The following is a 144,179-nucleotide window of genomic DNA, read 5'->3' on the forward strand; positions in this document are numbered from 1 at the left end:
TAAAAGCAATCCTAGTGGCTAATTAGCTGCAGGATTGCTTTTACAAGCAGGGGGAGAAGATGTCTCCCCTCCCCCGCTGCCTTCCACGGCCTTCTCGGGCAGTCCCGTGCCATTGGGGGAACCTGAAAATGCAGCCGGTGTTTCTGCCAGCTGACCATAGAGCTGATTGGAGACCTAAATGGTGCCAAGCATCTCTATAGTCTAGGAAATCGGAAGCTACAAGCATTTCATCACTTCAGTTTCACAGGATATAAACAGCGCCAAAAAATTTACATTTGAAAATTTTTTTTTCATGTGAACAAAAAGTGTCAGAAAAGGCTTGGTCTTCAGGTGGTCAGAAGAATGAGTGATGTGTGGCATAAACTTCTAATGCTGGGGATAAAATGCCCCCACCCCCCAAAACGACCCCTTTTTGGAAAGTAGACACCCCAAACTATTCGCTGAGAGGCATGCTGAGTCAATAGAAGAATTTATTTTTTTACCACACTTTTTTACACAAAATTGTCACTTAAATAATTTATTGCTAACATCATGGGTATATGTGGAATTACTCCCCAAAATAAATTTTGCTATTTTCCCCAAGTGTGGGGATACCACATGTTTGAGACGTTTTGGCAGTCTAGCCAAGTACAGGACCCCAAAATCCATTAAGCACCTTCAGGCTTTTAAAGGGCTTTAATTCCAAATTACACTTCCTGACTACCTATCACAGTTTCTGAGGCCCTGTAATGCCAGGATAGTACCAAACCCCCCCAAATGAACCCTTTTTAAAAAGCAGACACCCCAAGGAATTTGATAAGTAGAATGGTGAGTATTTTGCAGATCTTGTTTGTTGCCACAAGTGAGAAAAAAATGAGATCTGCAAAATACTCACATGCCTCTTTTTAACCACTTCAATACAGGGCACTTTTACCCCCTTCCTGCCCAGGCCAATTTTCAGGTTTCAGCGCTCTCACACTTTGAATGACAATTACGCGGTCATACAACACTGTACCCAAACTAAAATTTTATCATTTTCTTCACACAACTAGAGCTTTCTTTTGGTGGTATTTAATCACCACTGGGGTTTTTATTTTTTGCTAAATTAACAAAAAAACACCGAAAATTTTGAAAAAAACCCACGTTTCTCTTGGTTTCTGTTATAAAAGTTTGCAAATAAAAATTTGTTCTTCATAAATTTAGGCCAAGATGTATTCTACTACATGTTTTTAGTGAAAATAACCCAAATTAGGATGTAGTTTTTAGTTTGTAGGAAAGTTATAGCGTTCACAAACTATGGTATAGATTTGAATATTGATCAATCCTGAAGTACCGACAGCCAATCTAATTTCTTAAGGTCCAAGAATGTCAGAACAGTACAGATATCCTCCAAATGACCCCTTTTTGCAAAGTAGACAGTCCGACGCACTTCATAAGAGGCATGCGAGTTTTTTGAAGTTGTATTTTTTTTGTCATAATTTTTCGGAAAATTAAATTATTTTCACTATTTTTTTTTTTACATACTGTCACCAGTGCAGTACAGCATCATCATATAACTGGAATGGCGGTGGTCAGGGACACTGACTGGTGACAGTATGAAAAAAAAAAATATATATATTTTTATTTTTTTTATTATTTTTAAATTTTTATTACATTTTTTTTCTTTTTTAAAGATTTTTTTTTCATATTTCACTATGACCAAAGTAGTACAATGTTACCATAGTAACATTGTACTACTTTGGGGAAGTGATCAGTTTTTTTTTTACACAATTTGCTTATAGCAAAGAATTACTTTGCTATAATCAAGCATTTACCTGAATGACATTGATTCATTCAGGGGTTTTTTTTGTGCTTAGCTGTGATTTGGCCATGGCTAATCACATGACACAGCTGGGCTGTGATTGGCCCAGCTTGTGCATGTGATCGCTGTGACCATTCACAGCTAGACACACTAATATACAATGGATGGCATGAATGAAGCCATTCATTGTATACAACTGTCATGTGATCTGCTGTGATTGGTCACAGCAGGTCACATGGTACCGGCAACGGGGCCGGTACACAGATCTGTCAACGGCCGTGTCCGAGGTACATGGCCAGTGAAAGATCGCGCCGCTGCGCGGCTCTTCTGGCGTGCAAACTGCGCATGCCCGAAAGGACGCCATATGGAGTCCACCCGGAAAGGTGAGGGTTTTTGCCGGCCGCCATTCCCGGGGCCGGGAAGTGGTTAAATTCCTTGGGGTGTCTACTTTCCAAAATGGGGTATATTCAAAGTGGTTATTGGATTTCAAAGTGGTCATTGGATTTCAGCCTCCTGTATGTGGCTAGGCTCCCAAAAAGTATCACACATGTGGCATCCCCATACTTGGTAGAAGTAGCAGAATGTATTTTGGAATGTAATTCAACATATAAGAAAAAGAGAGGAAGGTGCCTTTAAGTGCAGTTTTGACAATTTATTTAGTAAACAATGGATAAATTGTACTTGCAAGATAAATAGTTAAAAAGACTCATCATGTGGTAATTAGATCCAGGTGGGACATCCAGCCGTCCAGCAGCAAACTCTGTCTATAGGATCAGGAAGTAGAGTCCAGGATGTGCCTGTGCATCAAAAATGAAGCTTGAAGAGCAGAGTCAGATGTAGGCGCTGAAGGGGGCAGTAATGCATTTCAGAGCATGCTCAATAGGCTCCTTCTTCAGACCTTCAGAGGTCTCTTTCGTGGGTGAGCACTACAAGTACAAGGGACAGAAACATTTTTAGATATATTTATAACTGATGTGAAGATCTGTGTTTTTACTGTTGCTTCTTCAAACAAAAAGTGTATTTGTCACTACCTCTCCTAATCCTGGAGCATAATTAAAACAACTCTGTCACTGAAAAGAGCACCACCTGCAAAAGATGATTCTTAAACTTACCTGTTCCAACACCCATTCTGCTGATCTTTGTTCTCTTGCAAAGCTACGGCCTTCATCAGAATCTTCTCACCTGACACTTCTGCGTGTTTCCAATGCTTGGTCCCATGCTGGTTGCTTCGATTCCATGCACTGGCTCCACAGATCATAGCTAACAGTGAGGTAACATAGATATTACATTACATACACATTGGGTCTAATTTGGGTCTATGAGCAACACAGTGGGTAAATGGTTAGCACTTCTGCCTGGCAGTACTAGGGATGTTGGTTCAAATCCCAGCCACGAAACCACCTGCCTGGAGTTTGCATCTTCTCCCTGTGCCTGCGTGGGTTTTCCTCCAGGTACTCCGGTTTCCTTCCACACTCAAAAAGGCATGCTGGTAGATTAATTGGATCCTATGTAAATTGGCCCTAGTATGTGTATGTATTGTAAGCTCCAAGATTGTAAGCTCCAAGGAGCAGGGCCCTCCTTTCCCTCTTGTATTGAACTGTATTGTTGCTGTATTGTCTCCCGTTCTATTGTAAAGCGCTGAGCAAACTGTTGGCGCTATATAAATACTGTATAATAATAATAATAATAATGAATGTAAGTTAGGGAATTTAGATTGTACACCCCTTGAGGGTTAGGGACTGATGCGAATGTATAATAATATATATGTGTAAAGAGCTAGGAAAATTGACGGCGCTATATAAGTACCTGAAATAAAATAAATATATAAGTACCTGAAATAAAATAAATATATAAGTACCTGAAATGAAAAAAAAGAATAATTTACTAAACAGAAATGCAAAATAAGAAACCACTGGACAATTAATACACTTATAATATATTGTATAATCACCCAACTAAATATGCACCTAATGATTAAGATCGCCTGATGGCACTACTAAACTGAATACAGGCACTCATGTTGTAGTCCCAAATTTTCAACATACATAAATCTTGCAAATAATGTTGCTCTTGTGTCTCATGCTCTTATAAGGTGCACTAAGGAATACACATGTTGGTCAGATACTTAAAAAATTCTGAATACTGAAAAAAATGCTGAATGTTGCCAGCAATAAAAGAGCTGTAATACCCTCCCTCCATCAAACTTTTCAGCTTTTGACACTTCCAGGAGTGTTGGATGCCTATGCCCTCTGCTTCATGCTGTGGTTTCTATCCTCCAACCACTGCATCACTGCTATGTCCTGTAGCAATGTAGGGGTCAGAGAATTGAACTACTGTGCTTGACAGGGGACATAGGCAGCTGACTCTACTGAAAGTGTCAAATTCTGAAGTATCTGGAGGAAGGTGAGTAAGGCCCCGTTCACATCTTGCGGTTTGGGATCGCTGGCAGAATCATTGCAATTCTGCCCATGATCCCAAATTGTGTGGCAATTGCAGCACAATGCACTATACATTTGGGTGCCATTATCTTTCAATGGCACGCCAAATGAGTTGCAATTGTGCCGCAATTGTTGGTCCACACGATCGCGTGCCAGTTGTGGCAAACCGCACCTTCACAAACTGTGTGAAGCTTGTTGCCTGAAAAAGAGTAACAAACATGCATTAGGTATCCCATTCAAGTGAATGGGCTGCCAGATGCAATACGCAGAATCATATGAAAATTATGATGTCAAAATCACTTAGCAGGAAGAGGTGAGTATAATACCTCTTCCCATGCAGGAAACTTAAGCTGGCCATACATGAATTGAAATTCGGCCGGTTCAGCAGGGACCAGCCAAATTTCAATCCATGTATGGCCCCTGTGGTTTAGCAGAAGTCAAATTTAGAAGCTTGATCGGTGCTGCAGGCTATACATTGGGACTCTGGTCAGTGTATTATAATGGCAGGGAAGTTTCCTCCCTGTCGGAATACAACCAGCCACGGCTGCGATACATGGATCGACATTTGGCAGGTCTCCTCTGAACTGATCTATTTATCGACTTCCGTTCAACTGCCCTGTTGGATTTAAGCTGCTCGATCAGTGCTGCAGGCTATAGACTGCAATACTGATCTTTGTTTTCTGACGGCATCAGATTGGGGAATAAAGTCAGTATTTTTCTTTCAACCTACCTGTTGGACGAATAAACTGCCTAAGGCATTTGCAGATTAAGTATGGCCCACCACATTTGTCACTGTATAGCAATATGTACATTGTATTAGATGTGCATATGTCCACATACTGTACATGCAGGAACTAAAGCTGCCCATGGATGAACTAAAATTCAGCCGGTTCAGCAGTGACTGGTCGAGTTTCGATCCATGTATAGGCACTGTGGTTGAACAGAAATTGATCTACTGTTTTGTACAATGGCTCTGCTGGAAAATCTCTGCTTGATCAGTGCTGCAGGCTATACTGCAGTGCTGATCAGTGTATTCTAATCTGTGGGTAAGTCTTCACTTTCAGAATACGAAGACACAATGGGGGGGTTGACATTTCCCTATGGGGGACCACATTCCCCCATCCACATATTTGAGGTGGATGGGGGAATGTGGCCATTGTTTTCACTTAACCCGCCGGTTGAATGAAAAAAATGAACTAATCTATGGCCAGCCTGTGACATTATGAATGAGTTGTCCACCCTGCTTTGTAAAGGCATCATTGTGACAGCAAACAAGCATAATGTTTAGTAAATATGGTTTACTAAATCAGGCCCAATGACTGTCATATGGGAAAAAAACATTTAAAGTAAGCACGCAGTAGGCCACAAGTACATTCACATCAAAGAGAATGGGACATTACGAATAGTAATGATTGCTACCTTGATATGTTTTTACTGCTTTACACTGTAATTTAAAAAGGACACTCACTTGATTTTGAATGAAATCTGTTGAGGTTATACTGTTATTATGTTAGTAAAAGAAGCAGTAAATTGTTTAAATTATTACTTTCTTGTAGTTAGTGGAAATAACATCATGTCCAGTAAATGCTGGACATATTTCTAATGGATGGCAAAAAACATTCTGATTTTTCTTTTCCTCCTTCCCCACTTTGTTTCAGTAGATCCTATAGCGCCCTCTGCAGGGAGATATCAGAAGATTTGACCAGGAATTCTATCAATGCTGATAGCTGCAGCATCCTGTAGTTTCATCTATCATATATCATTAACTTCCAGGTTTTATTGGTTTCCAGACTTTTTTGTTGCATAATTTCATATGATTCCATCGTTTCTCAAAAAGCTGCCAGTAATTTTCAGTATTAAAGTTAATTCCCGCATATCTTCTTTTGTGTCTTCAGGGCTTGTTTCATCAGAGATGATGGTTTTGTGTCGTTGTTAAATAACCATTAAACCAATACAGTCAATTAGACAATGCACAATCCGCTTTGATCTCACTACAACTATTTCCTATACACTGGGCAAGGTAAGTTAATGTATGCAATGATGAAACCAGCTGTTTGGATAAAAGAAAGCAATAAATTGATGCCTCAAGCCAATGTATATTATGCATGTCCAAAGTCCTAGATAATAGATTAAATGAAGTTTCCATGCCATAGATGAAGCTATTTTTCAGCTTTTGGTACAGTATAGTCCATAAGTAATAATCATATCAACAAAAAGCTTCATAGAAAATGAAATGTAAAGAAATAACTTAGGCTGGAAGCTCCCTGTAAAAGAAGCCGCGAAAGACACCTAAAGGATACACTCACCTTTTCATAAAAACTACACACACATTTTTTTTCAGGTAAGAAATGGGCATTTATTACTTTTTTTTCAATTGAGCCTGCAAAGCATTGCACCCGCGATCAGCAGATCATTGGTGCACTGGAGGGCTCCTGCAGACTCTCAAGATCTCAAGAAGAGTCAATGAACTACATAGGTGCTCACCAGCCTTCACAGTTCAACGAGAACTACAAACCATCACCGCAATGGCTGATGGTAGTTGTAGTTTATTTATTCACAGGAAACTGAACCCTCCAGTTGTGCTGAAATGACTGACTCCTGTGTGCATGTCTGGGATAACGTCTTCTCTCACAAGCCAGAAAGGCTTCAAACCCGGCACCCAGGGAATGGATGACAGTGACCAGTAAGTATTGTAACTGCTGCATTTCTGGAAGGTTGAGGTGAGTATATTCCAGAGTTTAGTGTTGCTTTAGCCTTGGTTCACAATGTCACATCGCATGTGATTCGCACAAGAATCATTCTGCAATCCTGTGCAAATCATATGCGATTCTGTGTATGGCTCAAATCACACCACATCCGCACAAAATAGGCAGAATCACCTTTTATTCCTAAAATCATAAAACAAGGATTGCAGCACTACATGAAATATTAGACCGAGTAAACCTTTGTCACAAAGATATAAGCAATAGAAATGAGTCCACTGTGGTGTAATAATATGGATTCCTCAGTCCACAATGAGATTTCTGACACTGTAGGTATAATCCGATTTTCTGTTGTGGCGATACGAATAGATTGCCTACTCACCAGAAACACAATGTTAATGCGCATATCTGGATCACATGCATCCTGGGGTCCCGGATGAAGACAACCCGATGTTAGGATCCTCTGGTAGTCCCTCAGTGGTGTATAAGGATACCGATCTGGTCTCAGAGTGCTTGCTCCTCAGGTCTGCAGTAATGCCTGAAATACTGGGGCTGAGGTGTGGAGGCTCAGTGCCAGGTATGGAGAATAAAGGTGCTCATAGTGTAGTATTATAAACAATGAATTTATTGCGTAAAAATATAAGCAATGTCATACATACATAAATGACTGCATAAAGTAAAAGGCTGCTGTGAGCAATAGTAAAAAGCTGCTGTGAGCAATAGTAAAAAGCACCCAGAAAGCACTGACCAGTACACATCAAATGTTGGCCGCCGGGCCTCCTGATCCGGCGGCGTGACATCAAGGCGTGCAAGGGCTCCTCCTAGACGCGTTTCGTATAAACACACACATCTGCAGTAGTGGTGATGCCACCTTTTATTCCTGCACTGAAATCGGATCACATGGGTGTTCATATCCATGCAATCCGATTCAGGCAAATACACTGAGTTCTGCAACTTGTTTTTGTGGTGTCAGTAGCATTTAATTGACACCTGCAGCAGATCACATGAACACTGTGATTGCTATGCAGTGCAATTCAGGAAATGCAGTGATACCTGTGTGTTTTGTCACATCGCATCAGTGTGAACCCATCCTAAAGGTTTGAATGCCATGCACAGCTGCTCCAGATTCTGTTTTCTCCAGTAAATTCCTCACCTACAGTGGATATAGAAAAGAATCTCCCCCCTTTAAAATAATCACATTTTGTTGCTTTGCAGCCTAAAATGAAGACACAGTTTTTGTTTTATTTAACCATATTTGTGATATTGTTGTCACATTCACACAATGACCACTCTGTCATAAATTCCTGCAACTGCTTCAGAGTTGCTGTAGGCCTCTTGGTAGCCTCTCTGACCAGTTTCCTCCTGGCTCTTTTATCCAATTTGGAGCGATGTCCTAATCCAGGGAAGGTCTGTGTTGTACTAAATACCTTCCACTTCTTAATAATAGACTTTGCTGTGCATCTAGGCATTGATAAAGCTTTTGAATTTTTTTTATCTATCTCCTGACTCGTGCCTGTCCTGGAAATCTTTTGTCAGTGCCTTTCTGCCTATAATTGATTGTTTGCTTTAGTTGCACTATCAGGGACTGAAATGCTCCAGGAAAGCTCTTTTCATGCTGAGCTAATCAAAATTACCACAGCTGATCACAGTTGAAAGTCAAATGGCTTTGTATGCCATTGCGAAGGTGATTAGCTACACCTGGTTGAGTTTACAAGTCATTTTTAGAAGGGGGTGATCCTTTTTCCAACTCAGTGATTCTGTTTTTGAATTACAAAAAAAAAAAATTCTGACATATTGGTGTTAGATCTTTCACTTGGATGTTATAAGTTGCACTGAGTAAATACTGGATAAAACAACAACTGTGTCTGTCTTCATTTCAGGCAGTAAAGCATCAAAATGTGATTATTTTAAAGGGGGGTGTGATTCTTTTCTATACCCACTGTAAAGCAATACAGCTTTGTTTGTACAAAATGCGTAAAAAAAAAAAAAAATGTAAAAAATGCAGTTAATAAAATGTGTGGTTTGCAAAAAACATGGTTCAAAAATGTGCTGTTCGGGAAAAACATGGTTGAAAAAAATGCATGGTTCTGAATAAAACTTGGTTCACAAAATGTGTGGGTCTAAAAAAATGCACTTAAAAAAAATCCAAATCACGCTCCTGACGACATCATACGACGAAACATGTAGAGCGGGGTTTTCTTAGCGCTATGCTTGTCCTCTGAGAAGGAATTGCTTTTTGCTGGGATTTAAAGTGCCATACACATAGTTTTTATATAAGTGCATTTTTAATTGTTTTTTACCCAATAAATACGGTGTTACGCTATGGAAGTTTCCCTGTGATGTTTTTACGGTGGTGGAGGAGTACTGCGGAGGTTCTGGAGGAGTTTTGTCAGAAACAATTGATCTAGAGGTGTTTCCACTATGGAGTCTGTCATCAGCCTATAGAGGTGTCAAGACCACACAGACGGCCAACTTTCCTGCAGGAGAGCGCTGCAACATCTCATGCGATATTTGACGTTCCATTCCAGGTGGTCAATTATCTGTGGTGAATGGGGCTCTGGAGGGGGAGCACAAATTGGAGCAATACGCATGGAGAATTGCTATGGATAAGAAGATTTACTACTGTATCACTTAATATTCACACCGGATGCGGATGGGGGTTTCTTTTGTGTTTTTTTGGAACTTTCAATTTTTTTTGGAACTTTTATATGTTTGCACAATTATTGGGACTTTAATATATATATATATATATATATATATATTGTTTTACACTTTCACTGTATACACATGGCATTGTATATGTGCTATTTTTAGTACTATTGTTGTTTAAGCGCCGTTTATTTACTTATTGGTTTATTTGGGATTTAGTCACCGGGGAGGAGGGATATAATTGCCAGCCCACGGGGAATTATAGCACATGCACATTTGTGCGGACTCTGTGTAGTAGGGAGTTCATTCATTTATTTAATTATTTAAAGTAGTTTTTGGGAGAGGCAACGCAGCAATTTTTACGTTAAAAAAAATCCTAGTTACAAAAAAAGGCGATTAAAAAAAAAAATAACAAGCTTTAAAGCGTGCACAGTTTGGAAAACACATGCTTCAAAAACAGTTCTGGAAAAACGCAGTTTTAAAAAATGCATACTTTGAAAAAACATTGCTTCACAAAACACACAGTTCGAAAGAAACTTACTTCAAAAAATAAACGGTTTGGAAAAAATGTTTTAAAAAATGCGCATGTGCCCTGTACCTGGAAGAGGTCAGTTTCGTACAGATATTGTATGATACCCTGAAGAAGTCACATGATCGTGATGCAACGCGTCGGTACGCAGTGACAGGACTGCACGGTGATGTCAGTTCTGGCATGGGTGCCATATTGGAACACCAGGAACCATGCTAATACACCCATAGTATTGGAAAAATCTGGACATACCTGTATATCATGTGAGTGGGCATTTGTTAGTGTATATTTGATTAAATAAATACTGATTCACACTATGGAGGACCTTTGTTTGTCTTTGCTATGATCCTTTCGTGTGAATGACTGCATAAAAGTACCAGGGGATTGGAGAGCTCAGGAGGAGTATAAATCTGCGGGAGTATCCAGGAGGGTCCTTTTTGATGATGTGGTAATTCCTGTGAAAGCGTGGCTTATCTATAAAGTGAGCTGGCCCTTGTGGTCACTGTAAGGAGGTGAGGGGGCACTCTGGCCACTTAAGGATTCACGAGTTGTATGGCACTATAGTCACCTCACGTTGTGCTGAATTTATCTACATGAGAGTTATTTGTGTGGTGCACCAATCAGTATATTTTGTGGTTTTTTAAAGTGGACATTTATGATTTATCACTTAGTGTGGTTTTTTATGTTTGTACACTTGCACCTGTGCAATTGATTGTATTCCCGAGCAGGGAATCACATTGTTCACATTTATTTGATCCCCCAGATTGAGGATATACATACTGCTGGGATTGCACTGTATTATTTGTATTTACTCACATATATATGTTGACACGTTACATATATGTGTATATATTGATTTTCTATTTATTTTTTTATGCACATGGTAGTTTTTATTTAGTGCTACACCATTTTTTGTAGTGTCGTACAGATATGTCGCTATGGTTGTATGGGCCGTCCGTCCGCAGTGTATTGTGAGCGGGCAGTCCTTAAGTGGATTACACATCAAACCATTACACATTTATTAATGGACATTAATAAAAAGCAACACAACCCTGTAAAGAGATGTTGGTTTCCCACTAATAATATACACTTTAATGCCACACATTTCTTACGTGTCATTCTGTTGCGGTATCCTGAAATGTGTCTTCCTGTTACAACATTTAGATGAATGCACTATTTATAGTAAATTTTTTGTCACCTCATTTCAATGAATAATTGAGGAAATTGTTGGGCATATCTGATAGGACTGTACTAATCAACTCAGAACAGCACATTCCCTACAACAAATACACTGATAACGTGGCTGTGTTTACATTTGACAGAGACTTTGGCGTCTGTTCTGATACCAGTGGCCTTCCTGTCTGACAATAAAACATCATTTCAGGACATTCTCCTAAAAGAACCCTGGCTTTGGTATTGTTTAGTGGTCCTACAGAAAATTCACATTAGACCTAAGTCCTCACGCACACTGGACGTTTTTTACAGCAGCTGTTTTTGGCTTTTGATGTTTTTTTTCTACAGCTAGTAAACCCCCCCAGCATGTTATCCTGTGTGTCCATGAACACATAGACTGTAATCAACGGTTTTTGGCTGGGGCGTTTTTTGGCTGGAAAACCCCCCCAGAACTAGTGGGTTTCTAGAGGAGTTTTTCAGCTGTAAAACCGCTCTAACACTGAAAAACTCAGTAAAACGCCACAAACCGGTGTTTTTGGACTTTTTTTGACCCCCCAAAAAACACTAAATGCAAACGTGGAAAAACATGGCAAAACGCATCAAAACGCTAAAAATATCTGAAAGAAAAATTAAGTTTTTAACTTTACACAGCTAACGTTACCAGCATTATCAAAACACCCAGTGTGCATGGAGACAATCCTTCTACAATCTCCTTTACATTTATGAAAACTATGTAATACAAGGACACATCTAAACAATCCTTTAAATGTGTATCCAATTAGGCAGGCCATTACGTTATATAGTTGTTGTAGTGGTCAGTTTAAGTGAAATTGGCCTCCTATCGTTTGTACTGGATGTGATGAATTATTAGGTGGCCACACATTACACAGTCTGATTGCACAAGCTCTGACCAATCTACTTTAGATTTACCAAAACTATGTAATATGAAAAACCTAGCTAAACAATCCATTCCATTAGTATCAGATCCGGTAGGTCCTTACGCTACATTAGCAGATTTAAAGGAGATTGTACAGATTGTATAGTATCAGTTTTTTTGTTCAACCCAGTGGGCTGAATGAAAAAAGAAGTGAAGAGATTGGGAGGAGCTCACTGTACTGTCAGATGTTAGTACAGCGATCTCCCCACTGAGCTCAGGACCAGGACAAGGTATGGGCAAGGTGGGACGTCTGCCCTGGGCACTGTGATTTCATGTGAGGTGGGGAGGGAGCACCGCAAGGATATTGAGGGGGAGGGGATTTGTGTTGGAGGAGGAATTTATCTAGGAGGGGATGTGCTATGAGTGGTGATTTGGAGGGGTTTGTGTTGGAAGGAGGACAGAGGACTTGTGCTAGGAGAAGGGATTTGTGCTAAAAGAGATGATATGGTATAGGAGGGAAGGGATTTGCGGTAGGAGGGGAAATGTAATTTTTTTAGGGTGAACTTGTGCAAGTAGGGATAACTAAGAACTGGGGGGGGGGGGGGTATTAGTGCTAGGATGGGAAATGGGGGGAGGGGAGTTTGTGCTGGGAGGGGGGACTTGGAGTTTGGGGGAGAGGACGTTCACTCGGAGGGGAAATTTGTGGAGTGGAGGATTTGTGCTAGAGGGAGTGATTTTTTTTTCTGAGGGGGGGGATTTGAGGAGAGAGATGATTTGAGCTGGAAACTGGGATGGGGGAAAAGATTTGTGCTAGGGAGGGGGATTTCAGCAGGGGAACAGATTAGTCCTGGTGGGGGGATTTTATGTTTAGGGGGTAAGCATGCATATTAGTGCTCAGTTGTTTTAAGATGGGGGGTAGATTTTTGGTGATCCATAGTGCTCATACGTCTTGGGGGGGCACAGTTTGGCATGTTCGCCCTGGGCTCTAGATTACCTTGTCCCGGCACTGACTGAGTTATTGGGACTGACCCCCCACCAAACCACACTGGTCAGTGCTGGCAGCCAATGTTGGAAAACCAAGCCAATGGCTGCCAGCACTGATCAAATTGCAATCAGATGCTGGTTTTCCCACATGGCTGTTCGACAGTCCCTGCTGTGAGAATACAATAGGAGAGAGAGAGAGAGAGAGAGCGCTCCCTGTATTCACATTGCTTGTGTGGATGTGGGGATATGTGAGGTTTTTTTAGTTCAGCCCCGCTGGTTGAATGAAAACAACAAAAAAAAGGCCTCAACGTGTATACCCGGCTTTAGCATATAGCTCTACAATAAAGTGAGCCTGTTGCTTTTTCTATAGATGAAGCATGAGTCTACTTTCAGATGACAAGGACTATGGTCCAGCATCACACTGGGGTTGATTTACTAAAACTGGAGAGAGCAAAATCTGGTGAAAATGTGCATTGTAGCCAATCAGCTTCTAACCTCAGCTTTGAAAAAAAAAAACTAAACTGCAAGCTGATTGATTTTTATGCAGTGCTGCACCAGATAAATTCAGGTAAATATGATATATTGCATATAAATATTTAATATGTACCACCTAAGTTAGCAGGTGATAAGTTTGAGGGCATGTTCCCACTAGCCCGCACATAATATGCCCTGTTGTGTAGGGGTGGAGGAATGCATTGTTATTTTTTGTTTTAATTTAAATATTTATTAGTTTTTCATATTATTACAAAGATTCCATAAGAAGAGACACAAAACATATAAATAATCCATACATTTCTACTTTGCCCTCTTCTAATTACCTCTTTTCTTTCCCTCCCCTCCCAACCCACCTCTACCCCCTCCACCCCCTCCCTCCCTTCTGCAAGATCTCCAATCTCTCAAGACCCAATAACTTTAAATAATTTCCTAGTTTAAAATTTTCTATATTTCTCTTTCATTCCTGATTTTTCCCATCGCGAATAGTATATTTCCAACCTGTCTTCCTGCATATAGTATGATTTTTCCATTCTGCTAATCTGGTTTACCCTATTGATCCAATCCTCCTCCATCGGCACCTCTGTCTTCCGCCAAAACTTAGGTATCAACCCTTTTGCAGCACTTAAGTAGTACCATACGCCTGATTCTTTATATTTATTTGCTGTTGTCTCAACATTATGTAGGAGACACATGGTTGGGTCTAACCCTATGTCATTTCCAGTTATTATTTCTATTAATTTAACTATTGTCTTCCAGAAAACCTGAATTTTTGGACATTGCCACCATATGTGGAACACCGTGCCCTCCTCCCCACATCCTCTCCAACACATTTTTGAATTCTCCCCACTCATCTTGTGCTCAGTGCTCGGTGTAATATGCCATCATGTCAGACATTTATAGTTAATCTCCACGTCTCTCATACTAACACTCTCGTGTACCAATCTAAATATCTTATTCTGTTGATCCTCATCTATCACCACCTCCATATCTCTTTCCCAATTTGTTATAAAAATTAACTTTGTGTCCGTGTCTAATTCTGTGAGGATCCTATAAATTTTTGTAACACCGTGTTTCCCATCCCTACGTGTTTCTAATAGCCTTTCAAACAAATTCCACTCCTTTTTTAATCTCAAGGGTTTTGGGAGATTTCCAATGAAACATTTTAATTGGTGATATTTCCACTCATCTATTCTATTAAACATATCCCCCCCCTCTCTTTTAATTCTTTAAATGTTCTCAATTACCCCTCTACCAATACATCTCTCAATTGGATATCTTCTTTTTTAAACCATCTCCCTGATATCTCATCCTTTCCTGGAGGAAAAAACTCTGTGTTTGCAAGTGGCATTAATATAGAGTTGAATTCCCATTTCATGTGTTTATGTAAATTATCCCATGTCCTTAAAACATTTAAAGTGAAAGTGCTTGTGTTTTCTTTAATTCTTCTATATTGTGCTGGGACCCATATCATCTTACTCAAACTAATTCCACTCAGTTCGTTTTCTATTTTTACCCAACTTTTTCCCTTATGGTTAAATGTCCAGTCATATATTCTCGCTAAAATTACTGCTTTATAATATCTCTTGACATCAGGTAGTCCCATTCCCCCTTTCTCTTTAGTCCTACTTAATGTTTCGTATGATATTCTTGGTTTTTTATTCCTCCATATATATCTTGTTATCATTCTTCTCATTATCTTAAAAAACGTCTCTGGGAGTTTAATTGGGACCATTTGAAATCTATAGAGTATTTTAGGTATAATTACCATTTTAACTAGGTTTATACGTCCTAACCATGATGGATTTCCTCCTTCTAATCTTTTTAATTCATCCTTAGTCTCGTTTATCAGAGAAATATAGTTTAATCTATACAGTTGTTTATATGAAGTAGCCAGTTTTATTCCTAGGTATTTTATATCTTTTTCTCTCCGTATAAAGGGGAATTCTTTTTGTAACTTTTTGTCAGGGACCACGGCTCCAGGGTCCGCGATCGCGGCTCCGTCCCTCGCGCATGCGGTGGCGGATCGCACCGGGACACGGGCACTAGGTCCCGGCGAGCCGCGGCTGACAGGACGCCGCGCATGCGCAGTAGGAGCCGCGGGCGCGCCTCAGGCGTCCAATGACAGCCGGGGGCGCGTCCTAGCCGGCCAATGACAGTGCAGGGCGCACTATTTAAAGATGCCCTGCACTGTCACAGATTGCCGCAAGGTCTTCTGTGATCCTGAGTTTCTGCACCTATCCTGTGACCCTGATTGACCCTGACTATTCTGCCTGCTCCTGCGTTTGACCCGGATTGTCCTGACTACTCTGCCTGCTCCTGCGTTTGACCCGGATTGTCCTGACTATTCTGCCTGCTCCTGCGTTTGACCCGGATTGCCCTGACCATTCTACGGATTGACTTCCCTGCTGACCCTGCGTGTGACCCGACTACTCTCGCCTACCGATTCTGTACCCCGCTTACCCTCACGGGCCCACAATCCGTTACTACCCTGCTGGGGCCGCCATCCTCTTCATATCTGGCTCTCCCGGTACCTGTCCCCAAGGGTCTCCTCAGCCACTGGCGGGCCTGCTCGGAGGTCGTGACCTGGCCCGGGACTGTTTCAAGTCCATCCCCACCATCAGGGGCTCTGGTGAAAGCACAGCCCAGGCTTAGACCCCACGCTCTGAGTAGGTCTGTCAGTTGGCAGCCTGAGGCACCACCTGGCGGATCATAACAGTACCTTGCGGCCATGACAGAGCCAGGAAGTGGACCGGCATCCCTAGAGGATATTTGTCAGCACCTGGCCACCTTGACCCAAGCTTTCCAGAACTTCCACAGTCGCTGCGCCCGACTGGAGGACCGCATGGAGTCAATAGCCCCCCTGACTCCCCCTGCTCAGAGTCCTCCACCTGCAGGACCTCCCGCTAACCCGGTCTCCGGAGCGGTTGCCACATCCCCAGCTCCTGAACCCCACGTTCCTCTGCCGGAACGGTTCCGTGGTGATCGGAGCCGCTTCCGGGCCTTCCGGAACGCCTGCACCCTATACTTTGACTTACAACCCCGCACGTTCTCCACTGAGACCGTCAAGGTGGGGTTTATAGTCTCCCTCCTTCAGGATGAGCCCCAGGATTGGGCTCACCGTCTGATGGAGAAGCACGACCCCCATCTTGAATCTGTGACCGAATTCTTTCGGGCCATGGCCGTCTTGTATGACGACCCTCAGCGAGCTGCTTCCGCTGAAGCGACTCTATACTCCCTGCGGCAGGGCCGCCGGACAGCCGAAGAATACGCGTCCGATTTTAGGCGTTGCATGGGCGACACCAGATGGAACGATGCGGCCTTATGCCACCAGTTCCGCATCGGGCTGTCTGAGCCTTTTAGTGCTCTTAATTGAGATAAGAACACACTATAGAGGGGTATGCTTTTGTTCATATTTCATTTCTGAGGTTTACAACCACTTTTAAGTACAGTATATGTGAACCATCATCTTATAAATCAACTCATTCAGTTTAAATTAGAAATGCAAGGGGGGAGGGGCATGAACATGGCGCCGTAAGCAGCGTAAGCTCCAGGCACCTGCCATCCACGAGCGAAGCCCTGCAGCCCATCAGCCTACCCTGATCTATCTTGCTGCTCTCCCTAAAGCCCTGTCCTACCTGAAAGCTGGGCGGGAGTGGAGCAGAGAGCCACAGCGGCCTTTTGGCTAAGATCGCTTCTCGGCCTTTTGGCTAAGATCAAGTGTAGTATCGACCTTGCCTTTAGGGGTGTCCCGGCTTCCAGCTAGGACGTTGAGAAACACTTGAATCTATCCAAGCCATTTGGTCTGTGTGGGGTACCCTCTTCTCGGCCTTGTAGGATCGTCGATTAAATTCGGCTTCACCTACTTGCTGCTATTGGGTTTGAGGCTTAGCCCCCACACAGAACGAGTTTGTGATCTTCCCCCCCCTTGTTCACTCTGCGTTACTACCTCCGGGCAGTAGACGCTCAATAGCCTTTTCAAAGGCTAAGCAAGCGAGAGTGAAGCCGCCGAGGAAGAAGAAGGAGAAGGAACCCGACCAAGATCCCTGGGAAGCCCTTCTGAACTCCTCTGCGCCAAGATGGGGAAGAAACAGACCGTGAAGAAGCCACAGAACGCCACCACCGCCAAGACCCCGGGAGAAGCCGCCTCCGCCTCCACCTCCACCCCAGACCGCCCCGGCCCTGCAGACGGTCTCCCTCCCTTGGAGCCCTGGATGAAGCAGACAGTCGTGCTGCGGCTGAAAGAGGTGGATGGCAGAATCCCGGAAATGACCCCGGAAGTCTTCGGCAAGAAGATGATACTCGAGCAGGGATTCAGCAAGGCAGAGACCCTGTCGGTGCAGTCCTTTGTGAGAGGTATGTTCCTGGTCACCTTTGTCTCACTACAGGTGTGCAGAAGGTACTGGGAGGCAGTGAAGACCGCTGGACCCGACTCCCTCTTCCGGAAGTTCGCTGCGAACTCTCCCATTCAAAGGGACGAAAGAAGGATCACGGTGTCCATGAGGAACCCTCACGTCCCCGGCAGAGACATCGCCACCTACCTCCAGAGGTTCTGTGTCGTGTTGAAGGACCCAGTCCGAATACTAGACACCAACGGCTTCTGGACTGGTAAGTGGGCTGTGTTTTGCAGGCTACTAAGAGATCGTCCCGCTGGAGATCTCCAACACCTGCAACAATGCTTCTCCCTGGGATCGTCATCAGGACTCCTACACTACCCGGACCTACCCCAGTCATGCCGCAAGTGCGGCCAGCCGGGGCACGAGGGTAAGGAATGCAGTGTGCTTTCTTGTAGGTTCTGTAGGTCTGCAGGTCACGAGACCAAGGATTGCCCAAGGTCCAGAACCTGCAACCTCTGTGGACGGTCCGAGCACGTCTACAGAGACTGCCCAGAAAGAAGCAGGACGTACGCCGGGGCCCTGAGCAAGGGCCCGGCCACCAAACCAGCACCACAAAAGCCTCCAAAGGACCCGGGTAAGAGGAACCCCCCCCAGGCCCCAGGTACCCCTGCCCCAGGTACCCCTGCCCCTGGTCCCCCTGCCCCTGGTCCCCCTGGCCCCCCTGCCCCTGGTCCCCCTGCCCCTGGCCCCCCTGCCCCTGGTCCCCCTGCCCCTGGTCCCCCTGCCCCTGGTCCCCCCGCCCCTGGTCCCCCTGCCCCTGCCCCTGGTCCCTCTGCCCCGGCCCCCGGCCCCTCGGCCCCTGGCCCCCCTGCCCCTACCCCCCCCTGCCCCCCTGCCCCTGCCCCGGTCCCACCCCCCCTGGACCTGTCCTCCCAGGAGGACTTCCCGCCCCTTCCCCCTGTTACCCCTGTCAGCAACTCTGCGGCGGGGTACAGGAAGCGGAAGAAGGAGCAGGCCAGCCCGGCGGCGGAGGACACCTCCTCTGCCACCAAGCGGCCTGCCGTCCTCCAGAATGCCGCAGGCCCCGACCCCGTGGGGGAGGACCTCGACACGCTGGAGGAAGAAGAGGTGGAAGAAGAGATGGCCCTGACCCAGTCGGAGCCAGATCTCTCCACCGACTTCAATGAGGTCCTCAACGAGGTCCTCAATCAGATTGGTCTGGGCCAGGACACTTGTCAGGCTGCAGAGGTCGCCCCCCCTCCCCAGGGGAGGTAGGCACAGCCCCTGCCGACTAACCCCTTCATCTCTTTCCCATGATGGCTGAGATATCTATCTTTTCCATTAATGTGAGGAGCATAAAGGACGTGTCTAGGAGGCAGACTGTGCTGACCTTTCTTTCCACACAGCAGAGTGATGTGTACATGCTTCAGGAGTGCGCACTTCCCCCTCTGAGGAGGTACACTCATTTGTCCTCCCAGTGGACCCATGGTCCCTCCTACTGGTGTGGGGGTGGCGATTGCAAGTCCGCAGGGGTTGCGGTTCTTATCAGGGGAGGACGTTTCACTGTTGACTCCGTCCATGAGCTCGTCTGTGGCCGCCTTCTGGTCATAGATGGTTCGTGGGCGGGGGAGCCCGTTAGGCTCATCAACGTGTACGCCCCCCCGGAGAAGAACGCGCGGCTGGAACTTTTCCAAACCCTGCGGACGCAACTCGCCACAACGAGAACAGTAGTAATCGGCGGTGATTTTAACTGTCCGATAGAGGAGGATGGGCGCAGCTCCAGCATGTACGCAAAACTCGACGCCACCTCGAAGCTGCTCCGGGAGATGATTGCAGAGGCCTCCCTGCGAGACGCAGTGGGATCCGTGGGGCGCGGTTCCGTGAACTACTCATGGAGCCGCCCCGATGGATCTGTGCGCTCCAGGATTGACTTTGTGCTCACCTCCAGGGCAGTCAGGCACCGCGGGTTCTCCATGGTTCCCTGCTTTTTCTCTGACCACAGGGCCATTCACTTTCAAGGTGATCTGGGAGAGGGCTTTGCCCCGGGCCCAGGCTCCTGGAAGCTGAATTGCACCCTGCTGGGCGATGAGGAACTGCTAGCGGAGCTCAGGGAAATCTACGGTGCCTGGCGAGAGGAGAAGTCTTTCTTTCCTAAGGTCAGCGACTGGTGGGAGTTCGTGAAAGTCAAGCTGCGCAGCTTCTTTCAGGCCAGGGGACGCCAGCAAGTGTGTGCCAGGAGGAAGGAACTCAGGAGGCTGCAGCGTCAGCTGCAGTCCCTGCAGGACCTTCATCACTGTGGCTGGGACGTGAGGCAAGACCTGGAGGACACCAAGAAGTGCTTGAAAAAGCACTTTGAGGAAGAATCCAGGCACATTGTCTTCCGTGCCAAGGTGGAGCATCTCGAGAAAGGTGAGAAGTGTAACTCTTTCTTTTTCAGGAAACTCCACTCAGGACACACACCCCTGTCGGAGCTGCGTGACAAGACTGGAACACTCCAGAAGGGGAAGGAGGCCGTGATGGAAGTGGTCAGCGACTACTACTCCGACCTCTACTCCCCTAAAGAAACAAACTCGGAAGCGGCCGACAGGTTCTTGTCAGGTATCTCTAACACTATTGATCCTGCAGGTTTGTCGGCCACCAACGCCCCCTTGACGTTGGAGGAGCTGCACTCTGCCGCTAAATCCTTTAGGCAAGGCAGGACCCCGGGCTGCGACGGTCTCCCAGCGGAGCTCTATGTAGCGCTGTGGGATCTCGTGGGCCCGGACCTGCTCGAGCTGTACGAGGAGATGGTGGTGGAGGGCAAGATGCCTCCTTCGTTGAGGGAGGGGATGATCACGATCCTGTACAAGCGTAAGGGGGAGAGATGTGACTTGAAAAATTGGCGTCCCATCTCTCTTCTGAACGTGGACTACAAGATCCTCGCCAAGGTCATGGCGAACAGACTGAAGGCTGTCATCGGACAGATCATCAACCCGGATCAGACTTGTGGCATTCCTGGCCGCAGGATTGCGGACAGCCTAGCGCTTGTCCGGGACACGGTCCAATACATCAAGGACCGCCGTGTGCACGCGGCCCTGGTCAGTCTTGATCAGGAGAAGGCCTTTGACCGTGTCTCCCATGGGTTTATGTGCAGAGCCCTGCGCAGGTTTGGTCTCGGGGAAATGTTTTGTTCATATGTTGACATCATGTATAATGACATCTGTAGTTCCGTGCAGGTGAACGGCTGGAAGACTGACCCCTTCCCGGTTCTCTCCGGGGTCAGACAAGGCTGTCCTCTCTCACCTCTGCTTTTTGTTTGCTGTATAGAGCTCTTCGCCGAATGCATCAGACGGAATCCAGAGATCGGGGGAATCACCGCACCGGGACCAGACAGACGGGAAGTGAAGTGCTCGCTCTACATGGACGACGTGACGGTGTTCTGTGCCAACCAGCGCTCCATCGACCTGCTCGTCCAGACCTGCGAGGACTTCGGCCAAGCTTCGGGGGCAAAGGTCAACTGCGGGAAGTCGGAAGTCATGCTCTTCGGAAAGTGGTTCCTGCCTTCTTCTGCATCCATGCCCTTTGGCATCAAGACAGACTTCATGAAGGTTTTGGGAGTTTGGTTTGGTGCCGAGGGCGCAGCCCTGAAGTCTTGGGAGGAGAGACTGGCCAAGATGCGCCAAAAGTTTGGACTCTGGAGCCTCAGAGACCTCACCATCGAAGGGAAGACACTGGTACTCCGCAGCGAGATTCTCCCTGTGTTGCAGTACCTCGCCCAGGCCTGGCCCCCTCGGGTCAACATCTGCAAGGCCATCACCAGGGCGGTGTTTCACTTCATCTGGGGCTCCAAGATGGACAGAGTGAAGCGGGCAGTCATGTTCAAGGAACCCCTCAAGGGCGGTAAGGGCGTGCCCGACATCGCCACCCAGCTGAGGGTGTTCTTTGCTTGCAACTGTGTCCGCAGAACTTTGCCAAGACGGACTACGGACTCTGGCGGGAACGCAATGTCTCGCTTCTTCCTGTTGCCTCTCTGGAGGTCCCTGGGGTGGGACACTTGGGATAGTTCCATCCCCTACAACTGGGACACTCCTTGGTTCTACTTGGATACCTTCAAGTTCATCAGGGAGCAAGGGCTGCAGGGAGTCAAGCCGGACTTGTGGAATCCAAAGACGATCTACAAGCTCATCCGAGCCAGCGACATTTTGGAGTCGGTTCCAGGCCTGCCTTCGGACACCTGCAAGGTGGTCTGGAGGAATGTTTCTTCAAACATCCTCACCAACAGGCACAAAGACCTGGCATGGATGGCTATCCAGGGGGGACTGCCTCTCAGGACATTTATGCATGCCAGGAACCTGAGCAGATACAGACACTGCCCCTTCTGCATCATCCATGAGGAGACGTCTTACCACGTTTTCTGGGAGTGCTCATTTGCTCAGGCCCTGTTGGGGGCCCTGGAACCTGAACTCAAGGACTTTGTACCACAGACAGCCATCACTCACTTTGGGGTGTTGAATGGACTGTTCTGTGGAACTTTTTCTTTGGAGGACATTGACGGCGCCTGGCGGGTGCTGTGCTGTTTTAAGGACGCTTTATGGTGCGCCAGAAAGCGCCTCATCCACCAGCGGGAGAGGATGTCCATTGAGGACTGCCGCAGACTGATCCTCAGTCTGCTCAGAGACTATTCCTTGTTGGACTTTAAGGAGGAAGAGGACGTCTGAAGATTTCCCCCTTCCCCCTACTCCCCCCTGCGTGTCTTTGTCCCTTCAATAAAGCTTCGGGCCTGTGTTTCCCCCTTCCCTCCCCTTCCCCCCCCCCCCACACACCCGATGCCTATTGTTGATAGTGTTTTTTCAGTTATCGTTTTCGTGCATGACATAGTGACTAGGAAATGTATATTGTATTAGGATGCTACAGTTTTTGGGGTAAGCGGCGTCATGCATGACGTGGTGATCCGGGGGATTCATCCTCTGTGCACATCACGTCAGGCATCATACCGCTGAGTGAATGTATTTATTTGCCTGAATGTATTTATCGTATGTTTGGAACTGTATTGCTATGTGGTGCGCTGCGTCGCAGTACAGGGTGAGATGTACCCCGATTACACGTAACATGTTGTTTTTGATGCTTCTGCAATAAAAGTATCTTTTCAATCAAAAATGGGCGACACCAGATGGAACGATGCGGCCTTATGCCACCAGTTCCGCATCGGGCTGTCTGAGCCTCTCAAGGACGAACTAGCGCGAGTAGGCCTACCTGACTCCCTGGAAAAACTGATTGAGTTGGCCATTCAAATTGACCGTAGACTAAGGGAACGTCGGCTGGAAAGGAGCGGTCAGGGTCAAAGGGTGGCATGGATTCCTTCCAGAGATACAGCTCCAACCCCAGGGAACCATCCGCGAAGCACGGAAACAGGGGACAACCCGGAACCCATGCAGCTGGGATTGGCCCGTTCTCACTTATCGGTCGAGGAACGTCAAAGGAGACTATCACAGAACCTATGTCTGTACTGCGGGGAAGCTGGTCACCAGGTGCGCTCCTGTCCTGCTAAAATGAGTAAGTCCACGCCCGTTTCTTTTTCTCTACCCGCAGGAAGGGATGATCTGTCGAGTTACCTGGCCATTCCTGTGTCTTTACAGCTCCCCGGAGGAACATTGTCGGTGACCGCAATCGTTGACTCAGGAGCCTGTAGTTGCTTCATCGATCTGACTTTTGCCCACCGGCAAAAAATCCCTCTCCAGACCAAAGAAAGGGGGTTCAACATCTTCTTGGCAGATGGGTCTCGTATAAAATCAGGGGTGGTGGACCAGGAGACACCACCCATTTTCACCACAATGGCAGACCATCACCAGGAGTTCCTCCGTTTGGATGCCATCGCATCCCCCCTTTTTCCAGTCATTCTGGGCCTCCCTTGGCTGAGGGCCCATAACCCCCAGATTGACTGGGAAAAGGGAACAGTTCAATTTTGCTCACCCTACTGTTTAAGTCACTGCCACGTCACAGGATCCGTGGTCCCCCGGTTCCTCCTGTGCTTGGATGGTGACACCGATCTTTCCCAGGTTATTCCCCCGGCCTACCATGACTTCTTAGACGTCTTTAGTAAGCGAGGAGCTGACGTTCTCCCTCCGCACCGTTCCTACGACTGCCCCATAGACCTCCTACCCGGATCTGAAATCTCTTTCGGCCGTATCTTTCCCTTGTCCGAAGCAGAATCAGGAGTACTGAGGGAATACATTGATGAGAACCTTCGGAAGGGATTTATTCGTCCATCCACATCCCCAGCCGGGGCCGGGTTATTCTTCGTAGAGAAGAAGGACAAATCGTTACGGCCCTGCATAGACTACCGTGACCTGAACAAAATAACGGTAAAGAATCGTTATCCTTTACCCCTAGTCCCCGAGCTCCTCCAGAGATTGAGATCGGCAACGATATTCACTAAATTAGACCTGCGGGGGGCCTATAACCTAGTCCGTATCAGGGAGGGGGATGAGTGGAAGACGGCGTTCCGTACGAGATTCGGTCACTACGAGTACTTGGTGATGCCGTTCGGGCTCTGTAATGCACCGGCGACCTTTCAGCACTTTATCAATGATGTTTTTCGTGACCTTCTTGATATTTTTGTGGTGGTTTATTTAGATGACATCTTAATTTTTTCCCCTTCACTGGAGGTTCATCGGGGTCATGTGATATGGGTATTAGAACGGTTGCGTCAACACGGGCTATACGCAAAGGCAGAAAAGTGCTGTTTCGAACAGCACGAAACCACATTCTTGGGACTGGTTCTCTCTTCCGCGGGGGTCGCGATGGATCCCCAGAAAGTCACGGCGATCTTAGATTGGCCAATACCCGCCGACAAAAAGGGGGTACAGCGTTTCATCGGTTTTTCCAATTTTTACAGGAAGTTTATTAAGAACTTCTCCGGTCTGGTCTCCCCGATCACGCAACTGACGAAACAAGGGGTCCGCTTTAAGTGGACTCCCGACGCGCAGACAGCCTTCGAAAAGCTCAAAGAATTGTTCACCTCTGCTCCCATTCTCTGCCATCCAGATGCTTCTCTCCCATATGTGTTGGAAGTGGACGCCTCCGAAAATGCTGTAGGGGCGGTTTTGTCCCAAAGGAATGGCACCAAGGAACTTCTGCACCCTGTGGCGTTCTTCTCCAGGAAGTTGACTCCAGCGGAACGCAACTACGACATTGGAGATCGGGAGCTCCTGGCCATTAAAACTGCTCTTGAAGAATGGAGGTATTTACTGGAAGGAGCCACACACCCAATCCTAATATTCACAGATCACAAAAACCTTGAATATTTGAGAACGGCAAAACGACTGAGACCTCGCCAAGCGAGATGGGCGCTTTTCTTCTCTCGATTCTCATTCCATATAACGTACCGACCCGGTACTAAGAACACTAAGCCAGACGCTCTGTCCCGCATGTTTGAGGACCCCGACGACGCTGTGCTACCTGACACCATCTTACCTTCTGGGAGTTTCCTCGCTCTACAAACGGAACTTCGCTCTCGACTTCTTGATGCTTCTGTAGGACTACCAGTTCCGTCAGAATCACCCCTCCAGAGCCACGGTGGGCTAATTTGGAAGGAAGACCGGATCATGGTCCCAGAAGAAGTGCGAACCCTGGTCCTAGGGCACTGCCACGACCATCCTATGGCGGGCCACTTCGGGGTAACGAAGACGCTGGATCTGCTACGGCGCTCGTTCTGGTGGCCAGACATGATCAAGGATTGTGAGCAGTACGTCCGAACGTGTTCCACCTGTCAAAGGAACAAGCCCTCCAGGAGCAGGGCATGGGGATTGTTACGTCCATTACCCATACCCAAGCGGGCTTGGCAAATGATAGCCATGGATTTCGTGGTCGAACTTCCACCATCCCAGGGCTACACTGCGATAATGGTGATCGTTGACCGCTTCTCAAAGATGGCACATTTCGTACCCCTGGAGAAGACCCCATCAGCACCGGAAACGGCACGGATCTTCATCAGGGAAGTGGTTAGGCTTCATGGTGTTCCCGAAGATATAGTATCAGATCGGGGGGTCCAATTCACCTCCAGGTTCTGGAACGCCTTATGTAAATCGCTGGGAATCAAGCTGTCGCTTTCATCCGCCTACAATCCACAGACCAACGGCCAAACTGAAAGAACAAACCAGACGCTGGAACAGTACTTACGGTGCTACACATCCTACCTTCAGGACGACTGGCTGTCGTTGCTACCTTCCGCGGAATTCGCGTACAACAACTCGAGTCATTCAGCCACGGGTCAATCCCCGTTCTTTTCCAATTATGGGTATCATCCCACATTCCTCCCTGATCTGATGCCTGAGAATCCGGTACCAGCTTCTCAAGACATCTTGAACTTCTTTTCTGTCAATAACAAGACAATTCAGGAAGCCATCGCTAAAGCCCAAGAGGACAGTAAGAGGGCATTCGACAGAAAGAGAAGAGGAGAATTACTGCTTCAACCAGGGGATCTGGTTTGGCTGGCAACGACCAACTTGAAGATGCTATGTCCTTCAAGGAAGCTGGGACCCAAGTTCATCGGCCCCTTTCCGGTAAAACGAGTGGTTAACGAGGTGGCCTACGAGCTCGAGCTTCCGCAGACCTTCAAGATACATCCTGTCTTCCATGTATCTCTCCTGAAGCCATCCAGACCGGATCCCTTCTCGGACCGTGAATCCAGACCTCCCGAGGCAGTCACTATAGGTGACCAGGAGGAATTTGAAGTGGAGACTATCCTCAGTTGCCGAAGGAGGGGGGGCCAGACACAGTTCCTGATAAAGTGGAAGGGGTATGGCCCTGAGGAGAACTCATGGGAACCCGCCCAGAACGTCCACGCGCCCAGGCTCATCCGGGAGTTTTTTCGTGCTCACCCGCGGTGGAGAGATCAGTGGGGCTCCCGGAGGGTGCCCATTGGGGGGGGGGGCAATGTCAGGGACCACGGCTCCAGGGTCCGCGATCGCGGCTCCGTCCCTCGCGCATGCGCAGTGGCGGCGGATCGCGCCGGGACACGGGCACTAGGTCCCGGCGAGCCGCGGCTGACAGGACGCCGCACATGCGCAGTAGGAGCCGCGGGCGCGCCTCAGGCGTCCAATGACAGCCGGGGGCGCGTCCTAGCCGGCCAATGACAGTGCAGGGCGCACTATTTAAAGATGCCCTGCACTGTCACAGATTGCCGCAAGGTCTTCTGTGATCCTGAGTTTCTGCACCTATCCTGTGACCCTGATTGACCCTGACTATTCTGCCTGCTCCTGCGTTTGACCCGGATTGTCCTGACTACTCTGCCTGCTCCTGCGTTTGACCCGGATTGTCCTGACTATTCTGCCTGCTCCTGCGTTTGACCCGGATTGCCCTGACCATTCTACGGATTGACTTCCCTGCTGACCCTGCGTGTGACCCGACTACTCTCGCCTACCGATTCTGTACCCCGCTTACCCTCACGGGCCCACAATCCGTTACTACCCTGCTGGGGCCGCCATCCTCTTCATATCTGGCTCTCCCGGTACCTGTCCCCAAGGGTCTCCTCAGCCACTGGCGGGCCTGCTCGGAGGTCGTGACCTGGCCCGGGACTGTTTCAAGTCCATCCCCACCATCAGGGGCTCTGGTGAAAGCACAGCCCGGGCTTAGACCCCACGCTCTGAGTAGGTCTGTCAGTTGGCAGCCTGAGGCACCACCTGGCGGATCATAACACTTTTCTTTTTCGCTCTTTGGTATATTGATGTTCAGAATCTCTGTTTTTGTTGGGTTAATTTTTAGATTTGATAGTTCACCATACTCCTTCATGGTCTTCACTATACTTGGTAATGTTATTCGGGGGTTGCCTACATAAAACAATAGGTCGCCCGCAAAGGCCGCTACCTTATGTTCTATATTTTCTATCTGGATTCCCTTTACCGCTCCACTATTCCTTATTATTGACAACAAGGGTTCCAATGTCAAAACGTACAACAGGGGGGACAATGGGCAGCCCTGTCTTGTTCCATTGGACATCCCAATGGATTCCGACCTCTCCCCATTTACCGTAATGATTGCGGTGGGCTCCCTATATAATTTACCTATCCACTCCCGCATTCTCTCTCCGATCCCCAGCACTTCCAAGTTGTCCATCATAAAGCCCCAGTCCACTCTATCAAACGCCTTTTCGGCATCAATTGACAAGAGCACCACCGGGGCTTTTCCTTTTCTACTTTTCTGAATAAGCATTAAAGTTCTCAACCCGTTGTCTCTACCCTCTCTCCCTGGGACAAAGCCCACCTGATCTCCATGGATCCATTCAGGCATTAGTTCTTTCAGCCTGTTTGCTAGAACCTTTGCGTACAACTTGGTATCAGTGTTCAATAATGAAATTGGTCTATAGCTAGAGCACTGAGAAGGATCTTTTCCCTCCTTATGAATGAGAACTACATGGGCCTGAAGGGATTCCCTCCTCCCCTCCATCCCACCTCCCAAGTCATTCATATACTTCTTCAGCTTCGGTAACAGTAATTCACTAAATTTTTTATAGTACTTAACTGTATAACCATCCGGGCCAGGGCTTTTCACACCCCCTGTACTTCTTAATGCTGCTTCTATTTCTTCCTGGGAAATTTCCACGTCCAAGGAATTCAATTGTGTTTCACTGAGCTTAGGTAATCCCGCATTTTTTAAATATATCATCCTTTTTTCGTTAATACCTTCTCTAATTTCTTTTGGTGCACCTTGATGACTAATGTTATATAACTTTCTATAATACTCCGTGAATACTTTAATAATTTCTTTAGTTGAGTGGAGCAACTCCCCCTTAGGACTTTTTATCATTTCTATATAATTCCTGTTTTTCTTTTTATTCAGGGCTCTCATTAAGTATTTTCCTGGTCTATCTCCCCATCTATATCTTTCACTTAATACTTTGTTATATACTCTTCTCCTCTCCTCTTCCATCAGTCTCTCTAGCTCGTCTTTTTTATCCTTTAGCTTCTGTCTTGTTTCTATTGTTATTTTCTTCTTATGTATCTGCTCCAAGTCCAGGATTTCCTTTAGGAGTCCACTAACCTTCTCTCTTCTTTCTTTTTTCTTCCTTGCTCCCATTGCAATCAAGATTCCTCTTATATATACCTTATGGCTTTCCCATACTGTAGCTGTCGATACTTCCTCTGTCTCATTCTCCTTGAAATATACTTTAATCTCTTCCCTGATCTTCTGCGCAATATCCTCATCCAAGAGAAGAGCCTCATTTAACCTCCATCCTAAGCCTCCCATCCACCTTCTTCCCCATCCTATTTTCATTATGACAGGGGCATGATCCGAGAAAGTTCTTGTCTCTATTTCTATTTTAACCAACAGTTCAATGAGTTGATGATCTATCAAAAAGTAATCCAGTCTCGAGTATATCTCATGTGCATTAGAGAAGAAGGTATAGTCTCTGTCTTTCATATGCATTATTCTCCAGGAGTCCACCAGTTGGTACTCGTGGATCACCTTCTTCAAAGCTCTCAGAGACCTACCCCCCTCTCTCTGCACAAGGGAGGTTGCATCCTTTTGTGGGTCCATACAAAGATTTAAATCTCCTGCTATTATTAAACGCCCTTTTTTAAAATCAATCAATTTTTTCAGCAGACCCTTCAAAAAGATCTCCGGTTTTTTGTTGGGGCAATATATATTGGCTAGTGTACACTCAATTCCCTGTAGTTTACCTTTCAAAAACAGGAATCTCCCCTCCGGATCAGTCTTTCTCTCTTCCACCTCAAATCTCATATTCTTTGCCAAGCCTATTGCCACCCCCTTTGCTCTTTTAATTGGAGAGTCAGCGTAATACCATGTTGGGTAATATTTAGATTTTAGTTTCACGTTTGACTCTATCTCAAAGTGTGTCTCCTGTAAAAATACCACTGACGTTGCCCTGTGATGTAACTCTTTAAACAACTTAAATCTTTTCCCAGGACAATTCAACCCATTCACATTATATGTTATAAACTGTATTTCTTCCATCCTTCATGAGTCTGTCTATCTTTCTTCTAAATCGTCTCTTCCTATTAGGCCCAACTGTCTTGCAGTGTATTAGCCCCGTAACCCCTCCCCCCACTCCCTCCCACCCAACCCCTATCCCCCACCCCCTCCCCCACCCCCCCTCTCTTATTTTCCCCCTACCCATTTTTAGGCTTATAAACTGCCTACAAATCATTTGTGGAACTGTTTCCACGGTTGATTTAAAATATTGGGCGTAAGCTCCGCCCATGGACGGCTCACCTCTCCTCCGACCTCCCCAGCTCCCCTTTCTCTATCAACTGGGCTCTGCAATACCTTTACTTCCCCCCCTTAACCGGAGCTTCCAGAGGGACCTCCGCTTCTACAGGGGGGATACGAGGGGGGGTGAGGAGAAAAGAGAGAGAAGAAGAAAAGCATATATTTTACTTAATTCTCCCTCCCCCCTCCCCCCAACGCCAAGGCCTCCCTCCCCCTCCCCCCGACCCGCTGCCAGTCCTCCTTTCTTGCATTAACCGTATCTCCTTTTTCTTCCTCTTCCCACCCAGCTATCTCCATTCTTTGCAAGTCCAGTCTATCGCAAAAATCTCTCAGTTCGTCCGGGAATCTCAGATATGCTGTGACCCCATTTTTCCAACCAATTAGAGATACTGAGGTACCCCATCTATATTGCACTTTCTGTTTTCTCATTTGCTCCAACAGGGGTTTCAGGGATCTCCTTCTCCCTAGAGTCTCTGATGTTAAGTCCGCAAAAATTTGAATAGTCCAATCTCTATACTTAATTAATGATCTTCCCTTGATCTTCTTCCAAATCTCATTTTTGACCCCAAATTTCTGGAACTGGACAACGATATCTCTCGATCTTTCCCTCTCAGTCTCTTGTTTAAACTTTCCTATTCTGAACACTCCGTCCAGTTCAATCACATCTGTTTCAGGTCTGTCTCTTATGGAGTTTAAGATTTTATTAACTAGTTCATATAATGTTTCCCCTTTTACAGACTCTGGAATTCCTCGCATCCTGAGATTACACCTTCTTTCTTTATTTTCTTGAATTTCCATCCTATAGAGAAATTTTTTCTGGGTTTTCTCCAAATGGGTTGTTTTTTTCCTTAGATTATCTAAGGTTTGGGCCTGGGTTTTAACTTTCTCCTCTATTTCTTCCATTCTCGACAGCAAATGCCCTAAGTCATTTCGAATAACTGTCCTTTCATGTTTTATCATTTTCTCCAAACTTTGAAACATTTCTGTCATCTCCTTCTTATTCGGTACTTGTAGTTCACCATCAAGCTCTTTTTTTCCCAAGCCATCCTCTATTTGTTGGCTTCTACTGCTGTTCATACCCAATGACAATCTAGGACTATTTCCGGATCTAGTGTCCATTTCCCCTTTAGCACTGTTGCCTTGGGGCCTTTCTGGGGTAATATTACCGTATGATGTAAATTTCCTTAGCGTGCCTGATTGAGACCCTTTGAGCCCTGCTCCCTTAGGACCTTTATTATTCATATCCTCTATATATCTTTTGTCTTCTATATGCTCTAGATGGGGGTGTACCTCTCCTTTATGGTTTGTGCTCCAGACAGGTTTGCAGATTTTCCTTGTGTTTTGCTCTCCTGGGGCACCTGGGGCTTTTCTCTTCTAAACCCAGGGAATCCTCCTCTCTCCTCCTTGACCCCTTGATCCCCAATGTCACTCAGTAGTCCACTGCACAATAGACCCCCCACAGCTCTCACTCACCCTTCTCTTCCCAAGACGGTGGCTCCAAGCATGAGTGGAGGGCCTTCACATCAGCTCTGTCCTGGGGGGGATTCCTCTGGTCTTCCCACGCTATGCCTCGTTTTTACTCTCTGGGCTTCGTCCCAGGGATGCAGGGTGGGTCTCCTAATACTCCCGGGTCTCCCCGGATTGAACAGTCTACTGGCCAGGGGCCGCAGGCAACAGCAAGCCAGGAGACACTGCCAGTAACAAGCCGGAGGTTGTAGGCAGCAATAAGCCGGGGGTTATGGGCAACAGGGAGCCGGTAACAGTAAGCCGGCGTCTCCCTGTCTCATCAGGCGGCCGGCCGGCTTCTCCCAGAGATCCTCCACGGTTGCATACACACCCCCGCCGCGTCACCTCGCCTCCCAGCCGTCCGGATCCCTCTCTCACGAGGCGCCGGAGGAGCCGGCGCGTCACTGCAGCCTCCGTCCAGCTCCCATCTCCGTCTCTCCGGGCTCCATTCCAAGCGCTCCAGACTCCGGTGAGTCGTTCTCTAAGGGTCACTAGGGAGGTCGGGAAGCGGGACCTAGCCGAAAGCTAGTGCCGCTCGCTCCCCTCAGCCGCCATGTCCAGGCTCCACCCACTGCCGAGGAATGCATTGTTAGAGCTCATGTACATGGGGCATTTGAAAAACTTTTCTGACCGCTGGAAACTGCTAGAAAACGTAAAAAACTGGGTTCCGCCTAGGTGTTCCCTGGGGGTGCCTCCGGCCGCGGTCACAAAAGCTCAGGGCCTCCCCTCTCTAGGATCCCTCCATTTATTTTTAAATGGGGGATGTTTCCCTTTTGTTAACAGGTTTCGTTTACTTGATGGGGGAGTTGGCTCATGTTTTCATATCTGTTTGAAGGTTTATTAATCACATTTAGGATGAGGGGGCCGTTCTTTCATTAGAGTGACCTCCCTCGTGGTTTATGTTTCCCTACAGGGGGCCTGGGTCAGGACCGGATACATGTGCATTTCACGTTTCCCACCTAGGCCTTCAGTGTATTTTTTTTTAACACACTGTATGTTATTTAGACAGTTCTTATGTCTATTGGTTTCTTACTCTTACTTCCAGCTCTCTTTTGATCTCCCTCCTTTGGCTTTCTATCTACTTTCCATTAGTGCCTTATTTATTCTCCTTTTCTTTTCCCCTCTTACTATCTTCTTTCCTTTTTTTCCCGGGAGTCGGGGGCAACTGTGTGAGACACTGCCAGTGATAAATATTCTCTCTGTCTTGTTTTATCTCAGACGAATATGATTCCAATTAATTTTTCCTCTCTCAATTGCAAGGACTTTAATACTCCTGAGAAGCGAAGTCTATTGCTCTACCATTTCCATAAACATAGGTCGCATATTTTGCTCCTCCAGGAGACCCATTTTCGCTCAGATAGTATACCTGTCCTTTGCAATCGCTTTTATACTCAATGGTGTCATAGTACTAACCCACAGGCCAGGTCCAGGGGGGTGTTGTGGCCTTCCATCACTCTTTCAGCCCTGAGGTCCTGGACTCCCTCATGGATCCTGCTGGTCGCTACATTTTCCTCAAACTGAAACACCAAGATTTTGTCTTTACAGTGGCAAACATTTACACTCTTAATCAAGAGCAGGGTCTGTTCCTCATGGTGGTTCTTTCTGAGCTCTCCACTTTTGGTGGCCCTTGTTTTATTGCTGGCAGGGAATTCAAGGTGGCTCTTTCCCCTTGTCTGGACACCTCAGCGGGCAAATCTCTCTCCCCAACAGTTTTGAGTCAAATTAAGTCACGTTTACATGAATTGCACTACGTAGACGTTTGGCATGTCCAACACCCTTCAAAGCGAGATTATAGTTTTTATTTGGCGACTCATGCATCTTACAGCTGTATTGACTATTTCTTTGTTTCACAGTCCTTTCTTGATTACCTGACTACATCCTCTCTTGGTCATTTTCTATGGTCGGACCACACCCTTATTCATGTTACGGTTCACGATTGACCATTGTCTTTGCGTCGCTTTTCGTGGCGCCTGAACTATACTCTGCTTAAAGACTCCTTATATGTCAAGGAGGTCACGCAGACTATTCACAATTTTGTTCTTGACCATGGATTAGATGCTACAGGCCCCCTTATTCAGTGGGAGGCCCCTAAATGTGTTCTCAAAGGAGTATTTATTCAGCAAGGCTCACGCCTGAAGAGGGCTCGGATGGCAGAGATGCGTCAGCTATTCTCGCTCATTGCAACTCTGGAATCCTCCCACAAATGCACGTTAGATTCAAATACTTGCAGTGGATTTGTCTAATGCCCATAGAGATTTGCTCCAACTCTTAGATTCCTCCTCCTTTGCTGCCCGAGACAAGGCTCAGAACTCTCACTACTCCTTAGCTAACAAATGTGGTCAACACCTGGTGCGTGTACTCCACCCTCGACCATCCAGTCGCCCATTCCAACATATTCAGGCGCCTGATAATACCAAACTCTTCCACAACAAAGGCATCTCTTCCGTGTTTGAATGCTATTATTCCAAACTTTATAATTTGTCCTCGGTAAACCCTGCTGCTCCTACAGATTCTTGTCCCAATATATCACCAAGACGGTGTTACCGGTCTTGGATGCCCAGGATGTTTTGGACTTTGAAGAGCCTTTTTCTGTTCCAGAAGTTCTTGGGGCAATCAAGGCCCTTAAAATTGGTAAGTGTCCAGGCCCTGACGGGCTTACTCCAAGATTTGCCACCAAACTGGCCCCATTTTTGCCCCAGCCTTTAATGTTATTGATGACTCTTATGTGCCCTCCATGGCTTTTTTGTCCGCCAATATCTCGGTTATCCCTAAACCAGGTAAGAAACCCACTCTCTGCAGTAGTTATCGTCCAATCTCTCTTCTTAACTTGAATACCAAGTTTTTTGCGAAACTCCTGGCGAACCGCCTTTCTCCCTTCCTACCAGCTTTGATCCGCCATGATCAGGTTGGCTTTGTCCCCATATCTCTTATGTCAAACAACATGGTTTGAAGGCCTGCCTTCTTTCATTTGATGCCGAGAAGACGTTCGATCACGTTGATTGGCATTTTTTGCACCTCACTCTCGAGCAGATAGGTTTAGGTTTGTGGTTTCTTGCTAATATTATGTCCCTATATTCTCGTCCCACGGTGTCTGTTTTGGTGAATGGTTCGGTTTCCTCGTCCTTTCCTATATCGAATGGGACTCGACAGGGTTGCCCTCTCTCTCTGCTTCTTTTTGTCTTGATTTTGTCTTGGTCATGGAACATCTCGTGAGGGCTATAAGAGCTAACGACTCTATCATGGGTGTCCGCACTCCCTCCTCACACCACAAACTATCTCTATACAATGATGACCTTTTGGTTTACATACAACAGCCTCTTCTCTCACTCCCTAGTCTATTCCATGAATTTCACAGATTTGGCTTGTTTAGTAACTTTAAATTTAACGTTTCAAAAACAGAGGCTTTGAATATCTCTTTACCAGATCATGTGCTGTCGCACTTACGCTCTATTTTCTCTTTTCAATGGTGACCAAAGTCCATTTCGTATCTTGGGGTCTGGATTTCCTCTGATCTCAATGCTCTATATTCACTCAATTATCTACCCCTACTTTCACGTTTACGTAAAGATTTGGCTTTGTGGGACACTTCATCCTTGCCCTGCTTTGGACACATCAATACCCTTAAGATGGATATTTTGCCTAAGTTACTATATGTTTTCCAGACTGTGCCCGTTTCTATACCTAGGAGTTTTTTTCTCTCTCTGGATTTCCTTTCGATCAGATTTATTTCTCATCAAGGGTTCTCAAGATTAAAGTATAAGTTACTTATCCGCAAACTCTGGGGAAGAGTCAGCTTGCCTGATTTTGAGCTTTACTATAGAGACGTGTTGCTGTCCTGATTGCTTGATTGGTTCCCTAGACCCTTTCGTAAGGCCTCTTGCATGATAGAACAAGACCTATCTCAGGTCGACCTTCGAGCCCTACCGTGGGGCTATGGTCATTACTTTCAGCGTTTCCCTGGCCTCTCTCCATTGACTATAGCTGTTTTAGGACTATGGTATAATCGTGGTATCATTACACTTCTGTCTTTCAATCCTTCTTCGCTATCATCTTTATTCGACAATCCCGCTATTCCACAAGGGATGGGGTCCTCTGCTATTGGTCCCTTTACATGTGCTTCATGGTCTGTAGCTCTGGATTTTGTTTGCCCCCAGATGGGTCTTCCGCTTCTGTGGGGAGGCTCCAGAGACTGGTTGACCACCTTACATTTATCTTTGTTTTGTAAACATTTATACTCTATGTCTCTTACTCATCATTCACTTTCTGAGTTTGAGCGATTGTGTTCCCTCTCCGAACCTCTGAGACATGTTTTGGCTTCCCTCTACAGAGTACTACATGGGGCACTTCACTCCAAATGTCCTCCTTTCACTGGGGCACGGTCTCAAGACTTGGGTAGAGATATATATCAGCAGAGGATTGGGCTATGTCATTCCATTTCACTCATAAATCTTCTATTTCATATTATTCACAGGAAAAGAACTTTAAGCTCCTTTCTTGTTGGTATAGAGATCCCTTCTCCCTGCATAAAATATTCCCTTCTACATCCGATCTTTGCTGGCGTTGTAATCAGGTTGTTGGTACCCAGCTCCACATCTGGTGGTATTGTGGCCTGATACAACCCTTTTGGTGTCAGGTCTTTGAAATCTATAACAAGATCTATGGTGAGTCCCTGGCCTCTTCACCAGAGATTGCTCTCCTTTCCATTTTACCAGGCTCTGTGGCAGTGCGGAAGAAATGTTTATTGCATTTCTTTTTGTCTGCTGCTCGCCAACTGATCTCTCTCTGTTGGAAAACGTCCGACCCCCGCCTCTTCCGATGTGGGTTTCTGCGATTAATGATATCATGTGTATGGAAGAAATGTTGGCGTCTGCCAATGATACCTATGATAAACACAAGTTACTGTGGTCAGTCTGGCTCCATTTCTCCTCCTCCTCAACTCTTCGAGAGTTGTGTGCCCCTGTTATGTCCCAATAGAATCGGGTTCCGTCTCTCACTGATCTGTGGTCATCAATTTGGCCTTCATGTCCATGTGTGGCCATGTACCGCTAGGTCATACCATCGGGGTTCCTTGATGGTGTGCCTCTGTGATCCTGCCCTATGTCTTCCCCACCTCCTGCACTTTCTCTCTTCCAGTCTTTTTCTATCTCTAGTACCAGCTTTTCACTTTTCTCTATTCTTGCTATATTCCACTATCTCTTTTCTAGTCCTGTTTGGTACGTTGCTTCATATGGAGGTGTCTCTTGATGTTTTCTATGTCTTGTCTTGGGGTACATCCCTGGGAATTATGTTACTGCCATCTCCATATCAGCTGAGGTTGATCCTTTATTTTATCCACTGAATACAGCCCTTCATTATTACTTTTCTGGATCGTCTTTATGCTCAAGATTACTGTTTGACTATTTGTATATGTTATGCTTGGTTCTTTAATTTTGTTCTGTAAACCTTGCTGCAAAAAAAAAAAAAAAAATGTAATAAAGACAAATTTGCCTTTAAAAATGCAGGCATGATGCATTTTTATGCAGCACACCAGCACGCATATATGGTGTGAAAAGGACAATATGGCACATAGAGAACAACTGAGTTCTGTGTGCCTTTGCATTGAGTGTGCATCGGTCAATACAGATCAATGCAGCTCAATACACCTGATGTGAGGGAGCCCTTATATTACTATCCATGATTTCTGCTGTATTATTTGCCACAATGCTGTGATAAACATGAATATCCTATGCAATTTGTTCTTCATAAATGAGAAAAAAATAGTGACCTTGCAGGTCTCATTGACCATTACCCTTGACAACAATGAAGACCGCCTTCTTTTTGGTGTCACAAAAGATAACAATAAAGTGCTAATAAGAATTTATAAAAAGAAATAAACTGTGCACACAAGAAAAGGTTGTCAATACCATAAACAAACTCCTTGACGATTGATATTAAACACCACAAACTTAGCAATATTTTTCTTAATACTGGAAAGCGAGAAAAAAAAGTTCACTGGCCTAGAGTAGCAATTTAAACACCTTTATAAAAAGAGAATATTACACTCAAATTCCTCTATGCAATTCAGTGAGCCACATGCAATTAAGTTTGAAAAACACCAGGACCCAGAGATGGAAACGTTCAGAGTAACAGTTCAGACAGAAGTGCATGTCAAGCTTCAGATGGTACTTCCTAGGGCCGCCCTAGATGATAATGTCCTAGGGCTGTGATGCGTTCTGAGGATTACCTTCATCAGTCTCCCGTCTGAAGCTTGGAGTTCTACAGAAATTTCAGAAAAGAGGATCTCAAGCATACCACCCATGAGGGTCCTTGAGTCAGCTACCACAGGCCGCACTCAGGGAGACACGGTGGGGGCATGTCCATGCCAGTGCATGTTCAGCCTCCAAACCACACCTCAATTGTTATGGTGCATGCACAGCTGGCATGGCCCTGATCCTAAGGTTGATATTGATACAGATGCAGCAGGCATACTTCAAGTTTAGTGAAAAGGAGGAAAGAAACAACACACAAAGCTCCTCTTTAGCATTGGACAGAATTTACAATTTATTTACCGAAACTCACAATAATTCCATTCCACAGTAAAACCTAAAGAATGAAATAATTCATGTGAAAGTCTCTAGATGTTGAACATTCAAAATCTGCTGACTGTCTAAGTATGTTTATCAAACTAATGATATTACAAAAATAGACATAATTGTTACATGCTATTTAAAATCAATGTCATATCAAAGGTCATTTTTTTCTGTAAATATATATAACACCAGGTATGTAGTCAGATTTCAAGGAGACCTCCTTTTCTGATACAGCTTTTTCCCACTGCTCCACTTCTTGTACAGAGATCTGTTCCCAGTGTCCTTTGCTTTCCATATCAGACATGACTTCCTCTAGGTTAGCTTTGTACTTCAAGTTAGAGACGTTACTACGAGTGGTTAGGCATACCAAACCACCTAGACATGACAGGGGAAACATATTAATCAAGAAAAAAAATATTTTTAATGGATGAAGACACTAAGATGCAAAGAATATGGTAATGTACACCCGGAAACCAGAACTTACAGTATATTTAATTAGTCTTTCCACAATAAAGTGTTAAAGGATATATTCTAATGGGCAGCTGTGAGTTCTCAGCATTATTTTTAAAGTGTCATTATATCTATTTCAGTTTTTAATAGAAGCTGTAGGGTTAAAATAACCCACAATGTTAGATATCTCTTAGGGACTCGGTGGTTGTAAGATATCTGTACCTGGATTCCTGACCTGGTGTGGCCATTATGAGGGGTTCTCACTCTCCTGTTGGATTGTTTCAATTCTTTTATGTTACGGAAAATGGAACAGGAGTTGGAACAGGCAAAAGTAGTAATTATGGCAAGGAGACCACACTGCTGGAGTATCCAAGACTTAAGAAGTTAGGGTTTTGCATGCACACATTTGCAAATACATGCGTAAGCCACAGTCCCAAGTCAAGGGACCTCTGTATACTGTGGACCTAACTCTAAAATTTCCAGAGCCTCCATCGTAGGAGCACATATACCAATGGATAGGTTAGGGACAAGTGTGCCTGGAGGAGCCCATGCCTTCTTAAAGATACAGGGACACACAGGATGCCCAGCTATACCAACATGACAGGAAAGGCCTTCAGTGTGTCCCTGCATCCAAATTAGCCAACTGCACAAAAAATGGCAACTGTCCCAACCTATAACCAGCCTTAGCAGTAAGGTGCACATGGATGGGCAATGCACATCGCAAACAAAGGATTTCCCAGCAACAATTACCAGCCAGAACCCTCTGTTTTTAACAGAGCTGGGCATTACGTGCATCCCTGTACCTTTAAGGAGGGATGGGCTCGTCCAGGCACACCTGCCCTTAGGAGGAACAAAGCAACATCCTTACGTTTAAAGATCATGCTGACGTTAAGAGATTAGAGGAAAGGTTACAAAAACGAGTAGAGGCACATAAAAAGACAATAAAAACTAAACAAAATAGGAAAAGTGTAAGAAATTTGGATTTTGCAAACGATAGAGTCTACTCATGGATACGCAATAATATAACCTCCTCTAAGACATCTATGAGACCAGAGTCAGACACATCTATGGACTCTGGTAGCTCAGACACTGATAATGGTACTGAAAGACAGAGTGACTCAAGTGACAGTAGAACTGAATACAACTATACCCCTAGGAGGGGGAGAGGTAGAAGAGGTTTTTTGAGGCCACCTAGAGGAAATTGTGGACATTTTTTAGGTTATTTTACCCAGCAATTGAGAAACTGGGAGGAGTGGGGATACACAAGCACCAAGAGAGGGAAGAAACAACAGTCCTGGCTGATGCGAACATGACCCAAGAAAGTGATTTGCAAGTATTCAACCTATCTAAGATGTCATTAACAATTGACCATCTAACAGTATTGAGGAGAGGATTGTCCTCTGTACCTACACAGGACTTTAACCTATTTGAATGGGTTAAAGATATACATTTGTTTGCCAGGAAACTGGCTTTGAAGAAGGAATATAAGTACTAATCTAATACTTCGATGGGTTTGACATCTAGAGATATGGAAGCCCTAAGTGGAATCATTACAAGCTGAAATCAGTGGGGATGCTGAAGTACGGGGTCCTTTTTCCACATTCAAACCAAGGAATGACTATACCCCACCCTTCCCTCAGGGGAGCAGCATCCAACTGTTAGTAAAATTGGTTGAGAGAGGTTTGAATGATTTATGGTTAAGAAGGCAGATGAAAAATAAGTCATATAATATGACTTATTCTGAATGGAAGGCATTGGAAGATCTGCACAGTAATAAAGAAATAGTTATAAAGACAGCCGACAAAGGGGGATATATAGTTTTGATGGACAGAGCATTTTATTTGAAAATGTGTTATGAGTTATTAAGCAATGAGAATAACTATGAAATACTTCAGAATGATCCAATCCCCAAATACTTGAGTGAGCTGAACTCTATTTTGAAAAGGTCTGTTGAAAAGGGGATCCTCTCCAAAGATGAAGGTGCCTTTATTATGAATGCACATCCAACTATTGCGACTTTTTATGCCTTTCCTAAGGTACACAAACAAAGAAAAACCTCCTGGCTGCCCTATTATCTTGGGCAACAACAATCTTACAGAAGGAGCAAGCAAATATCTAGATTATATCATGCGTCCATTTATATATAGTTTACCTTCATATATCGAAGATACACGAGACTTTGTAAGCAGACTAATAGATATCACAATGGAAGATGATGCGTGGCTAGCTAGTCTAGATGTGGAGGCTTTATATAGTCATGTCAGTCATGATTTGGGTCTAAAAGCTTGAAAATCCTTTCTGGAAACTAGAGGCAAACTGTTTGAGAACCATACCACATTCACTCTCCATCTTTTGTAGTTTGTATTGGAACACATTTTTTTCCTATTTAATGGTAAAGTATATAGACAACTCAGAGGCACTGCGATGGGTTCATCTTGCGTACCTATGTATGTAAATTTATTTTTTGGGTGGTGGGACTGTACTATGGTCTTTGTAAAAGAACTAGAATGTTTTAAGTCACACAGTCTCATGTGGGTAAGATTCATTGATGAGGTGTTTATATTATGGAAGGGTCAAAAGGATCTGTTCATGGAATTTGTAGCCACCCTAAATTGAAACAATAAAGGGATGTACTTCACGAGTGAAATTAAATATGATAGCATAAATTTTTTGGACTTGGAAATTAAAAGGGGTGAAGGAGGCAATATTAATACAACAATTTATTGAAAACCGACCTCCATGAATAGCCTGTTACATTGGGGAAGTTCACATCCAGCGTGTCCCACCTATACAAAAATTTGGGTGGAATGTCAAGTATCTCAGGCATTACTAGCTATACCTAGCTAGTATAAGAGAGATGCTATGCCCAGATATTTTCCCTACAGAGGTGGACTGCCGGTGCTCTAACTCTGTGTGTCCTCCCAACACAGGTGCAGCTTAGAAATGAAGATCTAAAGAGCTGGGAACTCGTCCTCCTGAATGTTTTACTTTAATATAACATGTAAAGTGTACTACGTGTTTCAGCAATAAGCTTTAGTCATAGCTATGGCTATGACTAAGGCGTATTGCCGAACACTTTACTCTATATAATAAAGTAAAACATTCAGGAGGACGAGTTGCCGTCTCCTAAAATCTTCATTTCGAATATGTGGCTAGTGATTCAAACCTAGGATTCAGTTTTTAACCAACTCGCTTGTATAACTGCAAACATAGCAAAAACGCAATATTTACTACTAAAGGTTAGACATTTGCTGTGATGTACCAAAAATGAATACCCACTCTTTAGTTTACATGAAATATGTCAAAGCTACTGTAACTTTTTGGCTGATATGTTCAAACTAGCCAATTGTTAGCAGAGTGCTTCCACACATACTAGAGTTATGAGCAATATTAATCAATACCTTATGTAATTTACAAGCAGGACGCGATTTCAGTTATGTATCCCACTAGGTGAGTTTTTGTATGACACACAACTATAACAGAACTTTGTGGTTCTGCAGTCTACTATACCATATAGGGGAATTTAACAAAACTGGAGCAGCCAGAATCCGGAACAGCTGTGCATGGCAACCAATCAGCTTCTGTCTTTTATTTTCAAAGCCTAACTGAAGATAAAAGCGGATTGTTTGCCATGCGCTCTGCTCCAGATTCTGATTGCTCCAGTTTCCCTAATCTCTTGATTTTACTTTATATGGTTGCAATAATATGTTAGTTCTCACCGGGTTTAGTGACACGAAGCAGTTCCAAGACCACAGATACCGGGACCTGTCCATCACTCAGAGCTCCTACTATAATAACAGCATCATATTTTTCTGGTAGAAAAGACAAAGAATTTGTAACATGGATCACTGAACCAACCTCATCATTATAATAATGATTAAATAATAATTATAATAATGTGCAAAATGTGGTAAAGGGCAGTGCTAATTGCACAAATAGGACAATCAGGGAAGAATGAAAATTCCTCCTACAAGCTATAACCAGTACTCTGCTGGACACTGATAGAAGTCACAAGACTGCTCTAAATGCTGATGTGAAAAGGTGCTTGGTTTATATTTACTAAAACAACTGCATTTCCATGTTCTGTGTACTGTGGGAGACCAGATATAGTGAATGCAGGATCCTGGGTTTAGTAACACTTTAATTTTTTTTAATGTTGTCTGTAGGCGGAGGCGGTTGGGAGGTTGTTGACTGGACATGCACTTTAGCGTGGACCTGACAAGAAAATGAGAGTTCTACTCTATTAAAAGCCCCCCCACCCCCAAAGTCAGATCACCTGCAAGGGGGGCTTAAAATTGACCATTTAAAGCAGTATTAAACACAAAAGCAAACATTTATTATAATGCAGTGTACCAATTCTTAGATGTGATGGCTCTGTGATGGTTTCCTTTTTTAGACTTTCTTCTATTTTCACTGGTGATCCAGCTAGCAAGTCTGTTGTTTTTCACAAGCTCAAGCTCCCCAGCAGAATGTATCAGTTTACATGGATGAGGCAAACCACTTAACACTGGCAAGGGTGAATAAAATTATCAGCTTTTATTTTTTCATGCAAAACCTTTATCCCCCCAAAAATTTGTTTGCTGTAACCGATTATAAAGTGAGCTGGAATTTGGCTTCAATGCTTTAGTTCAATAAATCGACTACCCTCCCCTCAGTCAAACAATGCTGCTGTCCCTCCTGTGCTCATTCCTCCAGAGTGGGGGCACACTAATACAAGAGGTGTGTTACCAGCCAGATCACTAGGTGAAAACAGAGGGGGGAAAGCCAAAGAAAAGAAGACTGATGCAGCCACCATGTCTAATGATTGATAAGCTGCAATAGAATACATTTTTGGTTATAAGGTTTAGTAATGCTTTAAGCTGTTGCTAAAAAAAAAAAAACACACACACAGTGCTTCTCCAATACCTCCTGGGATAGCTGGGCATGAGAATGAATCCCAGCCCATTGTAGGAACAATTACTGTTGTGTTAATGTTACTGACATACTACACCATATATTTCATTTTGATTTTACCCAGAATTCCAGTTTAAAAATCATAACTTACTCTGATATAGGACTAGAAAGAAGAAGAAAGAAAAAGGGGAAAGAGTTCAATCATGCATTACTGTGGTTATAAAGTCAAAACATTTTTATCTTAATGTGATTCTAAATGTTTGTTAAAATAACAAACATGTCATACCTGCAATGGCTTTGCCTAGAGCAGTCTTGATCCTCTTCTTCTCAGGCCACCAATCAGCGCTCCTGACTTTTACCCCTTGACCAGTGCCCCCAATAGCAAGTTGCCTGCTATGGAGGCACTGGTGTGTGCTCACTCCTGAGGTCTGCTCTATGTATCCATAAAAACATAGAGCCGCAGCCTGGCCCTGCCTCCCACTCTCTCCTCATTGACTCGCTGGCTGTGATTGACAGCAGTGGGAGCCAATGGCTCCCACTGCTGTCTCAGCCAATGGGAAGAGAGACACCCGGGACAGTTGAGGCTCCTATGCACATTGCTGGGTTGAAAGGGGGCTCAGATGAGTATAAGGAAGGGGCTGTGGGGGAAGCAGCACACAGAAGGTTTTTTTACCTTGATGCAACCACTTTAATGCATTCCCTGCACTAATTGCCAATGGCTCCCACTGCTGTGTCTCAGCCAATGGGAAGAAAGAGACCCGGGACAGCTGAGGCTCCCATGCACATTGCTGGGTCCAGAGGGGGCTCAAGTGAGTATAAGGAAGGGCTGTGGGGGGAGCAGCGCGCAGAAGGTTTTTTACCTTGATGCAACCACTTTAATACATTCCCTGCACTAAGGTAAAAAAAAAGTCCCACTACTTCCTCTGACCTTCCAGCCTCTCCACCACCCTTCCTAAACTCTTACCCGTCTCCTCTCACGCTCCATCGCTGTTCCTGGCTACAGCAACACTGCTCTCTCTTCCTGAATTCACATGTTACACGGTCAGTAAAATCCTGTGAGGAAGGAGCAGGGGGTGTGTCCGCGCTACACTATGTGTGTCAATGGATGCACACAGCCCGGCCTGGAATCGCACCTGCAAGAGTGCCCCCCCAAGCACATGGCTTCTTATGGAGGCACTTGGAAGAAGAAGGAGAGGACAGCACTGGAGAGGACCACCAAACAAGAGGTAAGGGGCTGCTCTGTGCAATATCATTGCACAGAGCAGGTAAGTATAACATCTTTTTAATTTACTAAAAACATGATTTTAATATCAATTTCATTTTTAGCCTGCCAAAGGTTCATGACTCTGGACATGTTAAAATATACCAGTGTATATTACCATTTCTCATCATGCAATAATCATTTTACCAGAATCAAAGGGCAGGGAATCCTGTTCCAGCATACACAGTTTTAATTCTTGGTACAGCTGTTTATTCTTAGCAACTTCCAGCATTCCTGTACTGCCATCCAAGCCATGAAATAAGGTAAAGCCGAAACGATGCAGCTGAAAACCATTAAAACAAAAATAATTATTCTAGGAGACTGTCATGAGTCAAACACATGCCTTATAAAGAGTACAGGGCCTATTCATTTTTCCTTGCCCAAGACTGGCTTATCTCTTAAAATGGTCCTGCTTGACATTTCAGGGCAAACCAATAAAACAATTGCACAATTCTCAAAATTGCCCATAATATTAGATAGCAGTCAGAGGATCAAATTGCTGAACATGCATTTTTGTATCAGTCGTGTGTGCAAATTTATTCCATGAGCAGACATTCCTGGTGACGGCCTTATCTAGAAAGAACAGTAGCAATCACTATGGAAAATCCAACTCAGGTGATTCATTCTTTCCCCAAGATTGCTCAAAGTATCTAAAGAGGTCAAAAGACATATGTGCATTTTCCAGTCTGATTGTAATTGGCTAGATTTGGTAACAATTATGTCATGTTTAGGGACAGCTTAATGCCTAATTCAGCCATTTGTGTACGTTTTGAATAGAGTAGGAAAGTGTTACAATTTTGACATGTTTTAATTTAGATATTGGACTCCATTGGGGAGATTTTCCTTCATTTCCTGTAATGCCTGTACAAGACATGGGGGAAGTAGAATTGCCAAGGCAGCTATAAGAACATTGTCACACCTTGTAATACTTCCGTGTTTTTGTTTGTATCTCTGTTGGAGAAACATCTTGTCTTTTAATGCCCTGAAATATCCCCAATAGGGGCACATATGGTATTAAAAAAACTAAGAGGCTCTAATGCTTCCTCGTTCTAACCATAACGAAATATAACATTTTGGATGGGATGGATCTAAAAGTATCAATGCACTTATGAAACTGATTAACCACTTGCCCTCCTGAGGATTTACCGCCCTTCTTGACCAGGCCATTTATTGCGTTACAGTGCTGCATTATTTTAACGGATAATTGCGTGGTCATGTAACGCTGCACCCAAATGAAATTTACGTCCTTTTTTTTCCTCACGAATTGAGCATTCTTTTGGTGGTATTTGATCGTCCGTGCGCTTTTTATTTTTTGCGCTATAAAGTAAAAAGCGACAATTTTGAGAATATTTTATTTAACAATATTTTTGACTTTTTGCTATTAAACATGTCCCGTTAAAAAAAATTTAAAAATCAAACATAAATTTAGGCCAAAATGTATTCTGCTACATGTCTTTGCTAGAAAAAATCCCAATACATGAAAATTAATTGGTTTACGTGAACGTTATAGCGTTTACAAATGGCGGTATATACTGTATACTGGTTTCTTAAATTTTATTTTTACTAGTAATGGCGGTGATCAGCGACTTATAGCGGGACTGCAGCGGGCATTTTGACACGGGGGGGGGGCTGACTTGGTGTCACTGACATCCCCAGTGACACCAATACAGTGATCAGTGCTAAAGAAAAAACACTGACACTGTACTAATGGCACTGTGCAGGAAGGGGTTAACATGAGGGGCGATCAAAGGGTTAACTGTGTGCTGGGTGTGTTTTACTATGTGTTTGTGCTTCACTATAAGCACATTGGTTTTTATAGCTGTGCTGTGTACAGCCGTGCAAAGCAGTGTGCAGGAGCTGACAGGGAGGAGAACTGTTTTGTTTACAAATAGTTCTCCTCCCTGTTGGAGATCCTCGGCAATCACCAGGAGCCGGCGAGTAATCACTGGCCGGGACCCGGTGATTGATAGCCGCGGCTGCGAATGGCCATATGAGTAGGACCATAATTAACCATAATTTGCAATGTGATTGTCTGGATTTTTTTTCTCATTTTGTCTCTCATAGTTGAGGTCTACCTATGATGCCAATTACAGGCTTCTCTCATCTTTTTAAGTGAGAGAACTTGCACAATTGGTGGCTGACTAAATCCTTTTTTGCCCCACTGTATATATCTGTGATTATGCACACCTGTACCACTGTGTAGCAGTATTTCTGCTATAGGGCGGATGGAAAGCTGTTAAACACTTGAGGATTTTGAATGTAAGGGAAACATACTAAAAAATCTTAAAGGATAAGTTCACCTTTTAACAAAAAATGATAAATGTATATTTTCTTGCAGGTAAAAAAGGCCTCTTTTACACAGGTGTTCCGTTTTCCATTTGTCCGTTTTTACGGATGAAAAATGGACCCCATGTATTTCTATGGACTTGCAGATGTAAATGGATGATCATCCGTTAACATCTGTTTTTGGAACGGAAAAGAACCCTATTTTTCTTCCGCAAAAAAACCCCGAACGAACAAAAAATGGATGTCAACGGATTGTATGCAGCCCAGCAGGTCAGGAAAGGGGGGCGGACAAGCGAGAGCCCCCTCCCCCTCCTGAACCATACCAGGCCACATTGCCCTCAACATGGGGGAGATGAGTTTTTAGTCATCAGGTGTCAGCCGGGTTCCCCATTGACAGCTGAATGTAAAAAAAAAAAAAAAAAAAATTACCAGCAATTAAAAAATTTAAAAAACTGCGTGGGGTCCCCCCTTCCATCCATACCAAGTCCTTTGGATCTGGTTTGGATTTTGAGTGGAACCCCACGCCAAAATGTAAAAAAAAAAAAAAAAAAAAAAAAAAAAATGGCGTGGGGTCCCCCCCAAAATCCATACTAGACCCTTATCCGAGCATGCAGCCTGGCAGATCAGGAAAGGAGGGGGGGCAAATGAGACCCCCCCCTCATGAACCATGCCAGGCCACATGCCCTCAACATGGGGGGATGCTTTGGGGAGAATGAGTATGGGGTACATGATACCGCTACCCATTCACAAAAAAAAAAAAGCATCAATTACGATACCCGCCGTCGCCACTGCAAAAAAAAAAGGCTCCACTACAGGCACTGGCCCCCGGCTGTCTGCCTCTGAGCTGGTTTGACAGTTCTTAAATATGTTAGGGGAGGGGCCATCATGTAGGTGACCCCGCCCCGTGTGCCGTCAGTGACCAGCATGCTTAGGTCGATGATGTCACACGGGGGCGGGGTCACACAGGTGATGTCACTGGGTGTACCCGCCCCTTACATATTTAAGAACTGGGGAACCCCGCTGACAGCTGATGGTTAAAAACGAATGAAAAAACGGATGTAAACTCATCTGTTTTTTCTTTGAAAAAACGTGACTGAACTGAATAAAAAAAACAGAATGCCCGTGTGAAAGGACCCAAAATGTGCATTTAATATTATTCTCTTAAGCACTGCACCAGTGATCAGCAGATCGCTGGTGCCAAGCAGGTCTCCCTCTGCCCTGTCACTATATCTGCTTGCACATTCATCCCGTACGGGTAAGCAGATACTTACTGACAGAAAGAATCAATGAACTACCACGGAGTTCCACAGGTTTATTGAGGACTTCAAGTTTCTTCAGTTTTCTTTACTTTAGTCTTGTAGTGTATTGAGAACTACAAGCTGACAGGTGCAAAGGTTGTCAGAACATGTAATTTTCCCATTCACAGAATATTGTGAATGAGCGATGAGGCCGGGTGGGCAGAGCCCTGTGCGGCCGCGTTTTTTTAAAATTGTGACAGCTGGCAGGATGGAGAAGATCCCCCGCTAGCTGTCACTATGGGGATCGAGGGGGTGCGGGGGCCGGTCCGTTCGTATATGGGTGTAACATGTAACATGTTTTGAAAGGTGAACTTATCCTTTACAAGCGTTTTAGGATGTACTGTATCTCTTACATCCACCTTCCTTCTCCTTACTGACATCTTTCAGGCCACTAATACTGGCAATTACTAACAGTCAGTAATTGCGATGTATTACACAGCAGGCACAACTGTCAAAATGATGCAGCTCTTATGTAAAATTTGTAGACACATTTTACTGAGAAAATGAGTGTATGTAGGCGTGTGCAGTTTAATTTCCCCTCTGTAGGTGGCACTGTGTTGCTGGTCACTGTACCCAGAGAATCGAGGATGAGAGGAACTTTGTTCTTCTGAAGCCTCTGTAGGTGTCATCAGGAGAGCAGCTAACCAATTGGACGTTGCAACTGCATGATCTCTGTGGCCATCTTTGGCGAGGGCAATCTAATAAATAGCTCTGTCCTTGGCTGCTACTGGAGCAGCTGAACATTCTGCTTCAAGACTACTCCTTGCTTTAACAATGGCTCCTCCACCAGCTGCTGAAGAAACATCTACTAGTATTCGCCATCGGCCCCATAGATTATGGCTGCACTGAGGCCATAGACCATCCCATCAATACATGGGGATTCTCCATCCATCCAGGAGCGATATAGCCATATTCCCCTAGCAGACTGCACTTGCTTACTCTTCTCCCACTTTGACAGATGCTGTCCTCGGTATCGAATAAGTGTACATAATCACATTGCTGCCCAGTTATTCTCTCTACGTTCCCTGCCCTTACTTGTTGTTGGAATACAGACAGCTGTATGCTACAGGTGGGCAGATAAAGAGAACAAGGTTTTGGGAATCCACAGGCTAACCTGTTCTGTTTTCCCTAAGCTGAATAGTTTAAAGCAGAGCTCCACCCAAAAAGGGGAAGTTTCACTTTAAGTCTTTGTCCCCCGCTCCCGATTAAGAATTGGCACCTGTGGGGATCGGGTACCCGAATTTGACAGGTAGCCACTCCCATTTTGCTTTGATCATCTTGGCGATCGGAAGTCCTACCCTCCCTGCCCGTAGTCTTCTGGGACCTGTCATGAGCCATTCACAAAGCACAATGCTTCTCGTGCATGCGCAGTGGGCACCCAGCTGTGAAGCCGCAAACTGTCACAGCCAGGCGTCCGCACAAAAGATTCCGGCGTCAGGGAGAAAAGATGACCGGTGAAACCAGCAGTTGTGAGGACAACGCTGGACAGAGGGACAGGTAAGTGTCTGTATTTTAAAAGTCAGCAGCTACAGTTTTTGTAGCTGCTTTTATTTTTTTTTTTTCCGAGTGGAACTCCACTTTAACAGATAAAGCCCCCCCCCCCCCCATGCACAAAGTATTCCAAGAATCATGACAACCTTATTATCTGTAGTTAATGATACACGCTCTGTTTGTTATGTTTGGACCTTCCCTTTAATTTCTCACATTTTCTTTTTACTTAAGTTACTGTTTTTTCACACTTAAAAAAAAAAAATGAACAACAACAAAGCATCCAAGAAAACAAAGGGATTCCAAGAACTTTATTAAGATTGTTAAATAGAGCCCAGTTATATTAAAGTTGCAGTCACCAGTAGATAACATTCCATAGAAAATATGGTGACTACCACATTCCTTACGATGCTCTTTTACTTATGTTATTTTTTCATGCTTGTATATAAAAATTAAAAACAAATGTGCATGCAAGAAAATAAGAGCTTTCCAAGAACTTTTGTAAGAGCACAGGCTGTTGAATAGAAATCAACTATATTAAAGCTGAACTGCGGGCACAAACAAATGGGAATTTTGAATTACCTGTAAACTCCTTATCTTGGAGCAGACCTGGGCAAATTGCAGCCCCAGGACCACATAGAGCCCTTTCGCTGTTCCTATCTGGCCATTGATGCCTCCACTGTCAATATGCCTCTCTGAGCTCAGATTGGCATGCTGACAGATGTCCGTGTGGAGAGCTGCAATAACTGAAAGGTGAGAGCCTGGGCAACTGCTCTCCTGCCACTCTGCTACCCAGACACCTTACTCCCATTTTAGGGGCTGCACAATGCAAAACCCCAGGAACGGTGTACCTGTTCTTCACTCAGGTCATGATCTTCAGAAATCCCCACTGTACAGATTTCAGGCTCTCACCTTCCAGTCATAGTGTATCACATACCTGGTGTTAGAGGCCAATGAAGAGAGGGCTTCCCCTGCACCTAAGTTCCAGACTCCCCTGGATATGAGACAAAAGGAGTCAAGCCCAAAGTAGCACAGGTCGCCTGTAGGAGTGCTTGTCAGAGGTACACCCAGGAGCACAGCTGATGCACTGGAACGGTGTCTGCAGACAGGTGTTGCCCGTGAGAGGTATGCAGGCCTTCAGGGCAGCAGAGGACCACAAAGTAGTCGGTTCAAAGCCAAGGTCAGATGCCAGGTGGAGATTGGAGCAGACATAGACAATAGGATAGCCGGGGTCATACACAGGAGAGCGAGTGAGAATATCCATTAGCCAAGCCGAGGTCAGATCAGGAGAGCAGGTGAGAATATCTATTAGCCAAGCCGAGATCAGATCAGGAGAGCAGGTGAGAATATCCGTTAGCCAAGCCAGGGTCAGGAAGAGAAGACAGGTCCAAGAACAAGCCAAATCGGTAACAGGAGATAACAGTAGCAAGGGAACATGGACAATGGTACTGGGGAACCGGAGATCCACCAGCAATTTGAGGGAGTGATGGGCTTCCTTATAAAGGCCAACTGGCGCCAAACTGAGCTAATGCATGTGTACAGTCAGGTCCATAAATATTGGGACATCGACACAATTCTATCAGAGAGATAGCAAAAACATTAGGGGTGGCCAAAACAACTGTTTAGAACATTCTTAAAAAGAAGGAACACACCGGTGAGCTCAGCAACACCAAAAGACCCGCAAGACCACGGAAAACAACTGTGGTGGATGACCGAAGAATTCTTTCCCTGGTGAAGAAAACACCCTTCACAACAGTTGGCCAGATCAAGAACACTCTCCAGGAGGTATGTGTATGTGTGTCAAAGTCAACAATCAAGAGAAGACTTCACCAGAGTGAATACAGAGGGTTCACCACAAGATGTAAACCATTGTTGAGCCTCAAAAACAGGAAGCTCAGATTAGAATTTGCCAAACGACATATAAAAAAGCCTTCACAGTTCTGGAACATCCTATGGACAGATGAGACCAAGATCAACTTGTACCAGAGTGATGGGAAGAGAAGAGTATGGAGAAGGAAAGGAACTGCTCATGATCCTAAGCATACCACCTCATCAGTGAAGCATGGTGGTGATAGTGTCATGGCGTGGGCATGTATGGCTGCCAATGGAACTGGTTCTCTTGTATTTATTGATTATGTTACTGCTGACAAAAGCAGCAGGATGAATTCTGAAGTGTTTTGGGCAATATTATCTGCTCATATTCAGCCAAATGCCTTAGAACTCATTGGACGCCGCTTCACAGTGCAGATGGACAATGACCCAAAGCATATTGCAAAAGCAACCAAAGAGTTTAAGGGAAAGAAGTGGAATGTTATGCAATGGCCAAGTCAATCACCTGACCTGAATCCGATTGAGAATGCATTTCACTTGCTGAAGGCAAAACTGAAGGGAAAATGCCCCAAGAACAAGCAGGAACTGAAGACAGTTGCAGTAGAGGCCTGGCAGAGCTTCACCAGGGATGAAACCCAGCGTTTAGTGATGTCTATGCGTTCCGGACTTCAGGCTGTAATAGACTGCAAAGGATTTGCAACCAAGTATTAAAAAGTGAAAGTTTGATTTATGATTATTATTCTGTCCTATTACTTTTGGTCCCTTAACAAGTGGGAGGCACATATGCAAACTGTTGTAATTCCTACACCGTTCAACTGATTTGGATGTAAATACCCTCAAAATAAAGCTGACAGTCTGCAGTTAAAGCACATCTTGTTAGTTTCATTTCAAATCCATTGTGGTGGTGTATAGAGCCAAAAATGTTAGAATTGTGTCGATGTCCCAATATTTATGGACCTGACTAACTATGCGCCAGTGCGCATGAGTGTTCTGGCTCGCGTCCGTTCGCCAATGCACATAGATTTCCACCAGCATGCATTTCTGCGGCCATGCAAGTACTGGCAGGAATGTCAGGTCTCCGAGTACCTCTGCTGTGGACATTTGCTGCTGTGCTTTTCAAGGGGCATTTGACAGGCAGCATTATGTCTTACTCTCCACCTGATTTAACTCTATAATGATGTACTACCAAACTGCAATCACATGCAGTGCATGAGGTTTTGGCACAGCCCCATAGAACTCAATGGCAAGTTTGAAAAGCGGTGGAGTTTGTCAAGCTCTGCACCCCAAGTTTAAAATGCCACCAAGCAAAGCATTATTAGCACAGCAGTCTGGTTGTTATTTTACAGTTCAGATGGGCACCTCTGGGATGATAAAACCACAGCTCAGCCCCCACATTTTTACCACCCCCTACCAGCCTGTCTGAAAAAGACCAGTTTCATACCTATACTGTACTTCCTAGCACCGGGTGTTTGTTTTCTATTTACATACTTACAAACTTTCCCAGGTCCAAAATTATTATTGAGCAGAATTAAGTTCAGCCCTTCACAACAGTCCCAGTTTCTCATGAGGTCCCTTGGGAAAATTATTTGCCCACCCGTCTTGGAGTATAGCACATACACAGGGCATATATTCTTAGATCATGGGTTATTTGCAGCTACTGTCAGGTGATTGAACACTGGTAAAAAAGTTGATAGGATCACCCTTAGAGCAAATCATATAACCCCACCAACTCTGTGAGACTCCAGAAATAAGTGTGACGAACATGGCATCAGACCCCTGACCTTCTCACTAAACTCGTGACCGAAGGACTAGCCAATCTAAAACCGCGATGTCACGTGCATGACAATGCCACGCCCAGCTGCACCCTGCACAACGATTTTCCAGCTAATGGATCACCAATCGATGTACCGGCAGCCTGAATGCGCTTGTTACTGGGTCAGGTTAATTATGCAATTAACCCTTCACACTGCCACCACCTCCTTTTTGTACAGAGAAAGAGGAAACTCGGCAATCTCAGCAATAGCACTATGATGATCGAGATAATCGTCTGTATAGCACTGTCACCACAGACAGGTTATACAGAGAGTTAAACAAACACAGTAGCGCTCTTTTAGAGGCAGGAATTCGTAAATTGCATTAACGAGCTATAGAAACAGTTCACTTTCAGAAAGTAAGATTTATTACTAAAAAGGTCAAAAGGGTGCAATAAAAATATTTACAAAAAAAGATGTAACCAATATACTGTATATATAAATATACAGAAAACAACAGCTCAGCAAAGAGGTAACAGAAGGGAGGTTAAAGGGTTAAAGTACTTGCCAATCAGCCTTGGGATTGCAGATCAAGTTACAGAGCAAAAGGGCACGTCTCCCAAGTTGGTTCTGATGTTAAAAGGGAGAATTCTTCAACTTACTTCTCTTAGGCCTGACAGCCTATTTTGTTGTCCCCCAGCAGGGGGTGTCTCTGAAGACATATTTTGCTCATAACTTTCCCTATGCACAAGTGACATTCCACCCGCGGGTAGATTGCTATGCAGACGCATCTGAGGAACGGTTAGATATGAAATACATATTTGAAGGGTTCAAGAGATGTAATTTTCTGTTGTCCTAGGTATTCCAGTCAAGGAGTGTGACCTATCAAACTGTTTGTCTTCTCGTGGCCAATCTGAAGATATACCTGGTTTTTATGCAAGTCTCTGATATTCCAAGGAAAATGGATTTTAAAAGTGTTATCTAGTCTCTACTCCTCTAGAATGTGTTTGAACTCAGGGGAAGACTTAGGTTATCTTTTTACGATGTGCTAGATTGCACAGGTTCTTTGGACAGCGAGGCCCCAGCTCCCTTGGGGGTTTTATAGCTCGGGGCTGCCTACTGTGCTCTGGCCTCCTGTGACACTGCTAACACACAGGCCATATGCCACTGTGGCTGAACAGAGAGGAAGAATGAGAATGAGGGGATATGTTTGTACAAGATGGAGGATCCTTTGCCAAAATGGAGATTGGACCCAAAATGGTTGAACCGCGTCCATCTCTGTGGGCATGATTGCTACAATAAGGATTGATCAAGACAGAACAAGACAGGAGAGGGGAGGGGCCTGTGTCCTGTTCTGTACTCCAAGATGGAGGGAATGTTCAGGTAAATCAGAATTCCTATTATCTTATTTGTTCAGTACAGGACACAGAATGTTTATTCTTAGAGCATGGGACATACCCAAGTATTAACCTGAGAGGTGGGCAAAAACATAGCATGAAACAGAACTGCCAACAGAACCACAGGAAAAGTAAAATAAGAATTGTAATAAAAACACTCAGATGATAGCTTAAAACAATGGCTAAAGCTTACATCAGTCAATTGAAACCTTAAACTTACCATTAACCTGAAAGAACCTTAAAAACATGGGGACAGGGCTGGGTGGCAGCCTTACAAATCTGGGAAGCAAATGATACTTAAAAACTCAGGAGACACCAACAGCCATGGTGGAATGGGCTCTGATAGGAGGAACTCTATACCTAAGGGTTTATGCCCAGGAAATGAGTTGCTTTATCCACCTAGCAATGCTGAAAGTAGGATGCTCTCTACAAGGGTCCACAGCCTATACAAAAGAGTGGCCCTGACAGTCCTGACCAAATCCAGGAAATGTCCTTGTCATGTTTTGGGAAAGGACAAAGGGAAGGAAGAACAATGTCCTAACTGTAATGGAAAGAAGAGACCACCTTAGGTAAGCAGTCTCAAAATGACCTTGTCCCTGTGCAAAATAAGAAAGGGTTCTTCACAGGAAACAGCTGTTTTTTGGAAAAAATCCTAACAGATGTAATATCTACCATGTAGGCAATCTTACAAGTGAGGTCTTCCAATGGAATATATCTAATTGCTTTAAAAGGTACATTTCTGAAGTACATAGAACACTAGGTTGAGATCCCAAGGTGATGCAGGAGGTCGAATGGGGGGATTTACATGAACATCTCTCTGAGGAAAAGTCATGATGAAGGATTGTGATACAAGAAGTTTCTGGAATAAAATGGATAAAACAGAAACGTGTTTCTTGAGTGTACTCAGGGCCAGACACTGGTCAGAACAAGACTGAAGAAAGGCCAAAATACTGTTGATAGACTATTCCCTGGGATTTAGCTTCCTGTTCTCACATCAAGTATAGTAAGCCTTCCATGTGCAATGGCATAACTTTCAGAAGTTGTATTTTCAATACCATACCAATAAAGCCAATGACTGAGAGGCAGGATGGAATAAGGGGCCTTGAACCAGTAGGTCTGGTCTGTTTGGAGGAGGCCAAGGTTTGAATACCCCATTCTTCTGGGCCAAATGGGTATGATGAGAATCACTGGAACCATTTAGTCTTCTATCATGCTCAGCTGTTGAGGTAGGTAAGGCTTTAACCGTACTGAATTGAGACCAAGTAATTATTGGATCTATTGCTATAAAAAAAGGATTGTTCAGTTTGTTGAACCTGGAGGCTAGATTGGTTTTTCACCACCTTTGTCAGATTCTGAAAGATTGCTGGGTGGAGAAACCACTCCCCTGGGTCTAGGGGGCTTAGAAAGTCCACATGCCAACAGTCCATTCAAAGGATGTGGATGACTGAGAGAGCTGGAAGTTAAATTTCTGCTCAGGAGAGTATCAGACTTTTTTCTTTTAGGGCAGCATGGCTTCTGGTGCCCCCTGATGGTTTCTATAGGCCACTGTTGTGGCATTGTCTCACTGTACTCTGACTGTGTTACCTTGTAGAAATGAGGTCCAATGTTGTAAAGACAATCTGACGGCTCTTAGTTCCAGGATGTTAATGAAAAGTTTTGACTCCTATGAGCACCAGGACCCCTGGAAAGTCGGTGAGTTGTAAACCCTGCCCCAGCTTGTAAGGCTGGTATTAAACTGTCACCACCTTTCATTGTGCGTGAAGGAGGGACTGTCCCAAGTCTAGCGCATTGTGTAATCCAGGGATCGTATTTGCGTTTTCCACATCATGAGTGTGTTGCATTGAATAGATCTAGAGTGAAACTAGGCAAGGAAAACTGCCTTGAAGAAGTGTCCATCAAGCCCAGAACCCTCATGCAAAAACTAACTGGTGCCATTATGACCTCAGCATTTGTGGGTGGGATCTTATAGAAGCAACCTTCTCTTAGGGAAGGAAAATTCTGGCTTGGGCTGTGTACAAGATTAGACCCAGCTACTCCAGACAATGTGAGGTCTGGAGAACAGACTGTGGAAAGTTGAATTTCCAGCCAAAGGTTTAAAGAAACTGAGTCGTCCTATGAACATTACAGACAAGGTTTTGGCTGAGGAGTTCTTCAGTAGGAGGTCATCCAGGTAACCTGGGACGTGGTAATATTTTGTGAACACATGTAGTGCAGAGGAGAACATAATGATAGTGCAGCAAATTGAAAGTTTTTGTCTCCCACAGCAAAACACAGAAAGTGTTAATGTGAACAGAAGATGGGGATGTGTAGATTGGCATCTATGTCAACTGATGCCAGAAATTCAATGTACTTATGAGAAGCAATGAAATATCATTGATACCATCCAAAAGTTTGGTACACAAATCAGTTTATAGATTTTAAGTCCAGCACTGGGCAGATACACCCATTCGGTTTTGGGACTGTGAATAGGTTTGCAGAGGAACTCTGAAACCGTTCTTCTAAAGATACTGGTTCAGTCACTCCTTGTGCCGAAAGTTGGTGCAGGGTGGTCATTAAATCTGTTTTCTTTTGGTCTAAAGCTTGCAGATTGAAAGGCAAAAAGCAAGAAGGGGGCAGAGATAGAGACTCTAATATGTACCTCTTTGAAATGACAGGTTGGACTGAGAAGTCTGAGAAGTCTCAGATCCAGATTGGGGCAAACGCCACCAGATGCCCCCCTTCCTCATAAGAGTGGGGGCACCCATTCACTATTAGGTGGGGTTCTGGGTAGGCTTGGTGGGCTTTGGAATCCAGGGCTTGTGATTAAAGGACACTAATTTGCTGAGAAGACAGAGGATATAGCAGTAGACTTCTTTTGTGGAGTAAAGGCACCCTGTCCAGTGACTTCCTTGATGAAGTCATCAAGGGACTCCCTAAAAAGGCATTTGCTATCAAAAGGCATGTGTAGAAGCTGTTTTTCACAAGCAGGTTCAGCAGATGGTTCTTTTGGCCATAAAATCCTGTGCATATGCCTGCATCCACTAGTGCTCACTGCAGGTAATCGCTGGCTGTACGGCCAGCCATGAATACCTGCCGTGACCAGTGACCTGTCATTATAGTGAATGTACTTTACTGCTCAGAGTCACAGCAGGATTCCTGCCGCACAATTCGCACTGGCCTAAATTGCAGGTGTGAATGTAACCCAAGAGGACTTTAATTCTCCTATCAACAGAATCCATAAAGAATCCTTAAAAAGAGGAAACATCCTCAAAAGCAACTGTAAGGTGTTTTATGAGAATTGAAATGACAGGATCCACTACTGGAGTAACTCATTTCATCTGAAATTGATGGCAGCAGCAGTGTTGCAATGAGCTATGTGCATTTTCAGCAGAAAAGGTGGGAGTGAAGACATCATCCAAGAGACATGATGTAGTTACCTCATCCTCCTGAGACTAAGTCTGGACAGGAGGAAAAGTTTAAATGGATTGTGCTGAGAATTTTAGAGACAAAAGGGCAGGGGTTACCACTATAGTGAAAATCAGCCAAATCATCTGCCTGTAGCACTGCGTAATGTGTTGTCACTGCAGATTGTGTTAGCACAAGCTGGAAGAGCGGTATCTTTTACCTACAGACCAGGGCAGTAAGCGGTTAGATCTTGAGAGTAGTTTCAGAAAAAGAGAAAACGAATGGACACTGGCAAAATATTGGAGTCTCATGGAGTGGACTCGGTTACATGGAGCGCTCTGTGGGCATTCCTAGCAAGATTTTTGCCTGTGTACAATCATCTGAAGATAGCTGCATATTTCCCACGGTATAAGAATACCAGTCCTACGTTCTGTAATGTATAATTAAAGTGGTTGTAAATCTCTGACATGAAAATTGAACAAAGCGTATCCTTCTATAGTGTGTATTAGCCTCAATCCAAAGCACCTAGTGTCATTTCTCTCTGTTGTCTGTCGCATGAGTCACTGACAATAGTCCAAGCCCACAGCAGCTGACTGACAACCTCATCTGTGTCTATTTCTGTGTAGAGGGGGGGTATGTCTATTCCCTCCATTCAAATTGCAGGTCTCACTGAGCTCTGTGCTCTAGCTGTGATATCAGATCCTTGCCTTCTGCTTTCAACTGCTGTGAAATAACATTTGATCTGTGTGTTTTAGGAGGATGTAGAAATGAGAGGGCCACAGATAAGCAGGTACAAACTATGTGTATATATATATATATATATATATATATATATATATATATATATATATATATATATAAAGGGTTTAAAACCACTGTAGGGTAAGTTAATTTACATATATTTCTTAATAGCTACAAAGGATAAAAAATCCACCAAATGCCTTTGCAAACCAAGTTATTACCTGTAAAGGTAGCAGTGAGATTATCACTATGCTGTGTATGCCCATATGGAAGAAAAATATATTTGAAATATACTATAAAAATATTCTTCCCAAATATATTGCCATATATTTGAAATGCTACAATTTTGGCCATATTCAATATATTTTTATTGCATGTTTTTTACAAAAAAACATTACAAAATATAAAAAAAAAATTTCAATTATACTGTATGTCTTTAAAAATACAAATCTGCATTTTTGGAATACATTTACAAATAAATGTAAAAATATATGTTAAAATGACTTTTTTATATGTTAAAAAAAAATCTGATGAATATATTTTAAAAAATTATTTTTAAAAATATATTTTAAAAAATTATTTTTAAAAATATATTTTTTAAAATATATTCTTCAGATTTTTTTAACATATAAAAAATGTATTTTAAAATATATTTTTACATATACTTGTAAATGTATTCCAAAAATGTAGATTTGTATTTTTAAAGACAGTATGTTTGAAGTGTATTTTTAAACATATTTTTGTCATATATTTTGTAATAAAAACGTATTTCAACATGCAGTATATATATATATATATATATATATATATATATATATATATATACACACACACACACACACACACACACACACATATATACTGTGGGCACTCGCTTCAAATGGTAGAGCTTCTTCAAAGCACACAGCAACTCGCTTCTTTTAAGGGCTTTTTTGCCCACTTTTATTTACAAGAAAGTTCAAGAAACACAAATGCTTCCCACGCAGGGGTATCCAGCATCAAGCAAATCAATAGTATTCAGCCTCCTGGCTTGCACGCAGTTTTAAGTCTGCCTCCTGCAGACTCTTCCCAAAATATGGCATCAGCACACAGCTAGTCTGGCTTCCACCTGACTCCAAGGCAGAGACCTCCCGTCTGCCGGGGTGGAGCCCTCCTGACTCAGTTTGCCGGGGTGGAGCCCAGAACTATGGTTAGGACCCTATAAAAAGGCCTGTACACACCTGTGCACTCAGTGTGCTGGGGGTTCTCAAAACACGGACCCCGGATTGGAGATTTCATCCCTCCCAGATCTCTTTGAAATCTCCAGATCCCAAAACAAACTTAATGAATATATGAGGAAACTGAAAAGCCAGTTTCCGCTGCAATACATCAACCCTCTGGAGCCCCTCAACCTGCCCGATTGAGAATCCAGGGTTTTCAGCTTTATTTTTACCGTGGCAGGACACCGCACTGCCACATATCCCCCCCTTTGTTTTGACCCCATAGGGGGCGGAACACACAAACCTAAAACCCTTGCTTTAGACCGTCTGTGTGGGCTATCACCTGTAAAGGTCCAATCCTGGCTGACTTCATTTTCATCAAAGGGAGACACTACTCCCTGCCCCAAGAGGTGACTTCCCCTGTCTCCCCTTACTTGGGCTCTACGACATCCCCGTGCCTTTTTACGAGTGCGCTTCCAAAAGCGCGGTCTTTCTAATTTTCTTAAGACTATGCTAGTCCTTTTACCACTAGGGGGTTTACAAGTCTCAGTACCCTTTGTAACCTGGGGTTGACTCCTAAGCTTTAAATGCCTGGTACCTGTAATATTACAACTTGCTCCCTCAAATTCCTCCAGACCATCCCTTTTTGCTTCATTTAATTTTACAGGGGATATACTTTTAAACCCTTTAGTAACAGACATGGGCTCTTTTATTGTGGCATCAAACTCTTTTAACATCCCCTTGTTAAGCTTTGGGCCATTTCCCTTAGACCTTTCATTCTTATAACTTGGGCGTTTACTGGACCTTTGGAAAACTTTTCCAGAGTGACCTTCCTGAACATGTAGGGGGCCTATTACTATACTCTTAACCTCTGTTGTGTCTGTTAAGCACTCATTACCTTTTCCAGGATGACCAGCTACCATGTCAACTTGACCACCAGGTCTACCATTCTTTTTGTTATCACACATAGTAATCAGACAATCCAAATTCATCAACACATTTCCCTTTTTATCATTAGCCAAAATACTCTTGTCAGAACCCAGTTCACTAGTAGTTGGCAGGACAGTTTCTGGAGAGGAATTACACACAGCGGAGTGGGCAACTCCCATGGAAACATCACTATCCACCGACTTCACTGTCACAAAAGACTCTGCCAGCAACTGTCCTGATGCCAAACCATCCTTACATAATTCTGCATTTGGGTAGACGACCCCAACCCCATCACATATACATGTGTCTTCTGTCCTGTCCAACAGTGCTCTGGTGTGCCTCTCATACAGATCACTGCTATGAAGCAACCCAGCCATGCACTGAAAGACAATTTTCACCATTACCAACAAGGATGGTATCACAGAATTCCTATATTGACCATCTTTGTTTTGTATAGCCTGTAATACCAAGCTCCGATTAGCGGGACTCCACTGTACCAGCTCTCCCGAACATGGAAGAGACAGCATGGTATACACCGGCTGTACACTCCAGAAGGCTAACATTTCCTTCAGCAGGTCTGTTATCAATAGACAGCCTGATTCCACACATAAGACTTTCCTGGAGACATGGAGACCCTCATTTACTGATGCCTCAGAGGTGGTGCGTCTTAAAGAGGCTTCCTCTCGGCTGGAGGTACCCAATACAATAACCTGGGGCTCTCCCAGAGCGTAACCAGGTGTGGGATTCACCCAAATACTCTGAGGCTCAGTGTCAATGAGCTCTTCCATGGCTTCTCTATGGATATCAGTTTGGTATACCACACCATTAACTCCTTTATGGGCTGTGGGCAAAACTTCTGCTGACCGTTTATCCTTAACGGTGCCTTTTACCAGCGGTGGGTTATTTTTGGCAGCGACAGGAGCGCCCTGGACTAATAGCTGCTCCACAGTCCCTCTATTCAGCACAGCAGAAACCATGTCCACCCCATTGTTACCCACAGAGGCATCTTTTATTATTGCCAACAAGCTTGTTGCCCATCTGTCCCAGTCCATCGTCCTTGTGATCCCATCAGAGGTACTACGCAGTACCACTCCAGCCGCTGAAGGAGACACAGAGGGACAGAGTGGCTCTGTATCAGATCCATTACCTATATCTTCATTATCCATATCACAATGGGAGACTCGTTTTCTAGGCACAGCCGGTTGCAATTTCCTACTCTCACCACCGTGCACTAGGTGCTTGCCATTCAATACAAAAACTTTTACATTAGTGGATTGCATTAACCCATCATTATGAATACGTTCATACCTTTTAGATTCACCATTGCCAGACTGAAATAACAAATTTTCATCACTCAATTCAGATACACTCTGGTCCACCAGAGCAACACCATAGTTATCCTGGGTTACCTTAACCACCGTTGCTAGGGGAGATAACACATCCTTAGTGGTCACCCCTACTGCATTTAATTCAGCATTCTCTTTAGAGGACATTGGTGCAATGCCAATATCAGTACTCTTCACATTGACATTTTTAACCGTTGCCTCCCCACTAAACAGAGCATTATACAGAGGCAAGTCTCTCTCATGATCACCAGCAGTGGGTTTCCCAACTGGGAACATCCCAAATTTATAGCAGAGAGTCTCAAAGTCAGTCTCAATCAGTGCATTAGTGTCTCTCACATTTATCTCAAAAGTACCAGTCTTACCCATCACTTCAACAGGCTTCACCTTCACTTGAGTGCGTGGGATCTGGATCCTGTCATCTTCTCTGCTTGGCTTTGGCCAGCCAGTTCATCCATGCAGCTATAGGATGATACTGTGGCAGGCACTTCTGACTCCTTGGCACCCTCTGCAGGCACAACAGGTACTTCCTCACCGTTGCTAGAGGTGGCTGCCAACATTTTTAAACACAAATCTGGGCTTGCAGATGAAGACTTTTGCCCAGTAACACCCTCATCCATGGTGTTCCATAATCTGGGGCAGGTAAAGATACCATGGCCAAACTGACCACATTCCAGGCAGGGTATGGTTCCACAGATAACCTTCTTGGGATACGGAACCACATCTCCCTTGTAGCCCCTTCTCCTGGTTGGCAGGCTTTCTCCTGTTGCTATGGGAGATGGCACTCTCCCAGCTGAACTTTGTGGGTTCCTCCAGATGCGCTGAACTCTCATCTCTGCGTTGCCACAATCCTCTGCAGACGACACTTCTCTCACAGGGTCCGCAGGCCTGAAGTCACATGTGTTGCTATGGGCAACCACATTTTTCTGAAACTTTTGGGCAGCCTGCTGCTCCTTCCTGGAACTCCAAGCAGGCTTCCCAATTGCATACCCAGACCTTTGTCTGTTTGTGTCACCTTGCACTGGAAGCTGGGATAACGGGCACTTGGAGACAGTGTGCCCCCATTCACTGCACCGCAAACAGCGCTCTTGCAGCAGTATCTTGGCCGAACTTCCAACACTGCATCCTCTTTCAGGCTTAGTACTCTGCACACAGAAAACTGGTTTCCTTTCACCAGCGTTGCCAGGGACAACAGCATGCACTTCCCACTGTGGCAAACTCTGTGCAGCCATGTATGGGGCTTGTTCTGGTGGTAACAACCCCTCCGGCCACAGGGCTCTGTCTCTCATTTCAGAAAATCTTGCTTCTTTTTTGAGTTTTGACCGCCCCATCTTTGCAGTCACTCCACAACACTTTTGCACAGTCCTGGTACACAATGGAGCACTGTCTCTTTAAGGCAAGTTCCTTTTCTCTTGCAGGATCTCCTCACCTGCACACACAGATAGTGCAGAGTCATGCACCAAACACAGTTCAACACATGAACTTACTTCCTTGCTGGGATCTCTAGTTCTGCCCACGGCATCCTCTACCATATGTGGGCACTCGCTTAAAATGGTAGAGCTTCTTCAAAGCACACAGCAACTAGCTTCTTTTAAGGGCTTTTTTGCCCACTTTTATTTACAAGAAAGTTCAAGAAACACAAATGCTTCCCACGCAGGGGTATCCAACATCAAGCAAATCAATAGTATTCAGCCTCCTGGCTTGCACGCAGTTTTAAGTCTGCCTCCTGCAGACTCTTCCCAAAGTATGGCACCAGCACACAGCTAGTCTGGCTTCCACCTGACTCCAAGGCAGAGACCTCCCGTCTGCCGGGGTGGAGCCCTCCTGACTCCGTTTGCCAGGGTGGAGCCCAGAACTATGGTTAGGACCCTATAAAAAGGCCTGTACACACCTGTGCACTCAGTGTGCTGGGGGTTCTCAAAACACGGACCCCGGATTGGAGATTTCATCCCTCCCTGATCTCTTTGAAATCTCCAGGCTCCAGATCCCAAAACAAACTTAATGAATATATGAGGAAACTGAAAAGCCAGTTTCCTCTGCAATACATCAACCCTCTGGAGCCCCTCAACCTGCCTGATTGAGAATCCAGGGTTTTCAGCTTTATTTTTACCGTGGCAGGACACCGCACTGCCACAATACATATATACTATATTTTGAAATATATTGAATATGGCCATAATTGTAGCATTTCAAATATATGGCAATATATTTGTCAAAAATATTTTTAAAATATATTTTTCTTCCATGTAGGTAGCCTGTGCAAAGATCGGAGCTATGGGAGGTAGCCAAGAGGAAAGCTACTATAGGCTACCTGCAGAGAACTACAAAGGGTGCATACAAGACCAGTCACCCCGCACAAGTAGAGAGAGCAACAGTGACTTGTTTTTTATTTAAAAAACTCCTGCACGGAGGCAAAATTTCACACAGGATTACTGCACAGATCTGGAAGAAATGTATTTATTTATTTCAGGTACTTATATAGCGCCGTCAATTTACACAGCGCTTGACATATATATTGTACATTCACATCAGTCCCTAACCCTCAAAGGGTGTACAATCTAAGGTCCCTAACTTACATTCATACATACACATACTAGGGACAATTTACACAGGATCCAATTAACCTACCAGCATGTCTTTGGAGTGTGGGAGGAAACCGGAGTACACAGAACCCATGCAGGCACAGGGAGAGCATGCAAACTCAAGGCAGGTGGTGCCGTGGTTGGGATTCGAACCAACGACCCTAGTACTGCCAGGCGGATGTGCTAACCATTTAGCCACTGTGAAGAAGAAATACACAAAGGGCACCAAAATTCAGTTAAGAATACGCATGCCTCTTGTATGTAGACAAAACTTGCTTATCCTGGAGTTCAGCTTTAAACTTAGTATTTAACATTCCAAAGAAATAAGGGTAACTGCCCCATTTTCACAATGCATGTCCTGTCTGACAGAATAAAGAGACATTCTCACTAGCGGTCATGGGTGACTTCTTCTGATGATAGGATTCCCTCAATGGGAGGCATATATCATTACATGGGTCAGCAGTCCCTCTGGTTGAAGGAACAGCAAAAAGTAATTCAGCAAGTTAGACATTTACACAGATATTCTCTCTTGGTGTTGATTACTTTATTAAACTGTAACTGCATTTATTACGTAGCCAGTGTGATATTAGCTGTGTGACTGCATCAGTGTCACACACCCCTCGTCAAAATATTCCTGGTCAGGTCTGCACATATGCTCTGCACTCTCATCCTGTTCAGTACGACCTTGTATTCTGGACTAAGGGCCGGTTCACACCACAGGAAAGCAGTCCAGATGAGTTCCGAATGTGTTTATGCATGTTTTTGATGCATTTTCAATGTATTCCAGTGCTTTTTTACGCTCTTGTTTTTTTCAAGGTTTCCTGGATTTTTTTTTTTTTAGTTTTTTGCTGTAATGTGTTCTGGTACGTTTTTGATACATTTAGATGCGTTCTGGTGTATTTTTGATGCGTTTTGCTGTGTTCCAGTTCAGTTCAGTGCAGAAAAAAATGCAGTATGTTCTCTATGCCACTGAAACTCATAACCTATTGTCCATGCATTTTTTATGCAGAAAAACAGCACTGGACTGCATCTAGTGTGAACCAGCACCTAAAGTATATCTAAAGACAAAACGTTTCTTTCATTTTGTGTTGAGTAGGGAAAAACCCCATTCAGCTTTTTTTTTTGTGGTTTGTGTCCCTTTTGGAGAAATTTTCATTTACTGATTTTGCAAAAGCGTTTGACACAGTTCCCCACACACGGATAATGTGGAATAACGTCCTTACAGGATGTCTTCAATTTACAAGCCAACCTCAACGCTCTACTTAATTGGGCAACTATGTTGCAAATGAGGTTTAATGTTGATAAATGTAAGGTTATGCACTTGGGGGCTATGAATATGCATGCATCATACATACTGGGGGAGTACAACTGGGGGAATCAATGGTGGAGAAGGATCTGGGGGTCCTGGTAGATCACAAGCTTAATAATGGCATGCAATGCCAAGCTGCGGTTTGTAAAGCGAGCAAAATCCTCTCTTGTATTAAAAGAAGTATAGACTCCAGAGAGAGAGAAATCATATTACCCCTGTACAAATCATTAGTAAGACCTCATCTGGAATATGCAGTTCAGTTTTGGGCAACGATTCACAAAAAGAATATCAGGGAACTGGAGAAAGTACAGAGAAGGGTAACCAAACTGATAAGAGGCATGGAGGAGATCAGCTATGAGGAAAGATTAGAAGAACTGAATTTATTCTCTCTTGAGAAGAGATTGAGGGGAGATATGATCAACATGTATAAATACATCAGTGGTTCATATAGTGAACTCGGTGTAGAGTTATTCACCTTGAGGTCATCACAGAGGACAAGAGGGCACTCTTTACGTCTGGAGAAAATGAAATTTAATCTCTAAATACGGAAAGGTTTCTTCACAGTGAGAGCTGTGAAAATGTGGAATAGACTCCCTCAAGAGTTGGTTCTGGCCCACTCCATGGATTGCTTTAAAAAAGGCCTGAATTCTTTCCTAGATACACAGAATATAACTGGATACTAACATTTATTAGTAAAGTTGATCCAGGAAATATCCGATTGCCTCTCGGGGGATCAGGAAGGAATTTTTTTCCCAGCAGGAGCAAATTGGATCATGCTTTGCTGTTTTTTTTGCCTTCCTCTGGATCAACTGTGGGTATAGGATTATAACTTTTTTTTTTTTAATGGTTGAACTGCATGGACTTTTGTCTTTTTTCAGCCAGACTAGATATGTAACTTGCTGCCATGCAGACAGGAAGTGAGAGAAAATCTCTCCAAAGTGAAGGAAATCACCTCCTCTGCACCTGACACCGAAATAAGTGTTACCAAACTAAAAAAGAAAAAAGCGCCACTTACAAAAAACACCAAAGTGTCAGCAGCATATCCCACCCAAAATAAATTTTGGCAACAATAATCCAAATTAAAAGGTATGCGCTAATAACAAACTTATACAAAAGTGTATGTCATCATCCAAAAAACATTAGTGTTTTAAATAAATTATAGTGTCCAAACATAAATTAGTGTCCAAAAAAATATATATCTTCAGTGACTTGAACCAATTGTGAGAAATCCACCACCAAAGGAGATTAAATAAACTCACCAGAGCTAATGGCTGGTCAGATTATAAACCAGCAACAGCGCTTGTGCTCTGGGAGCAATGAACCCGATGTCCAAATAGATATGGTGATGTTTCAGATACTTCCAGATAATAATCACAGCCAAACAACTTTGCAGCCCAAGCTCTTATGATGAACTTCTCCACTCTTTCTCATACCTCCATTAGAGCATGCAGTACACTCAGGGACAAAAAAGAGAACATAATGGTGCAATACGTTTTTTTCATTTATCTATTTAATAAAAAAGGTATAAGGAAACTCACAAACAAGGTGTCCAACAGACACCAGCTTCAATCGCAAAAAAGGGTTGAGATACAGTTAACGCTCACCGCAGATCTCTCCCATACAGCACAGACCTGCAAGGCTCTCTAACGTCCACATCAAATAGGCTACGCCCAACCGGTTTCGTCACACAGACGTCATCACCGCCCCTTGATGACGTCGGTGTGACGAAACCGGTTGGGTCATTTCGATATTTCCTCTTTTATGAAATCCTGATCTTTGTTTCATAAAAAACGCATGATATAACAGATACTTATAACATTTTCCTTAAATTTTCAGTCAATGTTTTTTTCTTTGACATTTGATAAAAAACACAAAATAGATCAACTTATGTAATTTTATGTTAAGGGACTGTTCATACTGTATCACTGTACCATTTACCTCATGTTAAAAATAAGTGGTGTTCACATCTCTGAGTTGTTTTGCAACGCAGTTTGGAGAATATGGCCTTTTCTTTTTATTTCGCATTCTACAGTGTTGTGAAGTCTGTAGAAGACTAAGGTAGAGGTCATTTCAATTTAATTTATGATGTATTTTGTGCCTACCCAATTTGGGATGTAACTCATTAACTATAGTAATTGACTTGCTTTGTACTCCTTTATACTTGATGTAATGAGCCTGAACAATTTCCTTGTTTTTATTGTTCTCACATGAAGTTTGTGTTCCCAGAGAAAGGCAAGGTCCATTTAGACAGGACACTTGTTGCTGGAGATGTGAAAAAATTTAAAAAAGTGGGAGACTCATTCCATCAGACTCCACCTTTAAAATAAGTTCACCTTTTTAAAAACATAATAAATGCACATCTTTTTGCGGGCAAAAAATTAGCATTTATTTATTTATTTATTTTTTACAAGGGAGCCTGAAAAGTATTGCACCCATAATTAGCAGATCTTGGGTGCAATGCCAGGCTCCTGCAGACTCTCAGTACACTGTCTGCTCATACCTCAAATGGGCAGGCAGTTACTGAATTGCACGAAGAATTGATGAACTATGATAGCTCTGACCAGTGCTATCACAGTTAATTGAGAACTGCAAGCCATCAGCCGTGAAGGCCAACAGTTCTTGTAATTCATTCATTTACAGAATAAATCAGGCAGGCAGTCGGTCGGCATAGCAGCTGGGCAGCTCATTTTTTGAGAAGGAGATTTGCAGTGGCAGCTCCCATATTTCCATATCCAGTAGTACAATTTCAACTCAGGTCGTCTTTGTCCGTCAGTCCTACAGTTCAATACAGGGTTAATTCTTATATTTTGTGTGTATATATATATATATATATATATATATATATATCACTACCCCCTTAGGGGTCGCTGAAGATTTGCGTTCCCCTGGTCTTACACAGCCAGGCAACCTGCATTTTCTTCAGATCTTGCACACAGGAGACAATAAATAGTCCTTGTTTTTTTTGTGATTTTATTAACCACTTGAGCACCTGAGGATTTACCCCCCTTAATGACCAGGCCTTTTTTTGCTGTTTGGCGCTGCACTAATGATAATTGCGCGGTCATGCAATGCTGTACCCAAACGAAATTTACATCCTTTTTCACACAAATAGAGCTTTCTTTTGGTGGTATTTTATCACCTGTGCGCTTTTTATTTTTTGCGCTATAAACAAAAAAACCCACAAAACTTTTGAAAAAAAACAATATTTTCTACTTTCAGCTATAAAAAATATATCGTAAACTCAAAGTTAGTCATAAATTTAGGCCAAAATGTAATCTGCTACATGTTTTTGGTAAAAAAAATCCTAATAAGTGTATATTGATTGCTTTGTGTGAAAGTTATAGTGTCTACAAACTATGGTATAGATACTGTAATTTATGCCTTTTTTTGCTATACAGCGCTGCACTAATTCAAATGATAATTGCGCGGTCATGCAATGCTGTACCCAAACGAAATTTACGTCCTTTTTTTCACACAAATAGAGCTTTCTTTTGGTGGTATTTGATCACCTGTGCGCTTTTAATTTTTTGCACTATAAACAAAAAAAACACGAAAATTTAAAAAAAAAATATTTTCTACTTTCAGCTATAAAAAATATATTGTAAACTCAAAGTTAGTCATAAATTTAAGCCAAAATGTATTCTGCTACATGTTTTTGGTAAAAAAAATCCCATGCATTAGCGGGCAAACTGGCGCTATCTAGGAGGGGCGCTAAAACTATCGGAAATCACCAGTGACACTAATACAGTGATGAGTAAAAATCTGTTCACTGTAATCAATGACACTGGTGACAGGGCAGTGAAGGGGTTAACTGGGGGGGCGATCAAGGGGTTAAATGGGATTTCTGGTGCACTAGCGGGCAAACTGGCGCTATCTGGGAGGGGCGCTAACACTATCGGAAGTCGCCAGCGACACTGATACAGTGATCAGTAAAAATCTGTTCACTGATCAATGACACTGGTGACAGGGCAGTGAAGGGGTCAACTCAGGGGGGGGGCGATCAAGGGGTTACACAGGATTATTGGTGTATTAGCGGGCAAACTGGCGCTATCTGGGAGGGGCGCTAACTCTATCGGAAGTCACCAGCGACACTGATACAGTGATCAGTAAAAATCACTTCACTGATCAGTGACACTGGTGACAGGGCAGTGAAGGGGTAACTGGGGGGGGGGGCGATCAGGGGGTTAAATGTGTCCTAGGTGTGTTCTAACTGTTAGTGTAGTGCTTTGTACTCACTTTTACTGTGTCTTCTTCTCTGTCTGGAACGGAATGTGTCCAGGCAGAGAAGAATGACATCATATCCTGCCCTGTGTAAATGTCAACACAGGACAGGATAGGACAGGGACCGATCATCTGATTTCAGCCAGAAATCACTGGCTGAAATCTAATGACTGATCCCTCCTGAATCGAATCGTGTCACCCGCGGGTCGGCGGGTGCGCGCGCGCGCCCCCTACACGCGAAAGTGTCGGGAGCGCGGAGCCTGTTTAAAAAAGTGCTTTTGCGCTCCACTGCCGCCCTGCACACGTATATATACAGTGGCAGGGTGGCAAGCGGTTAAGGAGTATTGAACTTGCATGTGGTAAAGGGTGTATGGGATGCCCAAGGGAACTGCAAACCAAGGACAACTTCCTGGCAACTATATACAAGTCTTTACACAGCAAAATTCTTCTGGGAGAGCTCTCCAGCCTCTCCTGGTGTATCACCCCAAACCCCAGATAGTTCTCCTCTATCCAGCTGTCAGGAGGAATCCCTGGACAGGGGGAGCTAGATTCTGCAACACTGAAGCACAGTCCAGCTAAGGGCTAGTTAGTTTTCCTGCCCAAAAGCCCTACTTCAGTCCAGGGGATGTAGAAGTACTCAATGTTCCTCTTCTGCAAGCTGCAGGTTGATAGATACTTTCAGGCCTTCTGCTGGGCTGGCTCCTTCTTTAGCTCCACAGAAGGTCCTCTCTCAAGGGGCCAGTGAGGTACAGCTTTCCCTCTGTCCTATTCCCTCTTAGAGGCAAGTCCCTTCCCTGGGCTCCCTCTCAGGCTCCACACTCCAGCTCCCAAACTTCTGCCTTTGAGCAGGCTCAGTCACTCTTAAGGGCTGTCCTGACCTCATGCCAAGCCTCCTGCCTGGGGATTGGTCAGGATCCCTGAAGAATGCAAACCAGCTCCTCCCCATCCCACCCACTGAGTTCTAGAGACTTCTCCAAGTGTCTAGATCAGGGGGAGGTATCAGAAAGCTGATCTGCACAGCCTCTCAGCCCTGACCCAAATTTGATCTACTATCACCCAGGCTGCTACTGAGCCCTCTATCTCAGCTAGCTCCTTCCAGCTAACTAGGAGGATGATAAATATATATATATATATATATATATATATATATATATACCCTCACACACACAAACATTTCAATTAAACTCTATTTACATCTCCTACTTTTTGCCCTGATATATATATATACAGGTGAAACTTGAAAAATTAGAATATCGTGCAAAAGTTAATTTATTTCAGTAATGCAACTTAAAAGGTGAAACTAATATATGAGATAGACTCGTTACATGCAAAGCAAGATAGTCCAAGCCGTGATTTGTCATAATTGTGATGATTATGGCTTACAGCTCATGAAACCCCAAATCCACAATCTCAGAAAATTAGAATAGTGTGAAAAAGTGCAATATTCTAGGCTCAAAGTGTCCCACTCTAATCAGCTAATTAAGCCATAACACCTACAAAGGGTTCCTGAGCCTTTAAATGGTCTCTCAGTCTGGTTCAGTAGGAATCACAATCATGGGAAGGACCGCTGACCTGACAGTTGTGCAGAAAACCATCATTGACACCCTCCATAAGGAGGGAAAGCCTCAAAAGGTAATTGCAAAAGAAGTTGGATGTTCCCAAAGTGCTGTATCAAAGCAAATTAATAGAAAGTTATGTGGAAGGGAAAACTGTAGAAGAAAAAGGTGCACAAGCAGCAGGGATGACCGCAGCCTGGAGAGGATTGTCAAGAAAAGGCCATTCAAAAGTGTTGGGGACTTTCACAAGGAGTGGACTGAGGCTGGAGTCAGTACATCAAGAGCCACCACACACTGACGGATCCTGGACATGGGCTTCAAATGTCATATTCCTCTTGTCAAGCCGCTCCTGAACAACAAACAACGTCAGAAGCGTCTTACCTGGACTAAAGAAAAACAGACCTGGTCTGTTGCTCAGTGGTCCAAAGTCCTCTTTTCTGATGAGAGCAACGTTTGCATCTCATTTGGAAACCAAGGACCCAGAGTATGGAGGAAGAATGGAGAGGCACACACTGCAAGATGCTTGAAGTCCAGTGTGAAGTTTCCACAGTCTGTGTTGATTTGGGGAGCCATGTCATCTGCTAGTGTTGGTCCACTGTGCTTCATTAAGTCCAGGGTCAACACAGCCGTCTACCAGGAGATTTTGGAGCACTTTATGCTTCCTTCCACAGACGAGCTTTATGGGGATGCTGACTTCATTTTCCAGCAGGACTTGGCACCTGCCCACACTGCCAAAAGCACCAAAACCTGGTTCAATGACCGGTTCAATGACCGTGGGATTACTGTGCTTGATTGGCCAGAAAACTCGCCTGACCTGAACCCCATAAAGAATCTATGCCATTGCCAAAAGAAAGATGAGAGACATGAGACCGTAGAATGCAGAAGAGCTGAAGGCCGCTATTGAAGCATCCTGGTCTTCCAAAACACCGCAGCAGTGCCACAGGCTGATAGCTTCCATACTATGCAGCATTGAGGCAGTAATTGCTGCAAAAGGGGCCCAAACCAAGTACTGAGTACATATGCATGCTTTTACTTTTCAGAGGTCCGATATTGTTCTATGTACAATCCTTGTTTTATTGATTGCATGTAATATTCTAATTTTCTGAGATTGTGGATTTGGGGTTTTCATGAGCTGTAAGCCATAATCATCACAATTATGACAAATCACAGCTTGAACTATCTTGCTTTGCATGTAATGAGTCTATCTCATATATTAGTTTCACCTTTTAAATTGCATTACTGAAATAAATGAACTTTTGCACAATATTCTAATTTTTCGAGTTTCACCTGTATATATAGTGACAGGACCAGACTCTGCCACGGTGAAATTTGTAATCAAAAGGACATGGGGGTTTGCACTTTTGCCAAGTGTAGGACTAGGAAGCATATGTTCTGAATGGAGAAAACTGCATTTGCCGCTTTCTCCAGGTTTTGGTAATCCTGGATGGGCTCCTTAGTTTGGAGATTCCATAGTGCCTTGGGAGGGACAGAATCTCCAATCCAGTGTCCGGGTTTTGTAGAGGAACAGCAGGGTGTGTGCCCAGGTGCACTCAGCCCTTATAATGGAGGTTTAGGAATACCTCAGGGCTCCACCCAAGAGAGACAGAAGGTCTCCTACAGGAGTCAGAGAGGCTGCATGTGGCAGCAGGAGTAGGAATGCCTGCAAGAGACAGTTAACGGCCTAGGACTAGGCCAGAGGAGCTGTGTGTGTCCGAGAAGCTCTAAGCTGTGTGCCTGGAAGAACTGGTGGTCAGAGGGACCAGTACCTATAGCAGCAGTGCTGATGATGTGTAGCAAGGTGGGCTAGCATTTTCATTTGGATTATGTATATTTTGCTGGAGAAGAATCGCTGCATGGGAAACATTGTGTTTTGAACTTTCCTTTTTTTCCTTTTAATAAAAGTGGGCTACCAAGCCTTGAAAAATAGATCCTAATTGGCGTGAACTCACTTGCAAACGCATCTACCACTGAGCTAAACATCCCCACATATTACAATATATAAAAATGTACAATATACTGTATACGTAAAGTGCTGTGTAAAATTGATGACACTATACAAGTACCTATAATAAATAAATAAATATATATATATATATATATATATATATATATATACACACACTGTGCCAATGTTTCAGGCAGGTGTGAAAAAATGCTGTCAAGAAAGAAAGCTTTCAGAAATAGTGAGGAGTTAATTAACAAAATGAGTTAAAAAAGCATAAATAAACAGAAAAAAAATCTAAATCAAATCAATATTTGGTGTGACTACCCTTTGGCTTCAACACTGCATCAATTCTTCTAGGTACACTTGCACACAGTTTTTGAAGGAACTTGGTAGGTAGTTGTGAAGCATGGTGGAGGTTCCTTGCAAGTGTGGGGCTGCGTTTCTGCAAATGGAGTTGGAGATTTGGTCAGAATCAATGGTGTCCTTATTGCTGAGAAATACAGGAAGATACTTATCCATCATGCCATACCATCAGGAAGACGCGTGATTGGCCCCAAATTTATTCTGCAGCAGGACATTGACCTCAAGCATGCAGCCAATATCATTAAGAATTATCTTCATTGTAGAGACGAACAAGGAGTCATGGAAGTGATGGTTTTGGCTCCCACAGAGCCCTGATCTCAACATCATGGAGTCTGTCTGGGATTACATGAAAGACAGAAGGATTTGAGGCAGCCTACGCACTGTTCCAGTGCGGTATGACCACACAGGCTAAGCAAGGGTGCTTGCACGTGGGTTTGGTGCAGGTTAGCTGCACTCTACCCATAGAGCTGCATTGTGACCCAAGGTTTTGGTGATGCAGATGCAGCATGCAGGAGTTTTGGTGCGCCAAAATCGCATAACATAATAGAACTCTATGGGAAAGCACAGCTAACCGGCACCAAACCAATGGGTAAGCTGTGCTGCTCCTATGGTGTGGTGAAACCATACTAGAACAGTGTGAAAGGGCTCTAAATCCACAAAAAAAATCTTTGGTTAGTTCTCTAAGATGTTTGGAACAACCTTCCTGGTAACATCAAGCACTGTGTGCAAGTGTACCTAGGAAAATTGATGCTGTTTTGAAGCCAAAGGGTAGTCACATCAAATTTTATTTAGATTTTTCTTCTGTTCATTTACGCTTTTTTTTTTTTAAAAAACTCATTTTCTTAATTAACTCTTCACTATTTTTGAAAGCTTTCTTACTTGCCAGCATTTTTTCACACCTGCCTGTTTGCTCACTTAGCATTTTTTAAATTGATAAAAATATAGCATTTTTACTTTTAGCATTTCTTCACACCTGCCTTAAACTTTTATATGTAAATCAGGGCACTTTTATATGTAAATCAGGGCAAACAGTAGGAAATTGAACCCTCTGTTGAACTGTAATTAACTAACAGAGAAAGAGGCCCTGAGCTGAAATGATAGCAATCATAGTCTGGAATGGACAGAGAAAATGCATCACAATTATTTCATCATAGAGAAGCTTACATATTACCATTGTCCCCTCTACAGCATAAATCACATTGACAGCTGTAGACTGAAATGAAGTTCATCAGTTGTAGAAGAAAAAAAACTCTTTACTGCTCTCTGGTGGTAGAAAAGTGTATTGCATGCAATTCATTACCTCTTCAGCTACAAGTCCAGTTCCACATGCCACATCCAGCACCAGCTTTGAATCACAGTTTACTGAACACTCAGAAGCTAAGGCAGCTGCAGCCAAATGGGGGGCTTTATAATCCAATATAAAAACATCCTTTAAAAAAATATACAAACAGATTAAACAACTTTAATAAACTAAACTCTTAAAATTAAAACAAAATACAGATAATTGCAGTCATGCTAAATCTGAAGACCTAACTATATCACATGGGACCCAAAACATTGCTTTCAGATTTGTATGGTGTTTTTTTCTGAATGCAGCTCTATTATAGCTAATTTATTTATGCACATAATGGCCTATCACTTCATAATATAGTGTTTAGCGTCATAAAAAATTAGCCAGATTCCGTGTTTGAGATGAGTGTTTATTTATAATTTGCACATATACACAAGTAAAGGCACATAAAAATGTGTACATCTATTCCAGAATTATTATGCGTTTAAATACTGTGCATAAACGTGAATACTTTATGTAACATTACATGCATTTTTAAGCTGATCTGTTTCAGGGAAAAGTCCCTGAACCTTTTTAAAAATGTAAATTGTACAGAAAACACACGGTGCATTTGCACCATGTGATTTCTCACACCCAAAATACAGATTGCATTTTGACATGTGTGGGTGTGCTGTTGAGAATGAATGGCACCCTGTGAGTTCCAAAACAGCAGCAAATTTTGGCTGCAGGTGTAGGAACACATGCAAATTACATGCTGTCCTGCACCTGCACCTGCACTGTCAGGTACTGACTATGTTAATTTACAATGTAAAATTACCTTCGCGTCGGGCATGGCTTTTTTGATTAATTAACAGTGTCCAGTCAAACAGCAGAGTAAAGTAGGCCATAGACGGGTTGAAAATCGGCCGATTTTTTGGTCGGAAAAAAAATCGGCCGATTTTCGCACCGTTAGTGGGTTAATTGGTCGGCCGTTTTCCGGGCTTTTTGCACATTTCTTTATCGGACATGTTGGAAAATTTGCGGCCGATTTCGACGATCACAGTTAAAGAGCAGGGCCCTCAATCCCCTCATGTTTTGCATTGTATTGGTATTGTTCTGTCACATGTTCTGTCCCCCTTTGTAATGTACAGCGCTGAGCGAATTATTGGCGCTTTATAAATACTGTATAATAATAATAATAATAATAATCACAGTACAAAGAAAAAATAAGTAAACTGTTGCATTAGAAAAGGCAAGAATTTACTACTGTAGCTAAATGCAGCCGCATGTAAACGCATGTAATCGCAGATAAACACAATGTAAAAATGCGAGTGATCTCTGTACCAGGAGTGTTGGATTTCCAAAATAAATAAACATGCATTAACAAGCGGCAGAACAACTGCCCATGTGAAAGAGGCCCAAGGCTACATTCATATGAACACTGAAACGCTGTCCCTTGATGTACAACCCCAATTTCAAAAAAGTTGGGATGCTGTGTAAAATCTACATAAAAAACAGAATGCAATGATTTGCAAGTCTCATAAACCATATTTTATTCACAATAGAAAATAGAAAACATATCAAATGTTTCAACTGAGAAAATGTATCATTTTAAGAAAAAAATGAAGGTAATTTTGAAACTGATGGCAGCAACACATCTCAAAAAAATAAGGACAGGGCAACAAAAAGTTGGCAAAGTACGTCGTACTAACAAGGAAGAGCTGGAAGAACATTTTTTAACTATTTAGGTTAATTGGCAACAGTTCAGTAACATGATTGAGTATAAAAAGAGCATATTAGAGAGTCAGAGTGTCTCAGATGTAAAGATGGGCAGAGGGTCACCAATCTGTGAAAAGCTGCGTCTAAAAATTGTCAAACAATTTCAGTATAATGTTCCTCAAAATAAAAATTGTGCAAACTTTAAATATATCATCTACAGTACATAATATCATCAAAAGATTATGAGGATCTGGAGAAATCTCTGTCCACAAGGGACAAGGCTAAAATGCATTATTGGATGCTCATGATCTTTGGAGCCTCTCACTGCATTAAAACAGGCATGATTCTGTGATGGATATCACTGCAAGGAATACTTCCAAAAATCACTGTGAACACAGGTTCTATAAATGCAAGGTAAAGCTCTATCATGCAAAGAAGAAGCCAGATCTGAATTGATTCAGAAACACAGCTGTCTTTTATGGGCCAAAGCTCATTTAAAACAGTCTGCAGCAAAGTAGAAAACTGTTCTGTGGTCAGACAAATTGAAATTTGACATTTTTTTTGGCAACCATGGGGGCAATGTCCTCCAGACTAAAGAAGAAAGGGATCTTCTAGCTTATTATCAGTGCTCAGTTCCAAAGCCTACATCTCTGATGGTATGGAGGTGCATTAGTGTGTATGGAATGGGCAGCTAGTACATTTGGAAAGGCACCATCAATGCTGAAAGACGTATATAGGTTTTAGAGCAGCATATGCTCAGTCAAGAATGGAATATTCCTCTCCCAAAACTCCAGCAACTGGTCTCCTCCGTTCCTAGGCATTTACAGAGTGTTGTTAAAAAAGAAAATATACCGTGGCAAACAAGGCCCTGTCAAAACCTTTTTTGAATTGGGGTTGTACTTTGCCAGCTGTACTTTGCCAGCTGTTCTAACTTTTTTGGAGTCAGATATACTTACTTTGCTAAGACCTGCTAGGATTTGGGGTGTCAGAAATGGCTGTGCAGGAAGCCAGTAATATGCTGTGCCCCACAGATGGTACTGAAGCTCCTGTTCAAGTAGAAAAAAAATGACTGACAGCACACCAAATCCATATTGTTTTAACTGTGAGGGTAACCAGCATAAGGGAGGCATGAAGCTCTGCCCTGCACCAGGTAAATGCTGCAGACGCTGTTACAAACTGAACCACTTTGCTAAATGTAGCCATTCCACTCAAAGTACTTCTGTTCATAACTTAAAGAAGGCAGATCAGGAGCCTGATGACAGGCAGATTTATGAAATTGGAAAGGATCAGACGAATTTTAAACTCTATCACCGTGTAGTCATTAATGTCAAAATTCTGCTGCTGTTAGACCCAGGAGCAGGGGTGGACTGACAACTCATGGGGCCCCCGGGCAATAGGGGATCATGGGGCCCCTGTGTCCTTGCCCAAACTCAAAAAAGCCTATAAAAAAGGTACCAGGGGCATCTCATGGGGCCCCCTACTGACCCCGGGCTCTTGGGCAGTGCCCGAGTTTCCAAATGGTCAGTCCGCCCCTGCCCAGGAGAGAATGTTTGCATTTTGAATGCAGCAACTTACGATGTCCATTTTCATCATTACCCACTACAGGAGATACTGGCCACTCTAACAGGTAACATTGCTTGTCACACACCAAAAACAAACACTTCAGAAGTTTTGCATTTTATGCTACTGAAAATGGAGCCAAGCTATTAGGACTAGACTTGTTTCATTATTATTATTATAGAGGATTTATATAGCGCCAACAGTTTGCTCAGCACTTTACAATATAACGGGAGACAATACAGCAACAATACAGTTCAATACAAGAGGGATAGGAGGGCCCCGCTCCTTGGTGCTTACTGGGATTTAAAGTTCTGGATCAGACAGATGCTCAAATATTCCTGGAATATGCCTGGAAAGAGATACCTACAGGCCTTTAGTAATGGTTCACACTGATGCGGTTTGGGATGCGTTTTAGACCAGTGATTTGCATGACATGGAAAGTAAAATGAATTGCTATGGAGGTCGCTCGCATTTATTCAGTCCAGATGCAGTGTATTTTGAAAAAGGGTTGTGTGCATCTTTGGAGTGGTGCGATCTGTTTTTGAGGTCCATACAGTGGAATGTAACTCGCATGTGAAATGCTTATCTGTTCAAATCACATGCAATGAGAGAGAGACTACTAACTGATCCCCATGGGTTTCCAACCTAGTTATAGCCAAGAAAGTAGGACAAATTTGACTTTGTGCTGACCTTCACCTGGTGAACAAAGCATTAATACCGGTCTGTTACCCACTACGTACTACAAAGGATTTAATATCCCAAAGCCCTGGGCCAAACAATCTTCACTAAACTAGACCTCTGTAAAGGCTTTTTACAAATCTCACTTGCATTGTAGGCCAGGAACCTAACAGCTTTCATTACATGTCTGCTTTCAGACGCACTGCTGTTTAGAAGACATGCAGGGGACAAACGTGGTGGGTTTTCAGCATGATTTAAAAAGAGAGGGTCAGAAAATTCTTTTCCTGTGTTTCTTCGGGGCAGCCCATTGAAATGAATGAACTGCCCTATACACTGATGCTCAGATATGAACCAAAGGTTTGTTCACATGTAAGATTGGAGAGTGGTAGAACCATACGCTTCAGCTGCATTTTTACAATCTTCAACTGCTCCCCCCTTGTAGAGGCAGGAGCTGGGAGTATATACATGCTGTGGCTGCGACTGAAGGCATACCCCCAGGTGAATGGGGTTGCACTGCAACCGCCCCGCAACTGTATGCATTGCACATAGTTAAGGCGTGGTGATGCTGAATTTAGGGGTTATAACAGGTGGTGAGGAGGCAACATATTGCCTCTTCACTGCCTGCCAATTGCCTCTGAAAAGCGATATGAGCATGGATCATTTGTCCATGCTCATATCGTGTTGGTCCTTGCTGATAATATATACAAGCCCTAAAAAATCAGTTCTGATCCTACAGGAACAGGGGGTCAGAATTAAAAATAATGAACATGCATGCACATTTAAACACGCATGTACGTACATACATACACACATATAAACACACACATACATACAGTATATAAACACATACACAGTATATATGCACATATACACACACGTATACATTGCATACACAAACACACACAGTACATACTGTACACACACAGTACATTCACATACACACACATACATCCCGCGCACACACAAACAGCGATCAACCCACACATATGAGGTCTCACCTCAAACGTCAGATCATGGGCAGTAACTAGCACCAGACCTCCTCTGCAAATCCAAAGTGGTAACCTGTAAAGGCTCAATCTCATGTGACAGCTGCAGCACCCCTGACAAGCACCCTGGTTGAAAAAGGCTGATATAAAATATGGCCAGCTACACAAGTATCTGGTTTAGGGAAGATGTGGTGATGTGTGTGACGATCGCGGCGTGACCGAAGGACCAGCCAATCTAAAATTGTGCTGTCACGTGCGTAACAATGCCACGCCCAGCTGCACCCTGCACAAAGATTTTCCAGCTAATGGACTACAATCTGTGTACTTGCAGCCTGGGAGCAATTGTTACTGGGTCAGGTTAATTACACAATTAACCCTTCACACTGCCACCACCTCCTTTTTGTACAGAGAAAGAGGAAACTCGGCAATATCAGCAATAACACTATGATGTTGAATAATCATCTGTATACCACTGTCACCGCAGGCAGGGTATATAGAGGTTTAAACACACACACAGTAGCGCTCTTCAGAGACAGGGGTTCTTAGTTTGCATTAAAGAACTTTAGAAACAGTTCAACACTTTCAGAAAGTAAGATTTATTACTAAAAGGTCAAAAGGGTGCAATAAATGTATTTACAGAAAAAGATGTAGCCAATATATATATATATATATATATATATATATATATACATGCCGAGAGCAATAACACAGCAAAGAGATAACAGAAAGGAATTTAGAGAGATAAAGTACTTGCCAAAAGTCCTGGTTTAAGCATCTCAAGTTTTCTGAGCAAAAGGGCCTTATTTCCCAAAGTTAGTTCCAATGTTAAAAGGGGGCTTCTTTAACTTCATCTCAGCTCAGCTTAGCCTAACTTCTGCTCCAAACATAACAGCTTTTCTAGGAACTCAGCAGGGTGTCTCCTTGAAGCAGAGAACCAATGGCCTCATTTGGGGAGGGTGTTGGGGTGGAGACCCAAGCTAGAACCAAAAACCCTCCCAGCTGATGTCATGGTCCATAACTTACCCTCTGTGCATTTAGCAGCCTTGCCACTAGTAGATTAATATGCAGACGCATCTGCTGAACGTCTAGATATGAAATATGACATACCTGCTGTGACGGTTAAGGAAATATCATTTTCTGTGACAGATCTGAATTTATGCCTGGTTTTTATGTAAGTCTTTCATATTCCAAGATATGAAATCATAGGGGAAAATGGATCTTGAATGTGATGTCTGGTTTACGGTTTATCTGGAATGTCTTTGAAGCTCAGTGAGGAATTGGTTTATGGCTTTACGATCCCTTTTCCAGCAAGAGTCTCGCAGACATACGGGGGCCAGGCTAATTGGGGTTTATAACCATGACGCCCTCCCAATGAGTTTGCTGCCTGTGACCTCTGCATCAAACAGACCACATTTCACTCAACAGAGAGGGAGGGGGGATATCGGAGGAATCTGATTTGGGAGTAGAAAATGATACAAGATGGAGGCCTTTGCAAAAATGGAGGTTCGCATCCATCTCTGTGTGCACGATTGCTACAATGTGTTCCTTCGGAACTTACCAAGCCAAGCTGACACATGAAACTGCTATATATTAGGGGTATAAATTATTGCAGTTCTTACCTCTTCATACTGGGTGGCCCATTGGTTGTAGAACTGCAGCTTTTCAGCTGGAGAGCAATTCTTGTGTGCTGAGGCAACCTTGTCTCTCACTTCTTTCAGGTTCTTACTTGTGGCTTCCATGGTATAAGTCAGGGTTATACACACATTGGTATGGTTTGCACATGGATTTTACTACCTAGAATTAAAGAAAGAGATAGATGGCGCATACGTAAATCTTGTTATATAAAGTACAAAATATATGTAGATATTATTTCTCATTAATATTGGGAATCTTCACATGCTCAAAGGACAACTGTCATTTTATTGAACACGCTGCCAAAAAGCACACAGAGGAATGGGTACACACTATTTCCTATTTTCCTTTTTTTAATTACAAATGTAGTTACCCTGCCTTAAGCAGGAGTGTCCATTTAGAGTTGTCAGTCTAAATTTAGTGCTGCTGGGCTAAAGTCAGGCTAGGCCTGATTGATTCTTCTACTTTATGTAGGTTTTCCCCTAAGATCAGGTCATTTTTTTCTTCTGCCTGTTGTTGGGGGAGTATCCCTGGCAACACTGTAAGAAGATCCAGTTGCCTAATTTTGAATATTTATATCTCCCTGGCCAACTACGAGGAGTATTATTGTCAGTAATGCTAAATATTTGGGGTAACCTTCTGGAAGCTCTCTTACTTCCCAGATTTTCTTGGGGAGGACGTGTGAGTAACTGTTGTCTAACCTTCCAAGTCAGCTGCTTTATGAGGACACAGAAGGAGTCTGGGACCTGTAAGTTTGCACTTCCTTGACAGAGAAACTATGCAGGAGGAGTGAATCTGGATAGGAACATCAATGAGGAATTTAGGCTGAAGGGTGTCTGGAGAAGCTAGGTACAATGTGCGTGGACATGGCAAGAAGTCTGGTGGCTCATTCAGGAAGTTTGTGTGCAGTTACTGCTTTACAGTCAGGAGAATACAGAGTGCTGGTCTGGCTTAAAGGTTCTTTTTCTGTATCATCTGTAAGTAGATTTTGGAGTCTGTGTGTTTTTCAGTACACTGTGCCCTAATGTTTTTCTCCCTGGGTTTGCAGTTGCAGTAAACGTTGTTAACTCTTTCTAAACTATTTGGTGGACAATTCTTCACACCCCACAACAAGTCAAGGATAAAACCCTGAGGTGAAATAGTAGCCCCCCCTGACCACTGGGGGTTCCTAGACGCCTTCAGGGGATCAAGAAATGTTTGTGATCTGCACGCTTTTCTCATTTGATGGCATTCCCTGGTTCTTTGACAGTTTTATGGGGCTTTTTTTTAGCTCACATTGCCAGCATATATGCACACCACTGTGTACCCAATCCCCCCAGATCACAGCAGGATCATAGGCACCTGTGCCTTAATGAAAGAAAAAGGAATTTTAACTTACCTGTCAATTCCATATCTTGGAATACACAGGCTGGACATTCATAGACCCCAGGTTATAGGATGCTACTTTCAGATGGTTTGACACCATATAGTAACCTGAATGGAGTCCAGGGAATTACCAGAGAGTGCAAACCCAATGCCAGAAGATCCTTGGTTCTGGCCATAAACAGTGGTAACTCTTTTAACCTGGAGGCCAGGATGTCCACAATTGCAGTTCCCCATTTCTGACATGGCAAATGCAAGATGCTGGGATGGATGGACCATAAAGGGAAACACTCCCCCCCAGCATCTGTGGCTGGCATCTGTTATTACCACCATCCATGAGTATGAAAGAAATTACTTTCCCATTTCCAAAGCTGGATTGGCAATCCAGCAAGCTAAGGAGGTATTTGCTTGACTAGAGAAAAGAAAATGAAGATTCGGTGAAGGAATGTCCTTGTTTGTGCCAAATAGTGTTGTGTGGAACTGAATGAAAGGAACAACCTCAAATGAGGCTACCAAAAGGCCCAGGGCCTTCATGGAGTATTTCACTGTGGGATGTCTTTTTTATCTTAAGGCTTCAGCATTTGATTTTAAGGCCGCGAGCTTGTTTGCCAGAAGGAAAACCTTTGCCTGGGTTGTATTTATAATGAACATAAGTATTCTAGGTTTAGGCTAACTTTAGAAAGTTGGGAACATGGAGTTAGGCATCTTGAATGTTTGCTGATGCCAGAATTCCCCTTGTATCAGAAAAACAATTACTGATCTTGTAGATTCCATGTGAAATTTGGAGAATTAAGGTACTTTTTTTTTTTAGGGATTTTGGCCCCAGAATAGTTTGAATACTCCCACTAGATTTTGGTACCGTGAACAGGCTTGAATAGAATACTTTTAAACTACACTCCATGGGAACAGAAGCAATTACTCTATGGGACAAAAGATGGTTGTGCAACTATGACTGCCTTTGGACCGATTTTGGCTAGATTTGGCTAGTTTACTAGAAGAAAACATGAGTGGGTAGAATTTAAAACTCTATTTTGTACTGTTTTTAAAGCACAGATTAAACCCATAGCTCTGGGACATCTATGACACTGAGGAATGCAAACTGCAACAGACATCCACTCACTCTTAAAGTGTTACTAAATCCACAACAGTAAAATCAGTCTGTATATGCAGTAAAGCATGCTTGTTATACTCACTGTGGAACTTAAGGGGTTAATCTTCTGCATTGTGTAAAAGGAATGTTTGATCCTGTCTTCTTTGATCCTGTTCTTCTTCCAGTGTCTCCTAAATATCTCCTGATAGAACGGAGGCTCGGGGGCAAGCTGCACATGCTCAGTTTGGTGTGTATTGCTACAGAGTTTTTTGTCTTGGGAGAGTGCATTTGATCAGCACAGGGCCAATCAGCACTGTCCAGACAGAATTCGGGGGTCCTGCATCCTCCTACTGGAGTATGAAAACTCCTCCTACAAGCTGTAACCAGTGCTCTGCTGAACACTGACAGAAGCCACAAGACTGCTCTAACTGCTGATGAGAAAAGATATTCAGCAGTTTATATTTATTAAAATAATTGCATTTCCATGTTCTGTGTACTGTGGGAGACCAGATATAGTGAATGCAGGGTGCTGTGTTTACCAACATTTTAAGAATGAGGGGATACTTCAGTTATGAAGAAGGTTTGGGGGTAGTTTTGGTGGACCTCATGGCTCTGAAGATGAATCCTGGGAAGAGCGGTGCTGCGCTTTAGAGGAGGTAAAAGCCCTCGAGAAGAAGAGATTGGAGGCTTCTGTTATAGAAGAACAATTATGCCTTCCGTGACCTTTTTTAAGAATTTGTCAAGGGCATCACCAAAAATAAGTGCACCCTTCAGAAGGCATACCAGTGAAGTGTCTTTTAGAGGCAGCTTCCACTGTGCAGGTTTTTACCATATGATTTTGTGCATATGGACAGAAATGAGCCATTGCAGGACTTTGTGTCATGACTTGATCTAAGGCATCAATGCAAAAATTGTAGGGTGGAAGGCAATGTTTGTATGTCACCCTGTTGATTGTCTATTGCCCTAGCAAAGCTTTTGCCAGTGTCCAAACACCTGAAGGTAGCAACCAATAACCCAGGGTCTATGAATATCCAGCCTATGTCCTAAACGATTAAGATATTATCTTTCTACATGGCTGTGTCAAAGATGCCTTCGTATGCAGTGTGGTTAACATGCATTGTATTGCCATATGTTTACTTACAGCAAAATTATTCTCAGTGTGGCCATTTTCATATTAGTACCCCAGCAAAAAGTTCTATTTATATGAATACTTGTATTGTATACAGGCTATGAATCTCTCTGATCTTATCCCACTCCAGCACACAGTTACAGCCTCTGAGCTTAGGCCGGCTCTAGAATGACTAAGGTTGTGTTCTGAGCAGGAACATATTCTGGCTTAATGGATAACATAGGCATTAAACAAGGAATGTGCTGGGATCCATATTGTGATACCTGCCTCCTCTTATGTGGCCATTGCATATGATGTTGTCAAGAGTTAGTGACAAACATTCCCCTTAGTGAACATATGCTTGCAATTTACACAGCAGAGTACAAGAGCATTACGGGGAATAAAGAGTTATAAGTCTGTCATGCTGAAACACAAACACATGTGGACTCGTGCATATTAACCTTTTTGTAGTGTATCCATTAAATGAGACATTTCCCCCCTTGGGCCTATGCTCATTATGGTATTGTAGTGCAACATGCGCATTTAACAAGAGTTGCGTTAAGGAGTGAAATTATTTTGAAATGGCTGACAAAGCTCCACAATGGACTTAAACCAGAATTGCATCAATTTTGTTTAATGCACAGCACCACAACACAGAGTTGGTTCACATCTTTTCATTATGGCATGTGGCAAAGCAAGTGCATTACACTGTATCAGATGCTTTGGAGTGCCAAAATGATTGGCACCACAACGCATCATGCTGTGTTTCATGCGTTTCCTTGTGTTATAGAAGTCCTCCTGCCTGTAAGATGTCACTTCCCTCTACAATGGATGTGTTGCAATAGATAGACAATGCAGTGACTTACATGAACAGTAAGTAAAGAAGGCCAGAATAGAAGATTATACGTGTGCCCACTGTACTTTCCAGTTGTACATATTTAACAAATGCCTGGGGGATGACGCCTTAGTGGAATGTGTGCTATCAGTTCAACCTTGTAAGTCAAGCAGCCAAATTAAATTGTGTTTTATTAGGTCTCATCACTCAGTACCACTGCTGGCTAATATTGAGTATATTGCATATCAATATAAGCTCATTAACTGTTCCTTCATATCACATTCCCACACCCATAACCTGTACTTTGGCCCCATATCTAGGATTATTAGCATGCATTTCTTTCCAGTTATGGATCTTTAAATTGGACTTGGGAGTGTAATATTCATATTTTCCTGAAATCATGAAGAAAGATTATTACATTTAAACAATTGCTGAGGAATAGCTCTACCATTCCAACCCTTTCGTGTCAGCTGCACTAATGCAGAACATTCTCATAGTTTTAAATGGAATTTGGATATTTTCACTACAACTCAAAAGAATGAAAAATGCCTTTATAGTGACTGCTGGTGGCTGTAACGCATTCCTGGCTGGGACACTGGTTTTGCTGATTTGCCAAAGGTGCGGTCTCTCGAACAGAAAAAAATATGACTTTCTATAAAATCTTTTCTCCAAATTGTTTTTTTTAAATTGTAAAATGAGTATTCAATCACTAAACAGTTCATATATAATAAGAAAGAGAAATAAACTGAGAAGTAATCCATGTATTAAATACTTTTATGGCTGAACTTTAATATTTCACACCACCAGTTAAGCCTCTGTGGCAAGACAAAATGTATACTCCCTCTGGTGGAGAACAGGTGCACCAGGCAGCAGTGACACTGACCAGAGTCAATGAAATATCAGAGCTCTTAGATAGTCATGGTGTATAAGCCTAAACAAAAGCTGGATGATGCATAAAAGCTACTAACAACAGTTATTGCTATGTACAAGTCCCAGTAGCCTATTACAGCTAAACATATCTGAAATTATGCCGTGATCCTCAAAGCAGACTCTGTGTCAGCATTGCTTAGAATCCAAGGGTGTTTCAAGGGTGTTTTAGTGGCCTGGAGGCCGGATGTGGCCCTCTGCTTGCCTTTATCTGGTCCTTGGGGCACTATTCCACCCACTGACACCAATGATGGGACACCATTCCACCCATTGACACTAATGATGAGGCACCATTTCTCCCACTAATACCAATGATAGGGCACTATATCTCCCACTGATACCAATGATGGCACACTATTCCTCCCACTGAATCCAATGATGGAGCACAATTCCTCCCACTGATACCAATGATGGAGCACTATTCCTGCCACTGACACCAATGATGAGACCCCATTCTTCCCACTGACACCAGCAATGGCACTATTCTTCCTATTGATAAAAACAGCGGGGTTTTCTTCCTCCCATTAAAACCAATGACGCGGCATTGTTTATACCCACTGATGCTGGGACATTTTTTACAGCCACTGGCTATGGTTTGGCCCCCCTAAAGCCTGAAGGACAGTAAACTGGCCCTTTGCTTAGAAAGCTTGGAGACCCCTGTTCTAGGGTTTTTTGGTGAGGGAGCATTGGTGAAAAATATTTAAAAATACAGCAGACCTATCATAAAAATTAAAGTGGTAGTAAACTCTTTATGTTAACAGTTACCTACAGGTAAGCTTATAATAAAGCTTACCTGTAGGGAAAATGAATATCTCCTAAACGTGCACCATTGAGGAGATATTTGCTCTTTTTGAGAGCCCCCGCATGCACTCTGAAGGAACAGCATGCCTGTGCCGGTCCTTCAGAGTACTGTGCCATGGCCCAGGACTCCCATGTTCATGCACGGGAGTGACGTCATCGTGGCTCAGCCAGTCAGATGACCAGAGCTTGCAAACCAGGAAGGAAGACCGGGTGAAAATAGAAGCCTCTGCAGCGGTGACAGTGCACTGCTGGAGGACTTTGTTTTATGGGAAATCCTTCATAAGGTGCTAGTATGCGATGCATACTAGCACATTATCTTGCAGGGAATTTTTTAACTTTTTTTTTTTTTTTTTTTATACGTGTGGTTTACTACCGCTTTAACTACAGGCTATCTGCTAGCCTGCAAATTCACAAAGTATTAAAAAATAGAAGAACAAAAAGCTAAAAAATACTTAGGGCATTCTTGTGAGATGTAGGCTATGGCAAAGCTGAGTTATGTCATTGGTGCCTAGACAAGTGGGCAAGGAATTGAGGTCTGAATTAAATATCTTGCACTTTTGCTAAAGTTTTTTTAGTGAGCCATTTTACATGAGGTTGGGGGGGGGGGTTTACGATCCCCATTTTTTATTGCTATCCAGTAGTCTACTAAGAACATTTCTCTTCATTACCATTTTATTGACACCAGCTTTACCATACTATCACAGGGAGAAGTACATGTTTAGTATTGCAGAGATCCCCTTTTAGCTTTTTGTTGCTGTGTTCCTGTTGCACATTTTTCACCAGTTTCTGTCTGGTGAAATCAATCTCACAATGATAGGATATGAGGCATTTCTCAGTAAAAATACAAAAAGGCTCCTAAAATGTCTCCAAACAAAAAAAAAAATGTTTTTTTTTTTCAAAATTCTGAAAGAAGAATTGGCTGGATATATGGATATACACTTTAAGCCATATATGGCGGCTACCAAACTGAATTCCATGCTAGCTTCTAATCTCTCTCTGGAAGCTGGATGGTAAAATAAGCTCACCAGTATTTCAGATTCACTTTAGTTGCCAGAGTCAATACAAGGCTGTATTATGGTGGCATACCACCCTTGCATTCTCCATGATGTAGAATCCAGTATGGATGTGGAGTCTAGTAGAAAAGAGAGAAGTGAAGGAGTTATCACTGAAGTTTCCGTAAGATAAAAGAAGCCAGCTGGTGATTCAGCCCCCAGCTGCCCACTTGAGAAAAAGAATTGAGCGCAGTAAAAATGAATATTTGCAGCCTTGAGAGATCCCGACTCTTTATTACTACTACAGTGTCAATGACAAAAAATAAAAATCCCAAACCACTGATGTTCCCCTGCAAATATGTAAGCAGTAAAGCAGATTTCCGCAATGTTCCAGTTTGTTCTACAATAATGTGTGCTTGCATCATATGCTACAGATTTGCTTTAGAGAGTGTTGATGTGTTAGAGATTTAGAACATATGCCAAAAGTCAATCTACAAAATCAATAGCAACGATGCCATCATTAGTACTACATTAACGCAAACGTACAAACCATATATTATCAACAGGCAAATTGTGATGGTGTCTTTTAAAAAGGAGTTCCAGTGATTGCACATTACCCAAATATGACTAAAAAGCTGGAAGAAGACCTCAAAGTCTAACTTTCTCTAGTTTCTGGAAGACCATTGATGTGGCTTTCCTAACTCCAGATCAAGAGAACTACAGTCTCTCAATGAAATGATGTGTTGTAAACTTGCTGGCTGCAATCACTCAAATGGGTTACTTCCCAGAACTTCACTTTTTTGGTCTTGTGAATAAAGCAAAACTATTGGTAAGCTCTGCCTGGCCTCTTAGAGACAGTTTATTTTCCCCAGACACCATATTGAAAATATATTTTAATTTAGACGCTCTATATAATTTTAAAGCTCACAAAAAGCATCTGCCAACCAAGGATTTACTCCACACAGCCTAAGAGGCTATAGGGATTCAGCAATGTTCCTGGATTACCCTCACATCCCTCCCTTGCAGGTGCTGCTTCAATTCTGCCAGCCAAGTGTGGATTAATCTGGCTATACTAGATGATGCCAGATATGTAGTAGAAGGCAGCAGTGAGCAATTCTTTAGAATGTGACCTTGTCTGCATCTTGGGAGAACAGGTTCCCTTCACTGTGCAAACACACAGATATATTATGAGACAGTTGCCCAAGCTTTCTTATTTCAATAGGTTTGTTAGATGATTGTGATGTCTATATCCATCTTCCCAGCAACCGTATCAGGCAATATATTTTAGGAGGAAAAGTGATTTTCCCAAGATGGATTTCCCCAGCTCGTAGACTATCGTACCTCCAAAACAGCCCTGGTCTGAGCACATCTGAGAGAACACAAATGAGTGATTGTATGATATAACATGCTTGTCTATGGGCCTGTCAGATGGCCAAGACATCATTTAGCAATTGTGTTGTTTGCCAAAATCTTTTGTACGAGGTCATAGAAGAGATTTTATAGGGCACTTATAGGCTTGTAATCTTGTCATTTTCCAGTGCCAGTCACACCAAGAACAAGAATAATTTTAACTTTGTGATTGCTAGTTGTATAAATCACTGTCAGGAAAAGCTTTTCCCATAATTGTTCTTATTCATAAGCCAAAGGGCCCATTCACATTGTGGTGATATGTGATAAAATGCACTGTTTACTGTGCAGTAATGCAACACATGAACCAAAGTGCATTTTTGTGCCATTCATTTTAAATGGCATCCAAACACACTGCAGTACTAGGTTGCAAAAAGGGTACAGGTCCATTTTTTGTATGTGTTAAAGTGTACATATGGCCATTTTTGTTTTGGATAGAGTTGGGAGGTTAAAGTGGTTGTAAAGGCTGAAGGTTTTTTTCCTTCATGCATTCTATGCATGAAGGTAAAAAACCTTCTCTGTGTAACAGCCCCCCCAGCACCCCTTAATACTCACCTAAGCCTCCTCTAGATCCAGCGATGTGCACTGAAGTCTTGGCTATCCTGGGACTCCCTCTCCTCATTGCAAAACACTTTTCTCCTGTGCTGGGAATGAACTTGGTGGAACCAATAAGGATGCTCTGAAATATGCACTGCTTGCTGCCCTCAACAGACCGGGGTGGTCCAACTTCACTGAATGCAAATAGAAAAACAAAAAGGGGAGCACCGACCTAGTGCATTATCGTTTAAAATATTTAGTGAAAGAACAAGGTAAGTATTATACTCACAATGAACATAAAAACACAAGCATATCACACCGAACAGGATGATAAATCCAAGCAGCATCGATGGAACCCTGGATTACCAACTGGCTAACGCGTTTTGAGGCCACAACCTCTTCTTTAATCTCCTTAGGGTGCCCAAAGGTGACCAAGGACTTTTGCAAGCCTAGAAACGCCCCTGAGGTAGTCCCCTAGGACAGAAAGTGAGGAGAAAGCTCTCTAACAGCAACGCAGACAGAAGTAAAAATGCTTTCTAAACCACTTGCCCACCAGAGGATTTACCCCCCTACCTGACCAGGCCATATTTTGTGATACTGCGCTGCGCTACTTTAACTGACAATTGTACGGTCATGCAATGCTGCACCCATATGAAATTTATGTCCTTTTTTCCCCACAAATTGAGCTTTTTTTCGGTGGTATTTGATTGCCTGTGCGGTTTTTATTTTTTTTGCTATAATTTTGAAAAAAAACAACATTTTTGACTTTTTGCTATAAAATATATCCAATAAAAAAATTTAATTTTGTCATAAATTTATACCAAAATGTATTCTGCTACATGTCTTTGCTAAAAAAATATCCCAATACGTGTAAATTAATTGGTTTACGTGAAAGTTATAGTGTCTACAAATGGCGGTATATATACTGAAATTTTTATTTATTTTTTATAGTAGTAATGGCAGCGATCAGTGACTTATAGCTGGACTGCGGTGGGTATTCTGACACTGGGGAGGAACTGACTAATTTTCACTGACATCTACATTGACACTAATACAGTGATCAGTGCTAATAAAAAGCACTGACACTGTACTAATGACACTGGGCAGGAAGGGGTTAACATCTTGGACAATCAAAGGGTTAACTGTGTGCTCTGTGTGTTTCACATTATGTGCTGTTTTATAATGGAGACATGCTGCTTTGTATTTCTCTGTTGTGCAGAGAAATACAAAGCAGCATGTCCTTGCTGACAAGAGAGATACCTGTGTGTGTGCTGTGCTTTACTGTGTAAGCATGCTGCTTTGTATTGCTTTGCTATGCAGAGCAATACAAAGCAGCGTGCTGGAGCTGACAGGGGAGAGATCTATATTGTTTACATACACACCTCTTCACCATCAGTGATACTCGGCGATCGCCGAGTGCCGGCGGGGAATCTCCGGCTGGGACCCGGTGATTGACAGCTGTACCTGGGAGCGTGTCCCCTACCCTGAAACATGAAATCACGTATATATACGTGATTCGGTGCAGCTCTGAAACCCTGTAGCAGTAGTTCTGCTATAGGGCAGTTGGGAAGCAATTATATTGTAGAATGCCAGAATTTCTTTTAGCTTTTTATTGTTGTCCATTTCCCCAAACCACCCAACAGTCCTGGATTCTGTGGGACAGTCCCTGGATTTAAAAAAATCCTTGCATCCCATGGATCCAGGCAGCAACCTACTGGCAGCCCAATGCTAGAACACATACTTCTGCACCTGGCTTCAGCTCCTTTGTTGCTTTGTCATACAGAGTGATGTGCTACTCAAAATGAGTGCTAGTTCTAGATAGTTCTGTAATCCAACAACCCTCCCTCCACACAGCACCCATGCCCCCTCTCTCCACAAAGCATCTTTCCCTCCACTGAGTACCAGTGCCCCTCCTCTCCCTTCACTGAGGTCCCTCCTCTCCCTTCACTGAGCACCAGTGTCCCTCCTCTCCTTTCACTGAGCACCAGTGCCACTCCTCTCCCTTCACTGAGCACCAGTGCCCCTCCTCTCCCTTCACTGAGCACCAGTGTCCCTCCTCTCCCTTCACTGAGCACCAGTGCCACTCCTCTCCCTTCACTGAGCACCAGTGCCCCTCCTCTCCCTTCACTGAGCACCAGTGCCCCTCCTCTCCCTTCACTGAGCACTAGTGCCCCTCCTCTCCCTTCACTGAGCACTAGTGCCCCTCCTCTCCCTTCACAGAACATCACTTCTCCCATTCTCCATCCACAGAGTACCAGTGCCCCTCTTTTCCCTTCACTGAGCACTAGTGCCCCTCCACTCCCTTCACTGAGTACGAGTGAAACTCTTCTCCCTTCACTGAGCACCAGCGAACCTCCTCTCCCTTCACTGAGCACCAGTGCCCCTCCTTTTCCTGCAGAGAGCACTACTGCTTGCCAAAGAGCACCAGTGCCCCCTCCCTCCACAATACATTAGTGCCCCCCTCTTCTTTCACAGAGCATTAGTGTCTCCTCCTTCTCGCTTTATAGAGCACCTGTGCCCCTTCTCTCCCTCCACAGAACATCACTTCTCCCATTCTCCATCCGCAGAGTACCAGTGCCCCTCCTTCCCACCCCTTTGTCCCCAATAACAACACCCCACCAGCACCAGAGCACCCTCTTTTTCCCCACTGGGGCATTTTTTAACCATTGACCCCTGTTTCTGGTCCTTTTTACCTCTCTTTAACCACCAGCACCAGGCAATTTTTCCCTCCCACTGGCCTGCTGGACTGAAAGTAAGGGGAGTGAGACAAGAGGAGGGTAAGGACTGGTAACAGATTTATTAAGGTCTCCATTAGGCTGTTATCACACTGATCCGTGTGACCATGTATACCTATGGAACACTTCACACTGATCCGTTGCAGGTCCAGTGCATTTTTCAAAATGCTGCTTACTGCATTTTTGGTACAGATTTGTAAAAAAAAAGCATGCCAAAAACACACCTCCCCATTGAAATTAATAGAAAACAAGGCAAAAATGCATCAAAAATGCACCCCCGATTCTTGGTGCGGTTTTTGAGTCACATGTCATGTTAAAATTGCACTACAAATGTGGTAAACACGCATATGTGCCTTTGCCGCAGATCAGTGTGAAAGTAGTCTTACTCAGATGGCCGGGGGCTGGCAGAAAAAAAAAAAATGATGTCAGAGCTGCAGTTTAAGCATCCTTCAGACACCCAAGACTAAATAACAGCCTGAGGAAGGATGTTCACAAGCTGCAAATTTCCACAATGCTTTGCAAATTTATTGCGGCATAACTACTTAATAGGCAGTATCACCTGTCAAACTCCGCCAGTCAAGTCAATGGGGCTGCGGAGCCAAATACTTGTGCTTGTGGTTGAGGTACATCATCCATGCTATAAACTGACACTTGGCAGAGGGACAAAACCCCCCAAAAAAACAGGTTCACGCTAGCCAGTGCACTGAAAAGTGATCCACAATGGATCAGTTTTCAGAACACAGCTAAGCAGCTGCTATCAGGCCTTCAGGAGGTGATCATGTCACCTCCTGAAGGCCTGATAGCAGCTGCTTAGCTGTGTTCTGAAAACTGATCCATTGTGGATCACTTTTCAGTGCACTGGCTAGCGTGAACCTAGTCTAAGAAATGTATTATTACTATAATATCCCACATTAGATATACAAAAGTTTAATAAAGATATATTTGAATAAAATTGTATTCTGCAAATTTTAGTCCAGATATTTACACAACCTTACCACACAGCACAGCTCTGTCTGGTAGAAAAGAGACCCGCTTTTTCTCTGCTGCAGTTTCAATTTTACATATAGGTCTCCTTCCCATTCCCCCCCACCCTGTGACACTTCACCCCTGGTTCACATCTGTGCGGGTGGTGCCGCTGCGAATCCGCACAAACATCTGTGCAGCCGCATCACCCGGAGACAGGAATGAGGACCCATGGGCGGGTGCCATTAATTAACTGGAAATCACAACCGTACTGGGAACAGAGGTTCCCGTGCTGGCTGCTTTTTTTGAAGAACTGCAAGGACTTCATCCCTGCATGTCCCAGGGCACGGGAGTCCATTCAAATGAATGGTCTCTCGTGCTCACGCAAAACGCAGCCCGCAGGAACGTGGAGATGTGAACCTAGACTAAAAGAAAAGTAGCATGCTGATGAGCAAGTCAAATTAGGCCCCTTTCACATGAGACAGGATCCAATTTGCTCAGCAGGGGATCTGTCCACTGATCCCCTGCTGAGCAGGGGCGGACTGACAACTCATGGGGTCCCCAGGCAATAGGGGATCATGGGGCCCCTGTGTCCTACCCAAGCTCAAAAAAGCCTATGAAAAAAGTACCAGGGGCATCTCATGGGGCCCCCTACTGACCCCGGGCCCTCGGGCAGTGGCCGAGTTTCCAAATGGTCAGTCCGCCCCTGCTGCTGAGCAAAGCAGAGATGACAGATAACAGATCCTTGTCCTCTCAGTTTATTCAAAGTGGACACAGACAGAGCCCACTGTCCTCTATGGGTGGCCGGGTGTAAACAGACCAGCTATCCGTTCACATCCGATCCAATCCGCCTAGATGGAGGGGAACAGTTTTTTTTAGTGGACTGGATCAGATCAGAGGTAGGCGGGTGTAATCGGGCACCTGCTGGTCCACAGGGATACATGGACCATCCAATCAGGTCTGCCTGAAAAACTGACAGGCAGACCTGATCAGGTCCCCTATGTGAAAGGAGCCTAAAGGTAGTTACACTACTTGCATTGATACAAAAGGTATTAATGAACAGAAAGTTGCATTTATTTGCATCTTTTGTATCTGCATGAATTTCAACTTTAAAGTATAACTAAAGGCAAAACCTTTTACAATTTTGGAAGGGGTGGAGATAGATTAGAACACCTGTCAGTTTTTATTGCTGTCTGTTTCCCTATTAACCACTTGTCCTCCAGAGGCTTTACTCCCCTTCCTGGCCAGGCCATTTTTTGCGATACGGTGCTGCATTATTTAACTGACAATTGCGGGTTCATGCAATGCTACACCCAAATAAAATAAACATCATTTTTATCCCACAAAGAAAGCTTTCTTTCAGTGGTATTTGATTGCCTCTGTGTTTTTTATTTGTTGCGCAGACAATTAAAAAAAAAACTACAGACAATTAAAAAAAAAACTATATTTTTGACTATTTGCTATAAAACATATCCAATAAAAAAAATTTAAAAATCTAATTTCATCATAAATTTAGGCCAAAATGTATTCTGCTACATGTCTTTGCTAAACAAATCCCCCAATACATGTAAATTAAGTATATCTGCTATAGGGCGGCACAGAAGCGGCTAAGGAGATTCACCCTCTTTATTTGTCCTGTTTACATTAACCATGAAAGTGAAAGTAAAAGAATATCACACATTTTGGGTTATCACCAGAAAAGTAATAGAGGGGAAATCTTCCAATGGGGACACTAGACTTCTGATGACATGGGGGTCCCCAAGGAATTCCCTTCATTTGCAGAGTTTTTCCGCACTTCCTGTTTTGTCCATGGGACAGGAAGTGAAGAAAAATCTCCCCAATGGGACATAGATGGCAAAAAATAAACTGACAGGGGTTAAAGCCCTCTTTAACTCTATACAAAAAAAGAATAAAAAAAGTTTTGCCTATAGTTCTACTTTAACAGTGTAAGAGAAATGTTACAAAAGAACAAGTGAGTACAGTTTAAAGGGAAATTTTCACTTAAAGCGGAGTTCCCCTCAAAAGTGGAAGCTCCGCTTATTTGCCTCCCCTTCCACTGCCATATTTGGCACCTTTTGGGGGGAGGGGGGAAAGGGTACCTGGTTTCGACAGGTATCTGCTCCCACTCCCGGCTAAGTTTGCATCGGCAAAGTGAGCCGGAATTTCGGCCCCCTCCTTGCTCCTGCAGTCTCCTGGCAACTTTCACAGGAGACTGCCAGACCAATCAGGAGGCGCAGCGCGACTCGCACATGTGCAGTGGGCACCCGGCTGTGAAGCCGCAAGCTGTCACAGCCTGGTGCCCACAAAAGAGATGCGGTGCAATGGAGGACAAAAGGAGAGAAGGGACTGCACAGGTGAGTACATCACTGGACTCTAGGATAGGTAAGTGTGTGTTTATTAAAAGTCAGCAGCTACAGTTTTTGTAGCTGCTGACTTTTAATAAACACAAAAACCGCTGGAACTCCACTTTAAGTGCATTCCACCAATGGATATGATACCCCAGCAAAAGGGGTTTCCACTTTTTTCTTCTTAAAAAAAACCCTTTAAATGATACAGCTTGGCAGAAAAATGTCATTAATACACAACTATTCTATACAGTCTTGCAGGGTGAATGCTTTTGTAACCTTTGGAACCACATATACTCATGATTGGCTCTAGTGATCATATCATAATAGAATGTTATCATAAACTTCGGAGTTAAACACACAGATCTCTTGAAACAGACTTACAATGGGTCTTAAGTTCAGACTACAGGCCCCATCAACGCCTAATTTGTATATCTGCCAAGCTAGTATCACAGTGATTGATTTTACTTGGTGTTTTAAACATGGCCATTAAAGGGCAACTCCACATGCATGGGGAGTGGGGTAGGATGAAAAGGATCATTTAATCACTCTCATCTGCATGCTATAATTCCATTGTTTTATAGTTTGAAATCTTTTGAGACCTATCAACTTGGCTATATCTCTGGTTGTGCTAATTGTCAGCCCCACACAAGTCTGTGGAAAATTTCCAGCATCTAAACACTGGAGGCAAAAGCTAACAGGTCAAATAAGCCACATATCTTACAATTTATAGCTGTCTGTTTATCTGGAAATGAAATACTCAAAATGGGATAATGTGTCCCACATTGTAAAAATGTAATGGAATCCTATGTTTATTATAGTTGTACAATGCCTTTCCAACCTCAAATGTCCCTATATTTTATAGTATAGGGCATAGTATTTATCATCATTAAAGTGTTCCAAGGCATTACCATACAAATATGCTATATTCATTTACATAAGTTACATAGTATAACACTACTGTAAAGTCACAACTAGAAAACTCTTTGTGACAAAACTGCTCTTTAAATATATGAGTAAGGCAATTAGAGCTCATTCAGCTTGGAACTCAGTGCAGGAAGGCCATAGAAGTAAATGCACAAGCAATGGCTGCACAGACACAAACGCATGTCAATGCTTGACACGTGGACAGGAGTGGGTGCACGTGGTTGCTGCATTCAGATCCGTGCTCCTGCTCATGACCGCATAACAGATTTTGACATGTGATTGTGTCCGTGCAGCCGCTGTGTGTCTGTTCATTTCTATGGGCTGCCTGCATGATGTTTTGAGGTGGGTGCCCATAGAGAGTGGAAAATGAAAGATCACTTTACAGCAGGGTGTCCAAACTTTTTTCAAAGAGGGCCAGATTGGATGAAGTGAACATGGTGGAGGGCCGAACATTCTTTGAACCATTACAATTAAATGCAAATAAATTATTTTATGCCAAGTTAATTGCAAACGACATACTTTTCATTTCATAACATTAAGATCAACTGACAGCTGAGTTTTCACAATGTATTGAAAATAAATTAAAAAAAAACTTACCTGCACTAATGTGAAGGGTGAAAAAGGTAGCTGGAGCTGAAGTCTCTGCTCGGCAGCCGGGAGGGGAAGAGAAACACACTTCACGCTGGAAGCCCGGCCCTGACGTCACCGCCCTCTGTCGCTCCCAGCGCGGCGCAGTCACGCATGCGCACTGCTCTCAAGCAGAAGACTGTCTGCCACAGAAGGGAGGGCCGTGCGACAGCCGCATTTACACAGACCAGGGAGAACGCGCCGCAGTCAGGCATGCGCACTGCCCTCTGCTCTCAAGCAGAAGACTGTCTGCTACAGAAGGGAGGGCCGTGGGAGGGCCACATTACACAGAGCAGGGAGGGCTGTTGGAGGGCCGTATTAAACCGACCCCCGGGCCATAAATGGCCCGCGGGCCGGACTTTGGACATGCCTGCTTTACAGCAAGGACCTAAAGAAAAATCACCCAATAGGGGGCTTAGATTGCAATAAAAACCTGAAACATAGTAAATCTACAAAATCCAAAACAAATAAAAGGCTTTGGATGCAATGTTACTTTAACCTTTGGATGCAAAGGATTTCCACTTTTGTAGGGTCAAGCCCATTTCATGTCTGGAGGTCATGCTGGTATAACTTGGGACTGCTGACATTTCAGTTTCTTTTATAAAATTAATGTTATTATTTCTGCATATAGCAGGACGTCCTGCATCTGATTATATACCACTGGGAGAGTAAGTATACAGTGAGGAACAGAAGTATTTGAACACCCTGCCATTTTGCAAGTTCTCCCACTTAGAAATCATGGAGGGGTCTGAAATTCACATTGTAGGTGCATTCCCACTCTGAGAGACAGAATTAAAAAAAAAATTCAGGAAATCACATTGTATGATTTTTAAAGAATTTCTTTGCCTTGCACTGCTGACCATAAGTATTTGAACACCTGAGAAAATCAGTGTTAATATTTGGTACAGAAGCCTTTGTTTGCAATTACAGAGGTCAAACGTTTCCTGTAGTTCTTGACCAGGTTTGCACACACCGCAACGGGGATTTTGGCCCACTCCTCCACACAGATCTCCTCTAGATCTGTCAGGTTTCGGGGCTGTCACTGAGCAACATGGAGTTTCAGCTCCCTCCAAAGATGTTCTATTGGATTTAGGTCTGGAGACTGGCTAGGCCACTCCAGAACCTTGATATGCTTCTTATGGAGCCACTCCTTGGTTATCCTGGCTGTGTGCTTCGGGTCGTTGTCATGTTGGAAGATCCAGCCACGACCCATCTTCAATGTTCTGACTGAGGGAAGGAGGTTGTTGCTCAAAATCTCACAATAAATGGCCACAATAAATGGCCCCATTCATCCTCTCCTTAATACAGTGCAGTCGCCCTGTCCCCTTTGCAGGAAAAGCACCCCCAAAGCATGATGTTACCACCCCCATGCTTCACAGTAGGGATGGTGTTCTTGGGATGCAACTCATCCTTCTTTTTCCTCCAAACACGACGAGTGAAGTTTAGACCAAAAAGTTCTACTTTGGTCTCATCTGACCACATGACTTTCTCCCATGCCTCCTCTGGATCATCCAGATGGTCATTGGCAAACTTCAGACAGGCCTGGACATGTGATGACTTGAGCAGGGGAACCGTCCGTGCAATGCATGATTTAAAACCATGACGACGTAGTGTTCTACCGACAGTGACCTTTGAAACTGTGGTCCCAGCTCTCTTCATGTCATTGACCAGCTCCTCCCTTGTAGTTCTGGGCTGATTCCTCACCTTTCTTATCATCAGTGATACCCTACAAGGTGAGATCTTGCATGGAGCCCCAGTCCGAGGGAGACTGACAGTCATCTTTAGCCTCTTCCATTTTCTAACAATTGCTCCAACAGTTGATCTATTTTCACCAAGCTGCTTGGCAATTGCCCCGTAGCCCTTTCCAGCCTTGTGGAGGTCCACAATTTTGTCTTTTGACAGCTCTTTAGTCTTGCCCATGGTAGTAGTTGGCGTCTGGCTGACAGGTGTCTTTAAAGAGCTCAGACAGGTGCTACTAAGTTAGATTAATGAGTGGAGTGCTGTTTCTTAGGTGTTCAAATACTTATGTTCAGCAGTGCAAGACAAATAAATTCTTTAAAAATCATACAATGTGATTTCCTGAATTTTTAAAAAAAATTCTGTCTCTCAGAGTGGGAATGCACCTACAATGTGAATTTCAGACCCCTCCATGATTTCTAATCTAGCAGAGGGGGTTGTTAATCAGTTTCAGCTGCTTTGGTGCTAATTAAATTAGCAACAGGTGCACTAGATGGGCAACAATGAGATGAATCCCAAAGCAGGAATGGTTTTACAGGTGGAGGCCACTAACATTTTTTCCCTACTCATCTTTTCTGACTGTCTTTCACTAGTTTTGCATTTGGCTAGGGTCAGTGTCACTACTGGTAGCATGAGGCGATAACTGGGCCCTAGCCCCCACGTGCTTGTATGCATGCCTGACAACATCGGGCATGATCCTAATGAGACACGGGATGGTGTCCTGGGGTATTTCCTCCCAGATCTGGACCAGGGCACCGCTGAACTCCTGGACAGTCTGAGGTGTAACCTGGTGGAGTTGGATGGACCAAAACATGATATCCCAGAGGTGTTCTATTGGATATAGGTCAGGCGAGCGTGGGGCCATTCAATGGTATCAATTCCTTCACCCTCCGGGAACTGCCTGCATACTCTCGCCACATAAAATCGGGCATTGTCGTGCACCAGGAGGAACCCAGGACCCACTGCACCAGCGTAGGGTCTGACAATGGGTCCAAGAACTTAATTCTAATACCGAATGGCAGTCAGGGTACCATTGTCTAGCTTGTAGAGGTCTGTGCGTCCCTCCATGGATATGCCTCCCTAGACCATCACTGACCCACCACCAAAACGGTCATGATGAACGATGTTACAGGCAGCAGAATGTTCTCCATAGCTTCTCCAGACTCTTTCACATCTGTCACATGTGCTCAGGGTGAACCTGCTCTCATCTGTGAAAAGCACAGGGCACCAGTGACAGACCTGCCAGTTCTGGGGTTCAATGGCAAATGCCAATCAAGCTCTATGGTGCTGGGCAGGGAGCACAGGGCCCACTAGAGGACGTTGGGGCCTCAGGCCACCCTCATGAAGTCTGTTTCTGATTGTCTGGTCGGAGAAATTCACATCAGTGGCCTGCTGGAGGTCATTTTGTAGGGCTCTGTCAGTGCTCATTCTGTTCCTCCTTGCACAAAGGAGCAGATACTGGTCCTGCTGATGGGTTATGTGGCAGTGCGGTATCCTGCCACAGTCTAAATCAAGGTTATAACCCAGGAGTCTCAACTATACAGGTTGAGGGGCTCCAGGCGTTTTGCTTAATGCAGAGGAAACTGGTTTGTCAGTTTCCTCATTGGTTTGTAAAACCCATTTTGGGACCTGGGGCCTGGAGAAGTGATTTGGGAGGGTAGAATTCTCCAATCCTGGGACCATGTTTTGTGAACAGCCAGCACACTGATTGCACAGGTGTGTGCAGGCCTTTTTGTAGTGGCCTAACCAGAGGCGGACTGACAACTCATGGGGCCCCCGGGCAATAGGGGATCATGGGGCCCCTGTGTCCTTGCCCAAACTCAAAAAAGCCTATGAAAAAGGTACCAGGGGCATCTCATGGGGCCCCCTACTGACCCTGGGCCCTCGGGCAGTGTCCGAGTTTCCAAATGGTCAGTTCACCTATGAGCCTAACCATGGTTCTGGGCTCCACCTCGGCAGACAGGAGGTCATTGCCAAGGAGTCAGGAGGGCTCCACCTAGGAGAGCTGGGAGCCAGAGCAGCAAGGGGCTGCTAGCTGTGTGCAAAACAGCCATTCAGAAAAGAGTCTGCAGGAAACAGATGTGAGCCCGAAGTGGAAGGCCAGAGCGGCAGGACTGTATGTATAAGCCAGGAGGCTAAAAGTCTGTATATGGAAGAGTGAAATGTGGAAAACCCCTCTGAGGGAAATAATTTATGTTTGGATTTATAGAACTTTCCCTTAAGTAAAAGTGGGCTAAAAGGCCCTTAAAAAGAAAGCAAGTGGCTGTGTGCTTTAAAAGCTCTACCCTTGATGCTAGTATCCACAGTTATAACCACTTGCCTACTGGGCACTTATACACCCTTCCTGCCCAGGCCAATTTTCAGCTTTCAGCGCTGTTGCACTTTGAATGACAATTGTGCGGTCATGCAACATTGTACCCATATGAAATTTTTATAATTTTTTTCACACAAATAGAGCTTTCCTTGGTGGTATTTAATCGCCACTGGGTGTTTTATCCTTTGAGCTATAAACAAAAAAAGAACAAAAAAGTGAAAATAATAAAAGATTTTCTTTGTTTCTATTATAAACATTTGTAAACAGCTAATTTTTCTCCTTCACTGATGTGCATTGATGAGACTGCACTGATGGGCACTGATAGGCAGCACTGATAGGCGGCACTGATGAGGTGGCACGGATAGGCAGCACTGATGAGCACTGATAGGCAGCACTGATGGGTGGCACTGACTGGCGCCACTGCTGGGAACTGACTGGCACCACTGCTGGGAACTGATGGGTGGCACTACTGGGTGGCACTGGTGGGTGGCACTGCTGGGCACTGATTATCAGTGACGATCTGTTCTCTGACAATTGCCAGTTATCGGCAGTACTTTCCTCACGCTGTTACAGCATGAGGAAAGTGCAGCTGACAACCAGCAACTGCATTTACCCGGAGATCTGCTGTGTCATTGGACACAGCTGATCACGTGGTAAAAGGCCGCTGTGATTGGCCTTTTACCACATCACGTGATCAGCTGTGTCCGTAGGACACAGCAATCATGGAGATTGCCAGGTGCGCGCCGCTGGGGGTGCACAGGAGGGCGCGTTCTGGGAGGACGTCTAATGACGCCCTCCCAGAACTGGACAACTGCTCTGTAGCCTTCATTCAGCTATAGCACGGTTGGCAAGTGGTTAAGGACCTTCTACGGCCCTGTCCGCTCTCCTAGAGTAACTGCCTGTCTCCTAGAATCTCCTCCATGCTCTTGAGACTGTGCTGGGAGAAACAGCAAACCTTCTGCCAATGGAACGCATTGATGTGCCATCCTGGAGGAGTTGGACTGTCTGTGCAACCTCTGTAGGGTCTAGGCTTCACCGTATGCTACCAGTAGTGACACTGACCCTAGTCAAATGCAAAACTAGTGAAAAACAATCAGAAAAGATGAGTAGGAAAAAAATGTCATTGGCCTCCACCTGTAAAACCATTCCTGTTTTGGAGGTCGTCTCATTGTTGCCCATCTAGTGCACCCGTTGTTAATTTCATTAACACCAAAGCAGCTGAAACTGATTAACAACCCCTTCTGCTACTTAACTGACCAGATCAATATCCCAGGAGTTTAATTGATTTGATGCTATACTCTGATTAAAAAGTGTTCCTTTAATTTTTTGAGCAGTGTATATATATGCTCAGCATAAATGAGTACACCCCTTTTGAAAGTAAGATTTTAATCAATATCTCAATGAGCACAAGAACAGTTTCCAAAAATTTTACAAAACGGAGTTTTATAGAATTTTTGTTTAGCTCATTACAAGAAAGTAAGGTTAATAATATAGCTTACAGCAGATTACAAAATCTTCCGTTTTATTAAAATTAGTTGATGCAAAAATAATAATACCTTACAACAAAAACTACCACACCTAGTAGTCTTTTGTATGAATTCCATGATTTGTAAGGACAGCACCAAGTCTTATAGGGATGGAATGAACAAGTTGGTGACATATTGCAACATCTTTTTCCATTCTTCCAGAACGATCTTGTTTAGATCCTGGATGCTAGATGGAGAGTGATGCTCAACTTGTCTCTTCAGAATTCCTCATAAGGGACTGGGTTCAGATCAGAAGACATACTTGGCCACTGAATCACTTTCACCCTGTTCTTCTTCAGAAATGCAACAGTGGCCTTGAATGTGTGTTTTGGGTCATAGTCATGTTGGAAAAGTGCACAATGACCAAGGGCATGGAGTGATGATAGCATCTCCTCTTTCAATATAGAGCTGTACATCTGTGGATTCATGAAACCATCAATGAAATGCAGCTCCTCAACACCAGCAGCACTCATGCAGCCTCACAGGAGGACACTGCCACCACCATTTTTCACTGTAGGCACTATGCATTTTTTTTGTACTCCTCACCTTTGCAACGCCATACAGTTTTGAAGCCATCAGTTCCAAAAACATTTATCTTGGTCTCATCACTCCAGAGTACCCAGTAGTCTTCTTCTTTTTCAGCATGAGCTCTGGAAAATTTTAGGCGGGCTTTTTTGTGCATGGGCTTTAGCAGAGGCTTCCTTCGTGGACAATGACCCATGCATCCCATTTCTCTGCAGTACACCATATTGTGTCACAGGAAACAATCACCCCAGTCTGGCTTTCTACTTCTTTAGCTAACTGCAGTGAACTTGTATTGCGATTTTCCTCAACCCTTCTCATCAGGAGATGCTCCTGTCGAGGTGTTAAATTCAGTGAACGGCCTGGACATCTCTGTGAGATGGTTGCAATTCCATCTTTGTTAAATTTTTGAATCACTTTTACTACAGTATTCTGACTGATAAGTAAAGCTTTGCCGATCTTCTTGTAGTCTTCACCTTTGTTGTGTAAAGAAATGATTTTCTTTCTCAGGCCTTGTGACATTTCTCTTCCATGTGGTGACGTTTCTGACAGCATGAAATAGGAAGGGGTTTTCTTTGTTAAGTAACGCACTTTTATAACCAACGGTCTGCTGAACATCTGTTTAATAAATAGACTCACCTGTAGTTGATTTCTTGTTAATTAGGATTTTTTTGTCTAAAATTTTGCTTTGCTTCTAAGACTTTCATTGGGGTGTATTCATTTTTGCAACATGGTCTTGAAGAATGAATGTTAGAAAAAAATACTTAGCACAAATTAATTGTTTGCAAACAATGGCCCGCATATGTGGGAGTCTTTTGTAGTATAGTGTCCCATAGAAAATGTTGATTTTGAAAAGAAAGTAAAGGTTTTCTGACAAATCTGTTCTGATTTATGCTGAGCAATATATACAGTTGCAAGAAAAAGTATGTGAACCCCTTGGGATTACGTGGAGTTTTGCATGAATTGGGCATAAAATGTGCTCTGAACGTCATCTAAGTCACAACAATAGAAGAACACAGTCTGCCCAACATAATACTACACAAACATTAGATGTTGCCATGGTTTAATTGCACATAACATGTAAAAATTCACAGTGCAGGGAGGAAAAAGTATGTGAACCTTTGGACTTAATAACTGGTTGACCCTCCTTTGGCAGCAATAACCTCAACCAAACGTTTCCTGTAGTTGCAGATCAGACCTGCACAACGATCTGGAGTAATTTTGGACCACTCCTCTTCACAAAACTGTTTCAGTGTAGCAATATTCTTGGGATGTCTGGTGTGAATCGCTCTCTTAAGGTCATGCCACAGCATTTCAATCGGGTTGAGGTCAGGACTCTGACTGGGCCACTCCAGAAGGCGTATTCTGTGCTGTTGCAGCCATTGTTTTGTTGAATTACTTGTATGCTTTGGGTCATTGTCCTGTTGCATCACCCATCCTCTGCGGAGCTTCAGTTGGCGGACAGATGGTCATACGTTTTCCTGCAAAATGTCTTGATAAACTCTGGAATTAATTTTCCCATCAATGACAACAATCCGTCCAGGCCCTGAGGCAGCAAAGCAGCCCCAAACCATGATGCTCCCTCCGCCATGTTTTACAGTGGGGATGAGGTTTTGATGTTCGTGTGCTGTGCCTTTTTTTCTCCACACATAGTGTTGTGTGTTCTTCCCAAACAACTCAATCTTGGTTTCATCTGTCCACAGTATATTTTGCCAGTAGTGCTGTGGAACATCCAGGTGCTCTTTTGCAAACTTCAAACGTGCTGCAATATTCTTTTTGGACAGCAATGGCTTCCTCCGTGGTGTCCTCCCATGTACTCCATTCTTGTTTAATGTTTTCCTTATTGTAGATGTGTCAACAAAAATGTTAGCATGTGCCAGAGATTTCTGTAGGTCTTTAGCTGACACTCTGGGATTCTTCTTTACCTCATGCAGCATTCTGCGCTGTGCTCTTGCAGTCATTTTTACAGGACGACCCCTCCTAGGGAGAGTAGTAACAGTGCTAAACTTTCTCCATTTGTAGACAGTCTGTCTTACCGTGGACACATGAACATCAAGGCTTTTGGAAATACTTTTGTAACCCTTTCCAGCTTCATGCAAGTCAACAATTCTTGATCGCAGGTCTTCTGAGAGCTCTTTTCTGCGAGGCATGGTTCACATCAGACAGTGCTTCTTGAAACCAGTAAACCCAAAACAGGTGTGTGTTTTTTAAGGGCAGGACAGCTGTCAGCAACACATCCAATATCATCACACTGATTGGAGTCAAGGTTGGCTCACTCCTGGCTCCAATTAGCTCTGGGAGAAGTCATTAAGCTAGGGCCTCACATACTTTTTCCTCCCTGCACTGTGAATGTTTACATGTTATGTGCAATTAAACCATGGCAACATCTAATGTTTGTGCAGTATTATGTTGGGCAGACTGTGTTCTTCTATTGTTGTGACTTAGATGACGTTCAGAGCACATTTTATGCCCAATTCATGCAAAACTCCACGTAATCCCAAGGGGTTCACATACTTTTTCTTGCAACTGTATATATATATATATATATATATATATATATATATATTATTTTATTTTTTTTTTTAAATAGAAATACAGGAGCTGCCACTGCCGACCACCTTCTGAACATTCTGTTTGCATAGCTTTTATTCTGACCATCTGTCTTCCATGAATTCTGAGTTGTTGACTCAGATCAATAGGTGTATCAGTAAAGTCACATTTAACAACTATAATCACCTCTACTTACTGGCCACCAGGGGCGGACTGACCGTTTGGAAACTCAGGCACTGCCCGAGGTCAGTAGGGGGCCCCATGAGATGCCCCTGGTACCTTTTTCATAGGCTTTTTTGAGTTTGGGCAAGGGCACAGGGGCCCCATGATCCCCTATTGCCCGGGGGCCCCATGAGTTGTCAGTCCGCCCCTGCTGGCCACTGATATTTGCAGCCATTCTCCTTCTTCTGAGTTACTGATATTCTGTCATTTGAGTGTCTGGGCTGAGATGACATCACTCCCATGCGTGTATGGCAGTTCATTCATCTCAGTAGATGCTAAAATTGTACACTGAGTCGCATATGGTCAGCTCAGTGTACAGTGCAGATAGGCATGTAAGAAACTTTAATGCAAAAGATACATAGAAAATCTTCTAACAGAAATTTAGAAACACTTGTTTCGGTCTTTTTTCATTTATTTAAAAAAAAATAATAGTGGTGATTAAATACCACCCAAAGAAAGCTCTAGTTGTGTGAACAAAATGATAATTATTTAGTATGGGTATAGTGTTGCATGACCGCGCAATTGTCATTTAAATTGTGAGAGCGCTAAAAACTGAAAAATGGGCTGGGTAGGAAGGGGGGTAAAAGTGTCTGGTATTGAAGTGGATAATGCAACGCAGGTCAACACAGTGTTGTAGTGTGAACAGGACACATAAAAATCTATTTTTTTTTTAGGTGTCCTTGGGATGATTAGCGCTAAAATGCAGATCAACTCACTAGTGTGAATTAGCCCTTAAGTGCTGCAGTACATATTTTTTAATGTGAGGCCACAGTTCTTTCACCAGACGCAAAGCAATCAACATAGCCTTGAGCAAGAGACTAATGAAGGTAAATGAGCTGCCACAGAGCAAGAAATAGCCCAGCGTCATAACTTGGAATCTTCTAGGTAATGCCATCATGCAAAATTTCAAGACTATGTCCTGGTATGTGGACGTTGTAAAAAATCTCTGTAAATGAAGCAAAAATATTTTTCATATATTAACTGGTGTTTGAGGTTTTGTGGCACATTCCAGGACACCTCAACATTTTATACTGTGATTACATATTCTGGACAAGGCCAAAACACTGTCCTGTACACACCATTAACCTCAGTGTCCTAATACCATGATGGAGACTTCTACTCGATTGTGTGACAAGCAAAACATGAAAAGCGAGAGGGTTTGGCAGAGGAGTTTGCTTGCTTTATTATCCAAAAGACAAAACAAGTGATTTTTTTTTCATGCAAGTTTGGCTAAAGAACATTTTTTTCAAGGCTGTTATGTACAATGTCGATTTATATAATAAAAAACAGACAAGAAAATATGCGCCTTGGCGTAAAATGAGAGTTGCAAGCCAAAGAAAGACACATAGATTGTGCCTGTTTTCATATATCATAAAATAACGCAGCAAGTGAAAAACAGACCCAAACTAGACTGGAGGACATTTTTGGAAAAATTTACAATGTTGGCTTGCAAAAGAGAACTCTGCCAATCTCTAAGTTTCTGGCATTTAAAGAAAAAATAAATAAAGATGGTGTCCCATTTTTCAGCCAATGAAGGCTGTTTATGATCTCCATTTTGTAAAAAAAAGATAATCCAATTTTCTTATACATATATTTTGTGTGTGTATATATATATATATATATATATATATATATACACATATACACACATATATATATATATATATATACACACACACACACACACATACATAGTATATATTTTGTTTTTTTTATACAGATGGATATTAAAAGATAGACTATGGTGGCATTGCCTTTGCAGCATAATGGGGAGTGGTTGGGGGATAGTAAAAGTGTGGCTTTGCTGCACATTTTTAATGTCCTGTAAACACAAATGTAAATCAGAAATAACAGGAATCATCTCACTGTGCTTATGTGATCATTATTCTCATGATGATGATGACACAGTACAGAAGGTGCTGTATGTTTGTCTGTATGCAGCGTGTGGCTGTACCTCTGTCTGTGACTCAGAAAACAGACATTGTGCGCTTCCCTGTGGACTGGGTTCCCATTGCTGCCTGTGCCTTCTGCCACCTCTCTCTTGAATCACCTCCCGCCACCAGGCTACATCCTTGCCTTCCACCCACTTCAGCGGAGGAATGAATAATCACTCTTCCAGTGAAAGGCTGTAAGCAACTGCGCCTGGCCATAACTGATCAGCATTGGAAAACGCAAAGTGGCTTTAGCAGCCTGTGCTCAAAATAAAAATCCCTTTCTGCTCCTTGCCTCCTGGGCCCCACTGGTGAACTGATGGGGTCCAGGAAAAATACAATTAATCTTGTGTACTGCCTGGCCGTGGCTGCGCCCTAGGCGGCTTCCCAGTTTGCCTAGTTAGTAGCGCTGGCCCTGGTTGGACCGCCTTTGGCATCTAAGATGGCTTGAATTCTCCTGGGAATTGACAAATATAAGTCTTGGATGGTGGATAATGGAATCTTATACCACTCTTCATGAAAAATCATTCCAGTTCTCGCAGTGATGCCGTAGGCAGAAAACGAGCCTGAACCTTGTTCTCCAAAATTGACCATAGTGGCTCTGTGATATTGAGGTCCAAGGAAGGTGTGAGACTTTATCTGCATGCTCATCAAACTATGATTTGACAACACCAGCTGTGTGAATTGGAGCATTATCATCTTGGTAAATGGTGCTGTCTTCAGGAAACAATTGGGGGAAAAAGTTAACCAAAATTTGTACAAAGTCGCTGACATTGACTCTTACCTTTCAAGGTGAAGATGGGGCCTGCAGAATACCAAAATATGGCTTGTCCAAACCATGATTGCACCGCCACCATGCTTTACTGTTGGCACAAGACAGTCCTGGTCGTAAGCTTGGGATGATGTTTGCCACACGTAAACACGCCCGGTGGTTGGGAACAGTGTGAAGCTCCGTTCATCGGCCCATATTACAGTCTTTTGTTGATCGATAGTCCACCATTTATGGATGTTCCACCACTCTCTCCTCTTCTGAGCATTAATATCAGTCACTAGTAGTTCGGCATTAGATGAATGTGTTCCTTATGGAGTTGCCTCTACACAGTTTTTGTGGACATGGGTTTTGGTAGACTGAGCATGAGCTCTGCAGTCACTTTTTCAGCAGTTGTTATCTTATTCTGGGTCACAATCTTGCACAATGTAATTTTGTCTCTTTAGGTCCGTTCACAATGTTGACCGCGCTTATGCTTATCAGACAGCGTTTCCCTGGAAACTGTATGTGTTTTCATAACCTTTGACACTGTACCTCGCGACATGGCAAATAAATTGACAACTTCAGTCACAGAGGCACCAGCTATGCAGGCACCAACAATCTGCCCTCTTTAAAACACTTTAGGCTCTGATATGACTGTATTACTAGCAGCGCACACAGTGAATGATGAAAGTGAGGCTTCCCACCTGTTAGCTTGTTGTCTCATCACACAGCAGAAGCAAAATAATGTTACATCACTTCCACTTTCAACACAAAACATGTGGTCACTTTCACACCTGCAAATCATGTATAAATTCACATTTATATATTCACAGCGCAGTTTGTTTTTGAGGGTTTATACCTTAAAATATAATTTTTTAAATCATGTAATGTGTCCATATTTTTGTCCAATCCCTTATCTAAACCCCAAAATAAAAATTTAATATATTGCAGTTTACCAGTCTTTAGATGTAGTGGCTATATTACTTTTAATTTTCAGACTGTTTTCCCTTTATTTTCACCTGTTGATCCCACCAGTAACACAATTCCTGTTCTAGGGTGACAACACTCATTCTCTGTACTGTATCAGGACAGCAGAAACAGGTCAGAACTACAGAATACAATGCCCTGTCGGGGGGGGCGCTTTGATTAATTCCCCACCTGCCTCAATTCTGAATGGCTGAGCGAAAAAAATAAACTGTATGGTCAGCTTTATAGTCCCCCATCTACGGTGCTACCGTGGCAGATGGGAATGAACGACGCAACTATGCAGGCAGACCCAAGGAATGTGGCTTTGTGGGTGAAGCCATAAATGTGTGTAACATGACATATGGTCAGAAAGATGTATCTGAAAGAAACTTTTTTTTTTTTCATTTTGGATAGAGTAAGAGAGGGTTATAATCCACTACTATCGGTGTCCCATTGGGGAGATTTTCCCTTTCTTCCTGTCCCATAGCTACAACAGGAGAGTAGAGGAAATGTATACCTGGTATTCACAAGAACTAGTGTCCCCACAGGAAGATTTCCCCTCAATTCTTGTTGTGTTGACAAACCAAAATTTGGGCATTTCTTTCCCTTTCACTCCTAGTGATAAGGTCTCATTTAGATGGGCACTGACTCCGGCAACCCATGAATGAGCACCTTGTTTATGATGGACACAGCTGCTCGTCTCAATTTGGCAGTCATGCGGGTGAGCAGCTGCAAATGCACACTCTTTGTTCGGGCTGACAAAGTGGCTGTGTCCATGGCACAAATGGGTTGCCTGTATGCACACCTGGAGCCTACAGACGCATAAACAAGGTTCTCATTCAAAGGCTATGGGTGTCACCTCCCATCTGAATGAGGCCTTAGGCCTCATGCACACAGGGCGTTTTTGGAGCAACTTTTAGGGGCATCAGGCATTTTTTTTTTTTGCTTTCAAACGGCCCTCCATGTTATCCTATGTGTCCATGCACACATAGACTTTTGGAAGCAGTAGCGTTTAGCAGCAGGAAAAAAACCCAGGGCCAGGGAGTCCAGAAGCAGCAGTGTTTTGTCAGAAAAAACGCTTGCAGCGTGTAAACACGGCTAAATGCTGCTAAATGCGTGTAAGCGCTAAATGATTATTCTGGCCAATTAAATGAATTAACGCACAAGCGCTTTATGTTTGTAAACGTGCCTAAATGCTTATAAAAGCATTAGAAACTTTGACAAGCATCAAGCTGCCAAGAGGAGGAGCATTCTGAAAACGTTCTGTGTGCATAAGGCCTTACAGTCACCAGGACAAATGGAGAGGGAGAAACTCTCCAACAGGGACAGAGAGAGGAATACAAACCTGACAAGAGTTCTAATCCCTCTCCACTCTATCCAAAACAAAAAAATAAAGTTTTGCCTTCAGTTGTAGTATAACTATCGCTTCTCGGCCTTTTGGCTACGATAAAGTGTATTATCCATTCTTATCAGTGTCCAGCAGGGGTGCTCTGCCGTCATTCTTGCTTTTTGGCGAGGATGGCTGGCTGTATAGTACCTCTGCTGGTATGATGGGCGCTCTGGAAGAGAAACCAAGGCGCCCACAGGCTGTTGGGGTCCGGGAGTAATTCCCCTGGGAAAACTGGAGGGGCATAGTTCCTCCTGATTTGAATGGGTCTACCTTATGTGGCCAGGGGAAAGGGAAACAGAGTCCGTGAAGCAGTGTCCCCTGAGAGTGGTCACCTCAGGGGTGCTCTGGGTGGGGGTGGGATCCCAAGTGTGAAAAGTGCACATTTTCACTCTTCTAAACACTTTTTCTGCAGTGCGCCTTTTACGGCTAAGCCTTTTGGCTAAGTCCAGGGCAATTTATTTTTGCCACAGGCCTCAAGGCCTAACCAGTGAACAATTGCATGGCCACTTATTTATTTTTCCTCACTGTTTTGTCACCTTTCACTTTTGTGTGTTTTTTTTTCTCACTAGGATGGAGGATGTGGGTCCTCAGGCCTGCCCTGAAGTCTAAGTATTAGTATTTGGTGGTCAGCCTCGGCTAGCCCCAAGGAAAGGGGTCTGCCAGGCTTTTTGGCTAGGTGGACCATGTTGGAAACCCTTTGTCCCTGTCAGGAGCCTTGCGCTTCGGGGGATCAGGGTAGAGGTCCTAACCTTTCGGGAGTTGGACAAAAACACACCCCAAGTGCACTTTTTTGAGAGTGAAGAGTTAAGCACAAGCTCATGGTTGCAGCCATACACTTGTGCTCTGCTTGTTCAGCCAGCTGTACAGTAAAAGTGATCCGGGTTGCTGTATAATCATCTGGTCACTTTTACAGTATAGATAGTGCAATCCCCCATCTCAGGATTGCAAACACGAAGAGACAGAGGAACATCCAATCTTCGATCTCCTCTGCAGTGAATGAAGCCGAATGTGACAACAATTTAGTCACTTCCAGTTTCAGAGCTGTCATTCCTTGGGAAAAATACATGTGCTACAACCCAATTAGGAGTCCATCTCAGCAACTGGGCAGGTGAACGATCCATAGCTGCTGTACTGTGAGACACGAATAGGAAAAAAGATCGGCATGACCACCGCTATGCTAAAATCTTCCTCTTTATTGAAACGACCACAAAAAATTACATCAATAATACAATAGGTTGAAAAAAGCCTTAGTCATAACCCATAATGTAGACACATGCTACATTATGGGTTATGACTAAGACTTTTTTCAACCTATTGTATTTTTGATGTAATTGTTCGTTGTCGTTTCAATAAAGGAGATTTTAGCGCAGTGGTGGTCATGTGGATCTTTTTTCCTATTCGTCATTCCCTGGGTGCAGCTAATCAAGCATAATCTGTGTCTTGTTAGCTGCTTTGGAGGGTAGGGGAGGCATTGAGATCTAATAGACCCCAATGTCTCCATAAGGAGAACCTGTCATCTGCCCAGTGCTATCACATAGGGTTTTGTTAACCCCTTATTAAAGCAGTAGAGTTAAAAAAAAATAAAAATGTTAATAAAATATTTATTAAAAAACAAACAAATGCAATGACAGGCTGTCGGTGGCTATTCATACCTGTTTGCTGCTAGATGCATGATTCGTAGTTACGCCCCTAAGTAGGGGTTTACTTTTACAACAAATGTATTAAAGCCTAGATTACACTTGTGGCTGGGGGTTGGTAAAACAAATAGTTTAGCCATGTTTTTACTGCCTCAGCTCAAAGGCAGCTGCATGGGGTCATACACATGCTGCAGGTGGCATAAATGATCCCCCCTGTTGCATTCAGGAGTCAGTACCACCTGCTGATTAAAACCCATTTAGGTGACTAGGGCCACACCACAACTTCCATGCAACTGTGTGCAATGCATGCGGTTGCAGTGAGGTGGAGACAACATAACATCTCCTCACTGCTTGTCAATCACCCTCTGAAATGTGATCTACTGCAGATTGCATTTCAGAGGGCTACTGCATGTGTAAACAAGCCCTGAAAGTGGATTTCTGATGTTTCCTCTGCGTTCTGGTTTCCTACTACACTCCAAAGACAAGCAGGTAGGTTACTTGGCCCTAGTATGTGTGTGCGTGTATGCAGGTATGTGAGATGAGGCCTTAAAGAGGTAGTAAACCAGTGTTTTTCAACCTTTTTTGTGCAAAGGCACACTTTTTTCATGAAAAAAATCACGAGGCACACCACCATTAGAAAATGTTAAAAAAATTTACCTCTGTGCCTATATTGACTATATATAAAGTAATTCTCTTGAATAGGAATCAAACACAAAGAAATTATTTTATAATTACTTTATTATGAAATAATAAAGTATTTTATAATTGGACCCGGGGGCCGGACCAAGAGTAGATGAATGATGTGTATGTGTCATCCATAGTAAGTATAGTAATATTCCCCCATAGTAAGCATAGTAATTAATCCCCCATATAGTAATTCATCCACCATAGTAATTCATCCCCCATAGTAATTCATCCCCCATAGTAATTCATCCCCCATATAGTAATTCAGCCCCCATATAGTAATTCATCCCCCATATAGTAATTCATCCCCCATAGTAATTCATCCCCCATAGTAATTCATCCCCCATATAGTAATTCATCCCCCATAGTAATTCATCCCCCATAGTAATTCATCTCCCCCATATAGTAATTCATCCCCCATAGTAATTAATCCCCCCATATAGTAATTCATCCCCCATATAGTAATTCATCCCCCATAGTAATACATCCCCCATATAGTAATTCATCCCCCATAGTAATTCATCCCCCATATAGTAATTCATCCCCCATAGTAATTCACCCCCCATATAGTAATTCATCCCCCATATAGTAATTCATCCCCCATAGTAATTCATCCCCCATAGTAATTCATCCCCCCTATAGCAATTCATCCCCCATAGTAATTCATCCCCCATATAGTAATTCATCCCCCATAGTAATTCACCCCCCATATAGTAATTCACCCCCCATATAGTAATACATCCCCCATAGTAATTCATCCCCCATAGTAATGCATCCCCCATATAGTAATTCATCCCCCCTATAGTAATTCATTCCCCATATTAATTCATCCCCCATATTAAGTCCCCAAGCCCCCCCTGTGTCAATTCACTTACCTTTGCGCCGCGCGTTCCTCTCGCCGTTCCGGTGTAGGTCTCCTATGAGGATCTGTCCCCCTCGACGTATCTGCGCATGTGCCAGTTTCAGGCATTAGCAGCCGATCGGCAATCTCCGGCACATGCGCAGATACGTCGAGGGGGACAGATCATCCTGACAGTATCACGCTCCGTGGGCCGGATTAAAAGGTCCGCCGGGCCGTATACGGCCCGCGGGCCGTAGTTTGCCCGTCTATTTGTGAGCCGAGGCAATTTTTCCCACGGCACACCAGACAATATCTCATGGCACACTAGTGTGCCGCGGCACAGTGGTTGAAAAACGCTGTAGTAAACACCACTTACTTACACTCATAATAAAGCTTACCTGTATATACAGTACAAGGAATATATTCTAAATAAGCACCAGTGACATCACTGATGTATGCGCTCTGAAGGGACGGCATACTCATGCTGTCATTTCAGAGCTCTGTGTCGCAGCTATGACTCCCATGCGCATGCGTGGGAGTGGCGTCATCAGAGCTTGGCCATTCAAAGAGCTGGAGCCTGTGAACCTGGAAGAAAGACTGGGTGAAGATTGAAACCCTGTTAGTGGTGGCAGAACACCGCTGGAGGGCTTCGTTTTTAGGTTTTTCATGTCCTAGTATGCAATGCATTCTAGCATATTATGATATTATCTTGCAGGGGGGAGCTTTAAGCTGGCCATACACTAGCAGATTTTCATATGAACATTTGTTTGAATATTCCCACAGTACATTCGATGACTTGACGAATGCTCTTGGAAAGTACTTCAAAATTTTGTTTGCTTATAACATTTGATTTTGCAAATAAAGTGATATCCCGAATTCAAACCACATTCATCGTTATACATTTCTTCATTAAAAAAAACAAAAAACATCCTACTCCTTTTTAAAATTTTCTCATTACTGTGATTGAAAACAAGCATTGATTTGACATTTCAAAGATTGAATGAGCATTCCTGAAATGAAAGTTTTGGAGTGATAGTCTATGGCCAGTTACATTAACTGAGAATTGCACGGTCATGCAACACTGCACCCAAATTAAATGTATGTCCTTTTATTTCCCCATAACTGGAGCTTATTTTCTGTGGTATTTGATTGCCTACGCATTTTTAATTTTTTGTGCTATAAACAAAAAAACCCCCAGAACAGCGGGATAAGGAGTATCTAGGGTCTGGGGTGGTACTACAAGAGACGCTGCCTAACTCTCTAAAAGAGACTGTTTTCTGTGACCACTTGTACATAGTTTAGGAAGTTGTCCTTGGCTTCTCAATTCCCTTGGGCAACCCGTACACCCCTCACCCCATCCACGTTTTCTATCCCCTAATAAAAGTTCAAAAACAAGCTGAAGGCCTGGTTACTGACTCCTGGATGCAAGTGGATGTGAAAATGCGAGTTGCCTGGCTGTGCAGGACTATAGGGGGACCCAAAACTTCAGTAACTGCCAAAGGGGTAGTGCTAAATGTATAAATTACTGTAATAAGTAAACAAATATGTAACATAGCATTATAAACAAAGCACTGGGTCTGATTCAGACTATTATAGAACAGGCTTGCTGGCACCAGCAGGGTTCCTAGTCTCAGCTGGCACCTGTGTGAGAGGCCCTTTCATGTAAAGGGTGCTGAATAGCCGGCACTAGAACAAGAAAACAATAGAAACCATTTAACCTCCCTGGCGGTATTCCCAAGTGTAGCTCGGGGTTAATTATCAGTGCCAAAAGCGGTAACCCCGAGCTACACTCAGGATTACCCTGCAGCGTTGTTCCAGGATCCCTCTTTCACTTACCTTGTCCTGCGCTCCTACGATGTCCCCCCTGCAGTATCCCTGGCCATCTCCTCCAGCCGATGCCGGCATCTGTCTTCTGGGTTCCGGTCCCTGCGAGCGTTGGGACGTATGGGGACACAACCAGCGGGAAATTCAAAAAATTTTAAAAGTGACATTCATTCAATACACTAAAATCACATAGTAAAACATTACTGTATCAAACCATTTCACATACATTTTTTCCCTAGTGCTTTGTCTTGTGCCCTGCCTGCATTTTTACCGTTCTTTCTGCCTGGAAACTGAGAAACGCCCATGGCGTCCAAAAAGCGTCCCTTTAGGTGAAAAGCGGTTTTAGACCAGCTAGAGAACAGCGATAGTAAAGCAGAACTACTTGCAGAATTGAGTGATGATTCGTGGGGAAATTCATCATCAGACACTGAAAACGATTTTGCGACTTTGCTGTGATGTGCGAACTTGGCGCTATATTTCAAATTTCAGTGTTTTTGGTTTGATTACATTATTGAATTAAATTTATTATATTTTTTTTATGATTATTTATTATATTATAATTTATGATTTGGTGTTTCAATATTTATCCTACCTGGGATGTTTACTAGACTCTTGTTCGGACAGATTTCAGTGAGTTATTCCTAAAAATTACAGGCCTACAATAAAAAAACGACATATTTCCATGCAAAACAATGTACCGCTGTGAGCACAGAAATACTGACAAAATCATACTGCTAGGGAGGATAAAATGATTTGTAGCTGAATAAGCTCAATAACAGGCCTGATTTATAGCAACGTGCCACCTCATCCCTTTAAAACCGAACACATTAATTACACAGGTTCTGGGGCTGATTAAGGTGGCAATTAAGCTCACCTAATGCATTAAATTAGCCCCAGAACCTGTGTAATTAATGTGTTCGGCTTCAAAGGGATGAGGTGGCGACCCTAGTGTCACCAAGCAATCAGCCAAGCTTCCAATCTGTCTTCTAATGTCTGACTACAAGCTCCTGGCAGCACAGGGAACCTGTACTTTGTGTAACATGCATACTTACAGAGCTGCTGGTCCTAATGCAGGCCTACGGATTTGTGAGCACTACACTTCCCACAATGCACCAGGACAAAGGAAATCCTGCCTTACCCTGCAGACAAGGTCAGGGTGTCTCTGGCATGCTCAGTTCAGGGTATTTGCTATGCATTCTGTCCGATTGCAGAGGACGAAGCTTGTTATGATCTGTTAGCCTTGGTACTGACAGAGATTTCTAACACCCCTGAAGAGTGGAGGAAAAAAATGGTAATTTATTGTGCCAGACTCCTCTGACGCTTCAGCAGATCCTCTCCTCTGTAGCTCAGCCAAACACTTGTTATTGCATTAAGATTGAAAAATAATTGAACGCGCAGAAAGAAATATAACAGACACAGTCGCATTTTTTAAATTTTTTTGCGCTATAAGGAAAAAATGTGGTAGAATAGCATGTCAAACATGATGACAGAGCTCCTATTTTTAACCCCTTCTGGACTGACATGTTTCAGCCCCCTTCTGCCCTGGACAGTTTTCAGTTTCCAGTGCTGTGATGCTCTGACTGACAATGAATGGGTCATGCAGTACTCCAATGTATCTGATATCGTTTTTCTGAGATAGAGCTTTCTTCTGGTGGTATTTATTAACCACTGGACTTTTAGGGTCCTTTCACACCGATGCGTTTTTGGGGTAAGAAAAATGTATCCCTTTAACCACTTACCCTCTAGAGCAGTGGTTCTCAACCTGTGGGTCGCGACCCCTTTGGGGGTCGAAGGACCCTTTCACAGGGGTCACCTAAGACCATCGGAAAACACATATTTCCAATGTGTAAAGAACAGCTACAGTGTAGAAAGCAGCTACTGTGTAGAAAGCAGCAGTATTGGAGGTAAAACGATACTTCATGAATTATAATTACTAGGTAAATAATTTTATGGTTGGGGGTCACCACAACATGAGGAACAGTATTAAAGGGTCGCGGCATTAGGAAGGTTGAGAACCACTGCTCTAGAGGATCCCCCCCCCCCCCTTCCTGACCAGCACCATTTTTTGTGTTATGGCGCTGCGTTGCTTTAACTGCCTATTGAGCAGTCATGCAACGCTGCACCCAAATGAAATTTATGTCCTTTTTTTCCCCACGAATAGAGCTTTTTTTTCGGTGCTATTTGATTGCCTGTGTGCTTTTTTTTATTTTTTGCACTATAGAAAAAAAGACTGACAATTTTATGAAAAATACAATATTTTTGACTTTTTGCTATTAAACATGTCCAGTAAACAACAAATTTAAAAAAATCTAATTTTGTCATACATTTAGGCCAAAATGCATTCTGCTACATGTTTTTGCTAAAAAAAGAAATCCCAATGCGTGTAAATTTACATCAGGGGTGGGCAACTGTGAACCTCCAGCTGTTGGTGAACTACAAGTCCCATCATGCCTCTGCCTTTGGGAGTCATGCTTGTAACTGTCAGTTTTGCAATGCTTCATGGGACTTGTAGTTCTACAACAGCTGGAGGGCCACAGTTGCCCACTCCTGGTTTACATGAAAGTTATAGCGTTTACAAATGGTGGTATGTTCTTTATTTTTTACTAGTAATGGTGATCAGTGACTTATAGTGGGACTGAAGTGGGTATTCTGACACTGGATGGAACTGACTTGGTGTCACTGACATCCCCAGTGACACCAATACAGTGATCAGTGCTAATAAAAAGCACTGATACTGTACTAATGGCACTGGGCAGGAAGGGTAAACATGTGGGGCCATCAAAGGGTTAACTGTGTGCTGTGCTGTTTTACTGTGTGCTGTGTTAGTGCTTTATACAAAGCAGTGTGCAGGATCTGACAGGTGAGAGAACTGTATTGTTTACATACAGTTCTCTCCCTCCATTGGTTATGCTTGGTGATCTCCGGGTGGCGGCGAGTAATCACTGGCTGGGACCTGGCAATTGACAGCCAAGGCCACAAATAGTGATGAGCACCCCCTACCTGGAAATGCAAAATCACGTATATATATATATACGTGATTTTGCACATCCCTGCCACCCTGTAGCAGTATATCTGCTACAGGGAAGCAGGATAGCGGTTAAATCCTATGGAATGCTTCACACCAGTGCGCTGTGATTGATTTGTATGGAAGACGCATTAAAAACACACTTTTTGAGTTACATGTCCAAGTTCCACAGGTACATGATTGGAGTCAGGAGTCCAGAAAATGTGGCACAAATGCACTGCATATTTTCAACAGAGTGGTGGTATCAATTATTCTTTAACCCTTACGGGACAAAAGTGAAAAGGGAAGAAAAATAACTTTTTTGACAGGTACCCGCTCCCACTTCCTCAATTCTCACTTAAATGAGAATGACGTGCGCTTTAACAGGCTCCTTAACCATGCCCCAAGCCCACACATGTCCCAGGAGTTTGCAGAACCAATACCACAACGCTGCCTGATCCCACACATGCGCAGTGGGAAGTCGGTTGTGATTCCTCAGGTAGTCACAGCTGGTTCCCATATCCAAGATGGTGGTCCTTGGGACCCCCAGTGCTAGGGGCTGACTGGCAACTTTTGGCCCTGGGGGTAAGTACAACCCAGAGGCCCATGGTAGAGCAGCTCGGTCCCCCTCCCACGCTCCCTCTTCTCTACCTCCTCCCGACCCCATCCGAGGCTGAAGCTCTGCTCCAGGCAGGTCGAGCTGGACAGCTCCTGCTGCACCAACTCTGGGTTCCCAAACTGGTCAGCAGGGGGCAGCTGGGGCAGCAGGGGGCTGGCCTGGGGAGGAGAGCCTCTGGTGGAGCCAGGGGCGGACTGACAACTCATGGGGCATTAGCGGATCATGGGGCCCCTGTGTCCTTGCCCAAACTCAAAAAAGCCTATGAAAAAGGTACCAGGGGCATCTCATGGGGCCCCCTACTTACCCCCGGCCCTCGGGCAGTGCCCGAGTTTCCAAATGATCAGTCCGCCCCTGGGTGGAGCACAGAGCCAGCCTCTGCTGAGGCCCCAATTGTGATTTCAAATGTTTTGATTTGTTTCAATTGTGGGCAGCAATTCACTGTTTGATTTCAGTTTTTTATGTATTGTTTTCAAACACATATTTCTTTAAAGGGCTACCACCTATCTTTATTATTTCTGCACATATAAAAAGTGTTGGTTACAGTTAAAGGGGCAGATGCCTTAATAAGGCATTACATTTGTGGCACCTTCTGATATATATTAGATTAATTTGTCTACAGTTACATGTGGAGTGTACAGACACATAATGGATTTTATCTGATCACTCCATTATCAGTTGAAGGTGACTGTGTTGGCAGACAATTCCTATCAAGGGGAAAGGTGGGGGATGGAATGACAGTCCTCGTACATAGGATAAGTATTGGGATGTTCTATATGTTCTCAGGAAGATTATCACAGTAATGAGTATTACTGATAGTAGGATATGGAACCTGAAAAAAGGATGATGGGATATGAACACAGGAATAAAGATAATGGGAAATGAATACTGGTATATGGATAGTGGGATACAGATACTGGGATGAGGATACTGGGAAATGAATGCTGGGATACGGATACTGATATGGATACTGAGATATGGATAGAGGGATACAGATAGCGATATATGGATGCTGGGATATGGACATGGGGAAAAAGTTACTGGGAAATGAATACTGGGATATGGCTAGTGGGATACAGATACTGGTATTAAATACTGGGATATGGATAGTTGGATATAGATACTAGTACATGAATACAGGGATATGGATAGTGGGTAAACTAATTCTGGGATATGGATACTGATATATGGATGTTGGAATATGGACACGGGGAAAAAGGTACTGGGAGAGGAACACTAGGATATGGATAGTGTAATGGATAGGGATAAAGATACTGTTATATGGATAGTGGGATATGGACACTGGTATGGATAGTGTAATATGGATGCTAATATACAGTGGGGATCGAAAGTTTGGGCACCCCAGCTAAACATTTGTATTAATGTGCATAAAGAAGCCAAGGAAAGATGGAAAAATCTCCAAAAGGCATCAAATTACAGATTAGACATTCTTATAATATGTCAACAAAACTTAGATTTTATTTCCATCATTTAAACTTTCAAAATAACAGAAAACAAAAAATGGCGTCTGCAAAAGTTTGGGCACCCTGCAGAGTTAATATCTTGTACTGCCCCCTTTGGCAAGTATCACAGCTTATAAACGCTTTTTGTAGCCAGCCAAGAGTCTTTCAATTCTTGTTTGAGGTATCTTTGCCCATTCTTCCTTACAAAAGTCTTCCAGTTCTTTGAGATTTCTGGGCTGTCTGTCACGCACTGCTCTTTTAAGGTCTATCCATAGATTTTCAATTATGTTGAGGTCAGGAGATTGTGAAAGCCATGGCAAAACCTTCAGTTTACGCTTCTTGATGTCATCCCCCATGGATTTCGAGGTGTGTTTAGGATCATTATCCATTTGTAGAAGCCATCCTCTCTTTAACTTCAGCTTTTTCACAGATGGCATCAAGTTACCATCCAAAATTTGCTGAAATTTTATTGAATCCATTTTTCCTTCTACTCGTGAGATGTTCCCTGTGCCACTGGCTGCAACACAACCCCAAAGCATGATTGATCCAACCCCATGCTTAACAGTTGGACAGAGGTTCTTTTCATTAAATTCTGTGCCCCTTCTTCTCCAAACGTACCTTTGCTCATTCCGGCCAAAAAGTTCAATTTTAACCTTATCGGTCCACAGAACTTGTTTCCAAAATGCATCAGGCTTGTCTATATGTTCATTTGCAAAGTTCAAACGATGCTTTCTGTGGTGAGGACGTAGAAGAGGTTTTCTTCTGATGACTCTTCCATGAAGACCATATTTGTACAAGTATCTCTTTATAGTGGAATAGTGTACCACAACTCCAGTGTCTGCCAGATCTTTCTGGAGGGATCGTGCAGTCAAACGTGGGTTTTGAATTGTTTTTCTCACAATCCTGCGAGCTGTTCTGTCTGATATTTTTCTTGGTCTTCCAGATCTTGCTTTAACTTCCACTGTTCCTGATGACTGCCATTTCTTAATTACATTCCGAACAGAGGATATTGACATCTGAAAACGCTTTGCTATCTTCTTATAGCCTTCTCCAGCTTTGTGCGCGTCAACTATTTTCAGTTTCAGTTTTCTAGACAACTGCTTAGAAGAACCCATGGTGCTGATTGTTGGGGCAAGGTCAGATGAGTCTGGGCATTTAAAACCTTTGAGATTGACATCACCTGGTCTTCCCAGACGATGATTAAGAACAATCCATGACACTGGCAGGTCTCAGCTTTGCAAAGGGGGCAGTGCATGCTATAAATTCTGCAGGGTGCCCAAACTTTTGCAGACGCCATTTTTTTGTTTTCTGTTATTTTGAAAGTGTAAATGATGGAAATAAAATCTAACTTTTGTTGACATATTATAAGAATGTCTAATCTGTAATTTGATGCCTTTTGGAGATTTTTCCATCTTTCCTTGGCTTCTTTATGCACATTAATACAAATGTTTAGCTGGGGTGCCCAAACTTTCGATCCCCACTGTACATGATATTGATTCATTTTAAGGTTTAGCGCTGCAACTTTATTTATTTTGATTATTTTGGAGGTTGTTTTTGGTTGACTTTTCAGTGCATTGGCTGCTTATGGTTTTTAGCGCTCACTTATTTTGCTTTATATATTTCGAGTCTGCTTGGGTACCCCCATATCAAACTGTTTGCTCTGGGGGCATTTGGTAGGGGGAGGGTACAGAACGGGACCCAAGAAGAGGAGGATCGAGGCTGTTCTGTGCAAAACCACTGCACAGAGCAGGTAAGTATGACATGTTTAAAACAAAACAAAAATAAACTTACCTTTAATATCACTTTAGGTTTTGAGATTGTGGGAGAAGTATGTAATAAGTGGACTTTGTATTTTAGTGGAAATTGTCAAGAATTGTTGGTGGACCTTGTCCATATAATTAGTGTTATAAAATTCTAAAACTGTAGTGTCAGTTGAAAAGATGAGGAAGCCCTGGCTAATGTGCCAATGCTCAATATGTACGCGCCACAGCAAGCAAAAATGTGTGGATGCACATAGGCGGGTGGCACATAATCACGCATTCCTATACGCGAAAGCACACCTGCACACGCAGGGCGCGATAATTACTGGTGCTCTGTGGCCTTTATAAGGACTGCAGCTCTGCTCAATAATTGCTGGATTATCATCAGCCCCCTGTTCCTGTGTTCCTGTGTATACTGCTGATTACCCGTTACCTACCCAGCTTGACCCTGACCTTGCTTTGGCTCTATTCCTGTCTCTCTACCCGGGCTTGATCCTGACCTCGTTCCTGTCTGCTGCTCTGTGTATGACCCCAGCTTGATTCTGACCTTGTTCCTGTCTGCTGTTCTGTGTATGAGCCCGGCTTGATCTTGACCTTGCTCCTGTCTGGTGTTTTGTATTGACCCTGGCTCTGGCTTTTGACTACTCTACTCATCCTCTGGGATCCACGTGTCCTCTGGAGAAACTCCTCCTGCATCTGGAGCACCCACGGGTTTCGTCTCATCAGGCATCACCAAGTAGCAACACTCCTGGCAACCCGTGCTTCTTTGGGCCCTGCACCTCCTGTTACCACCTACAGGGGCGCACTGCACTTTGCCGTAAGGGGAGACTGCATGGGTTAAACCATTCTAACTAACTGCTGGTATGAAACAAATATAAACACCTATCCAAATGCTCATTTTACTTACCTGAAGCCATGGTTACATGATTATCTTTCTCTCTTCTTCTGTTTACTTTCTATGGTCTTTTTATGGGTGTCCACATCACTGCCTGCATGTGGACACCTCCTATTGGTGGAGGCAACACTTCCAGTGGCCAGGTCCTCTCTAGTTCCAAGGGAATGAAATTGGCTTGGCTCATAGATAAACTGTAACTTTGATCCATTACACTGCAAGATGGCTTAAGAAGCAGTGTGTGGAATCAAGACTGAGGAGTAAGGTAATTTTATTGCACACTGCAATATTTAAATGCCAGTTTTGCCTGGAGTTGGGCTTTTAAAGAAGCTATTTTAATTTGGATCTGTTTCTGAATGTTCTATTCAGTGCATCCTGGCCACCCAAGAGTACTTTCTTATAGGGTATTGGAATTGTATCAGATTTACATTTTTTAAATAAAAAAAAATAATTTTGAAATGTTGACTTAAAATATGTTTCTGTATTATACAGATGGCATATTACACAGATTTAGTACTTATTCCACCTGCACCTAGAACTATTTAATAGGATTCTCTGTAGTACATTTGGCTGACTAGAGTGAACATGTAAGAGTTGAAGAGAGTTCAGGGAGATGAGTCAATGCACAGACTGAGAGAGATCTATGAAGCTAAAAATTGGAGAGCTGAGTCATTTTGGAGTTCAGATAAATCCAATCTCCTGTCATAATGAAAGCACTCCACAAAAGTAATCCATACTGGAAGAATTCACATCACACCGCAAAACTCATACCAGCAAATAATGTGAAACAGAAATCAGTAAAGTCAGAGGATGAATGAGGATAGCAGACTACTGTCAATTCATTTTACCTGTAGAGGCAACAATTTTAGGGAGTAAATTACTGTAATCTTGGGTGACATTTGAGGTACTAGAGGGCCCACTCTTAGAAGAATATCCTGCTTATTCTTAGCTTTCTTCTGTAGGCTACCTCTTTATGAACCATTTCCATCTATAACAGGGGTCTCCAAACTTTCTAAAGAAAGTGCCAGTGTACTATCCTTCTGACTTTAGGGGGGCCGGACTGTGCCCAGTGGGAGGAATAGTGGCCCATTTTTGTTGTCAGTGGAAGGAATTATGCGACACTGTTGGCATCAGTGACAGGAATTATGTCTCAAGGACTGGATAAAGGCAAGCAAAGGGCCACATACGGCCCCAGGGCCGCAATTTGAAGACCACCAATCTTTCAGAAACATGTTGGAATACATTGCTCATGTATTTTGTACAACAACTACATCAACCAGTAGATGGCAGTGCTTATAAATTTGTAGCTGATCTGTGTGGTAAAACTCTGTTTTTTCTCTGAACGAAAGTTCCTGTCTGTAGAGAAGCTGCAAATAAACACATGTACTGTGCACGGCCTGTTCTGTAGGGCTATATACAGAATCTCTAACAGGTTATGGGCCCAGACATCCAGTCAGAGCCTGCTACAGCAAAAGTAGTGCAAGATACAGCAACAGAAAGAAGACTTCATCAGAATAAAAGAAAATGGCCAGTAACACAGCTGCAACAAAGCTTTCATTTGCAAACCTGATAAACCAGAACTACCAGTCTTGGAAATTCAAGATGAAAATGCTGCTACAAGAAGGTACGTGGAAATGTATAAATGAAGTCAGGCCAGAACACCCTACACATGAGTGGATAGAGAAAGATCAGAAAGCTTAGAGCACAATCTCTCTTAGCATTGAAGATGATGAAATCACATATATATATGTAAGTGTGAAACTGCTAAAGAAATGTGGGAAGGATTACAAAAGGTGCATGAAAGAGCTAATCTCAGAAATAAACTGTATTTGATTAGAAAGCTATACCAAACCAAGCTGATGAAAGGCCAGGATATTCAGGATTACATAAGGCACACCCTGGAAATGGTTGAAAACCTGAGAAGCATAGAACAAATAAAAGATTTTCGTGTCACAGCACTATTGCTTACCAGAACGTTATGAAACGCTTGTCACAGCACTTGCTGCATGTCCAGATGATGAACTGACATTGGAATATGTTAAGGGCAAGCTTGTGGATGAATATAAGCATAAAACAGAATGCATCAAAAGTGACGGTGCCTCTATCTGAGAGTCTCCTTTTAAATACAGATAATAGGAATAAAAATAGTAATATGTAACAAGAAACACGTGTTCAAGAAACAAGGCCATTTAAAAGCAGATTACCCGAATCTGGAAAGCTAGAATGCAAAAACAAACTAAACTACAAAAGGCCAAAGATGTGAAGGATGAAAATGATTTTTCTTCACTTACTGAATATTTTTTTTCAATCCAAAAGTTGCACCTCATCTTTGCAGGCATGGTGTGTTGATTTAGGAGCTACGAGTCACATGACAAATGACAGAAATTTCTTTATTTACCTTGACCAGAGTAAAACAGAAAAAAATCACCACAGCTAATGGAATCAGAAGAAATAGGAGATGGTTTTCTTTACTGCCATATTATCCAGAATGTCACCAGAAAGATACCTGTAAAAAACATCCTGTATATCCCTGCTCTTAAAACTAATCTTTTTTAAGTGAAGAAGCTCAAAAACACGGCAATGTAGTGACCTTCCAAGATGATAATTGTGCTAATCACAAACGTGGATGTCTTACTTGTAAAGGCTAAAATTACAGATGAACTGTATCAGCTGACTTCCCCTGACTTCTCTGTCAAGATCAATGGCACAACGATCAACCCATCCCCGCATACCAGGGTGCTAGGTATAATCCTGAACTCTCCTTTTGGCCCCACATCCAATCACTTTCCAAAGCTTGCTGTGTCAACCTCTGCAACATCTCCAAAATACACCCCCTCCTAACCAATGACACCACAAAGCTTCTAATTCACTTCCAGGCTATCTCTCACTTCGACTTCTGCAACTCTCTCTCTTCGTTGGCTTACCTTTACATAAGCTTTTCTCCCTCCACTCCACCATGAATGCTGCTGCCAGGCTTATCCACCTTACCAACCGTTCAGTGTCTGCCACCTCTTTCTGCCAATCCCTGCACTGGCTGCCACTCACTCAACAAATTAAATTCAAAATACTAACAACAACTTACAAAGCCATCCACAACTCGGTTCCCAGCTACATCACTAGCCTAGTCTCAAAATACCAACCAAATTTCTCTCTTCATTCCTCCCAAGACCTCCTGCTCTCTAGTTCCCTTGTCACCTACTCCCATGCTATCCTTCAGGACTTCTCCTGAGCCTCTCCTATCCTATGGAATTCCCTAACTCAATCTGTCCGACTGTCTCCTACCGTGTCCACTTTTGAGTGATCCCTGAAACGTTTTCTCTGCAGAAAAGCCGATCCTGCCTCTGCCTAACAACTAGACATGTATTTTCTCCATCAGCTCATCCCCCACAGTTATTAACTTTTGTATCACTTGACCCTCCCCTTTTAGATTGTAAGCTCTAACAAGCAGGGCCCTCTGATTGTTCCTGTATTTAGTTGTATTGTAACTGTACTGTTTGCCTTCACGTTGTAAAGCACTGTGCAAACTGTTGGCACTATATAAATCCTGGATAATAATAATAATATCAGCTGAACTGCAAGGAGATGGTTAATACTGCCAAGGAGGAAAAACATTCAAACTGCATTCATACATGGCACAGGCAACTTGGGCACAGAAGTCCTGACATAATAAAGAAATTAAATGAGAATGACTACGCAACTGGAATTAAAATTTAGACCCTTTCCAGAGCAGAATAACAGCAGAGCTAAAAAAAAACGCTGGACTTAATTCATTCAGACCTTTGCAGTCTAATGGAAAGATTGACTCCAGCAAAATAGAGGTATTTTCTCACTTTTTAAGATGATTACTCCAGGTATACTACACTATATCTGTTACACAACAAATATGAAGTACCTGAGAAACTTGAACAATATTTGGCTCAAGCAAAAAATTATTTAGTATTTGGTAAGCAAAAATTTGGGAAAATTCTGAGTGTATTGCGCACAGACAATTAAACTGAATATACAGGTGATAACACACAGGCGAGTTTTAGAAAACATGGCATAATATTTCAAAGTACTGTACAATACAACCCAGAACTGAAGGGGGTTGCAGAAAGAATGAACCATACTCTATGTGAGAGTGGAAGAACCATGATGTCTGATGCAAATATGCCAACCATATACTGGGGGAGGCAATTATCAACTACCAGGAAAATCACATGAGAAAACTCCATATGAAACACCTATTATAAGTGCTCTGTTTCCCCAATCAATATTAAGTGATTACCTCACACTAAAGTGCAAATACAAACTACAATATTGCAAAAATAAATATAAATAACAAATCCATGAAAAAATTAAACATAAAAGGTTCTGTAAGCAGAGCAAGAATAAATATGAAAACCATTAACGTCCCAGACACAAATACCCATGTGAATGAAAAGAAATGTCCATATGAGTGACCAGTAGTCACCTAAGGGGGAAGCCCTGCTTCAAAGCTGCACCACCATAAAAGGAAAAAGAGGCTGTTTATCAGATAGTTGGATCCCACAAAGAGATCATGGTGGGCATTGCTGCTCAGCAGCCATATCCAGCAACAGTCTGTTTGTCAGGGAAAGCCATATCCCTCCTTCCCTCAGTCTGGCTAGATCTGTGAGTGCACAACTGCTGCACAGCCCTATGCAACACCACCGCTGCCAATTATCAGTCTACTTCCTCCTTCCTCTCTGCTGATACTTTGTGCAGGAAAACAATCTGAAGGGAACTTATGGGGTACATTGAATCTCAAAAATATACATAATTCTCCACCAAGACACAAACAAGGTACCTATCAGTACAAGTATAATCGTAGATGTAATTTTGGTGCGTTGCAAATTTTGTGGGCTTCCCTTGAAGTTTTTGTCCAAACACCTCTGGATATGTTGACAGCCATGCAAGGCACGAAGTAGCATGGGTGCCAGAAATCTAGGTGGTTGATAGTTGCCTGTGGAGTTGGTATCCAGGCAGCAGACAGGAGTCTCAGAGATACCATAGCTGGCAGTCTGTTCATCCATGGTAAAATGATGCAAGGCAGGACCCATAGGGCAGGTCTGGAAGGCAGCAGTGCCAAGAGAATGCACAGGTAGTTAGAAGAGAGATGTTGTCTTGGGGTCAAGTACAGGTAAGAAACCAGGATGAGAGAAGTTGTCTGGAACCAAGCCTGGGTCATACACAGGTAAGTAGTACAGCTGGAGATAGTATAGATGTCAGGAGCCAAACCAAAGGCATATATGGGAGATCAAATGGAAGTGAGGTCTATCAACAAGCTGGATCAGGAATCAGGCAGATAGAGGTCCAAGAACAAGCCAGGTCAGCATTGGGTAAACAAGTAGCACAAGATCCGGATACACAAGAACAAGGATCATGGATAGCTGAAGATTATACAGTAATTGCCACTCACAGCTTCTATCCTTTAATAGAGTGTTTGGCACCAGTTCTGGAATTGGATGTGCATGAGCAAGCATTCATGCAGTGTGCAATGCACAAACGCACAAGCCCTTGCAGGTTAGTGGTGGAAGTTCTCAACCTACATAATGGCACATGCTTATTTTTGTTCCGAGTTAGCATTTTGACAGCTTCCTTTCTTTGCTACCAGAGGCTGAACAGAAGACGTGCTTCAAGGAAAGAAGGGGACTAGACTAACCTGTTGTTTTGGAGATTAACCCACCCTAATACTTCTATGTCTGAGCATTGACTTATAGCAAACCAAAATCCCAGGTGCAATTATTTTTTCTACATTTTGATAAAAATATCTTACCATTTTCAGGTTCCATTTATGGTAGAGTAGCATTTGAAAACTATCAAAATTATCTGTTTGAATCTTCTAATGGAGAACGTAGTTTGCTCAGCTCCTCTGAGACACTGTTGTGTCTTGTGTATGTAGCACCCTCCTGGATAGGTTACTAGGTAGGTCAGGTAAATTTAGTTTTGACTCCTCTGTAATCAGTGGAGCAGCTTGTGATTCTTTTGGGCTTTTCTGGGTTTCACTAATTGCAGATTTGACTAATTCCGCCTGCCTTGGCTGGGAGAGTGATATTTGTAGCCTGAATATATATTTGGTCCCAACCAATCTCTGGCAAAGGTGGCTGCGGAGTGCATAGTCTGAGGCCTGAGGCAGTGGGGTTCTTATCTAGTAGGAGAATTTCCCAGCCTGAAGGGGTGATGCCCTTCTGGGCAGTCCAGCTGCTCATCAAGGTCACAACTGTGCTAAAGCTGGGGGGGGCCTATTCTACTAAATCTTGCTGGAACTGATTTAGTAAATTCACTGCGGACCTGGTCTGGAGAGTTCATGGGAAAAATGTCATGATATTGGAAGGAGGCATCCAAGTATCCAGGGAAATTTGTGAGTACAGACTGGTTTATGGGATCCTAGTGGCTGTGTGCTTCTATTGACTCTTGGGCATCAGTGCCAGAGTTTGCTGAAATTGTGGACATTCCATTTGAGGTCTCAGTGTTGCTAAGTCCCTTAGTGACTGCTGGAGGGATCATACTAAGACGCTTGAGGAAGTGAGAGTGTCCTTGTGTTACTACATTGTGTATGAAGTATCCTACAGCTTCCCTGATCCTTATATATGTTTTTTCAGCAGTAAATATAAAAAGCCACCCCTAGACTGACGATTGTGAAGTATGACTGTTGCTGTGTGCCTGGCTGCTGCTACACTGGTTTGGGAAAATAATCAAGGATTGTATTAGACTTGCATTTCAATAAACCTTTATTGAGAAAAAAAAAAAAAGAATCTAGGGGCAAAACAGCGGACCCTTTCTGGAATGAGCATTACATGTACATACAACAGCAAATGTAAAAAAATTCCATGAGTTGGTAGTGAACATTACGTATCCAAACAATCAGTGGGTTAAAATACAGGCATTTAAATCTGTATGCATATTTCAACTTTTTGTTAAATGTCCAGTCTGATCCTATCTCTGCCTTGCATGCCTTGCTTTTTGCCCTGTAGTGTGATGGACAGACTCACTGACCAATAGGGAGGCTCAAAGGTGGGAGGGGACCGAGCTCAGCCTTTGCAGAAAAAGTTGAAATTTACATAGAAATTCAGCAGCCTATATGTTTGATTACACTGATTTCACTGAAGGTAATTTTTTCTTAGTAATTTTCTTGTTACGCTTATTGCTAGTTGCCTAGCTTTGTAAAAATACATTCCCCTAAAAAGATATTCCTGCAAAATAGTATATGCTTTCCTTCTGCTGCATTGCATTGCTGAGAAGTCATCATTCAAAGTCTGTTGAGAAAGCACCAAGCCTGGAACAGACTGAAAGACGTACATGTACGTGAAACAACCTGCCCATGCCAAGAACCAGCAAACACAAATGCTCCTGCGCTTGGGGATGGACTCGATGCAGGCTGCAACCACATTAAGAATGTCCTGGAACATGCACACCTTGCTGCCCTCAAATAGACCGGGGGGAGCCACTCTGAGGAAGAGGCAAGTCCTTGAAACGCGTCAGCCTATTGGATGTCTACACTCCCTATTGCGGACTGTTACTCAGCACGGTGTTGACCCAGCTGTTCTTTATGATGTGCCTTGACTATATTGTCGTTTGTGAGTACAACACCTACTTTATTTTTTATTAAACATTTTTTTGTTAATGCACTAGGCCTGTGCGCCCTCTGTTTTTTCTTTCCTTAACCTGCCCATGCCGCCTGCCCACAGTAAGTGTGCTGTGGGCAGGCGAGAACTGGTGTTTGGTGTTTTTTTTTTTTAATGGAGTTCTAGTTTAAAATTGCATCTACATTACCATTTGAAAAATCTGTAAAATCTAGCAGAGTAAAATACGCCAACTTCACTAGCAATCAGAGTCTTCGGCAAAAGAGATGTAAGTAGATCTTACAGAAAAATGTCATTTGCCTTTACCTAAGCTGATACTTTATGGATTTTTCAGTTCCTGAGATATATGATCCTATGGAGAGTTAATAAAAAACAACAAATGATATCCATTTCCACATATTTACATGTGTTTTACACCCGGATACAGATTATGAATGAAATAGGGAGCCAAAAAAAATTGTACATAATCCAAAACAAGTATACTCTCAAAAATTGAACAAACATAATGAAAAATATTTGGGAAAATAAAGCATGGAATAGACATATAACTTTATTAACTATAAAGACAGGAAACAAAAATGTTTTTTTCATCATGACCATTTGGTTTTATTCAGTTGAAAGTATGCAATAACTTTCTCTAACATTTTTTTCAGCATATATTGCCAGTTAAAGAATTGGTATTGCTTGTTTAATGACCACATGCTTAAATTAGCCTTTTTTCTATCATTACATCATTTAAAGCTGCTGGGAATACAGTTCATATACTTAATTATCACCAGTGCTCATTAACTGAATGTTGGGTTCCTTTTTAGAGACGTGTCTGAGAAATTATGCTCAAGTCATCTGCATCATTGTGTTGTGGTCACAATGGTAATGGCAAAAGCCTCATAGACTAAGCTGGAAAGAGCCAGAAAATATCCTAAATTCTTAAACCCTAACCGCACGGGCAATTTTAACATGATTTGTTCTAGCCTGCTTTCTATTGAGTTTTATTGATAGTGCATAGCTGCAATCATTCTGTGATCATCTGAGTTTGACCTTGCAATTACAACAGCTTGTGATCATCTTAGATGATCTGCAGTCAGTAAGCAGCAGCTTGGAGTCGCTAACTTAAAGGAGACTCCACATTTGCACAGCTGTCACAAATAATCCTGATAATATGTGTAAAATATCACTTTCTATTTATTTCCTATGATCGTCAGCAGCGTCTATTAGCCATAATGAGGTATTTTAGGAAAATACCATATTGTGATCACTAGAAGAAGTGGACAATCATAGGAAATAAATAATATAAAATAAATAGTGCAGCGCTAGATGTTATATGACTGTACCAATATTGAAGATGGTGCAATATCCCTTACTTAAATGTCAACGGGTGTAGACCACATACATATGTGTGACCAAACACACTGCATGTGATCTTCCCAAGAATTGAAAAAACGTGAGCTTCACACGACTTCACTTCACAATACAAAACGCACAATATAAATGCACAATATAGTCCAGTCATCAAAAAGACATAGATGAGTGTATTTCAATGAAATCCTTATGATGCATGTAGTCCGGCGATATGCAGAAGAAATAATTAAATTGCGCACTCACCGGAAGCACAATTTAAATTGTGCGTTTGTGTCTTATACACCAAAGGTCACTCCGACTGTAGACTTCATCTACAGTCGGAGTGACCTTTGGTGTATAAGACACAAACGCACAATTTAAATTGTGCTTCCGGTGAGTGCGCAATTTAATTATTTCTTCTGCATATCGCCGGACTACATGCATCATAAGGATTTCATTGAAATACACTCATCTATGTCTTTTTGATGACTGGACTATACTGTGCATTTATATTGTGCGTTTTGTATTGTGAAGTGAAGTTGTGTGAAGCTCACGTTTTTTCAATTCTTGGGAAGATCACATGCAGTGTGTTTGGTCACACATATGTATGTGGTCTACACCCGTTGACATTTAAGTAAGGGATATTGCACCATCTTCAATATTGGTACAGTCATATAACATCTAGCGCTGCACTATTTATTTTATATTGTTTGTTTGAAGGTTGATGGTTTTCCTTTTTAGTGTATCAGCTGCTGTGTTGGTTAGCGCTCACTGAATCCCTCATTACCATAGGAAATAAATAGAATATGCCATTTCAGACATAATACATACAGTATAAGGATTATTCATGACAGCTGTGCAAATGCTGAGGCATTTGTTTAGCAATTTTTTCATCAACAGACCCCAAAGTTTATGTATAGCTAAAACTGTTTATCTTAATTGTACTGTACAAGACACAAGAATTGATTCTGCGACCATGGGTTATATGTTGCTACCTTCATGAGTTTGGATACTGGCAAAAGCTATGCTGGGACCACCCTCCAGTGTACATCTATAACCCTGCCAAATCTGTGCGGTTTACTTTTTTTGCTAGTGTCCTGAGGTGATGGACCCCTTCTCCTGTTGGAGAAAATTTTTTTCTCTATTCTTCATAGTTTTTTCTTTTCATCTTTGACTGGCACTTCTAGCAAAATCTAACTGCTTATTGCTTTATAGCTCTCTAGCAGTTTCTGGATTGGTTACCCTCACTGTACTGGGAAATGCACCTTGGGCTCTGCAATAGTACGGCTGGCCTGTATGCTTTGAGCATTGATCCTACTTTCACCTTGGCTCATGGTGCAACAAGTGACTTAGCCTCAGGGTGCTAAACAGGTCCAGGCAGGGCCAGATCTAGCCGGTCTGATGTGGGGGGGCAGTAAAAAAGGCCAGGGGGCAGGGGATGGGAGGTCAGCAAGACAGTGTAAAGAAACAGAAATCAGTAGGGCAGAGTACAGTTGGTTAGCAGGATGGTGTCAAATGTGTGGATGTGGGAATTGCATTATGTTTTTGCTCAACCCACTGGTTGAACAAAAAAAAGTGACTAATGTATGGGCTGCCTTGCGGAGCCTACCTTAAACTGTAAGTTCACCTTTATAAAAAATCTGTAAGGTGACATAACACTGCACCCTTCCCCCAGTCCTTACCTCGCATGATCCTGAGCTGTCTGGTTCCCACATGCCACATGGCTTAATCTTCTCTCTGTACTGTGCAGCCAATACGGACCAGACGGATTCTAATTGGTCAGCACTTTCTCATGAATGGCACTTCCTGTCAGCAATACAAGGAGAGGAGAGAAAACCACAAGGATTTCAAATCCCCTGATTAGTGGAGCCTCATGCAGAAGCCTGACAGTGTAGGATTGTGGGAGGTAAGTACAGTGGGACCGGGGGGGATGGATAGGGGTCCAGAGTTAGGTCTTCTTACAGATTTTCTATGAAGATGAACTTACACTTTAAAGAAGAACTTAATTAAAACCAACAGTTGAGACAATGAACACCTTGATCAAGTCTATGTACAGCATACTGTATAAAGTACATGGATCAGGAGTAAGTAAAAAAAGAAAACCGTATATAATGTAGCAGTCAGGATGAGTGCCATGTTCACTTCAGAGTTCTCCATTATATCAGAGTCGGCAGTATTCCCCCTACACATCCGAGTCCCCCTTAAATCTGTGTCTTCAAAGTCTCACCTTACATCAAAGCCCGCAGAGTCCCACCTTACAGCAGAGTACCACCCCTTACATCAGAGCCCAGCAGAGTGTCACCTTACAGCAGAGTACCACCCCTTACATCAGAGCCCAGCAGAGTGTCACCTTACAGCAGAGTACCACCCCTTACATCAGAGCCCAGCATACTGTCACCTTACAGCAGAGTACCACCCCTTACATCAGAGCCCAGCAGAGTGTCACCTTACAGCAGAGTACCACCCCTTACATCAGAGCCCAGCATACTGTCACCTTACAGCAGAGTACTGCTCCTTATATCAGAGCCCAGCAGAGTGTCACCTTACAGCAGAGTACCACCCCTTACATCAGAGCCCAGCAGGGTGCCCCTTTCACCACTGGCGGGTGACTGGCATGAAAAGGCTTTAAAAAAAATCCCCTTGTTGTTGGATCATAACTGCGAATGCACAGTTCCAGAGCCAGCCAGTTAGCGAACTGCTAGGTTCAGTCGAAACTCATGTGGTGGAGCGAGTGAATATATGCCATGCCTGATAAGTGTCATGATGTCACTGTACAGGGGCACACCCGGACCTGCCCACACCCAGACCTGCCCTGCTGCCTGATCTGAGGCTGAGCCCGGCAATTCTGTAATAGGATGGCTCCATAACTGAGCATGTGCATCTTCAGAATTCATTGAGAATTACTGCTGCATCCATTGAACAAATATTGATGCATTAATTCATAAAAAGAAGTGTCAAATATTGCATTAGTTTTATGTTACCCTCTTTTACTTTTATAATAAAAAATATTACAAAAAATTAAGTTGTATTACTCGGTTAGGTACATTATCTATGACAGTGATTGTAAACCTATAATCTGCTGGACATTTTCTGCTCATCAGCTACCCTTGTTGATAGTGTATTTTATGCATCACCCAAGACAATTCCTCTTCAAATGTAGCCCAGAAAGCCAAAAGGTTGGACACGCCTGGCTTAGAGCTTGGTTGGCTGACTCTGCTTAGGAAAGGTGTCTACACCTCTTTGCAGCCTTAGCTCTCAATCACACTGGTACTGTCAAACTTGTGTTTTTATGCTTTGTGATATGGGATGATTAGTTTTAGTGTGTTTAAATCCATTTGTGGTGCCAGTCTGAACTTGTAGGTTTTAAAGACTTTTATTAAAAAATTAAGCTAAAAGTTCATAACGCAAAGTCTGTCCACGCAAATCACACAGCAAAACAAGAACAACCGAAAATCCTAAGCCACCTGGCTTTCTTCAGTGCTGCTACTGCTGGGTTACATCACCCAGTTCCCTGGCTCCCTTGGCTCACTCAGTTTATTGTTTTTGCACCTTGCTGCATGGGTCCACTCCTGGCCTCTAGACAGGGTTCTCCTAGCCCCCCGATCTTGCTCACTGTTACAGAGACTTACGGACTTCCTCCATCCCCCCGGGACCCACTAGCCTCTTTAGCTTTTTCAGTCTCCTAGACCATCTCTTGGTCTTCCAGACTCACATAGCTGTCCTGACATTCCTTGTCCTGTAGCACAGAATGCAGTCTCCAGTCACAGAGTCTGACAGGACTCTTGCCTCCCAATGGGAGTTCTGAGCTATGAACAGGTTTGGCTTATAACGACTCTGCACTCTTGTGTACTCACAAAGCCTGTAGGCCTCCAGGAAAACTCAGACACAGGACAAAAGACTCCGTCCCACCCAAGACACTTTTGATCCTTCAAACTCCATGCCCTGATCTAGGATTACAAAACCTGGAGAAAGTTTAAAACACAGCTTTCTCCACCCACACAAAAATACACTGTAGTTTCTCAAACTTTACCTTTGAGAACCTTGTGTCATTTCTATGTCCATTTCTTAATCTCACACCATGGCATGGCTTCGCACTGTCACAACATTTAGAGGACATTTCTAAGCACATAAAATGCATGTAATGATTTTTCAATTATGCCATTCACAGTGTGCATTTACCTGCATTTAGGTGAGTTCAGTTTAACTGCATTTAGAGAAAATAGTAATATGTGCATCCAGGATCTGATTAGAAACGCGACTAGAAGAATGTAAACATGGCTATATGTACCCAAACACCACTACCGCTGGAACATCTAAAAGCAGAAAAAGTGCTCTGGGAGGTATAAAAGGATGACTTGGTACCAATGTTAATGAGACCTTAAAGTCACAAGGGGTGGTCATCTCCTTCTGTTTTAGGAAGAATTACAAGAACTTTCCAACCCCTGTACAGGGCTTCTTATCCATTTAGGGATGCATGTCTCATCATGCCCTTAGAACATCTGTCCTAATTACTGCAGTAGCTAGGTTCCTGCATAATCCCCTTAGACCTGCCATTATGTTTTTTGCTGTGGGATGTGGTATACTTCCTTATCTATTCACATTTTGATGTAGTCCTTGCATTACTGAAGAAGTTACCACACTCTGTGGTGCTATTTCATTAGACCCTTATTTACAGCCTGATTATTAGATCTCAGGGTGCCTTGGAGACCTTTCACTAGACCCCTGAGCCCAATTGCTAGAACCATTTGCCAAAATGTTATTGCTTACTCTTCTCCCTTTTGTTGATCCTGCATTCCTCTCGGGCTCCTTCCTTAACCCTGTACCATTTTGGGTTTCTAGGTCTAATGCACCAACATTCTTGTTCACATTCTTCTTTCATCACAACGTGTTTGACTGTATTGGGTATCACGTTCAGGAAAATACTGTCATTGTTACCCCTCCATAGGATTTCCTCCTAGGTTCTTCTTATAGACTCTTTTGGGCAACCCATGCCTTGTTTTCTCATCTTAGGTCACTAGGACTCTCCTCGTCACAATTTGGGGAAGTTAGCTCTTTTACTTAGAGCCTTATTTCTCTTTGTTGCAATAACACATATCTCCCTGGCATACAACCATCAGACGCTGCTCTGGGCTTGGATAAATTCTTCCCTCCCCATATTAGAGTTGAGGACTAAAGATTTACTATTTTACGGGTAAAAACTCATTTCTACTCTTGCCTTCTCAAAAGCCTTTCCTCTCCACATGCGGTCTCTAGGTATCCAACACTTGCCTGCAATACCAAAGATCTTCTGTTACGTGACTGTTCTATAGACTCTTGGCCAGAGATCTCACATCGTCTATAATTCACCTATACGGGTGCCCCCTTTCTTTGGGGAAGGCAGATTACTTCTCCCATATTCTGGAATCTGTCACGTGGGGTAGTTCTCATCTGGTGTAATGATAGGGAGCTCCATCTTAAAACTTCCTAATCCTCATCCTGCAAATTCTTCTGTTCAGAATTGCCAAACACCTAGCCCTTAATATCCTGAAGATAATGGTTTCCCTCTAGGGCCTTTTTCACATGCTCTTGCCCAAGCAGAGCCCTCCCCTTGTGTTCCTAGGCTTACTCCCTTAAAAAGTTCTTTGTAAGAGCGGAGCTTTCTCTTGTTTTTCCTGGCAGTTTTAGTTCTGCCTTGGCTCACTCAAGTTTCTTTTTGGGAGCCCCCTTTATTTCCTGCTGCTACATGGGCACAACATATCCTGGAAGCCAGTTCTTCTAGCTTCCCTGGCTGTCTTTCTATCAACATTTGACAGAATTTCATTCTCCCTTCATGTTTGGCCTAAAGACTTGTCTAACATTTTTTACTTTGCTTTATGGGTGGGGTCAGGATTGTCATCTATGGCTACTTGCCACAGCTTCCCTTGGGAACTGAACCCTCTTCTGTTTTGCTGCAGGGTACCCCACATATGGGTTTTCTACCTCCTTTTCCGGTGTGGTCATTTGCTTTTTTTCTAGGGCTTATGCCCTCATGGAATAAGTCTCTCTTTTGCTACTTGAGCCCATTCTCCGAAGTTATCAGGGTTCTTGTTTTTTTTTTTTTTTTTGCAGCACCAAGTATCCATATTATCAAAAGTTGCGTGCCCATAACTGGATCCTTTTCTCACTTTTTCAAACCATTATTTTTTCTGGGGTGGCCTGTGGGCTTCTGATGATGCATGCTTTGGATGCAAGATGCTTCTGCTGTCAAACTGTCTGTTTGGGTCCATTGAACTTTATTTTTTTTCCTGTGGTCCTGTCGCTGCTGTTTTGGCTGTTTTGTTGTCCACCAATTGGTTTATTGCTAAATTCAGTGGACAAAGAATCAATTTCTGTGTCCTGTAATGTGGGGTTAAAATGATAGGAATTTATTGCACCTGTAAATTGCAGGTCTTGGGGTATAATACAAGACACAGACCCCTCCCCTCTTTACTACTTGCCAACAAACTGAGGCCAGGGTTGTATGGGTACGCTGGGATGCAGACCCAACAAAGCTTTTGTCAGTGTCCAATCACCTGAAGGTGGCGGCATGCTGTATAACCAATGGCCTAAGAATCGTGTCCAGTACTGTACTCCAAGGTACATCAAAATTAATTTTTTATAGTTTTGGATAGTGTAAGGAAAACACCTGTAAAGTTATTTTTGGTCTGTTTTAAAGGTGCAACAGAAAATGAAACAAAATTTTGCTAAAGTAAGTAAATTTCCCTCTAAGTCTGGTAATTAGTGAGTCATTTTTTTAAATTCAACCATTGTGTTGAACAGAAAAAAAAAGACTCGATTCCCCCATCCAAACTTTTGAGGTGGATGGGGGATTTCTCCCCGCTGAGCTATTGTATACTGATGGGGGGGGGGGCTTCCTTCCCATCACAATACACAAATCTGTGTTGCATGCTATAGCTTCCAGCACTGAACAGGAGAAAATCTGACAGGCTGGTTGTACAGATGTTGATCAGTAGATTGAGTTCTGTATAACCACCCTTCCCATATATGGATCAAAATTCATCTGGACCCTACTGAACCTGCCGAATTTTGATCCAAGCAGGCTGGCTTTATACAGTTGTCACAAGAACATTTGTCCCCATTGGAAGGTTTCACCTTACCTCTTTTCATGACAACTCCACAAAGTGGAACTACACTGCATCTGAGCACCACACACCAAAAACACTATTTTAATTCATTTTTACTATTTAAAGCAAACTCACCCATCCATCCATGTCTCCATTGTTTTATTTTGCTGAGAATCCACATAGAATCCCCCCAGCATTTCTGGCCGTGGCTATCTTGAGGGCAGATGATTCATGTAGCATTTACCTCCTAGAATCCATCTGCCCTTAGCTCAGGCATGCAGGCAGGGGTGTGTGCTTAGCTGAAAAAAACCCTCCTCCTTTCCTGAAGACTCTCCTCTCCTGGGATGTATGGCATCATTTGCCTAGGCATGGAAACCAGGAAGTAACTTAGGAAATGGGAAAAAAGTGTAAAACAAGTAAATAGGATATACTTTCCTACCTGTTTACTAATACTAGCAGCATAAAGATTAAAAATGGTCAATGTTAATTTTTAGAGTGAAATTCAGCTTTAAATTTAGAATGTTTTCAAATTTTCTGACTTAGTGGCAGTGGTCGCCAGAAGAACCACAGACAACAATAAAAAATTAGCAATGGGTCTACCTATTGCCTTTACAAATACTTTAGGGAAATTCATGGGAAACTGCAGATAATTTCCACTTGCATGGACCAAATGACTGACAGTTATGTTAAAATCACTCATCTGAGTTGGATTTAAAGATGAACCACAGGCAGATATTAAAAAACACCAATTAATGCAGTGATGTATTTATTAACAAATAAACATATTTTTAATACCTGAACAACAGTAGAATATAGAGTCAGAGAGGAAGGAACAACACCAACTCTAGCTGGCACATTTTGCTGCCTGGAAGCTAAAAAAAGTGGGAAATTTGAGTGGAGAGTGAAAGACGGTTTTGCTTTTGACTGCTCGTGATTGTAGTTGTTTTATTTTGGGGTCTTGCTAGCAGCTTTTACATTTTAAATCACTTTTTTTGTTACTTTTTAAATAGCATTTTTTTCCCTTTCTTTTCCTTCCTTCAGTCTGCTGATTATGGGGAGGGGTTAATTGGTCACAGGTGCTCCAGGTACTATATAAGGGCTCGTTCACACTTGATTGTTTTACCAACGCTTGCCAAACGCCCCTATAGGGTTTGGCAAGTGTTGGTCCGGCGTTTGTGGAGCTTTTTTTAACGCTCGGCAAACGCCGCATGCGCGGTTTAGAGGCAGTTGCTAGGCATTTGCCGAGCGTTAAAAACGCCCCACAAACGCCTATAATGAAGTTTAAATGGTGTTGCTGCTCCGCAAATGCCCCGCAACCGCATCGCAACCGCGCCGCAAACGCCGTCCGGGCGTTTGCGGAGCGGCACCATAGACTAGAATAGGAGGCTTCAACACCTCCTGACTCGACCAGAGGCATCCGTTTTGCAGTGACACGACGCTAACGCTCCCGTTAGAACAGCACCATGTGCTGCAATGTGCAGAATTGTCCAAGGCATTTGGAAAGCGGTAAAAACGCTTCCCAATCGCCTCTCTGCCGCTTGCACACAACACTAGTTTGAACGTAGCCTTACTATCTGAAGAGCTCACTCTGAGCTTGCTAAATTATGCCTGTATTTTGCTTGCTGGACATTTGATTAAGCGGACATTTGATTAAGTGGAGTTAAAAAAGGGAGTTGAAAACAGGAGATTATAACAGGAGTCTACTGACCTGTAAGTGACAACTAATATTTCCTATTAGTAATATTAATATTGTAACTAGGATAATGAGTGCTACAAGGTTGAAGGATTTGTGCAGTGTGCCGCATGTTAACAATGGAGCAACAGTCCCAGGATGGGTACCGCTGCGACAGATGTGAGCAGGTTGCCCTTCTGGAAGCTCATGTTAGAGATCTGGAGAAGCAAGTTGCAACACTGGGCAGATCCGACAACCTTGAAAGGGGTTTTCTGCAATCTGAGCAGGTCGCTAATGGGATTGATGTGGGGAGGGGGGCTAGTCAGGATTATCAAGTAGGAAGATGGGTTACTGTAGCAAGAGGAAGTGGGAGGGGCTCACAGAAAAGGAAGGCCAGCCCTGGGTTTGAGCACCCAAACAGATTTGCCAAGTTGGGTGAAGATGTGGGGGTGGCAAGCTCAGGGGTGGCAGCCCTGGATACCACTGCTATCCCTAACAGCCGGGAGGGCAGACCATCTGGGAGGGGTGCTGAGGGTAGTGCAGGAAGGCCTAGACAGTTGGTGGTAATAGGGGATTCTATAATCAGAAGGACTAATAGAATAATTTGTCACAAGGATCACCTCAACCGAATGGTTTGCTGTCTCCCTAGTGCCAGCTAGTGCATGTGGTGGACTGTGTCCATAAATTACTGGGAGGGGAAGGGCATGATCCAGCGGTCCATATTGGAACCAATGACAGAACACATGGAAAGTGGAGGTTCCTTAAGAACAAATTTAAAGAACTAGGCTGTAAGTTATTACCTGTGCCATACTCTACTCAGAAAAGACAGGGGGAGATTAGGGAACTAAATGCATGGTGTAGGAGGGAAGGATTTGGGTTTCTAGAGCACTGGGCTGACTTTTC

General features: G+C 43.3%; 1 protein-coding gene, 1 long non-coding RNA gene and 1 pseudogene across 6 annotated transcripts; 1 reads left to right on the forward strand and 2 right to left on the reverse strand.

Moving 5' to 3' along the window:
* Nucleotides 1-1,666: 1,666 nt before the first annotated feature.
* Nucleotides 1,667-3,735, reverse strand: LOC149471057 (uncharacterized). Its single transcript, XR_016307480.1, has 2 exons — nt 2,893-3,735; nt 1,667-2,706 (listed from the first exon to the last, which is right to left on the reverse strand). It is a non-coding gene; the product is annotated as an uncharacterized LOC149471057 (long non-coding RNA).
* A 13,579-nt stretch (nt 3,736-17,314) lies between these two features.
* On the forward strand, nt 17,315-17,520 carry LOC149471058 (U2 spliceosomal RNA; annotated as a pseudogene).
* A 20,669-nt stretch (nt 17,521-38,189) lies between these two features.
* On the reverse strand, nt 38,190-119,096 carry METTL27 (methyltransferase like 27). 5 transcript variants are annotated; one of them, XM_089657208.1, is made up of 8 exons: nt 118,919-119,082; nt 117,879-117,968; nt 89,464-89,570; nt 82,303-82,477; nt 75,771-75,899; nt 44,995-45,130; nt 42,413-42,505; nt 38,190-38,618 (listed from the first exon to the last, which is right to left on the reverse strand). In XM_089657208.1, exons 4-8 carry the CDS (start codon nt 82,420-82,422, stop codon nt 38,404-38,406), a joined length of 693 nt encoding a protein of 230 aa, XP_089513334.1. In that variant the 5' UTR covers nt 82,423-82,477; nt 89,464-89,570; nt 117,879-117,968; nt 118,919-119,082; the 3' UTR covers nt 38,190-38,403. The 5 variants fall into 5 exon arrangements, with proteins under 5 accessions (XP_089513334.1, XP_089513349.1, XP_089513330.1 ...); XM_089657223.1 differs by lacking the exon at nt 89,464-89,570 and having other exon boundaries at nt 118,919-119,083; XM_089657204.1 differs by lacking the exon at nt 117,879-117,968.
* Between the last annotated feature and the right edge of the window lie 25,083 nt (nt 119,097-144,179).

The sequence above is a fragment of the Staurois parvus genome, unplaced genomic scaffold (assembly GCF_062004578.1).
Source record: "Staurois parvus isolate SC_StPar_1 unplaced genomic scaffold, SC_StPar_1.0 ptg000029l, whole genome shotgun sequence".
Lineage (NCBI taxonomy): Eukaryota > Metazoa > Chordata > Amphibia > Anura > Ranidae > Staurois > Staurois parvus.

Excerpts from the sequence above, each read along its gene's own strand:
- METTL27 (XM_089657223.1), bottom strand. The coding sequence starts at position 82,422 with ATGGAAGCCACAAGTAAGAACCTGAAAGAAGTGAGAGACAAGGTTGCC. Across the intron at positions 45,131-75,770 it reads CTGGACTTGTAGCTGAAGAG|CTGCATCGTTTCGGCTTTAC; the intron begins GTAATGAATTGC and ends AATGGTTTTCAG. Across the intron at positions 42,506-44,994 it reads TTCCCTGCCCTTTGATTCTG|AAAAATATGATGCTGTTATT; the intron begins GTAAAATGATTA and ends CTTTTCTACCAG.